At 38.0% G+C, this 144,179-nt stretch overlaps 2 protein-coding genes across 3 annotated transcripts; one reads left to right on the forward strand and one right to left on the reverse strand.

Moving 5' to 3' along the window:
* Positions 1-1,142: 1,142 nt before the first annotated feature.
* ENY2 (ENY2 transcription and export complex 2 subunit) lies at positions 1,143-11,519 on the reverse strand. 2 transcript variants are annotated; one of them, XM_043879972.1, is made up of 5 exons: positions 11,360-11,519; positions 9,916-9,992; positions 6,079-6,149; positions 4,800-4,874; positions 1,143-2,278 (listed from the first exon to the last, which is right to left on the reverse strand). In XM_043879972.1, exons 1-5 carry the CDS (start codon positions 11,363-11,365, stop codon positions 2,202-2,204), a joined length of 306 nt encoding a protein of 101 aa, XP_043735907.1. In that variant the 5' UTR covers positions 11,366-11,519; the 3' UTR covers positions 1,143-2,201. The 2 variants fall into 2 exon arrangements, with proteins under 2 accessions (XP_043735907.1, XP_043735908.1); XM_043879973.1 differs by having other exon boundaries at positions 11,432-11,513.
* A 78-nt stretch (positions 11,520-11,597) lies between these two features.
* Positions 11,598-101,394, forward strand: NUDCD1 (NudC domain containing 1). The gene is made up of 10 exons (XM_043880039.1): positions 11,598-11,941; positions 26,828-26,982; positions 44,278-44,463; positions 49,647-49,827; positions 52,453-52,635; positions 56,736-56,940; positions 60,536-60,680; positions 65,611-65,736; positions 96,909-97,068; positions 99,020-101,394. The coding sequence occupies exons 1-10, from the start codon at positions 11,824-11,826 to the stop codon at positions 99,310-99,312; spliced, it is 1,752 nt and encodes a 583-aa protein (XP_043735974.1). The 5' UTR covers positions 11,598-11,823; the 3' UTR covers positions 99,313-101,394.
* The last annotated feature ends 42,785 nt before the right edge of the window (positions 101,395-144,179 follow it).

Consider the following 144,179-nt stretch of genomic DNA (forward strand, 5'->3'; position numbering starts at 1 on the left):
CTTGGACTCAAATTTTCATAATTAAGTCCAGTTCGTTCAGTGACTACACTTAAAACATAAATTCATCAGGAATTTGTATCTCTAGAGCATGACCCAAAAATTAACATGAGTGCATTCCTCAACTGCACTGGCTGCTACCTTCCTTCTTTGCTCCCATGTTTGTTCACCAGCTCATTCATGTGTTAACTGCTCTGTCCATTCACCCACAAATAAGTATCATACAAAATAAAGTCATGTTTTCTCCCCTCCAGGAGTTCCTCAAGTGGGAAAACCACTGTGCTGAAATCAGGAACAGGTGCTTCTCATAGAAAAAGTGGTCGGGAATCAGCACAGAGCAAGAAACGTCAGAATATTCTGGCAACAAGCTGAATTCTGAAAGGCAAGTAGGAATGAGTTAAGTAAGAAGGCTACCCAGATTGGTGCATTTTCTACCGTATTAGAGATATAGCAACTTGACCCTTTTGGGGATTCTTAACCAGAGAAATAAGTAAATGGCAGTTCAAGAGGAACCTAGGTGATATGGCTGAGCTTGAACTTTACCTATTGAGAAATTACAGGTAGGGGAATAAAAAGGACCAGACTTGAATTTTAGTAAGGTCACTTAGGCAGTAATGTGGAAGATATATGGAGGAGGCATGGAGCAACTGAAGCAAGGAAATATTAAGAGCCTACTGCAGTAATCTGGGTTTGAACTTAAGAGGGCCTAAGAGGGCAGGTAGTTGACAATTTACAATCTTGTGACACTCAAAATGGTCTTGATTAGCAGCATGAGCACATTTGAGAAGCCTGTCTGAAATACACAATCTTGTGCCACATTCCTTACCTTTAGAATCAGTGTTTTAACAAGTACTCTGGTGGCTCAAATGGTAAAGAATCTGCAATGCAGGACACCTGGGTTCACTCCCTGGGTCGCAAAGATCCCCTGGAGAAGGGAGTGGCTACCCACTCCAGTATTCTTGCCTGGAGAATCCCAGAGGCGGCTGGTGGGCTGCAATCCATGAGGTTGCAAAGAGTCGGACACCGACTGAGCAACTAACACTTCCAGGTAATCTGTATGTCTGGGAGGGAGAATCATTCAGACAGAATAGAAACACAGTATGGGCAGTTACTGGAGACAAAAAATAAATCACTCTTAGGTGTGGTCAGTTTGAGGTGTTTATGGAACATTCAAGGAAGCTGCTCCATAGCAGTTGAGTATGTGGATCCTGAGGCTGGGTTGGAGATGCAGTTTACCATTTATCAATCTGTTAGTATTTGAAGCCATGGTCCGACCCAAGTTTCCTGGAATCTGCCCAGGAAATCATATCATTAGGCAGAGGGCCCAGAGGGAGCACTAAGAAACATCATTATTTAAAGTTCCATATAGCGAAAGGTATCCACAAGAAACAGAAGGAGGTTCCAGTGGGAGGTCTAAACAACGTGAGAAGTGGGAAGAGTTCCAAGTGGCAGGATGGTCAACATTCTCATTTTCCAGCAGAGCTCACATAAGAACAGACAAAAGTCCATGCATTTGGCAATCTTGATGTCAAAGTAAAGCTATGGGTGGAGATTATTTCCCATTAGTTCGTTCTTGACCTTAGTATGTGGGGATGCAATTTAGTTTCTGCTTTCAAAGTTCAGATGAGTAGAGTATGTGAGAGGAGCTTGGTATGGAGCCACTTTGCAAATGTTCTCTCTTCCAGTAAGATGGTAAATTCTTTGAGGAATAAGGAAGGCACATAAAGATGAGTAAGACCCAGTCCTAACCCTCAGCGTTTATAACAAATAAGAAATAAGGTATCCATAATACAAGATGGGACATATATTATAAAATATAGGGATTCAAAAGAGGCATATACTACATCCAAACAATCAGAAGAGGCTGCTTACTTCCCTAAATTGTTAGTACAGAAATGTGCTTACTTAACATTTACATACTTAACACTTAAACTATATTAATTGCTGACTTTTCTCTCAACAAATCTGATGAATTATTAATAAAGTCCCACTTATTCCAAAATCCAAGGAAACTTCAAACTCATTCATGAGATATTTATTAAAATAACACATTTAGGGAAAAAAATCAATACAATGTATACATCATTACTGAAAACTGTATACCATCATACAAAAAAGGATTTTATTTTGGGAAGTCGATTCCTAATTTATGGCAAGTTTTACTTTAGAAATAAAACCACAAAACAACACAATCTAATTCAATCTTAAAGGCTGGCATGCTGAGCAAGGAATGTTCTTATTCTTTGTAGGAGTTCCTTCTTTACACTGTCAGGTACCAGGGCTGAAATATAAAAATAAAAACATAAGAGTAAGACGGTTCCAATTAATATTTATCAATTTGAGATCTGGTACTTTATTCAGGATTACCAAGTGAAATTTTGTAAGTAACCCTCATGCTTCAAAAAAAAAGACATCTGAGAAAATAAAGTATATTTGAAATTTATTATTTGAAAGAACTATCCAATATCTAAAAATATACTGCACATGTGAAAATTCTTTAGGAATAGAAAAGGCCTTTCTGAAAGAGAGGCTATAAAAGATTGCTAAATCTGATTCAAATGGAACTTCATAAGCCTGGTTAAAATCAAACAAAAAAACAGAGAAAGCACTCTTACAAAAACAGGGTAAACTCTCTACTCTATAATTTCTTCAACTTGATATGAAAAAGATTAGCAGGCTTACAGAAAAATGATGAAAGGAGAAGCACACAGTTCTTGAATGTCAAAAGAATTTAATCTCACAACAGAAATGAAAATTAAAACTACCATTCAGATAGTATGTTTTACCAATCAGACTGGCTCAAATCCAAAGGTCACTAATATATGTATTGGCAAGACTTAGGGAAAATTGGCCCAGTTACATTGGCTGGTGGGAGAATAAATTGATACAGCATATTTGGGGAGATAATTTGGTGATACTGTATTGAAATAAATGCATATATTCTCTTAAATCAACAAAGATGCAAAAGCTTCAACAATAGTTGTTTCTGTCATATGTTCATATTTCAAATCTTGAATCATGTGACTGACTCTATTACCTACTCTGAATATTAAACCAAAAATGGGGAAATGGGAGTTCCCTGGTGGCCTAATGGTTAGGATTGCAGGCTTCACTGCCATGTGGCCCAGGTTCATTCCCTTGTTGGGGAACTGAGATCCCAGAAGCTGCAAGGCACAGCCAAAAAAAAGAGGGGGGGGGGGGGGGGAAAGGGGGGGGAAAGCCCTGATCCTTGAAACTTAATATTAAATGTCAGTTATTAAATCTACACTATTTCCCCCCTTTCTGGCTACTAATAAATAAGGACAAGAAGGAATTAACTTTAACCTCTAAAGTTATTTGCTTGAATCCAGAGGAAATGAAATATTCAGATATAATTCAATATTTCTACAACAAATTCCACAAATGACAGAAATAAGACAGATACTTCTTTTTATAAATTTAGTATAAACCTGCCAAATAAGGACTACATAATTAAGTCCACTGGAAATGTGATCAGTATGTATATTAAATATACTTTTACTCAAAATTATGATGACTGAGAACAGATCAGCTGCCTTGGGGTTACGGATGAGGTGTGACTATAAAGGAATAGCTTGAGGGAGTCTTTTAGAATGAATCTATACATGGTATAAAGTTCATAGAACTGACACTAAAAAGGGTCAATTTTACCATATGTTAATTTAAAAAAATACTTTCTTAACAATAAAAAGAAAATATTTATTTTTACTTTTCTTTTTTGCTAATTCTCTAGCAGGGGAGCTATAAGGGATTGAAATATCCAACACACAAGCACTGAAGGAAATACAGAGATAATTTCTACCCTGTTAACAGATGTACTTCTTAAATGTTAACAGATTAAGCATAAATTACAGAAGAAAAGTAGAAACAAAATATAGAAATTCATTTAAAAATATAAATCCATGGGGAGGGCAATAAGTACTGCCCCTGCCCTGAAATATGATTGATTAACAAAGTTATGTTTTAAAAGATGGCTGGAAAGGACCATGGGATGCTATAGCTCTTTCCAGGTGGTAGCAATTCAGGGGCCTAGTATTCCCTAGTAATAATTTCAAAGTGATTTACTTTTCACACTTCAATTCTTTTTACTTTTTCTGTGCGAAGAAACAACTAATGGGTTATCTAATTTACCTGCTTCCACTTATAACTACAACCACCCCCTACCGCCTTCCTCAAAATAAATGAAAATAATCTAGTTACACCTAATTATTACATATAGACTTAACATTATTTCCTGTTTCTTTTGGTTTCTCTTAACAAGGTATTAAAGGGAGAAATTAAGAAAGCAGCTGAAGTGTGAGTCTTAAACATGAATTACCCAATCGTGAAGTTACGGAGCTACCAGATTCTTAATTAGACATACAAGAAGACAATTTTGTTTATTTTTAATAAGGAAAGCAAGCAATGACTCATGGGTTGGTGTAAAACACTAAATTATTAAACATCAGGCTAAACTTTACAAATCCTAGCTTCCGGTAATATTTGCCTCTATAAAAAAATCCCAAATTTTAGAAATTATCTGTTTTAACAACCATATCAACTTACAGGGGTATATTGTTTTAAGAGTACAAAACATTTTACACTTCATTTGTTACTCAAAACTGTGCAAGAAAGTTGGCGAGGCAACTATAACACTTTCCAAAGAGAAGATGCAAGTATACCCACATAATTTTAGAAAGAGTGCTTTTCCTTGTTAAAAAAAAAAAAGAAAACCTGAACCAGCAAAAGAGAAAACAAATCATGTCTTAGCCCACATTTCCTTTCACACAATTTGTATTCCTTACCTCTGCCTTTTGGTGTGATTTCAGCCACCAAGTCATCAACAGTAACGTGTTCTAGTCCCTTTTCTTTAATTACCTCTTATGCAAAAGCAAAAAACAAATCATATCATTTAAAATCATTATCTGTAAGAAAGATTTTCATAGAGGAAGGGTTAAGATCATGTTTTTAGAGTCCAGACTGGTCTTTAAAAAAAAAAAAAAGAGGACACTTCTTTTTTTCTTTCTAATGAAGATTTAGTTCAATCTTAAACACAGCATGTATTCACCAGGTCCAAAACATAAGACAAACAGTTGTAACAAGTAGAATGAATTTGAACTGTAAATTCAAATTGCCCAAAATTAAAATATGGAACAACTCCTTTGCTCCTTTCTCTTTTCTATGCTGGACCAAGAGGAGGAGGAGGAAAGCAGTTAGCACTTACTGGACCCTTATTATGTGCTGGGTGCTTTGCAGTATTTAATATTCATGATTATCTAATGGCCTGCGCATTTTTCCCACTTTGAAAGTGAGGCAAGTGATGCTTAAAAATTAAGTAACTCATTCAAACACGACTTGAAATCCAGCTCCAGTCTTACACCGAAGGTCTATATGACCTTAAACTCTATGCTTTTGTTAATTTGGCACACTGCCCTCTTTGTATTAACGATATCAAGTCTCTATTATCATTACCATTTGTAGAAACCATTACAATGAGAATTCATTATAAATATCCAGAATTCCATCATGCCAAAAGCTGAGCCAGAAAGGAAGGAGGCTCACCTTAGTGACTTGTCGAATCTAGCTAATGGCATCATCATCAATACCCAGTAATTTCACAAGCTTCCATTTTATAATTTAAAAAATATAAGTAATTTTCTAAGAGCTTTTATAGATGATTTTTTTCAAAAATAACACTAGTAAAGACAGGAGATAAAATTTCTATAAGTCTGCCAGCCAAAACATGCTCAATATGTTACTAAGAAAAACTGACTAGGAATCACTAATGTTTCACTTCCAGTAGGCACACTGAGAAAGGTGGGATATTTCATGCCAGAGGAAATCTTGCCTCAATTGTTTTAAGAGAAACACAAAGAAACATTTCTAAAATTTAAGGAACAGGTCTACATATGATCACTCAGTGCAAGTAGTCTATACCACATGATTCAATTTTCTATTTGTGTAAAACTATGCTTGAACACTCAATATATCTTAAAATACTGATTATAATTTTTTCTAGTGAATTTCAGACCCATACAGTTGAGAGCAATGGAATTAGCTTATCTTCTAAATGAAACTGATTACCTTTACAGTGTGCCTTCAACTGATCCTTCCAGCCACATTCAATTAATTTAGCTCTCAGCAACTCTTTGAGGCTGTTGAAAAAGAAGTGTTTCCAAATTAAACTACAGCAGCGTACAGTATCTTAGATAGGAATGTTTGAAGCAAAGCTTCACTGTTCAATGCAATATCCCCTGCCTTCTGGTTACAAAACTTTTAATTTAACCATGATCTAATCTTGGTTCTATCACTAAAAAGTTCTTTGATCTTATGTGAGTCTTTTAAATGCTGAGCCTCATTTTCATCATCAATAAAATTCAGTCAAGTGGGTGGGACACAATACTTCGTAAGAAACCCTACTTGGGTCTTCTTAAACACTTTCTACTTCCCTCCACCAACAGGAATATTGTGGGTTTTGTACAACTTCAAAAGGATATTAGTTGAGTTTGAAGCAGCTGTACTTTTGAAAGCTTCAAATCCCAGAATCCATTCTTTAACTACAAATTCTTAACCGTTAACTATCTTACTGCCCCATTATCCCTCAATCTTATAGATTTCCCCCTCCCTTTTTCTCATTACCCTTCTAAATTATACACTAGCTATGTTATGTGTTGGTAGCTCAGTCATGTCTGACTCTCTGTGACCCCATGGATTGTAGCCTGCCAGGCTCCTCTGTCCATGGAGTTCTCCAGGCAAGAATACTGGAGTGGATAGCCATTCCTTTCTCCAGCGGATCTTCCCGACCCAGGGATCGAACCCACGTCTTCTGCATTGCAGGCAGATTCTTTACCGTCTGAACCACCAAGGAAGAATTTTAGTTACTACATTAACTATGGTATTTCATTAATTCTAAGACTGTACTTTCCCACATTTTAACAATCCAGTCATTGGCCTGCCTATCATAATTTAATTGGCAGTATTTTCCTTTCTTAATGGTTAAAAAAATAATGGTATGTATTACAACTAATGACATCATGGGTGCAAAAAAAATTTTATCTTCTGCAAAACCTACTGCTATAAAGCCTCAATCTTCAACCTAAATCATCTCATTTCTAAGCTTAAACATGTCGAGTCCCAAGCCAAACTGCTTCTTTTTCAATATTCCTAACATCCACTACGTGGCCTTTCCATCTTGATGTTTAATTAAGTAATTTAATCTTAACAGGACCAAAACCCAACTCGTGCTTCTCTTCCACCTCAAGCTGTTCTTACCAGAAAGGCAACTCCATTCGTCTTGGTGCTCAGGCTAGAAACCTTGGCAGCCTCCTTCACTCAGTAATTTTGATAACACTAATATCCAATCTATAAGCACATCCTATTGGTTCCAGTTTTTAAACATATACCTGAAATTCAAATGCTTTTCACCACCTCTGCCATTACTAGATAGTTCAAGCCACCATCTTCTCTTGACTGGACTGCTGCCAAAGCCTGCTGACTTGTTCCCCTGCGACTTCCCCTGTACACTGCCTTCTCCTCTCCCAGCTCAAAACCCTCCAAGGGTCTCCCAGTTTACTCAGAATGCAATTTCAGGTCTTTACTATAGCCTAAGTGACCCTGCATGGTGGGCCCTCTCCCCAGTGATGTCTCTGACTTTACTGTTTCTCTCCCTTACCCAATGGACTCGGTCTCAGTGGCTTCCACGGGTTCCTCAAAAGGCCAGGCAAGGGGATGTCCTGGCAGTGCAGTGGTTAGGACTCGGTGCTTTCACTGCAGGGCCCTGGCTTCCATCCCTGACAAGGGACTGAGGTCCCACAAGGTGTGTGAAATGCCGCCAAAGAAAAAGAAAAAAGCCAGGCAAGCTGTCTCAGGACTATGGCTCTTGAGTCTCCCCACTCCCTCAAATCTTTCTGATCTCTTTATCAGTGAGGTCTACATTTTTTCCTTTCTATAACACACCTGATTATTCTCTGCTTTACTTTTCCTCTAGAACTCCTCACCATCTGACACATTGCACATGTATTTTCTGTCTCCTTCCATTAAAATGTAAGCAGTATAAAGAACAGACTTCATTTTGTTCACTATTCTATCTTCAGACCTTAACAGGACATGGCAAATGGTAGAAACTCAGTAACTTAAAGCTACGTGAATGAAGACAAATGAAAAATAATACATAATCCCCTACAGCCATTCCTGGCAATACTATCCTCTTGGTTTCCCAAGGCACTGTTTTAGAGGCTTTCTTCTTCCTCATTCCTCATTATCAAGGGTTGTTGATTTTACTTAAAAAAAAAAAAACAACTTAAGTTCTTTCCTATTTTGCTATTTTACTTTTAGCCTGATATTATCTCTGCAATCTATCTTTAGTCCTTCAAATCTCCTTCACACTGCCAAAATAACATTCCTAAAGTGCAACATGATCTAGTCAGTCTCTTAAAATTTTTTAGTGCCTCCCACCACCTAAGGATAAGTCAACAAATGTTTTTGCAAACCTACCACCTATTTTTCTGCCATTTTTTTGACGGTAAAAACACTCTGCAACTCTGGTGTAAGAAATCTGGGTAAGGGCTCTAGCATGGAAATGTGAGCTAGGCAAGGTGGATCATGAATGGAACAAGGATGTAACCAAGTTAAGTCCATTGCTGAAACTACTAGGAGAAAGGTAGTCTTAGCTGGAGATGTACATTTTGAGCTCCTAATTCCTGCAACCTTGTGTGTAGTGCCTTCTGGAAAATAAAGCCAACAGAGGAAAGCAGACATGAGAGAGGAAAATAAAGACATATTCTTGGTGACACTTTTTGAGAGACTGGACCCAGTGGTGCCTGAAGCACCTTCAAACCCTAGACTTTCAGTTACACGATATTATACATTTCCATTAGTTGAGCTAGTTTCTTATCTTTTTTAATGGAAAGATTTCTGATTATACAAAAACCACATTTCTCCTGTCCACTGTCTTTCACATTTTAATTGCACAGTTCCCCCAGAATATTATCATATTAGAACAAATTTCTTTGACTTTGCATATTTGTTTCCATCTGCCCAGACTGTCCTTTCTCTTTTACTGTGCTGGGGAACAACTAATTCTTCTCTGCCAGACAAAGTAATACTTCCACCATTCTGGGAGGCTTCACTGATCATCTTAAACTCCAGGTAGAAGCTGAAAGTTCCCTCTTAGGGAACTTATGAGGATTTCTCTCATACAATTTATCACCCTGCTCCTGGAAGCCTTTTTTGATTCTTTAGCCTCTCCTCTGCACTTGCAAACCTGTTCATTCTTCAGATGTTTACTTGGCAAATTATGTGCTAGGTGATGATGCTGGGTATACAGTCTCTGCTGTGGAGGAACTCAGATCCTACTTATACAAACTAGCAAAGTAGGCCACTATAATACAAAGTAATTAAATGCTATGACAGAACAAGGTATTTGGGAATTAACAGATTCCTGGAAGAGATGATATTTAAATTAAAACCTGATAATGAGCTCAAATCAGTTAAAGATGGGGGAAAGAATAATATTTCAGAGAGTAAGAACAGCAAATGCACTCTGAGGATATGAGAGCTTGGTAACTGAAACTGGTTCCATTATGTTGACTCTCTGTTAAAAACTGGGCAACATTTTATCTCCAATGGCAGTTACTTGGGTATCTATTTTTCTTCTCCTTTAGACTACACATTTTTTGAGAGAGAGTCACTTCCTGTTCATCTTTGTACATGATTCACTTCCATCCAAGTCTTGCCATATTGAACAGACCTAAGCATTTTTTTTTAATTGATGTTAGGAATTGAAGTTTTGAATAATCTCAATTTTCTGTAATTATTTCTACTAACATCAGTATTGTTACTTGATAACTAGATTCTTGTAATATAACAAAATTATAGTTTAAAGATGTTAAATGTAATTTATTAACACAATCTATTACTTACCGTTCTCTTTCTCCAGTTTCTATCAACTTTTGGTTAATCGCTGCTCTCATCTGCGCATCTTTGTTCATCTTGCTAACCTGAACATCAACATGTATTTTCAGATATAGAACACTTACGAAGCACTGTCTTCTAAATCCTCTAGGCTAGCACCTCAACACATGTTACAGTCTATCAACTGAAGGGGTGATAAATTTCAGCAATGTGTTGACAATGTCATTACTCTCAATATTATTTACTGTTTCCCAAGAAGTCATAATGATGAACTTTACAATTCCCCCCCCATATACCCTTCATTAATAAGTCTTTGGATAATAACAATTACTGTACATTTATCAAATGCATATGTGCCTGGCACTGAGCTAATGTGTTTTTATCTCATTTAATTCCCAGATCTTATTCTTTTATGTAAGTAGTATTAACACAGTTTATATTTTACAGGTGAGGAAACTGAGGAGCCAAGATAGAAAAGTGAACTCAGATACTGTGACCCCAGAAGCCCCCAAATACTCTAACAGCACATAATAACTGACTGTTAATCATTTCTGCCTCTTAATTAAATGCATTCAAAATTTGGGGGAAGCTATATAACCTGAATATCAATAAAAGATTAAGTACAGTTGGTGACAAAATTTCCAGGTAAGGCTCTTAATCGCTTTACTCTTCACTAGGATGTACAGAATTACAACCGCCAAACTAGCTGTGTGTGGGTGTGTATGTTCTTTATCAAAACTTGCAGGTTGGGATAAAGAAAAAAGAAATCTCAAATAAATTTCTAACTTAGAAAATTCTTAATTTTCAGTAAAAACAGACAACCAAAACGATGTAGAAATAGGAGGAAGGTTAAGTTGTAAAACTTGGAATAAGCTAACGTTACCCTACTTATCTGTCATTAACTTGAGAACTTTTGTCGTCTCCCAGCTCGCCGCCTATAAGAAACCTGAGAGTGGCGGTGAGTTTTCAGAGTTGTGTTTTTTTTTTTAATGCAACAGGAAAAGGAGAGGTTGAGAAAGAACTAGGATATGTTTGCTTTTGCAGTTGGAGGCTAACATTTTCAAAATAACACTAAGGTCTACAGTCAGTACCTTCCCTAGAATACTGAATTTGATCTTGCCTTCGCCCCGATACTACGGATAGTGACCTTGGACAAGTCAGTTCTTAAAGGCCTCAGTTTTCTCACTGGTAAAACAAGGGCGCTAGGGGATCCCTCCCAGTTCAGACATTCTTTGGGAAAATAGAATAGGGCGGAGACAGCGGGAGAGGCGGGAGGGGAGGAGCCAGAAAACAAAGCGAGGACTGGCTTCAGGCCAACTCCGGTAGCACGCCCTGTCGGAGAGCCCTACAAGGCCCGCGAGCGCGGGTCGGGGAAGCTAACGAAAGACAGCACATCGAAAGGAGCCTGGGCTGGGCCCGGGTCCCGGCCCTGAGGACCACGGGCATAGCTCACCACCATCACCGCGGGCGAGGGCCGTCCCTTCCCAGCGACGAAATGACCCTTGCGCTGACGACCGTTACCTACCACACTCTTCGGCTGCCCGGACCTAGACCCTCAGTAGCTCGGGCACCTAAGCACACAGAAAGCTAGCACACGCATTTCCGGGGCGGGGTCTCGCCACCCTGCCTATAAAGTGAGAATTTAACTAGCGCGGGCCGCCTCCTGGTCGCTCAGCCTTCTGGGTAAGAGAGTCCAGATCCTGCTGTCGGACGGCCACTGAGTTCCCGAAAGACTACATATCCCAGCATGCAACAGAAACAACTTTCTCGTGGACACTACATTTCCCAGAAGGCACGCTACGCCGCAGTGTTTTCTGGGATGAGAACCACGCCGCCTCCAAGCCAAGGTGCTACCAGGGAAGCGCGGACCTTTCAACGAGAGCTTTACTAATTCTCACGCTGGGCCCCTGGAAGGCGATGGAGGTAGCCGCTAATTGCTCCCTGCGGGTGAAGAGACCTCTGCTGGATCCCCGCTTCGAGGGTTACAAGCTCTCCCTAGAGCCGCTGCCCTCTTACCAGCTGGAACTTGACGCAGGTGGGAAGCGGCGGCACCCTCTCGCACTCTGTTCCGTTCCCCTTTCTTGTTTCCTTCGGCGCGACCCGTCGTGCATTTTCTTCTTTGCTGACTTCGGCTAGCCAGGCGTCTGTGGCTTTTCTCACGGTCAAGCCGAGCTGGGGTTGACCATGGCTTTCTTTGGAGAATGACGCCCATCCCCGACCCCCAAGGGAGTCGCCTTCGAGTAGCTCTGGCGTAGCAGGACCGTGGGTTCCGTGGGGTCTGCTGCCCGGGCTCCGAGAGCCTGCCCAGGGTACTGCCTAGGCGCCGCCCGCCTGTCGGTCCTGGTCTGATCCCTGCTGCAGAGAGTGCTCAGGACAGGCTTTGCTCTTGGAGCATCCTCTGTGTACGTTGAGAAGCCACATCTCTTTGGAGGACCTGCTCCTGTCCTCTGGCTGAGACCCAATTCTTAGAAACTCCATTGCAGTTATAGGCTCTGTCAGATTGAGGACTCTGTCGTAGATTTCATCTCGAGAAAAAAATGGAGACGAGTTGGTTTAGTACCCACACTTCTACTACTTATTTTGTTTATCTGTCGGTGGCGGGAATAATCGTCCCCGTTTTTACAATGTAACGAGTGGCATTTTTGTTGACGATCAAGAGCCCAGAGATTGCATTTTTAATACGCAACCCTGCTGATTCTGATTCATGTTGTCAGTGGATCACACTTTGAGCGATAATCTAGAGTTAATAGGTTTTATAGTATCAAGCAAGGGTTTATTCGTTTAATGGATAAATTATACAAACTCAGCAACCTCTCTTGAGAGCCTGTTTTATGTTACATGCTGATACAATCAAGATGAATATGATACAGTAATGTAAAGTTGCTATTGTCTAGCTAGGAAGAAAAGTGTAAGCCTATAATTACAAGAGGATGTGGTAAGGCAGTGATTGGAATATGTACAAAACATAGTGATGGTGTTTCCATGTTTGTCAAACTAGCCAGAGACATCTAGGAAAGCTTCCTGAGGAGTTGATATCTCAGTTGGGCTTTAAACAATAGGTAGGAGTTGATCAGGGTAAGAGACAATGAGCTTGCTGTTTCTTTTCATTCCTTCTCCCACCTTACATAAATAAATGATAACTCCATGTTAATTAGCCTTACATTAAAAAACCACCTCAAAACTCAGTGGCTCAAAACAGTAAGCAGTTATTAGTGCTTGTAAGTCTCCAGGTTAGCTAGGTGGTTCTAGTCATGACTCGGCTTTCTCATGCATTTGGGGTTCTCTGGCTTATAGGCTGCTGTAAGATGATTTCAGATGGTCTCCTCTTGGTTTGCCTCCATGTGGTCTCTCATCCAGCAGGCTGCCACAGGCTTATTCCAAGAGACAAGCAGTGCACAAGAGTTTTTTCAGGCTCTGCTTGCAGTATGTTTGTTGTTGTTCCCCTGGCCAAAGCAAGTAGTATAATCAAGCGCAGAACGGGTATGTATGGGAAGACTTCTAATGCAGGTCGTCATAGTCATTTATGCTTTAGTCATCTTTGATGTATTTCTTTTTTTTTTTTTTTAATCTCTGTAGGGAAAGAGCAAATAAGCCAAGATCAGCAAATTAGTAGTGGTCAGGCTCTCGCCCCACAGCCTCGCTCTTGCCCCACGTTTTGTAAATACGTGGTTGTGTAACAGCTGAGATCATTTCCTGCACTGTGCCGGTGCAGTGCCCCATATGAGCAGCACCTGAGAAGCCCTCGGCTGCGTTACAGCTGTGTCCGCTAGGTCAGCCGTGAGAGGAGAGGATACGGTGTTCCTGTTTCTACGGCTGCCGTACCAGTCAGGAGACAATAAACATGTCTGCCATTCCTACAGGTCCTTGAGTTTTCTTCCATCATCCCTGCTCATGCCTTGCCTACCGTGGGTTCAACAGTGCGCAGTGAGGAACAGCGAGACAATCACCTATTCAGTTTCTCAGCAAGGCCTGTCAACTCAAAATCTTGTCTTCTCCATGCCTCTACCCTGGTCCAAATCATTGATATCTCACCTGAACGATAGTACCTTCCTGACGAGTCTTCCCACTTTCGATTTTGGGCACCTTCATTCTATTCTCTTTAAGGTAGCACTTGTGATAGTTTTTCATTCTTTCTTTATTTAATATTTGTTTCCTCCACTAGACTGAGCTCCGTGGATACAGTGGTGTTTCTCTTTTGCTCAGTGCTCCCTCTGTAGAGACAGTGGTTGGCATAGTGGATACTCAGTACATTAGCTGAGTGAAGAAGAGAAGAAGTTGTTGAGGTCATTCCATTCCTGGGAAAGCATGAGCAAAGGGGAAACAATTAGACTTTGTGCAGGGCACTACTGCAGTGCTGTTTTGCAGGAGCAAAAAAATCTACTGGGAGAGTGAGAAGATTTAGGTAGGTGAAGGCACTTTTTATCTTTGGCTTTTTTTTTTTATCCTGTGAGTCAGTGTTTCCCAGACTTTTCCATGGGCAATTACCAAGTAAAGCTCAGCTGTCATAGATTTACCAGCTTTTTAATTTCCTTCGTGGAGCTGTTTCTTAAAAACTATCATGTCCTCACCCACCTTTTCATAATCAAAAGGATATTTTGACACCAAGAAAGCAGGAAGCAAAATATCACAATAAATATTCCTATTAATTGAGTACATTGACTTTGTGAAAAACTAAGATATTCTTTTTCTCCCTCATTTCACCAGTATTGGTCTTAGATTATTGTTTGGGATGCACAGGTGGAGGTGATGAGGTGTTATTTACCTTAAGGTCTTAAGTAGAGAAGGGAAATCGCTAAATTGGGGATTGAATAGTTCAGTCTTCGGGTCTTTCCCTGTGGCTCAGAGGCAAAGAATCTGCCTGCCAGTGCAGGAGACATGGGTTCAATCCCTGTGTCGGGAAGATCCCCTGAAGGAGGACATGATAACCGACTCTAGTATTCTTGCCTGGGAAATCACATGGACAGAGACACCTGGCAGGCTACAGTCTATGGGGTTGCAAAAGAATTGGACACATCTTAGCAACTAAACCAGGAGTTCACTCCTAGGCTCTGGGAGATTGAGTTTGGAGGATGAGGGGAGTGGAGACAGGGATACCAGTTTGGAGGCTTTGTGGTAGTTCACATGAGCAGCTTTCATTAAGAATTACTTGAGGATGATGAAGAAAAGGTTAATTCTTTTAAAAACTGCCATTTCTAGAGAGATTGTGAGATGATTGAGCTGCTCCTCCCGATGGTTTGATTTCTTTTATAACCAGCCCAGGGGGTTTCAAATGAATTCAACAAACTGTTGGCAGGCTCCTCTGGTGTGTGACGCTCTGCATTTGAGATGTGAGAATGAAGGTGGGGTGTCTGGACTCAAAGAGCTCAGAGCATTGAGTTTTATTCTCTTGTCTTATGTGTTGTTAAATTGCTCTAAAACCCGCTATGCTACCCCCTGTGACATTGCATAAATAGTAAATGTCACTCTGTCTTTTTCTATCCCAAAGGACTAAGCAATAAAAATCTTTTGTATAAAATGTAACTACCCTTTGACCCAGCACTTCCATTTCTGAGCATTTCTCTTACATTTTTTTTTTTCCCCTAGACTCTCCACTTAGTAACTGTGTATATTTTCACTTAGCTAACTCATACTCCATCCTTTCATCTTGGTTTACAAGAAAGTCAGATTCCTTTCGTGACTATTAGAACCTATACTATAAAATCTGTACAAATTAGAATATGTACTTTTCCATAGACCGATTCTTCATAGACTTTATCAAACTTCTCAGCATTTGGTATCTGTTTTCTCTGCTAAGACTATTCTCTGTTGAGAGTCCTGTATCCATCTTTTTCAGTGTTTCATCTCTGGGGCTGAAGCATGATTGATTAGTAGCAGATGATTTTATATCACACACAACATTAAACAGCTTTTGTTGTTGTTCATTCACTCTGTTGTGTCTGACTCTTTGGGACCCCACGGACTACAACACGCCAGGCTTCCCTGTCTTTCATTATCTCCCATAGTTTTCTCTAATTCATGTCCGTTGAGTCCATGATGTTATCTAACCATCTCATCCTCTGTCGCCCTCTTCTCCTCCTGTCCTCAGTCTTTCCCAGCATCAGAAACTATTCCAGTGAGTTGGCTCTTCACATCTGGTGGCCAAAGTATTGGGAGTTTCAGCATCAGTCCTTCCAATGAATATTCAGGGTTAATTTCCTTTAGGATTGACTGCTTTGATCTCCTTGCTGTCCACGGGAGTCATAAGATTCTTCTCCAGCACCATAATTTGAAAGCATTAGTTCTTTGGCACTCAACCTTCTTTAAGGTCCAACTCTCACTTCGGTACATGACTGCTGGAAAAACCATAGCTTTGATTAGATGAACCTATGTTGGCAAAGTGATGCCTTTGTGTTTTAAATATGCTGTCTAGGTTTGTCATAGCTTTTCTTCCAACAAGCAAGCGTCTTAATTTCATGACTGCAGTAACCATCCGCAATGATTTTGGAGCCCAAGAAAATATAGCCTGTCACTGTTTCCATTGTTTCTCCATCTATTTGCCATGAAATGATGGGACCAGATGCCATAATCTTAGTTTTGAATGTTGAGTTTTAAGCCAGCTTTTTCACGCTGCTCATTCACCTTCATCAAGAGGCTCTTTAGTTCCTCTTCATTTTCTTCCATGAGGGTGGTATCAACTGCATATGTGAGGTTATTGGTATTTCTCCCAGCAGTCTTGATTCCAGTTTGTACTTCGTCCAGCCTGGCATTTCGCATGATTTACTCTGCATATAAGTTAAATAAGCAGGGTCACAGTTCACAGCCTTGACGTACTCCTTTCCCAATTCTAAACCAGTCTGTTGTTCCATGTCTGGTTCTAACTGTTGCTTCTTGATGTGCATACAGGTTTCTCAGGAGGTGGGTAAGGTGCTCTGGTATTCCTATCTCTTTAAGAATTTTCCACAGTTTGTAGTGATCCACATAGTCAGAGGCTTTATTGTAGTCAATGAAGCAAAAGTAGATGTTCTTCTGGAATTCTCTTGCTTTTTTATGTGCTCCATCGGATGTTGGCAATTTGATCTCTGGATCGAGTTTCTGAATCCAGCTTGTACATGTGGAAGTTCTTGGTACATGTACTGTTGAAGCCTAACTTGAAGGATTTTGAACATTACCTTGCTACATGTGGGGCTTCCCTTGTGACTAAGAATCCACCTGCAGTGTGGGAGACTTGGGTTTGATCCCTGGGTTGGGAAGATCCTCTGGAGAAGGGAAAGGGTATCCACTCCAGTATTCTGGCCTGGAGAATTCCATGGACTGTGTAGTCCATGGGGTCACAGAGAGTTGGACACGACTAAGCAACTTTCACTTTCGCTTGCTACATGTGAAATGAGTGCCACTGTGTGGTAGCTTGAACATTCTTTGACATTGCCTTTCTTTGGGATTGGAATGTGGCCAGTCCTGTGGCCACTACTGAGTTTTCCAAATTTGCTGGCATATTAATTGCAGCACTTTAACAGCTTTACTGAGATATAAATGACAATAATCTACAGATATTTAAGTGTATAGTTAGTTTAGACATGTGTCCCTATACACTTAGGAAGTCATTACCACAATCAAGAAATTAAACTTAGCCATCATCCCCAGAATTTCCCTTGTTCCTTTCTGTATCTGGCCCAGAGTTAGTCAGGAGGGAACAGTTCAGTTCAGTTCAGTCGCTCAGTCGTGTCCGACTCTTTGCAACCCCATGAATCACAGCACGCCAGGCCTCCCTGTCCATCACCAACTCCCGGAGTTGACTCAGACTCACGCCCATCGAGTCGGTGATGCCATCCAGCCATCTCATCCTCTGTCGTCCCCTTCTCCTCCTGTCCCAATCCCTCCCAGCATCAGGGTCTTTTCCAATGAGTCAACTCTTCGCATGAGGTGGCCAAAGTACTGGAGTTTCAGCTTCAGCATCAGTCCTTCCAATGAACACTCAGGACTGATCTCCTTCAGGATGGACTGGTTGGATCTCCTTGCAGTCCAAGGGACTCTCAAGAGTCTTCTCCAACACCACAGTTCAAAAGCATCAATTTTTCGGCGCTCAGCTTTCTTCACAGTCCAACTCTCACATCCATACATGACTACTGGAAAAACCATAGCCTTGACCAGACGGACCTTTGTTGGCAAAGTAATGTCTCTGCTTTTTAATATGCTGTCTAGGTTGGTCATAACTTTCCTTCCAAGGAGTAAGCATCTTTTAATTTCATGGCTGCAGTCACCATCTGCAGTGATTTTGGAGCCCAAAGAAATAAAGTCTCTCACTATTTCCACTGTCTCCCCATCTATTTCCCATGAGGTGATGGGAGCAGATACCATGATCTTAGTTTTCTGAATGTTAAGCTTTAAGTCAACTTTTTCACTCTCCTCTTTCACTTTCATCAAGAGGCTTTTCAGTTCCTCTTCACTTTCTGCCATAAGGGTGGTGTCATCTGCATATCTGAGGTTATTGATATTTCTCCTTGCAGTCTTAATTCCAGCTGTGCGTCTTCCAGCCCAGCGTTTCTCATGATGTACTCTGCATATAAGTTAAAAAAGCAGGGTGACAATATACAGCCTTGACGTACTCCTTTTCCTATTTGGAACCAGTCTGTTGTCCCATGTCCAGTTCTAACTGTTGCTTCCTGACCTGCATACAGGTTTCTCAAGAGGCAGGTCAGGTGGTCTGGTATTCCCGTCTCCTTCAGAATTTTCCACAGTTTATTGTGATCCACACAGTTGAAGGCTTTGGCGTAGACAACAAAGCAGAAGTAGATGTTTTTCTGGAACTCTCTTGCTTTTTCAGTGATCCAGCGGATGTTGGCAATTTGATCTCTGGTTCCTCTGCCTTTTCTAAAATCAGCTTGAACATCTGGAAGTTCTCGGTTCACGTATTGCTGAAGCCTGGCCTGGAGAATTTTGAGCATTACTTTACTAGCGTGTGAGATGAGTGCAGTTGTGCAGTAGTTTGAGCATTCTCTGGCATTGCCTTTCTTAGGGATTGGAATGAAAATGGACCTTTTCCAGTCCTGTGGCCACTGCTGAGTTTTCCAAATTTGCTGACATATTGAGTGCAGCACTTTCACAGCATCATCTTTCAGGGTTTGAAATAGCTCAACTGGAATTCCATCACATCCACTAGCTTCAGGAGGGAACAGGGAGGAAGAAAAAGGCTCCCCTTGTAGCCCACCAGGCTCCTCTGTCCACATGATTTCCCAGGCAAGAATACTGGAGTGGGTTGCCATTTCCTTCTCCAGGGAACTTTCCAACCCAGGGATCAACCCAGCTCTTCTGCACTGGCAGGCAGATTTTATTTTTTTTTTAAACCACTGAGCTACCGGGGATGCCCCTAAGGTTTATAATGTACATCTTTAAATTATTACATGGTGCATTCAAATGATATTTTATTATTTCATGTATAGTTTAAGAAGCTTACAAAAGTATACTTCCATTTCTCTCCTTTATGCTTTGTCATGCATTTTACTTTTACATATTACTATCAACTTACGTTGTTGTTCAGTCTCTTTTGTGTCCGACTCTTTGGGACCTCATGGACGCCAGGCTTCCCTGTCCTTCACTATCTCCTGGAGTTTGCTCAAACTCATGTCCATTGAGTTGTTGATGCCATCCAACCATCTTAGCCTCTGTCGCCCCCTTCTCCTCCTACTCTCAATCTTTGCCAGCATCAGAGTCTTTTCCCCTGAGTTGGCTCTTCACATCAGGTGGCCAAAGGATTGGAGCTTCAGCATCAGTCCTTCCAGTAAGTATGCAGGGTTGATATCCTTGAGGATTGACTGTTTTGATCTCCTTGCTGTCCAAGGGACTCTCAAGTCTTCTCTAGCACCACAATTTGAAAGGATCAAATCTTAGGCACTCAACATTTTGTTTAAATAGTTAATTATCTCACATAACTCCATGGCTGATTCAGGTCAATGTATGACAAAACCCACTGCAATGTTGTGAAGTAATTAGCCTCCAACTAATAAAAATAAATGGAAAAAAAAAAAAAGATGTAAAAGTGGGGGAAAAATCTTAACATATTTACTCCTATGGTTGCCATTTTTGGTGCCCTTCGTTCCTTTATGTCGATCCATAGTGTTATCTGTATAATTTTCCTCTGCCTAAAGGACTTTTAATATTTCTTATAGTGTGGGTCTTGTGGTAATGGAATATTTCAGCTTTTGTGTGTCTAAAAACATTTTGCCTTAGTTTTCAAAAGATATTTTTTGCCAAGTACAGAATTCTAGGATGACGGGTTTTTTTTTCTTCTTCAGTACTTTAAAGATTTTACCCCTCTGTGTTATTACTTTTATTGTTTCTCATGAGAAATCACATGTTATCCTTTGTTCTTTTATGCATGATATCTCTTTTTCCTCTGGCTGTTTTTAAGATTTTTCTCTTTCATACTGATTTAGAGTGGTTTGATTGTATTGTGTGTTGATATGGTTTTCCTCATGATTCTTGTGCTTGGGGTTTGCTGAACTTCCTAGATCCCTGAATTTATAGTTTTCATCAGTTTTGGCAAGTTTTCAGCCATTATTTCTTCTACTCTTTTTTTTTTTTCCCCTTCTCTGTTTTCTCCTTTAAGGAATCTAGTTACCCATTATTTATTGATTTATTCATTTTCGGCCGGCTGGCTCTCCGTTGTTGCCTGCAGTCCTTCTCTAGTCGCGGAGCACAGGCTGTAGGTACGTGGGCTTCAGCGGCTGCAGCCCATGGGCTCAGGAGTTGCAGCCCACGGCTCTAGAGTCCAGGCTCAGCAGTTCTGGACACGGGCTTAGCAGCCTTGCGGCACGTGGGATCCTCCCGAATAAGGGATTAAACCACTGTCCCCTGCATTGGCAGGTGGATTCCTAACCACTGGACCTGCAGGGAAGTCCTCGTTACCCATTTTTAGATTATGAGACGTTAAACCCCAGCTCGTCAATGCTGTGTTTATTTTTTCTGTTTTTGTTGTTTTGTTTTTTGTTTTTGTTTGTTTTTGGCCATGCTGTGTGGCATGCAGGATCTTCGTTTTCCAACCAGGCAGCCTGTGCCCTCTAAAGCAGAAGCAGAGTCTTAAACACTGGACTGTCAGAGAAGTCTATTAAGTCTGTTTTATTTTGGATAGTTTCTATTTTCGTGCCTTTAATTTCACTCTTCTTTTCCAATGTCTATTCTGTCATTAATTCCATCCAGTGTATTTTTCATCTTAGTTTTCATCTCTCGAAGTTTGATTTAAATGATTTTAATATCCTTCATGTCTCTAGTTGTCATTATGAACATTTGGAATGTACTTTAATGTTTTATCCTGCTAATTATAACTTCTGTGACCGTTATCTGTTGGCATCTGTTGATTGATTATTCTCTTCATTGTGGGTTTTGTTTTCTTTCCTCTTTGTGAATCTGGTAATCTTTGGATGCAAAAAGTTGTGAATTCTACCCTATCAGGTGTAAGACACTTTTGTATCCTTATAAATCATCTTGAACTTTGTTCTGTGATGCAGCTGAGTTACTTGGATTAATTACATTAACTTCCCTGGGTCTTGTTTTTTTTTTATTTTGTTTAGCCAGGTCTGGAGCAGTGCTGAGTCTGTGGCTGAGACAGGACTGTTCTGAGTACCCGGCCTATGAGTTAGGAGTTCGCTCTGCTCTACCTAATGGGAACGGTCACCGCTCCCAGCCTTGTGTGAGTTCCCATCGCTACTCCCTCTAGTCCCTTCAGTTGGTCCTTTCCCTGGCCTGAGTGGTTTCCTCAAACATGTGCCGTTAGTCGTCTGCTGAATATTTGAGAGAGGCCCTCTGCAGATCTCGGGAGTCCCTCTCTGCAGCTCTCTTCTCTGGTACTCTGCCTGATGATCTGTAGCTGCCTTGGTCTCCCAGACTCTCAGTTCAGGTTCCTTGACCCAGGCAGTGGGTCACGCTCTCCTTCACTCGCCCCTCTTCGTGCTATGGGCTGGACACTCAGTCAGGGCACTAAGCTGGGGCATAGTAGAGCTGACCTCATTTGTTTCTCATCTCTTAAGGACCACTGTCCTTTGTTGCCTGTAGTCTCATGTCTTGAAAATTACTGTTTTATATAATTTTGTCTGATTTATTTTGTCTTACTGGTTGTTTCTGAGGGAAGGATAAATCTGGTCACTACTATTCCATTTTGGCTGCTCAATACATGTTTTTAAGTGAGAGAGTAATTTCTGTAGAATATTAGAGCTGGAAATAAAATTGAAATGGATTCATGAGCATAATGAGAAAATGGGAGTGTAGACTGTTTTTTTAGAGAAGTTTGAGAAATACAGGGCGGAAGAGAGTTCTGCTTTGAGTGCAGAGCAGAGGAAACCATTCTCATGTGTTTTGTGAGTGCGGAGTTTTTTACATATTTAGGTGAAGGAGAAGGGGCCAGTGAAAAGGAGATAACCATCTTGGCAAATAGATGGGGAAACAGTGGAAACAGTGGCTGACTGTATTTTTCTGGGCTCCAAAATCACTGCAGATGGTGATTGCAGCCATGAAATTAAAAGATGTTTACTCCTTGGAAGGAAAGGTATGACCAACCTAGACAGAATATTAAGAAGCAGAGACATTACTTTTTACAAAGGTCTGTGTAGTCAAGGCTATGGTTTTTCCAGTGGTCATGTGTGGATGTGAGAGTTGGACTATGAGGAAAACTGAGCGCTGAAGAATTGATGCTTTTGAACTGTGGTGTTGGAGAAGACTCTTGAGAGGATCCCTTGGACTGCAAGGAGATCCAACCAGTCCATCCTAAAGGAGATCAGTCCTGGGTGTTCATTAGTAGGACTGATTTTGAAGCTGAAGCTCCAATAGTTTGGCCACCTCATGCGAAGAGCTGACTCATTTGAAAAGACCCTGATGCTGGGAAAGATTGAGGGCAGGAGGAGAAGGGGACGACAGAGGATGAGATGGTTGAATGGCATCACCGACTCAGTGGAGATGGGTTTGGGTGGACTCCGGGAGTGGATGATGGACAGGGAGGCCTGGCATGCTGCGGTTCATGGGGTCTCAAAGAGTCGGATACGACTGAGCGACTGAACTGAACCAAACTAAACGGGCCAGTGAAAAGGAGATAACCTGAGGAAGGGCACAGAAGAGGCAGAAGAGAAGGAAATCATCAACAGCTATGTGAGAATTAGCCTTGGAAGGGAGAAGAGGAACAGGGAAATTAAAAATTAACACTCTTCTTAGGCATCATATAGCAAATGCTTCACATGTTTTCAGTATAAACCTGTCAATAACTTATAGGATAAGTATTGTCCACTTCTATGACAGGTGAGAAATCAGAGTAGACAATTAGTTAACATACCCTTAAGCTGCTCATCAGAGGCTAACCTGACCCAAAAGCACATACTCTTCTTGGTCCCTGGGCTGTTTCTTCAAGGCAAGGAGAATAAAAGCTGGCTAAAAAAATTTTAGACAATAATTAAAGGGAGAGAAAAGCCATGTAACCGTTGTTTTGTGTAAGTTTACTATAAAATTCATGCCTACTCTTCTGGAGGAAAATTTGGGGAAAAGCAGATCTAAGTATGATGGTACAGAAGCATTATATAAAAGTTTAGCGGGAGCAGTACTGCTAAATCTAGCCTTGCCTTGTTCTATACATTTGCTTCAGAACTAGCTATACAAACTTGTACTCTTGCTTCCTTACATCTTTATGTGAAAAGAGCAAACTCGGCAGCTAGGTGAAAAGAAGATAAATGGTCTAAGAAGTGACCTTTGTAAAGTAATTCAGCCTAATTGTAAATTCTAAGAGGACAAGAAGCTGTAATTGTGGCCATCCTTAGCATCCTTTGGACAGGGATCATCTCTGTTTTATTTACCACTATTTGCTCAATGCCAAACACCATGTCTGGCACATGATAGACATTCAGTAAATGAATTTGTGAATGAAAATCTATAGATTTTTGAGGTCCCATGCATGCTAAATAAGAAAGGTAAAGATTAAGGGAGACTCCCCTCTTGTTAGGCTCCAAGTGCTTTTTAAAAGAATAAGAAAAAAGGCCTTTCCAGCAGGGCTCTTGTAGTATATTTCCAATAATAAAATAGTTTACTACACTGACTTCTTAGCTCTTTGTTAAAGAGGTCGCTCATCTTCAGTCAACTCACAGAGCCAAGCTAGCTTGGAGACTCCTAGCCGTCCTCTCCTCCTGTAGGCTCCACAGGAGAGCCCTGCTGGTGGTTAAGTTCTGTCACATTCTGGATGTTGCTTTTCTCCTTTCATTTCCTCTACCTGTCTTTTTATGCTTGAGATGATCGACATGGTAAATGCAGTAAATTTAAGTATTTAATGTGCCCTTTTCTTGTGTCCTAATAGATTACACAAATTAATGTTATCAGAATGCAGCAAGACTGAGACTATTTCATGGTTTCCTAACACGGTTTTCCAGATCTGTACATTCACAGTCGAGTACACATTTGTACTAAGGCAAAGGGCTAAGTCTCTGGCTTGTTCAGGATTGCCCAGGTCTCTGGCACAAGTTTGAAGAAAATGTTTGTGTTGTATCCTTGCCTCATGTTACTGCTTTGCGCCATTATGTTAGCGTGTACACTTCCTGCAGTATCAAGTTTAATCCACACAGTGGTGCTAGAAAACCAGGAATTGATGATTGTTTCTAATCAGCGTGTATGTATTTTTAGCTTCCATATAAAATAAACACTTCCTGGAGTTACGTAATAAGTTGCCTCAGGCCCTATCAAATCCAGCATAAAGTTACAATGATTTTTCCTCTGATAGGTCTCTAAACCTCAGCCGTTCTTGCCTGGATGACTGCAGTAGCATCCTGGTGGCTCTTTCTGGGTTTCCTTTGCTCTGCTCTGTTTTCCGTCTTTAGTTATAAGTAAACCTTTTGTAAATTTGAATCTGGACCTTACTCTCCTACTTAAAAGCTCATACATGAATTATTACATTGAGTTTATCAGCAAAGATGAATATTGCAAGGCCTTTGGGATCCACCTTCTGCCCAGTTCTCTAGTAGCTTCATGCATCTGTAGCCTTTCCTTGTGCAGTTCTCCTTGTGATAAGTGGGGTGTGGGGGTGTGTGTGTGTGTGTGTGTGTGTAGGCGTATTTAAGTTAACTCTACCTTACCCTTGTGTGGGCACATGCGTGCCCAGTCAAGTCAGACTCTTTGCAACCCCATGGAATGTAGCCCGTCAGGCTCCTCTATCCATGGGATTTCCCAGGCAAGAATATTGGATCCGGTTGCCATTTCCTGCTCCAGGGGATCTTCTCGACCCAGGGATCCAACCCATGTCCCTTTGGCTCAAACTTTTGAAAGCCTTCATTAATCTCCCCAAGTAGATCATCCAGTAATTTTTCTCTGTAAAATTTATTGTAGTTTAATTATATATTTGTTTGATTAATTATATACATATTTACATTTATATGGGTCTTCCCTCGTAGCTCAGCTGGTAAGGAATCCACCTGCAAAGCAGGAGACCTGGGTTCAATCCCTGGTTTGGGAGGATCTCTTGGAGAAGGGAAAGGCTACCCACTCCAGTATTCTGGCCTGGAGAAGTCCATGGACTGTATAGTCCATGGGGTCGCAAAGAGTCAAACATGACTGATCAACTTTCACTTCACTTCACTTACACAAATATATAATGTATTTATTTGATTATTTGCCTAATGTCCATTTCCGCACTGGATCACAAGTGTTAAGAAGATAGATTCTGTGATCTTCTGACTTTTAAAATATTTGCTGCATAAATGTAAGTCAGCCAGTACTCAGGATAGGTATTAGAAGCAGGGACAGGTGAGCATTTGGGAAAAAAAGATGAAAATACTTGCAATCAGAATATAGTAAGGTGAGTTTCATAATGAAGGTAAAGTACCGGCCTAGTTTAGTCCATTTATGTATTTCCTTTTGGAACAGAAATTAATTCTAGGTCATGGGCAGCCCTGAACTACAAGGGTTTCTATCTACATAGAAGAGAAGGAGAAGTGGGAGACAGATTTAAAATTGTAGAAACAGCTAAGAAAGTAGATCTTATAAGTTCTTATAATAAGAAGAGTTGTAACTATGTGAGTTGATGGATGTATGTGTTAAATAAACTTACTTGGTCATCATTTCACAATACATTTATCATTATGTTGTATACGTTAAACTTATACAATGTTGTATATCAATTATATCTCAATAAAGCTGGAAAAAAGTAAAATTATGGAAGTCTCTAATGTCCTAGTGGAAAAAAAAAGCACTGTTCTTTCAGTAGGAAACCTTGTTTCTGTTCCAGATATGATATTGTTTTGTTCTGTACTCTTGGGAAAGATGTGGTATAATGTTAGAGTAGTCACCATTTACACTTCATTTGTTTCCATCATTATATAATGAGATAATAAAAACATTCTCTTTATTTCTTAACATGTAGTAAAAATGAATGAGTTAATAAGAAAGGATTTTTAAAAGTACAAAAACACTTTATAATGTAGTGCACTTAATATTTGCCCAGAAGACAGAGACTCTTTCAATTTTAGAATTTCTCTGTTCTTTTTATTTATAACTACAAGGCTGCTGCTGCTAAGTTGCTTCGGTTGTGTCTGACTCTGTGCGGCCCCATAGGCGGCAGTCCACCAGGCCCTGCCGTCCTGGGATTCTCCAGGCAAGAACACTGGAGTGGGTTGCCATTTCCTTCTCCAACAAGGAAGAGGTACCTAAAAGAAAAGAGTGTGGTGTGAAAAGCTCTATCTCCCACAGCACTGTACTATAACTTCTGTAAGGGAATGGCCTTGTCAGTTTGATTCATTGTTTACCCTTTGCACACAGTGCCTAGTTGGTGCCCAGAAATTGTTTTTGAATGAATAATATAAGTAAATTGTCCTGAAGGACTTGGTAATTAGTGTTCTGTTTTTTTTTTTTTAAACTTTGTTGGCATTCTGCAGAAAAGAACAATCTGAGCAAAGCTCTTGGTTTTATGTTTATTTTTCTTATATTTCAGCTGTGGCAGAAGTAAAACTTCGAGATGATCAATATACACTGGAACACATGCATGCTTTTGGGATGTATAATTACCTACACTGTGACCCATGGTATCAAGACAGTGTCTACTACATTGATAACCTTGGAAGAATTATGAATTTAACAGTGATGCTGGTAAGAAAAAGATCTATAATATTAGGATTTTTCCAATAAATTTGATCTTTAATTTTCATTTTTCATCTGATGGCCACAGAATTGAGGTACACATACCCTTAATATATGGAATTGTATCATCAGTTTGTATAAAGCTTCATTTTGTTTAATTCAACTTTAATTTTTCCCTTCATTCCTGTTACTTTAACTTATTCCCCTCTACTCCTACCAAGGCAACTACTTAATTTATTTTATATCTCAATATTGATATAACTGTTCATGTCTGCTTGTTCTATGTGAATTAGCCCTGACGATGACAGTGGATTTATCTGTGTTTTCCTTTTGGTTAACTTTTGCATTATGTATTTTTAAGTATGTTAATTGAGAATAGATCTTTTAGGATTGATTTGTCTGCTGTGGATCAGTCCTTTTAGTGTTATAAAATATCCCTGTTTACCTCTGGGCTTTGGGAATAATTTCTGTCTTGAAATCTTCTGATATTTAATATAGCTGTCCTGGCTTTTTGTTTGTTTAATTAGTATTTGTCCTTTCCTATTCTTTTTCTTTGAGTTTGTATGTGTTAGTATTTTTAAAATGGGCCTTGTAAAGAGCATGTAGTTAGGTCTTGTTTTTTAATCCAGAATGACAATCTATGTCCTTTAATTGGCTTAGTACATTTATATTTAATTACTGTTATGGTTGAGTTTATGTTACCATTTTGCTAATTCTCCCTGTTTTGTCCCATCAGTTTTTTTGTTCCTTTGTGTCCCTCTTGTCCCTCTTTTTCTTTAAAAAAATTTTTTTATTAAAATTCTACTTTATTTTCTCTTTTGGTTTTTTATTTAAACCTGCTTGTGTTATTGACTGTGAGGACTACTCCATTTCTTCTAAAGGATTCTTGCCCACAGTAGTAGATATAATGGTCATTGAATTAAATTCACCCATTCTGGTCCATTTGAATTCACTGATTCCTAAAATGTCGATGTTCACTCTTGCTATCTCCTGTTTAACCACTTCCGATTTACCTTGATTCATGGACGTAACATTCCAGGTTCCCACGCAGTATTGTTCTTTAAAGCATCAGACTTTACTTTCACCACCAGTCACATCCACAACTGGGTGTCGTTTCCGCTTTGACTCAGCCTCTTCATTCCTTCTGGAGCTGTTTCTCCACTCTTCTTCAGTAGCATATTGGGCACCTACCGACCTGGAGAGTTCATCTTTCAGTGTCATGTCCTTTTGCCTTTTCATACTGTTCATGGGATTCTCAAGACAAGAATACTGAAGTGGTTTGCCATTGCCTTCTCCTGTTGGACCATGTTTTGTCAGAACTCTCCACCATGACCCATCCATCTTGGGTGGCCTTACATGGCATGGCTCACTCATAGTTTCATTGAGTTAGACAAGGTTGTGATCCATGTGATCAGTTTGGTTAGTTTTCTGTGATTGTGGTTTTCATTCTATCTGCTGTCTGATGGATAAGAGGCTTGTGCAAGCTTCCTGATGGGAGGGACTGGCTGTGGGGGAAAGTGGATCTTGCCTTTGGTGGGCAAGGCCATGCTTAATTCAGTTCAGTTGCTCAGTCGTGTCCGACTCTTTGCGACCCTATGGATAGCAGCATGCCAGGCTTCCCTGTCTATCACCAACTTCTGGAGCTTACTCAGACTCATGTCTGTTGAGTTGGTGATGCCATCCATCTCATCCTCTATCGTCCCCTTCTCCTCCTGCCGTCTATCTTTCCCAGCATCAGGGTCTTTTCCAATGAGTCAGTTCTTCCCATCAGGTGGCCAAAGTATTGGAGTTTCAGCTTCAACATCAGTCCTTCCAGTGAATATTCTGGATTGATTTTCTTTAGGATGGACTGGTTGGATCCCCTTGCAGTCCAGGGACTCTCAAGATTCTTCTCCAACACCACAGTTCAAAAGCATCAATTCTTCGGGGCTCAGCTTTCTTTATGGTCCAACTCTCACATCCGTACACGACTACTGGAAAAACCATAGCTTGACTAGACGGACCTTTATTGGCTTAGTAATGTTTCTGCTTTTTTATGCTGTTTGGATTGGTCATAGCTTTTCTTCCAAGAAGCAAGTGTCTTTTAATTTCATGCTGCAGTCACCATCTGCAGTGATTTTGGAGCCCAAAGAAATAAAGTCTCTCACTATTTCCACTGTTTCCCCATCTGTTTGCCATGAAGTGGTGGGACCAGATGCCTCGATCTTTGTTTTCTGAATGTTGAGTTTTAAGCCAACTTTTTCACTCTCCTCCTTCACTTTCATCAAGAGGCTCTTTATTTCCTCTTCGCTTTCTGCCATAAGGTTGGTGTCATCTGCATATCTGAGGTTATTGATATTTCTCCTGGCAATCTTGATTCCAGCTTGTTGCTTCATCGAGCCAGCATTTCACATGATGTACTCTGCATATAAGTTAAATAAACAGGGTGACAATATGCAGCCTTGGAGAAGGAGATGGCAACCCACTCCAGTATTCTTGCCTGGAGAATCCCATGGACAGAGGAGCCTGGCAGACTACAGTCCACGGGGTCGCAGAGAGTCGGACACAACTGAATAACTGAGCACTACAATATACAGCCTTGACGTATTCCTTTCCTGATTTGGAAACAGTCTGTTGTTCCATGTACAGTTCTAACTGTTGCTTCTTGCCTGCATACAGGTTTCTCAGGAGGAAGGTCAGGTGGTTTGTTGTGATCCACACAGTCAAAGGCTTTGGCGTAGACAACAAAGCAGAAGTAGATGTTTTTCTGGAACTGTCTTGCTTTTTCAGTGATCCAACGGATGTTGGCAATTTGATCTCTGGTTCCTCTGCCTTTTCTAAATCCAGCTTCAAAATCTGGAAGTTCATGGTTCATGTACTGTTGAAGCCCGGCTTGGAGAATTTTAAGCATTACTTTGCTAGCGTGTGAGATGAGTGCAATTGTGCGGTAGTTTGAGCATTCTTTGGCATTGCCTTTCTTTGGGACTGGAATGAAAACTAACCTTTTCCAGTCCTGTGGCCACTGCTGAGTTTTCCAAATTTGCTGGCATGTTGAGTGCAGCACTTTCACAGCATCATCTTTCAGGATTTGAAATAGCTCAACTGGAATTCCATCACTTCCACTAGCTTTATTCCTAATGATGCTTCATAAGGCCCACTTGACTTTGTATTCCAGGATGTCTGGCTCTAGGTGAGTGATCACACCATTCTGGTTATCTGGGTCATGAAAGGCCATGCTTAGGAAATGTTTAATCTAATTTTCTGCTGACAGGTGGGACTGTGTTCCCTCCCTATAGTTTGGCCTGAGGCCAAACTATGGTAGGGGTAATGGCAGTAATGGGGACCTCCTTCAAAAAGACTTATGGCAGCACACTCAGGACTGTTGGAGTCAGCTCCTAGGATGGTCAGTGCCCCTGACCCTGCGGCAGGCCACTGTGACCCACGCCTCTGCCAAAGACTCCTGGACACTCGCGGGCAAGTCTGCCTCAGTCCCTTGTGGGGTCACTGCTCCTTTCTCCTGGTGCACAAAAGGTTTTGTTGTGGTATTTTTAATTGTTAGTGTAGAGATTGTCGTACTCATCCTTAACTTATCCTACTTTTCTTTTAATTAATGTTATTCTGCTTAAAAACAATGTAAAAACCCTACAGTAATATAATTCCTTTACTTCCCTTTCTGTCTTTTGAGCTATTGTCATACATTTTGCTTCTTCATATGTTGTAAACTTCATAATACATTGTTAATGTACTTGCTTTAAGTAATCAGTGGTCTGTTAATAGTTTCCTGACTGCTCCTTGCTCTTTCCAGCTTTCTTGTATATTTCATCTACAGAATTTATTTGCTCTTAACACTAAATTAAGTCCTTAAATATTTCCTTTATGGCAAGGAATACACTTTTTAACATGTAATTTTAGAAGAGGTAATGCATTCATGTGATTTAAAAAACAAGAAATTTAAAGAGATATTTAGTAAAGTCTTTCTGACCCTCTTTTTATCTGTCCTTTCCCTCTATTACTTCTTTTTTTTTTTTTTTTTTTAATTTTTTTATTAGTCCTCTATTACTTCTTTTGACTAGTTTTTTGGTATATTCTTCCAGAGGTAGATTTGTGTGTGTATGTATGTGTTTGATTTTTATTTTTCTGGCAAGTATAAGCATAATGTGATATACTTGTTTAAAAAATACAAACTCTTCACCTTGGCGACTATAGCCTATAATGCCCTTTTCTCCAGCTTCGTCTTTCACCACTTTTTACCCCGCATTCTAACGACACCATGTTACTAAAATCTGCCTTGTGCCCCTCTGTCTCCAGCCCTTTACCTTCTCTGATTTCTGTATTGGACTGCTTCACAGTCTTCACTTAAGTTTCAGCTAACCATTTCATCTAGGAAGCTTGCCCTGAGGTCCTCCCTTTCCTCCTCCAGGATATTCAAACCATTAGTCTCAGATCTGCATGGACTGTGAGTTTATCTGCATAGGGCTAGATAATAAATGTTACAGGGTTTATGGACCAGACAGTCTTAAGTCACAGTTGCTCAGTTTTGCTATAGTAGTGTGAAAATAGCAATTCATAATATGTAAACAGTGAGTGTGGCTGCATTCCAGTAAAACTTTATTTACAAAGACAACAGGCGAATTTTTAGTCTTATGGAGTATAACTTGCCAATCCTTGATCTAGGCTGTGTGTCTTATATTTTTATAATCCTAGTAGCCAACAGAAGTCTTAATCAGTATGTTTATAAAATGGGTAACAGTTCCTTAAAGCTTGCTGGCTTTACACTTTTGATATGATCTTATTATTTCTTCTTCAGATAAAAGTGTGAGTCTGGTTTGTTGAGATAGTATTACTGAATAAGAAATATTTATTTCTCTTCAACAAACATTTATTGAATACTGCTACCTGTCACCATTTAAGTGAGGATAGATGTAGAAATAGTGTGGAGGAGGAAATAGTTTACTCCTATGCATGGTCAGGAGAGGGATGCCAACAGGGTCACAGGGCCAAAAGCTTGGTTTTATCAGTTCACTCATTGATAATCATGATTTTGGATACTAATTCCAATTCAAATCACAGGATTGGAAATTTAGAGAATTAAAGTTCATGACTGCATTTGAAATACCATAGATAAGTAGTGTGGCCTACTTATCAGTATCTTTTTCTTCTATTGAAAAGTTTCCTTAGGAAATAAAATTATTTTATTTGGTGGCTTTTTTTCTGTAATTTTTTTTTGATAGCTTACTTACATGGAATCAGAGCAAAGACTGATACATCTTTGATTCCTTATCCTGTCCCATTGTCTAGCTTCTAATAATTCATTATAGTTCCTTATTAGGCTTACTGTCTCTTTGCCTATCTGTTGACTCATTAAAGACACTGTGTACACATACACTGTATATACACTGTGTACTGGGAAAGTGTGTACAGGCCAGGTAGCCTGTACACATACACGTTTACTCTTTTGCCCACATATGATCATACACAGCCATACTCTGCATATGCGTAGTTAGCATTTTATAGTGTTTTTTAAATTTAAGGACTCATATTTTTTAGAGTCCGTTATGCTTTGTTTCAGAAGACAAATCTAAAATCTGGATAGTTTTTAAGAATATTGACTAACGGAGCCTCAGTCTAATTTATACTGTTCACTTGACATTCAAAATGTTTGTTGAATATGCAGTATATGTTATGCATTATTGTAGGCACTGAGAGTGCTGCAGTGTACAAAATAAAGTCTCTTCTAGTTTATTAATTTCCAGTAGAATGTGAACTGATCTGCTTCCTTTCCTTGCTTTCCCAATTTGAACTTGACATTGAAACAATAACCTTTTTTGTATGTTTGTACGTGTTCAAAGCAATGTACATCTTTCTAAATGTGTATTTAATATGTATTTAATCTGTATTTAAATATGTTTAACTTCCTAGTAAAATTAGACAGATTCCCCCCCCCCCCCCCCCCTTGGAGAGCAATAAGGAAGCCATAGTTTTGAATGCGTGACTTCTGGGAGAACTTCTGCAAGTGGCATTCTTCCCCGGTCCTCAGTTGTCACTCTCATCCCTGAACTCCTTTAGCACTTCATGTGTATTCTCTTTTAGGCAATTGGATTACAAAGTCCTTTTAACTATTTAGTTGAAAAGACATAAAATACACTCTAAATATAGTTTATTAGCTCTTCTATCAAGAAGACCTACATTTATCTATATACCTTTTTCCCCCGCCAACTAGTAAGTGACAGCTGTATGCTTGAGTGAGAATCCCCTGACCTGAATGCTAGTTTCTGTAGGTCATATCTCCTGGGCTGCCAGATGTCCCCAGAGAGGAGTCCTCTGGTTTCTTGTCTGAGAGGTTTAAGGCCTGATTGTGGCTTTCTGCTATCCAAAGAAAAGAAAAGAAAAGAATTTGTAGTCTCATCTTTTGCATTCCTCTGTTTTCTTTCTGTGGTGTCCTTCACTCCTGTAGTTACTGGGCCTGAAGGCCAGAGTCAGTCTAATTAAAACTTTCAGTGGAGAAATCTCGTCTTTTGATAGAGTGAGTTTATGTTAATTCGGGGAGAATTGGCATTTTTGCGAACCTTCTTTTTTATTATATTTTGTTTTATGTCCTTAAAGTAAGATTTTTATCATTCTCCTTTGGTCTTATGCTCAAGTTTAATTTTGACTATTTTATGGTTTTTGCCTCTTGTTAATATAGTTTTTTCTGTTTTCGTTCCTAGAGGTTTATTGATAAAGACTATTTGTTGTATAAGCAGTCACCTTAATTGATAATTCAGTGATTTTTACCTGTTCCCATTTAGGCTTTCAAAATTGATAGTTCCGTCATTAGCAAAAGGAAATGGTTTTGTCTCTCCTTTTCTAGTATTTGTGAAAGTAGAAAAAACATTCCTGTGTCATTTCCTTTTTGTCTTCTTGAAGAACCTCTGAGACAGTGTTGAATAATAATGGGGATTGCAAGTATCTCTGTTTACCTTTTGATTTTAATTGTAATGGCTTTTAAATGACTTGAATACTCACTATTGGTTTTAGATAGCCCAGCTGGTAAAGAATCCACCTGCAGTGCAGGAGACATGAGTTTGATCTCTGGGTTGGGAAGATCCCTGGAGAAGGAAAAGGCTACCTACTCCAGTATTCTTGGGCTTCCCTTGTGGCTCAGCTGGTAAAGAATCTGCCCGCAATGCAGGAGACCTGAGTTCTGATCCCTGGGTTGGGAAGATCCCCTGGAGAAGGAAAAGGCTACCTACCCCAGTATTCTGGCCTGGAGAATTCCAGGGAATTCCATAGCCTCGCAAAGAGTCGGACATGACTGAGTGACTTCCACTTTATTGTTGTAAACTTGCTTCTTTCAGTTTCTATTCAATATTTTTATTATGCCTGATGAATTTTATTGTATGCCTTTTCAGAACCCACCTATTGTTAATGATTGTGTGTTTTTATTATCAGTGTAGTAAATTAAATTTCTATAGTTAAAAAAATTCCTTAAGTTCTGCAAATTAATTATTTTAGGTTAGAATGCATTATTCTTTTGATATATTGTTGAATTCTATTTGCTGACATTTTATTTATAATATTTGTATTTGTTTTCACAAATTATAATTTTTTTTTATTTTGATTATGTTGATAACAGGCTTTGATTAAAGTTTTGTTGGCTTCCTTGAATTGTAGAGTTTTCTGGAACTGAAATAGTTTAGAATTGGAGTAATCTACTCTTTATATATTAAATAAAAATTCTCTTCAGACCTGATATATATCCTGTTCTTTTTAATGGTAATTCTCTAACCACCTATCCAGTTTATTCTATTGTAATTGGTTTACTCAAACTCTGTTTCATGGGTAGTACTATATATTTTTGCTAGGAAAAAAAATTATCTTTTCTCTCTTTCATTTTCCTTAATCAAACTTTACAAGGATATCATTATTATTTTATTTTTAAAGGACCATATTTGGGATTGTTTTAGTTTTCTGCTTAAGTCAGCTTTTTGTCTTTGGTTTTCAAACTGTATTGCACATGAGAATCATTTGGAGCAATTGATCAAAACAAAAAGCTAATTTCAGGTTGTGGTTCCCAAAGATTCTGATTCAGTTTGTTAGGGTGGGTTGTGCTCTGGGAATCTTCATTTTATCAAACATCCTAGATGACTTAGCTTCTGGTTTGGTGACCAAGTTTTGTGAAACTCTGCACCAGTGGTATAGAAGAATACTACACTATTATTTTTTTGATCAGCAACAAAGGAAATCAGCTAGCTCTTTGAATTATATTGGGGGCAGGTGGAGAGTATTGGCTGCTGTGGTTATACATTGGCTTTTTTTTTTTTTTTTTTTAAGCAGAAAACAGTTCTTCCATACCTTTTATTGTCTGATTTTTTTTTTTTTTTAAGTCAAAGGCACACATGCACAAATCTCAGGGAGGTTTTTATTTGTGGCTGATTTACAAAAATGACCATCCTTGTTAATTTGGGCTAAACATTATTGTGGTCACAGTGAATGAAGGCTGTGGGGCCTAAGAAAGGAAATCCACAAGTTGTTTAACCTTTCGATTTTATCAGGAGCCAGCAGGTGGCAGCAGGGCAACACAGGTTTATAGAGGCGTTGTACTGACAAGGTCCGAACCAGCTTAATTTGTGGGGTGTGTGTTCAGTTGCTCAGGTGTTAGACTGCAGCCCGCCAGGCTCCTCTGTCCATGGATTCTCCAGGCAAGAATACTGGAGTGGATTTGCCATTTCCTTCTCAGGGGATCTTCCCAACCCAGGGATCGAACCTGCTTCTCTTGCGTTTCCTGCATTGGCAGGAGGATTCTTTACCACTGAGCTACCTGGGAATCTCAGCCACAAGCCACTGAGCCAACTTGTGGTTTACAGTCCTTAATTTCAGAAAAATGTCAGTTGAGAGGAAGTTCACTTAGGAAGTAGAAAAATTCCAGTTCCTTAGAAAAGCAAAAACAAAGGGGAAAAAGTGTTTAAAATTTGATTCTTTATTATATTGTCATTTTATCATATTAGGGCTTGTTTTAAAGTACTGTGTTCTGTTTCTTAATATTTAGGGGATTAATTCTGTCCTAATTTCTTTTATCTGAAAAACTCATGTTTTTACCAGTAAAGAAGAGCATCATCTTGTGATGCCTCTTTAAATTGCATGTAAAGGTCCAGAGGAGAGTTACTAGATTCCATCTGAAGCATGCACTTTTGAGGCTGTGTCTCAGAGTTACTGGTTACAGCTACTTGCTAGTCCAGCTTAGTTATTTACCAGTATATTCTTATCTAGACCTGAGTCCAGCTTATGTTCTACAGTTGAATTTACTAGCAGGGAACCAGTGATTTATCTGGTTAAAGAAAAATGAGAGGTGTAAAGTTCTTGGAACTGTGTGTGCCTAATACATTATTGAAAGCTTTGTGGTACATAAAGACATTACTTAATCAAATTACAATTAATTTAAAACACCTTTTCTTACAGTTCTAGCAAAAAAAGTGGGGGAAAGAAGGAGGATATAGTAAGATTTTGTTCCCTTCCAAATAGTTATTAGTGATGAAAGTCTTCCTCTGGAAAAAGATCACTCCCTTTTAAAAGGGCAAGTTTTTAAATATCAGTGTCTTATAGTAAATGGCATCCTTGTTTAGTTTGACCATTTTTTTTAAACTTGAGTAGTGTTTTCTATAAATGTACATGTATTAGAAAAAAGCTCTGTTAGTTCAGAGCTTCTCTTCTTATAGCTGTAACTAAGAGATCTCCAACTGTTTTAAGATGTTTTCATAAATACGTGGTTTATGTATTAGTACTAATTTGCTGTTTGTTTAGAGTGTCCTTTGTACACAATATGTGGACAGTGAGATTTTTGTAATATGTTTCATTGACTCAGGAATCTAATTAAAATACCATATAATGTATTAGCCTGAAAGAAAAACTGAGTATAGTAGTTTTGCTCATACCAGAGGGTTTTTTTTTTGGGTGGGGGGAGGTGTTACTCTATAAGTTGTGTTCACTTCTGATGTATCATTTGTTTAGAAAAACTTGAGAACTGATTTCTTCTCAAGAAAGTGTGGAATATAGGAAAGACCAACTTTTGGAGTTCAGTCAACCAAGATTTGAATATTGGCCCTGCCATTTCTAGCAGTGGAGTTATAGGCAAATTATTTAATTTTTTTGAACAGAGCTTTTTATCTTCTTCAAGTGGGATAATAATTTCAACTTCATAAGGTTTGGAAATAATTAAATGATGGCAGAAGTCAAAGCACTTATTTAATACAATACTGTACATTATTATCATTCAAGAAGTACTCCATCTATCATTGAAATTTTAATTCTTCCACAATTCAGCTGTGTAATGTTATCTCAGAATGATTGTCAGCAGCTTTGAACATAGTAATGTTAACTTTTTTTTGACTGAAAGAAGAAAATGATTGGTTGGGACCAGGACATTATAGATGCTAATTACATAAAGCTTTATTATTAAGATGCTGTAGAACTGTTAATGGAGGGTATTCAGAAGTAATTTAGTACTCTAATTTGATTTATTAATGCAGAAGAAAATATTTTGTTGCCTACAGTCCATTTAAAATTAAAATGTACTCTGAAAATTAGGTTTCAAAAATCAGGAGCATTTTAGGTTCTTTCACATAAACTATCATTTAACTTTGACATAACTGTGTGTTTTCTTTTGCATTTTTAATTATTTTTGGCTTCACATTTGTATATTTGAATATCTTAATCATTATATTGGATTTTGCACTCATTTATCTGATAATCATAGTCCATGGGGTCGCAGAGTCAGACACGACTGAGCGACTTTCACATTCATATCCGATAATCAGATGCCTAGCAGTCTCAGTTATGTGAGGCCTTGTATTTAAAAGAAAATGGCTTAAAGCCTTCTTTAGGATGGAGCATGAAATGAAGAATGATCCTTTCCTAACAACGGTTCCCTAGCTTAGATGTTGTGAAGGGCATGTAGTGGGGGAGACCACTAGAAACTTTGCTTTGAAACAACTATTTTGAGGAAGAAGTTGCATTTTATTTTAACTTATTCATATCTTTTAATTATGTATGTCACATGTAAATTATTTAGTGTTTTAAAAAAAAAAAGTCAAGCAATGTATTGAAGCAGTAATGGAAATTTTCCCTTCACCACCAGTCTCCTTTACCAGCAGATCTCGTTTTCCTTTCTAACAGTAAACACTAGAAAAGCCTGATCTGTCTGTAGCTTACTCTGTGCTATGATATCATAGTGTTTGTTCCAACATAGATGGATTTATGTGTTTTCTGCATCTGCATTTATTTTTTTTTCAGTCATTATCTTAATGTCTTATAAATCTACTCAGGGGACTTAGTGGTCTGGTAGTTAAGACTTTGCCTTCCAATGAAGGGAATGCAGGTTTTCAATCCCTGGTCAGGGAGCCAAGATCCCACATGCCTCACAGACAAAAAACATAAAACAGAAGCAATATTACAACAAATTCAACAAAGACTTTAAAAATGGTCCACATAAAAAAATCTTTAAAAAATTAACTCTACTTTAGTGTAACTAAGTTATTTGGTATTCCAAATAATGGTTGTTCCAGTTAACCATTCATCTGCCAGTGCACTCCAGGCAAAGATGCCAGGTACACCTTTATATTTGAACACACTGGATTTATTACTTTGTGAAGCAGAGGAGGGATGTGTACGATGGGGAACCACAGGGTGTCTCAGTAAGAGGATGTTAGAAACGCCATTGTAGGATTAGGCTTGTATTAGATGGTTTGGGGAGAGGATTTTAGGAACTGGGGCTTTGCTCTGGGTTGGCTACTGTTAGGAAACGGGATAATTCCATGATGGGTATCTTAATAAGTCTTGTCCAGAAGGAGGGGAGACTGGACCAGGGCTTAAGCTGTGATTAGTAATATTGGCATGGATTAGGATCCTATTTGAGGCTTTGACAACATTCATATTTTATATGTATTCAGTTACCATTATGGAGTGATGCTGTTTTAGTCTTGTTTGGTCATAATGACAAAGTGTCCTCGTCAGACTGTGTCCTCGTCTGATGATGATGTTCTGTGAAATTGTTTATCAGGAAAATATAGCTGTTAGTGTCACGTCAGTTTAGTTCAGTCACTCAGTCATGTCCGACTCTGCGACGCCATGAATCGCAGCATGCCAGGCCTCCCTGTCCATCACCAACTCCCAGAGTTTACTCAAACTCATGTCCATCGAGTAGGTGATGCATCCGGCCATCTCATCCTCTGTCATCCCCTTCTCCTCCTGCCCCCAATCCCTCCCAGCATCAGGGTCTTTTCCAATGAGTCAACTCTTCACATGAGGTGGCCAAAGTACTGGAGTTTCAGCTTCAGCATCAGTCCTTCCAATGAACACCCAGGACTGATCTCCTTCAGGAGGGACTGGTTGAATCTCTTTGCAGTCCAAGGGACTCTCAAGAGTCTTCTCCAACACCACGGTTCAAAAGCATCAATTTTTCAGCGCTCAGCTTTCTTCACAGTCCACCTCTCACATCCATACATGACCACTGGAAAAACCATAGCCTTGACCAGACGGACCTTTGTTGGCAAAGTAATGTCTCTGCTTTTTAATATGCTATCTAGGTTGGTCATAACTTTACTTCCAAGCAGTAAGCGTCTTTTAATTTCATGGCTGCAGTCATCATTTGCAGTGATTTTGGATCTCAAAAAAATAGTCTTTCACTGTTTCCACTTTTTCCCCATCTGTTTCCCATGAAGTGATGGGACCAGATGCCATGATCTTAGTTTTCTGAATGTTGAGTTTTAAGCCAACTTTTTCACTCTGCTCTTTCACTTTCATCAAGAGGCTTTTCAGTTCCTCTTCACTCTCTGCCATAAGGGTGGTGTCATCTGCATATCTGAGGTTATTGATATTTCTCCCGGCAATCTTGATTCCAGCTTGTGCTTCTTCCAGCCCAGCGTTTCTCATGATGTACTCTGCATATAAGTTAAATAGGCAGGGTGACAATATACAGCCTTGATGTACTCCTTTTCCTATTTGGAACCAGTCTGTTGTCCCATGTCCAGTTCTAACTGTTGCTTCCTGACCTGCATATAGATTTCTCAAGAGGTGGGTCAGGTGGTCTGGTATTCCCATCTCTTTCAGAATTTTCCACAGTTTATTGTGATCCACACAGTCAAAGGCTTTGGTGTAGTCGAGAAAGCAGAAATAGATGTTTTTCTGGAACTCTCTTGCTTTTTTGATGATCCAGCGGATGTTGGCAATTTGATCTCTGGTTCCTCTGCCTTTTCTAAAACCAGCTTGAACATCTGGAAGTTCACGGTTCACGTATTGCTGAAGCCTGGCTTAGAGAATTTTGAGCATTACTTTACTAGCATGTGAGATGAGTGCAATTGTGCGGTAGTTTGAGCACTCTTTGGGATTGCCTTTCTTTGGGATTGGAGTGAAAACTGACCTTTTCCAGTCCTGTGGTCACTGCTGAGTTTTCCAAATTTGCCGACATATTGAGTGTAGCACTTTCACAGCATCATCTTTCAGGATTTGAAATAGCTCAACTGGAATTCCATCACCTCCACTAGCTTTGTTCGTAATGATGCTTTCTAAGGCCCACCTGACTTCACATTCCAGGATGTCTGGCTCTAGGTGAATGATCACACCATCATGATTATCTGAGTCATGAAGATCGTTTTTGTATTGTTCTTCTGTGTATTCTTGCCACCTCTTCTTAATATCTTCTGCTTCTGTTAGATCCATAACATTTCTGTCCTTTATTGAACCCATCTTTGCATAAAATGTTCCCTTGGTATCTCTAATTTTCTTGAAGAGATCTCTAGTCTTTCCCATTCTGTTGTTTGTTTTCCTGTATTTCTTTGCATTGATCTCTGAGGAAGGCTTTCTTATCTCTCCTCCTTGCTATTCTTTGGAACTCTGCATTCAGATGGGAATATCTTTCCTTTTCTCCTTTGATTTTCGCTTCTCTTCTTTTCACAGCTATTTGTAAGGCCTCCTCAGACAACTATTTTGCCTTTTTGCATTTCTTCCATGGGGATGGTCTTGATCCCTGTCTCCTGTACAATGTCACGAACCTCCGTCCATAGTTCATCAGGCACTCTTGTCTATCAGATCTAGTCCCTTAAATCTATTTCTCACTTCCACTATATAGTCATAAGGGATTTGATTTAGGTCATACCTGAATGATCTAGTGGTTTTCCCTACTTTCTTCAATTTAAGTCTGAATTTGGCAATAAGGAGTTCATGATCTGAGCCACAGTCAGCTCCCAGTCTTGTTTTTGCTGACTGTATAGAGCTTCATCTTTGGCTGCAAAGAATATAATCAATCTGATTTTGGTATTGACCATCTGGTGATGTCCATGTGTAGAGTCTTCTCTTGTGTTGTTGGAAGAGGGTGTTTGCTGTGATCAGTGCGTTCTCTTGGCAAAACTCTATTAGCCTTTGCCCTGCTTCATTCCGTACTCCAAGGCCAAATTTGCCTGTTACTCCAGGTGTTTCTTGACTTCTGCTTTTGCATTCCAGTCCCCTATGATGAAAAGGACGTCTTATGAGTTAGTGTCACTAGCTCATAGCAAAACCAAGTCCTCGCTGATACTACCAGGCTAGCATTGGATGTCAGGTGCTGCTCTTCTCTTCCTCACTATTGATAAACGACTAGATTGTATCTTAGTTTTTATTAACACATTTTGTCATTTTCATTATTAAAATAAACATTCTTGTTATGTGGATCTTAGTGTACATGTGCAAGTTTTCTAGAAGTGGAATTGTATTTGTTGTTGTTTAGTCACTAAGTCGTGTCCAACTCTGTTGAAACACCATGGACTGTATCCTGCCAGGCTCCTCTGTCCATGGGATTCTCCAGGCAAGAATACTGGAGTGGGTAGCCAGACTCTTCTCTGGAGGATCTTCCCAGCCCAGGGATAGAACCCGTGTCTCCTGCATGGGCAGGCAGATTCTTTACCACTGAGCCACCTGGGAAACCCACTAAAGGGTGTATAGCACATCATAAAATTTGATTTATAATCATTGTGAAATGCCTATACTTCTGTTCCTACCAACAGGGCACCTTAGCCAAGAATAGAGATTAACAGTCTAAGATTTTTTTTTTCCTGGCTAATGGAGGTATATTATTTTAATCATTTTTTTTTTTTTCTAGTGAGTTTGAATATTTTGGCCTTTTTTTTTAAACCATAGTTTTCCTGTTCATATTCTTTTACTATGATAAAAAAAATGATAACCTTGTCATTCTTGTTGAGTTTTAAAGGCACTTTGTATGTTATATATACTGTGTTATATTTGTGGCAAGTATTTGCCTTCCTGCCTCCTGTATGTCTTTTATTTACTCATAAGAAGGCTTTCTCCACACTGAGATTATTAAAACAATCTTCTAACAAAGCGACTTTACTTTTCTCTTAAAACATTTAGATAATTGATCTATCTGGAATAAGGAATGTTTTTGTATAATTTTTTTCCTAAAATTCCCTAATGTTCCACTATTATTTGTTGACTAGTCCATTTCTTTCACAATAATTGGAAATTCAACATCATGTTTTAAATGCCTACACAGGCATTAGCTTGCAGTAAAATTTCTCTTACTTGCCTTTCACTTAACTGACTGGATTAACTGATATTCTCTCTTCTCTTTTAATAACATACTGACTGAAGACGACAGTAAGCTTGATGTGTATTGCTAGTCGGCTACTCAGTTCTCTGCTGTTATAATTCTGTTTCTGCTAGCTGAGTTTTACATCAGTAATAATCAGATTTTCTCATTCTAAAAACTTGTCAACTGTGTTTGTTGGTGCATTTTCATTTAATGCAGTATTATATAAATCAGTAAAACATGAGTACAAAAAGAAGGAAAGGTGCCCTTTTAAAGAAAACAAAATTGCATGCTTTAGAAAGAAACAATGGGTCACTAAAAAACTTGAGGCTAATAAGGACATGGTTTAATTAATTAAATCTTTCTTAGTGTATGTGTATATATATTAATCTAAACAGTTCTAGGAGCAGGGAATGAAATACATGAAAAGTGAAAGTCACTCAGTCGTGTCCAACTCTTTGTGACCCTGTGAACTATACAGTCCATGGAATTCTCCAGGCCAGAATACTGGAGTGGGTAGCCCCTCCTTTGTCCAGGGGATCTTCCCAACCCAGGGATTGAATCCAGGTCTCCCATGTTTCAGGCAGATCCTTTACCAGCTGAGCCACCAGAGAAACCCTGAAATATGTGAGTCAAGGCTTGTTTCTGTACTGCAGGAAGACCTGTTAACTGAAAACTAAAACAACAATAAAAATCGAATACAGTTTGATGTATGAGGGGAAGTTTATTTTCTGAGTTGTAACCCTTCTTTATATATTTTTTTGTAAACATTTTAATGATGTAATCCATCTTACTACTTTATATTATGGGCTACCCAGATGGTTCAGTAGTAAAGACTCCACCTGCCGATTCAGGAGATATGCAAGAGACACGGATTCGATCTCTGGGTCGGGAAGATCACTTGAAAGAGGAAGTAGCAAGCTACTCCAGTATTTTGGCCTGAAAAAAATCCCATTAAGAGAGGAGCCTGGTGGACCACAGTCCCTGGGGTCACAGAGAGTCGGACACGACTGAGCATGAAGCACGAGACACTATATTTATAAAGCATGAGACACTATATTTATAAGGAGACACTAAATTTATAGCATATTTAAAAATGTGTTAACAAAAACACAAGTTGTTAATGCATAACATAGCATTTTCATACCACAGAGATGTCTGTGTAGGAATTTAGAGCATGATGTGATATTTCCAACTAGGTAAAAATACTGATCGTTAATTTTAAACTTAAGAATGAAGACTAGATTACTGCATTGCATTTGTTATCTATTGCTGTATAATAACTTACTTCAGGACTTAGTAACTTGAAACAATAAACATTTGTCATCTCACAGTTTCAGTGAGAAATCAGAATGGCTTAGCTAGGTGGTTACCTCTCAAGATTTCTCAAGAGAATGTAGCCAAGATGTCAGCCACAACTGCAGTGATCCGAAAGCCTGACTAGAGCTGAAGGGTACACTTCCAAACTTCACTCACGGGCTGCTGGTGGTTGTCAGGAGCCCTGAGTGCCTCCTCACGTGGGTCTGCCGCATGCAATCGAAGAGAAAGAGCAAGGTACAAGATGCAGTCTTGTATGACCTAACCTAAGAAGTCACACACCGTCACTTCTGTTTCTTACAAGTGAGCCAGTGGGAAAGCTCGTACTCAAGCAGGGGACTTGGACACCTACTTGTGAAGAGGAGAGTCACCAGTCCACTGCTGGTATTTTTATTTTGTGCGTTTTGTGTCAAGGAGAGGGAGGGATTCATTCATAATATTCTGCTTCTGTTTAGGACACTGCCTTAGGAAAACCACGAGAGGTGTTTCGACTTCCTACAGATTTGACAGCATGTGACAATCGCCTTTGCGCATCCATCCATTTCACATCTTCTACCTGGGTTACCTTGTCAGATGGAACTGGAAGACTGTATCTCATTGGAACAGGTGAACGTGGAAATAGTGCTTCTGAAAAATGGGAGGTGAGTTGTTTATCTTCAGACTTAATGCTGAGTCTGGAAAGTATATGCAAGTTAGATCTTAGTGATTTTGAAATAACACCTTTTTAAGGATGGTTTACATGTGACCTCTTGATTTTTATAATATATAGTGTTTTGGATATCTTTTAAATTATAAAATGTTTACCTTTTATGAAACTGATATAGTAGCTATTCCTGTTTTGATCTGGGGTGAGTGCAGTTGTCAAGAATTGCATTTGTTTTTCAGCAAATACCAACTGAATGCTTTGTAAGTATAAAGCAGTATCTTAAGCATTGACCTTGCTACCTTCTTTTTTGTAAAGAGTTGGCCAGAGAATTACATTGTCACGTCTTTTCTCCTTTTCTCATGTTTTATTCTCAAATATATTTACAAGCCTAGGACACTTCTACTGCACCACTTGGCTATCTGATATGTTTAAACTAGTCAAATAGTAACTTTACCAGAATATTCCCTATTTAGAAAAATATACCATAGCATCAGTTCAGTCACTCAGTCATGTCCGACTCTGAGACCCCATAGACTGCAGCATGCCAGGCTTCCCGGTCCATCACCAACTCCGGGGCTTACTCAAACTCATGTCCATAGAGTCAGTGATGCCATCCAACCATCTCATCCTCTGTCATGCCCTTCTCCTCCTGCCTTCAGTCTTTCCCAGCATCAGGGTCTTTTCCAATGAGTCAATGCTTTGTGCCAGGTGGCCAAAGTATTGGAGTTTTAGCTTCAGCATCAGTCCTTTCAGTGAATATTCAGGACTGATTTCCTTTAGGATGGACTGGTTGGATCTCCTTGCAGTCCAAGGGACTCTCAGGAGTCTTCTCCAACACCACAGTTCAAAAGCATCAATTCTTTGGCCCTCAGCTTTCTTTATAGTCCAACTCTCACATCCATACATGACCACTGGAAAAACCATAGCTCCTTTCCTGATTTGGAACCAGTCTGTTGTTCCATGTCCAGTTCTAACTGTTGCTTTTTGACCTGCATACAGATTTCTCAAGAGGTGGGTCAGGTGGTCTGGTATTCCCATCACTTGAATTTTCCACAGTTTGTTGTGATCCACACAGTCAAAGGCTTTGGTGTAGTCAATAAGGCAGAAGTAGATGTTTTTCTGGTATTCTCTTGCTTTTTTGATGATCCAACAGATGTTGGCAATTTGATCTCTGGTTCCTCTGCCTTTTCTATATCCAGCTTGAGCATTTGGAAGTTCATGATTCACGTTCTGTTGAAGCCTGGCTTGGAGAATTTTGAGCATTACTTTGCTAGCATGTGAGATGAGTGCAATTGTGCGGTAGTTTGAACATTCTTTGGCATTGTCTTTCTTTGGGATTGGAATGAAAACTGACCTTTTCCAGTCCTGTGGCCACTGCTGAGTTTTCCAAATTTGCTGGCATATTGAGTGCAGGACTTTCACAGCATCATCTTTCAGGATTTGAAATAGCTCAACTGGAATTCCATCACCTCCACTAGCTTTGTTCGTAGTGATGCTTCCTAAGGCCCACTTGACTTCACATTCCAGGAATCTGGCTCTAGGTGAGTGATCACACCATCGTGGTTATCTGAGTCATGAAGATCGTTTTTGTATTGTTCTTCTCTGTATTCTTGCCACCTCTTCTTAATATCTTCTGCTTCTGTTAGGTCCATACCATTTCTGTCCTTTATTGTGCCCATCTTTGCATGAAATTTTCCCTTGGTATCTCTCATTTTCTTGAAGGGATCTCTCATCATTCCCATTCTGTTGTTTTCCTCTATTTCTTTGCACTGATCACTGAATGAAGCTGTCTTATCTCTCCTTGCTGTTCTCTGGAACTGCATTCAAATGGGTATATCTTTCCTTTTCTCCTTTGCCTTTAGCGTCTCTTCTTTTCTCAGCTGTTTGTAAGGCCTCCTCAGACATTTTGCCTTTTTGCATTTCTTTTTCTTGGGGATGGTCTTGATCCCTGTCTCTTGTACAAGGTCATGAACCTCTGTCCAGTGTTCTTCAGGCACTCGGTCTATCAGATCTAATCCCTTGAATCTATTTGTCACTTCCACTGTATAATCACATAAGGGATTTGATTTATAACTGTAATTATGTACCAATCTCCAAGATGCCATTTTTACTTCAGTTTTTTTAAAACAATGTAACAGGCTTAAATCTGAGGGGCAGGTTTGGATTTTAGTAATAATGTGAAATTAGTTTCTTCAGAGCCACAGGTTTTGAAAGTAGACAGAGTGACACTCAGTTGTGCTAATAAGTACAACGTGATATTGCTGCCTTCTAAATTTCAGCAAATGGCCTTTAGTTCTAGGTAGCTAAAGTGATACGAATTTAATATTTTACATCTTATAAAACATATTTGTCAGACCCACAGTTGCCTGTAGACACTGGGCTTTAATTATTTGAGAAAAACCAACAAGCCTTAGTGGTTTACCTTTCTTATTGTTATACCAAATGCTGCACTACCAAATTGCGGTATGTTCAAAAAGCTAAACAAAAACACAGTGAAATACTAGAACAAGAGCCTATTTATAGGAAACCTTTGCAGTCAGTTGCAGTTTTAAACATTCTGTTCCTGCCTCCAATAAATTTTTCTTTTCTTTTCTTTTTTACTGAGGATGTGTGGTATAAAGCAGCCAGCTACCTGAAACAGTTGAAAAGAATTTGGAGAATGATGGACAGGAATGATATGAATGAAAATGTGTCTGTTATCAAGCTATGTGGATTCTGTTGGTTTTCAGTAGGAAGAAACACATTGACCCTCTTCACCTTCAGATTAGAAATAACACCATGTAGTCCATCAGAAGAAAATTCATATGGGTTTATGATTCATTCAGTTTCTGCTATGTATATCTCCTTGGCCCATATTAGGTCTTCAATAATATTTTAAAAATAAATTAAAATTTTAAATTTATTCCATATCCTCTTCAGTATATATACTGCCATAATGAATTCAGTCCTCTCTGGGGAGGTGGGAACAGTGGGGAAGTTATGAGACCAGGGCATTAACTGAAGTGGAAGGGATACTGTGGGGTATTGGTCACTTTGAGAGAAATAACTCAGAGTTTTGGGACTTTGCGGGAATTGGTGTAAGAGAGGAGGCTAAAGGTGGAAGTGATGGGGGCATGGTATGGCATAAGGGGGCCCAGCAAGCGTGGTGTTGATGACTGAAATGTAGAAAGAGAAATGAAAGAAGGCAGGGAATGTGTGGCCTCTAACGTGATGGGAGTGCTGTATATCAACAGTTTCACAATTGATTTGCCAGGCTTGTCAGAGGACTGGAAACATCAGCCTAGGGATTGTTAAAAGTCCTGACATGGTCTCTTCTGGCCTCACTCACATGAGAGAGAAAGAGCGGGAGGAAACAGTAAACTGGCTGCTTGGACTTGGCAAAACTTAACTGCTGTTTCTCCCTACTCTTATTTCCTCTTGTCTCCCAAGCAAAAACAAAACCCACTTAACCAAAAATATGTCTGTCTTCTCTTCTCAATTTTGGGTATTTAAGAGAGGGCCTGCCCTCCCCTCACCTATGGAAGAATTTAGAATTGATTCCAAAGGTCTGCTATTTGAATAATTTTGGCAGAGTTGCTCAAACACAAAGGGAAATTAATGACATTAAAGCACACTTTTCTTTTTCCTGAACTCTAGTTATAACTTGCAATGTTTTGTTAGATTTGGTGTACAGCAGTGATTGAGTTTTATATATATATTTATATTCTTTTCCATTGTAGTTTATTTCAAAGCGTTGAATATCGTTCCCTATGTTATACAGTGGGACCTTTTTGTTTATCTGTTTTATATATGGTAGTTTGTATCTGCTAATCCCAAATTCCTAATTTTTTCCTCTTCCCTCTTCCCCTTTGGTAACAATAAGTTTGTTTTCTGAGTTTTTTCCTGTTTTGTAAATAAGTTAATTTGTATCATATTTTAGATTTCACATATAAGTGATATCATATTTGTCTTTCTCTGTCTGGCTTATTTCACTTAAGTTTGATAATCTCTAGGTCTATTCATGTTGCTGCAGATGGTGTTATTTATTCTTTTTATGGCTGAATAGTGTTCCTTTGTATGTATACCACATCTTTATCCATTCATCTGTCTGTCGATAGACATTTAGATTACTCCCATGTCTTGGCTGTTAGCTGCTGTGAGCATTGGGGTAAAGCACCCTTTTCTTTATAAGGCTTTCAGGTAGCAGCCCACATGAGGGGATTCCAGATACAGGTTTAAAAAGAAAAAAAGAGCTAATTCTTGTGTTTCAGTTAGATTTGTATTCAGCTATTTATTTTTTCATTTATTTGAAAGACTTGTTTAGAAATCAGTCTTAAAACCTTTCCTATTCAGTATTTAACAAAAATATAACAGTCTTTTAGATTATGTGTTGTAAGAAGAATTTGATAAGATTTTGTACATCTTTCCATGATGCTTTGATTTGCTTTTTTTTTTTTTAGAAGAAATTTAAGGATTTAGCAGTTAGTGGAATTATCTTTTTAGATGAAATGAGATCTTCTATTTCTGAACAGTAAGAAAGTTTTCATGATTTGTTCTCCAGTTCCTTTGACTCTTTGTAAATTTATAGAAAACAAACAACAAAGCAAACCAAAAACAATAGGAAAGCAAGCACACACACACGTATATACAACAGTATTCAGAGACTAAGAAGAAGGCAGAAATAAATTAGATATGAGATATGATTAATGTATTAATATATATCATATAATGTATAAGATAATATATAACATAAATGGATGGGTATAATATTATATATTAATATATCAATAAATTAGATATGATATCTAATAAATTAGATATGAGACAGGGGAAGAGATGCAGTAAGGGAATATTGACCTCATTTCCTCTGTATGGAGCACTCTTTTTCACTTGGCAATTCTTTTCTAGATTGCTTTTAATTCCCTTTCCCTTGTAAATGCCATTTGGAGGCCCTGTTGTTTTCTGTGAGTACTGATCAGTTTTCTCTGTTAAACAAGTAGATCTTTTCTAAAAGTTATTTCTTTAAGCAGTATTTTAAACTTGTAAGCTTTTATTTCAGGGCTTTTTTGTTCTTGTGTCCTTGCAGTAAACAGTATCCAAATTACTTACCGGATTGTCAGAATTCTGTGTTTTTCTTCTGTGCTCAATGCATTCATGTAATATGTTTTTGTGAATGCCATCTTTTTTTCTTTTTTGTAGATTGTATTTAATGAAGAGCTTGGGAATCCTTTTATCATAATTCACAGTATCTCATTGCTGAAAGCTGAAGAACATTCAATAGCTACTCTCCTCCTTCGAATAGAGAAAGAGGAATTGGCTATGAAAGGAAGTGGTTTCTATGTTTCCTTGGAGTGGGTCACTATTAGTAAGAAATATGAAGGTAAAACAACAAAATTCTGATCTCTCTGCAGTGGTTGCCATAATTCAATAGGTTTTGAAATGCAAAGCTGTTCCTGTAAATGCTGTTTGCTTTTTCTTAGGCATTGTGTTGTGATTCTAGTACCTGCCACCCATTGGAATGAATATTTATAGGTAGTTTCTCCTTAGGTATGGATTATAAAAAAAATTATGTGCTTCCACAGTTGAATACACCTTTTGTGTAAAAGGAGACACTATTACATATTTTGGAAGAATTTAACATATGTTTTTAATGTATACAAAAATATATGTTAATATGTAACATTAAGCACAAGATTTGTTCTTTGAAATATTTACCGTAATTTGTTCTTCCCAGTGTTGTAGTTTTATCTCTAGAGGAACACAATAACTTAAATCTTTAGATTAGATGTTGGAAACTTTCTGTGAAGGGCTAGGTGGTAACCATATGATCTATCACAGTTATTCAGCTAGGATCTTGTGCTGCAAAAGCAGCTGTAGATGAAGGCATAAATGAATGAGTATAGCTGTTTGTTTATTAACACTGATGTTTGAATTTTATATAATTTTGCATGTATTTAAATATTCTTTTGATTTTTTTGAACCATTTAAAAATGTAAAATTTATTCTTTAGCTCAAAGGTCATGGTTTGCAGATCCCTGCTTTAGACAAATAAAAGCTTTGGTTTTTAAATCAAGGTCCACAACATGGGAGAAATCACCACGGGTGTTCTTCCTTCTCTGAGACTCTTGGTTCCGTGACAGCCTTAGCTCAGCCCACAGTGGCACTTGGCTGCAGCTCCTCGGCTTCCATTCTCTTCATCTTTGTTTGCTTCATTCAGCTGGACAGTTATATTTAGACTCACCTTTCTTTTTTTCTCTCCAGCCAATTTTAATTATTGTAATTGTAGAAACGTTCTTTCTGTGGTTCACTTTAACTTTTCTGGATGTTTCAGTTCCTTTTTTCCCAGAATTACTAATCTAATTGTGTTACTTTTTATTTTCTAATGAATATAACAGAGCAGTGTTGTATTTCTAGACTGTGTTGAGTGAAACATTTGATAAATTACATTTTGTGGTCAAGTAAGTTTGAAAATGTAGGCATACAATAGCCACATTTCACATTAAACATAGTTAAGTTTCTAAAAATCTTGAGTAAAAAAAGAAAATGTAATTTTGATCCAGCCTTTCCCAACCCATTTAGCCATGGAATTCACTTGAGACCCACTGTTTTCTATCCCATGTGTTGGGAAAAACCATCCTATAAAATACAGAGTGTCTAAGTTTGGGTCTTTAGAGCCAGGTAGGACTCTGCCTTGCATGTACCTATGAAAGAAAAATAGTAATTTTTACTTCATGAAATGAAAAGTCTATTCTTAAATATATATGAAGTGAATGTGTGAAGGTAGGTGAGGATTTAGAGAGAAAAATGACATATTTTAGAATGGGTTGTATTATGTATGTGTACGTATTATCATGGGAAGGATTGAGGGCAGAAGGAGAAGAGGTCGTCAGAGGATGGGATGGCTGGATGACATCACTGATGCAGTAGAGATAAAGTTGGGCAAACTTCGGGAGATGGTGAGGGACAGGGAGGCCTGGCATGCTGCAGTTCGTGGGGTCACAAAGAGTTGGACACGACTGGGTGACTGAACAACAACAACATAGTATTATGCATAACTCATGATGTTTAGTTATGATTTTTTGACTACTCAGTGTGAAGCTTATAAGTACTACCCACTGTAATAAACATTTTGTTATCAAAAGTAACAATGTTAAGTAAAGGTATGGACTCAAATGTTTGAGTACTTTTAAAGCAAAAAAAAAGAGAAAAAAAAACACTTACTTTCATAGAATAAATTCAGTTAGTTTACCAGAAAATTTCAGAATGCAGTTAGTTTTTCCTATCTTTAAAATTCTAAGTACAATTAATTATATTTTATGGCAAATAGATCTATATCTGAATGTATATAAAAATTATTTTTACCGTAAAAGTTATTTCATTTTAAGAAAACCTGCTAATGGGCAGAAAATAGTCCACACCACACTTTTTCCATTACCATCAGTTTGTGGCTCTTGTCAGAAGACACCTCTCATATATGGGCTGAGAAAGTAGACAGGCTGTAGTCAAGGAACGGGTAGATTTTTCAGAGGTTGATGTTCAGGTAAGTAAGTCACTTTTACAATTTAGAGCCCTGCTGTCCAATAGAAATTTTTCCAAAATGGACATGTTTGCGTGTGAGCCACTCAGTGTGATAGCAGCTAGGTATGCGTGGCTTTTGAACACTTAAAGTGTGGCTTATGTGGCTGGAGAAGTGAATGTCCATTTTTACTTAATTAAACAGCTACCATGGCCAGTGGCTACCACATTAGACATCACAACCTAGAACAAATTTCATCAGACCCATTTTTGAGATTTTATTTACAGAATATTAGGTTGTAAATTTTTTTTTTTTTTTAGGTTGTAAATTTTTTTATCCTTTTCTAAAAAGATACCTATAGTCTGATTTTTAATAGTACATTTAAAATATTTAATTTAAATTAGAATTATATTTGAATATTTTCAGATATTTTTATTATAGATTTTTGTTAATAATTTTCTTGTTCTAAAATGCTCTATTTTCTCACAGATAATAAAAAATATGAAATGGCTAAGTGTAATATTCTCCGTGGGAAGTCCGTGCCACATTATGCCGCTATTGAGCCTGATGGGAACGGTCTGATGATCGTCTCCTACAAGTCCTTTACATTTGTTCAAGCTGGTCGGGATCTTGAAGAAAGTAAGGATGAAAACATGTCCGAGGAAATCAAAGGTAATTTTACTTTGAATCTCCATAGAACTCCTGTGTAAAATAGATCTGACTTGTCCTCTTAGCTGGGTTATGAGTTTTACCAGGTCAGGATTGCCACTGAATTTTTCTTTGTTTTCCTTTATATTTCCCAGAATAGCCTTTCATAAAATATGCCACTTAGGTAGTGTGAACTGGTTAAATTTAATACTTTCCATAATTAACAAAAATGTTTTTTAAAATCTATGTATTATCTTACCTGATTAGATATTTAACAAATACTTAATGAATAAACAAATACTGATGTCTATTTGTTGTTGATATTTGAAAATCCAGCATATTAGTATCATAGATAGTAATTTTTAAAAATAAGGTAACCTCTTTTCATATGAAAGTGAAAGTCGCTCAGTTGTGTCCAACTCTTTGTGACCCCATGACTATATAGTCCATGGAATTCTCCAGGCCAGAATATTGGCGTGGGTAGCCTTTCCCTTCTCCAGGGGACCTTCCCGACCCAGGAATCAAACCAGGGTCTCCTGCATTGCAGGCGGATTCTTTATCAACTGAGCTATCAGGGAAGCCTCTTGAGATAGGTATGAAGAGGCTTATAGGCTTATCTCTTCATATAGGTATGCTAATTACATGTTCTTCCCTTTCATACTGAACTGAAAGAAAGTTCCTAGGGGGTAGAATCACTTAAGTTTTTTCAGTCTTGGATGAATGAATGAAGGTAATGTTTTAGAATAAAAGGGACTTTCAGATAAGTAAGGTGAAAAGACAGCCCTCAGATTGGGAGAAAATAATAGCAAATGAAGAAACAGACAAAGGATTAATCTCAAAAATATACAAGCAACTCCTGCAGCTCAATTCCAGAAAAATAAATGACCCAATCAAAAAATGGGCCAAAGAACTAAACAGACATTTCTCCAAAGAAGACATACAGATGGCTAACAAACACATGAAAAGATGCTCAACATCACTCATTATCAGAGAAATGCAAATCAAAACCACAATGAGGTACCATTACACGCCAGTCAGGATGGCTGCTATCCAAAAGTCTACAAGCAATAAATGCTGGAGAGGGTGTGGAGAAAAGGGAACCCTCTTACACTGTTGGTGGGAATGCAAACTAGTACAGCCGCTATGGAAAACAGTGTGGAGATTTCTTAAAAAACTGGAAATAGAACTGCCATATGACCCAGCAATCCCACTTCTGGGCATACACACTGAGGAAACCAGATCTGAAAGAGACACGTGCACCCCAATGTTCATCGCAGCACTGTTTATAATAGCCAGGACATGGAAGCAACCTAGATGCCCATCAGCAGATGAATGGATAAGGAAGCTGTGGTACATATACACCATGGAATATTACTCAGCCATTAAAAAGAATTCATTTGAACCAGTCCTAATGAGATGGATGAAGCTGGAGCCCATTATACAGAGTGAAGTAAGCCAGAAAGATAAAGAACATTACAGCATACTAACACATATATATGGAATTTAGAAAGGTGATAACGATAACCCTATATGCAAAACAGAAAAAGAGACACAGAAATACAGAACAGACTTTTGAACTCTGTGGGAGAAGGTGAGGGTGGGATATTTCAAAAGAACAGCATGTATACTATCTATGGTGAAACAGATCACCAGCCCAGGTGGGATGCATGAGACAAGTGCTCGGGCCTGGTGCACTGGGAAGACCCAGAGGAATCGGGTGGAGAGGGAGGTGGGAGGGGGGATCGGGATTGGGAATACATGTAAATCCATGGCTGATTCATATCAATGTATGACAAAACCCACTGGAAAAAAAAAAAATAAATAAAAAAAAAAAAAGGGACTTTCAGAAGAAGTTTGTATTTGTATGCAAAGAATTCATGTTCTAAATATTCAGGATAACATTTCTCTATAATCATTGCTGTTCATATTTCTGATATTTATAGTCAGAGAATAGTATATTTTACTTAACAGATTTGCACAGTATTTAACAATCATATGTATTACTCTTTGAAGCTACCCTTTTTATTACTTTAACAACTTAATTATTTAAAATAAAAATCAGTTTCACATTTTTATGTACTTACATAGCTCTTTAGGGTCTCCCTGAGAACTCACTTGGTAAAGAATCCACCTGCAATGGGAGACCTGGGTTGGGAAGATCCCCTGGAGAAGGGAAAGGCTACCCACTCCAGTATTCTGGCCTGGAGAAGTCCATGGACTCTGTAGTCCATGGGGTCACAAAAAGTTGGACACAACTGAGCGACTTTCATTTTCGCACAGCTCTTTAAAAAATAAATTTGTTGAAAAATATTTGAAAATATTTTAATAATAAATACTTGAAAAATATTTTCTCCAGGTGTTATAAATATGAACACCTGAATATAAGAGTTGTGTATGGTGGCCTTTTACTTCCCCTCTTAACAGCTTACTTTCCTCACAAGTGATTTTTTTTTCACAAGATCCCTTTCTGAATAAATTCTACTGCTTTGTCTTAGTTATAATGTTAAACTCTCCTGGAGCTTAGCCAGAGTAGCTATTTGTATTACTAGACCACATGCCCTTTAGGACTCCTTTGGTGAGTGGTTGAGGAAGAATGAAGGACTGCCTTCATCCTTGGAACCAGTTTGCCTGGTAGCTAGGCCCATGTGCTTCCAAGACAGATTTGCAGCCTAGTTGGAACACATCATGTTTTTGTTTTTTTGGAACACATCATGTTTTTAAATCACTAGCCACTAGTGTTTCTTTCATTGACATCTCACGTTACGTTTGAATTCCTCCTGAATTTGTTCTTCTCTTTTAGTGTAAACCACTTCCATTTTAGTGTAAACCCTTCAGTTTTTCTGTTTTCCTTCTAATAAACGGCCCTTACTTAACTTCTTGTACCTACTTCCTCTTGGGAAATTTCTTCTATATTTATTTTAATATCATCAGACTTTCACAATAAGAAAGGAAAACGGTTGTAACTTTAAAATTATGGATAGTTTGTTAATTAGCATGCTTTCTTTTAAGCTCTCTTCTGAGTATATATGCTGGTTTCATTTTCTGTAAACTTCAGTTAGACTGATATTACTTATTACCTGGGCTTCCCAGGTGTCTCAGTGGTAAAGAACCTATCTGTCAGTGCAGGAAACACAGGTTCGATCTCTGGTTCAGGAAGATCCCCTGGAGAAGGAAATGGCAACCCACTCCAGTATTCTTGCTGGAGAAATCCCACGGACAGAGGAGCCTGGTGGGTCTCAAAGGGGTCAGACTTGACTTAGTGACTAAACAACACCAATGTTATGTTTCTTTCTGATGAGTGAGTAGACAGATTAATGTTTATGGATGCTACTGAGCAAATATTTGTCCATTTTACATTTACGCCCTGCCTTCTTACTTCATGGTTATAGTATTATGGGCCTAAAAGTGTTTCTTAGGTAGATAGCTTTTTAGGAGCCAAGCATAGGGGATAGTGAAGAGGTGAAAGGAGGATTCTTTTACTGGGAACTTAGGCTAAATATACTGACAGCCCTTCAATTTGCTATGAAATTGCTTTCACATTGTGGGGATAAAATAGGCAATACTTTTATAAGGAAAATATATCTTTTATTTTTGTGTGGATGTCTGTCCCACCAAATAGTTGTAGTCTCCTATATCAGAGAGTTACTACATTGCCCCAACAGTGGCAAATCAAGGTTGTGATGAAAGTGTCAGGCAGGGTTTATGACATATTTGGTATTCTTTTAACTTGGAATCCTGTGTGTGTGTGTGTGTGTGTGTGCATGCATGCATGCACGCATGCTTGGAATCCTGTGTGTGTGTGTAAGAGGAAGAGGGAGAAGCAGGGATACTGGGAGGTAGGGAATAAAGAGTTGCTATGATTTGTATTTTATGAGTGTATATCTTCTAGGGCATTAGGTAAGCCTGGAACAGGGAAATGTCAAGTGTGATTGCTACAACACTTTGAGTGAAAATTCCCCAAGGAGATCTCTATGTATTTGTTCATAATTACTTTTTTGTGAGAAGATCACTAGAAAAGATGCTAGATAGGTGTTCTCTTGTATGTTCTAGTTTCTGATTTTGTATGTTATGTTGTAGTCTCTGTGTTTTTTTTTTATTACATAATACATTTTTCTTTCCCAAAGAACCTCTGTATTACTGGCAACAGACTGAAGATGATTTGACAGTAACAATACAGCTTCCAGAAGACTGCACTAAGGAAGACATTCAAGTACAGTTTTTGCCTGATTCTGTCAACATTGTACTGAAGGGTCAGAGGTTTTTGGAAGGCAATCTCTTTTCATCTATTGATCATGAAAGCAGTACATGGATAATTAAAGAAAATAATAGGTATTTTTTTTTTAGTTTTATTTATATTTGAAATTTTACCCTTTATTATTTTACTTTTTTCTTCTTTTTATCCTTTCTGCAGTGGTTACATCAAGGGGGAATAGGCTCATCGATACTGCCGATTATTTTTCTTAGGATAGATTAACAATGGAGTTACTGTGTCGAAGAGCGCGGCTGTAGTTAAGGTTAAAGACACTCGCTTAGGTGCTATTTGCACTACATTGTCATGCTTTCCATTTCAGCTTTGGATACAACAGAGTGACAATAATAATAAATGGTTGAAAATGACTATTTGAATTTTCACATTTTAAACTTTCTAATGGAAATAATTTTTTTCTACTGACTTTTAATTTGCTAACTAGATAATATATTCCTGTGCTTACTGTTCATTGTTCAGTCGCTCAGTCTTATCCAACTCTTTGCAACCCCACGGACTCCAGCATACCAGGCTTCCCTGTCCTTGGCCATCTCCCAGAGTTTGCTCATACTCACGTCCATTGAATTGGTGATGCCATCCAACCGTCTTATCCTCTGTCATCCTCTTCTCCTGCCTTCTGTCGTTCCCAGCGTCAGGGTCTTTTCTAAGGAGTCAACTCTTCGCTTCAGGTGGCCAAAGTATTGGAGCTTAAGCTTCAGCATGAGTCCTTTCAATGAATATTCAGGACTGATTTCCTTTAGAATTGCCTGGTTGGATCTCCCTGCGGTCCAAGGGACTCTCAAGAGTCTTCTCCAACACCACAGTTCAAAAGCATCAATTCTTCCACGCTCAGCCTTCTTTATGGTCCAACTCTCACATCCATACATTACTACTGGAAAAACCATAGCTTTGACTAGACGGACCTTTGTCTGCAAAGTCATGTCTCTGCTTTTTAATACACTGTCTGGGTTTGTCGTAGCTTTTCTTCCAAGGAGCAAGCATCTTTTAATTTCATGGCTGCAGTCACCATCTGCAGTGATTTTGGAGACCAAGAAAATAAAGTCTGTCACTGTTTCTGTTGTTTCTCCATCTATTTGCTATGAAGTTGGTGGGATCAGATGCCATGATTTTAGTTTTTTGAATGTTGAGTTTTAACACAGCTTTTTCACTCTCCTCTTTCACTTTCATCAAGAGGCTCTTCAGTTCCTCTTCACTTTCTGCCAATAAGGGTAGTGTTATCTGCATATCTGAGGTTATTGATGTTTGTCTTGGCAATCTTGATTCCAGCTTGTGCTTCATCCAGCCTGGCATTTTGCATCATGTACACTGCATTTAAAGTTAAATAAACAGGGGACAATATACATCCTTGTCTTACTCCTTTTCCAGTTTTGAACCAGTCAGTTGTTTTATGCCTGGTTCTGATTGTTGCTTCTTGACCCACAGACAGGTTTCTCAGAAGACAGGTAAGGTGGTCTGGTATTCACATCTCTTTAAGAATTTTCCACAGTTTGTTGTGATCCACACAGTCAAAGGCTTTAGTGTAGTTAGTGAAATGAAGTGAGTCTTGATATGAATCTAAATGCTGAGAGTCTAAGAACTGTATATCTAATTCACAAAGTTTTTTAGGCTTTAAATTGAACAGATATCCTGAAATCATTTTATTAATGGAGATAATAAATTGGTGGAGATAATAAATTAATGGAGATAATAATTTGGTGACTTGGTTATATTTTTTATATATATTGTTTAAAAAACTCTATATCCAAAAGGTTCTTTTAAAAATATTTTATATTTCCATATATTCTATTTAAACATATCTCACTAGTGTGTGCGATTTGAGGATAGCATTTTTAAATTGGCAAACCAGCTGGAACATACTGTTAAATATAAGTCATCAAGCAGTAACTGAGCCAAGATTTAGGAGAAGAACTGGACTATATGCAAAAATAGATTCAACATTTAACACATGAACATAGACCAGTATTGTTTTTCCATGAAATTTGAGGTGCTTAATTACTATTTAATGTTACAAAAGATAATTACAGTGATGTGTGTGTGGTATCATTGGTTTAAAACACATGATATTTTTATATTATTCATCTCATTTTTAATAGTTAATGTTCTAACTTTGAAAGGATTTGCTAACTAATCTGTATTATGTATGGAGCTATGTATTCCTTTTTGCTTGGATGGTAGGATGTGATTCTAGTTTTAAAATGTAGAAATGCATATATGCTAAAAGAGTGACTGAATATGCAAATTTAATGATGGTTCATAAATTCTTTATAAACCAAGACTGTATGAACTTGTTGACTTCTTTAGGTAGCAACTGACTAAGAACAGTATTTATACATTCTGGTCAGTAGGTACAAGTTCTTTAATAGTTATTTACATATATTTTTTCAGAGAGGCAGAATAGTGCAATAGTAAAGAACATGGACTTGGAGCCAGACTGCTTTTCTAGCTTGTGACCTGGGCAAGTTACTTAACTTCTCAGTGCTTGTTTTGTTATTTGTAAAGTGGAGATGCTAATAGTACTTACTTTCTTTGTGGTGAGCCATAAATGAGTTAAAATATGTAAAGTGCTTAAGACAGCACCTAGCATGTGGTAAGCATTAGGTAAGCATAGCTGCTGACATTGTTTTTATCATCATTAATCATCCTCATCTTTTGAGATTAGCTTTCTCCTTAGAAGATAGAACTATATCTGGGCATTATTAATTGCAGTGGTAACTTTTAATGCCAATGATAGAAACTCATTATGTAAGAAAAATATTTTGTATAGTCTCTTTAAATAAAAGTAGTTTTAGAAAATTTTAAAGTGCTGTAGTTAATTCATGAGGTGGTGATAATACCCTTGAAAATAGCTGATAGGTTAACATGTTCTATTTGATAATTATGATAATAGTTGTTATTGTGTTCTTGCAATTGTTTCCTTGCAATTGAGTTCCAGGGCATGGGTTAGTATGACCCATGTGTACCAGAGATGGCACGTGGAAAAGGTTGCTTTGCCGTGGAACAGGTGCTACCACCCTCCTTTTCTCTGTATTACCACAAGATACTGGATTCTCTTTCCTAGTTAGGAGGCACATGGGCAATTCCCTATCCCATGTCCACAGTCTGCCCTGACTCGCCTCTCTCCCCCTTTCCCGCTGTATTAGTCCTTAATCTTAGAGTTCCCTTATGGGTTCTTTTTTTATTGATTTAAGCTGCCTGATCTTTAGTAATCATATTATGACTACTAGTTTGGTGATAGTGAAGGTAATTGTTGGCTCCACACACAGAGAGAGACCTTTAGTTATAGGCCCTTTCCAGTTAACTTTATGTGCCCATCACCCCACCTCCATTCCCCAGTGAAATAACTCATAGGTACATGCTGCTTATGTTTCCATTACTTAAGATTGGTAACAGTCAGCACACCTAAACTGCAGAAGTGCTTTCTGAGGGTGATTTGACTCTTGCCCGTCAGTCCCGTGGTATTTTCTTATTTTTTAAGTCTACCTTGTTTACGCCTGGATTATAGGTTTTCCATCATACTAAAATGAACATGATTTTTGGTAAAACATTCTTGGGACAGCAGACGGATAATTTCTACGGAAGATTCTTCTGTTTGATATTGGTTGTATAGTTTGTGTAGCTGCTTAATGTAACATAACTTTCCTCATTTTACACATCTAGCTTGGAGATTTCCTTGATGAAGAAGAATGAAGGCATGACATGGCCAGAGCTAGTGGTCGGTGATAAACAAGGGGAGTTTATAAGAGACTCAGCTCAGTGTGCTGCAATAGCCGAACGTTTGATGCATCTGACCTCTGATGAACTGGTAAGCGATTGCAATCGTAGTGGGACTTCCCAAGGATTCAGAAGAATGTGGGGATTATACCATGTTTTTCAAACATTATTTTGCTTTTCCTAATGTAAAAGACATTAGGTCTTACTGACTAGTGTTTGAATATCGCTTGAACTTCTAATATTTATTCCCTATTCACTAACTGAATACATATATGTGTGTGGACATGTTGTACATTCAGGGTAGGTGTGCATGCATGTGTATATGTATATGTGTATCTCTTGGTCTCTCAATATATGTAGAGAGAAAGGGAGATATGTAATTGATCCTTGAACAATGCAGGGGTTAGGGGGCCCACCCTGTACACTCAAAAATCTGAGTATAACTTATAGTTGGTCTTCTATATCTGCTGTTCCACATCCTCAGATTCAACCAGTTGCGTATTATGTATTTCTGTAGTGTGTATTTTAAGTTCAGTCGCTCCATCATATCCAGCTCTTTGCAACCCCACGGACTGCAGAACGCCAGGCTTCCCTGTCCTTCACCAGCTCCCAGTGCTTGCTCAAACTCATGTCCATTGAGTCAGTGATGCCATCCAATCATCTCATCCTCTGTCATCCCCTTCTCCTCCTGCGTTGTCTTATAAGTAGACCCTTCCAGTTCAAAGCCATGTTGTTCAGGTGTCAACTGTATCAGCCCACATATCTGTATTCTCCTTAAGAAGAATTGACTGACCAATGCTGACAGGGACAAAATTTTGATTTTATACCCTACTTTGCTAATAATCTATTTGTAATCATTGACATTTTTTTTGGTGATCTTAGAATATCACAAGGGGTGTGTATATATACATACTACATATAACTATGTTTTTGTGTTGAATATGTTCCTCCTCTGATAACATTTAAGATAATGTTAAGAATTTGAACAAATACAGCAGTACACTAGAACTTCAGTTATCTTCATTTACCAGATCTTACATCAGCACATTTAAAATGTCTGACTTATTGCCATCTGGAATTATAGCAATGAGGAGGGTTGTATAAAGAAGTATTTATACTGTAGAGTTAGTTGCATCCTAAGATAGAAAAGAAAGATTAGAATATTGAAAGTAAATGTCTCTGACAAAAGAAAACATGACCAAAATGGAGAAACCATGTTTCACATTTTCCAGCATAATGGAGAATTTCAAGAATCACTGAAATTTTATGTACGACTACAGAACTTTGATTTCATAGCCTTGTTACAAGTCATACAGACTGCATTTCTCTATGCTCATTCATTCAGCAAGTATTTATTGTGATAGTGCTCTGGGGATATAATTATAGAGACAGTAATGGAGGTTTGTTGTGAAATTGTAGATAATTGCTGCTAACTGCCTTTTAAACTTGATTTCAAATGAATGTTGTTAAATGACCAAGTTATTTATGCCTGAATACTAGTGTATTTGTTAGTTTAAAAATAACAGAATTTTGTCATCTCTAACTGAAGGCAGTTTTTGTTTTTCAAATCTTTATACCTTTTCTTGCCTTACTGCATTGATTAGAACCTCTAATCCACAGTAAGATAAAATTACTTTTTTACATACTGCTGGTTTGATTTCCTGGTATTATTGAAGAGCTTTACATCTCTGTGAGGAATATTGGGGTCTATAGTTTTTGTTTTGTTTCTTTACTTTTTGTATGTGGATAATGCTGAGTTCATAAAATGAATAGGGAAGTGTTTCTGTCTTCTGTTTCTGGAAGAGATTGTAGACTTGACATTATATCTTTTTAATGTTCGATGGAAGTTTCCAGTGAAACTGTCTGGAGTTATCTTTTTTTGAAGGTTTTAAACCATAAATTTAAGTTGTTTAGTAGATATTTTGGGCATTTATTTCAATCGACTTTATTTTTCTTCTTTTTTTTCAGTTTCCAGTTTCGTTCATTTCTGTTATGACATTTATTACTTTCTCTTTGCTTGCTTTGGATTTATTTTGCTATTTTTTTGAAGGTGAAAGCTTAGATGATTTTTTTTTTACCTTCCTTTTTTAATGAAAACATTTAATTCTGTACACTTCCTTCTAAATACTACATTAGCTGCATCGTCCAGATTTTCTGCCTGTTTGTTTAATCCCATTAGTGATTGATTTGATTTGTTGCTGGCTTTCAGTTTTTTGCCTGGCTGGTTTATTCTTTGTCTGTTCTTAAACCTAGGGCAGAACTTTTCACATATCTTAGCTTAAAATGTGGAATGTTTACCAGGGTTTCTCCTCCTGTGTAGGCCCTGATTTCTAATATTTGTCTCCAAGTACCTTGACTATTATCAAAATTCAGCCTCTTAGCCTTTTATCCGCTGCTTTCCCTTGTCTTTTTCAGCTCAGCTTGAAATAGCAGATGGCTTGAGGAAACAGCACGGAGTCTTGGGTTTTCTTACTTTCTCTTTTCTCTGTAATCTTGTCTTTTTCAGTACTGGCTTCCTCAATAGTCCTTAGCTTTTAATTTTTGCCCTCTTATTTCTAGTGTTAGTTGCTCCAATTCTTTGGTACCCCATGGACTGTAGCCCACTGAGCTACTCTCTCCATGGAATTTACCAGAGAATACTGGAGTGAGTTGCCATTTCCTGCTCCAGGGGACCTTCCCTTCCCAAGGATCAAACCTGCATTTCCCATATTGCATGCAGATTCTTAGCTAAGCACCTAGGGAAGCCCCATTTGAGTAACTGAAAGGGAAAGGGAGGGAGGGAGAGTACCTTCTGTTCTACTGGATGTACGTATCTTCTTGAGTCACTGTAACAGAATGCGTGCATGCATGCTAAGTCAACTTCAGTCGTGTCCAACTCTTTGCAACTCTATGAACTGTAGCTCGCCAGGCTCTGTCCATGGGATTCTCCGGGCAAGAATACTAAAGTGGTTAGCCATTTCCTTCTCCAGGGATCGAACCCGAGTCTCTTATGTGTCTTGCATTGGCAGGAGGGTACTTGAGCACTATAACCACCTGGAAAGCCCATGGCCCAGCTACTTGCTGGAATTACCTTCTAACCAGCCACTGTAATCATTGTTTTTTTTGATATTTAGAATGGAGCAGACAACCATAGCTAACTGGCTCTATATCTCAGCTGGAAATGGACAGATCTGATAATGTCTGTAACTGAGACATTTAGTTTCAGACCCTTGCGGGTTCTCAAATTCTGAATAACATGACTGTATTTTGGCAAACTAGGTATGTGGATATTTTATCAGTTGCTATAGAATTGTATTTCTGTTACATGCATGTGAATATACAATTTATAACTTGAGTAATCCTTTTTCACTCTTTGAGAGAAAAACATCAAACAGTGATTTTTGCAGACAGTGAAACATACTAAAATCAGTGATTCCATTTATCTCTGCATTTAACTTCTTTTAACTATACCTCTGTGTTTTTGTTTGGGTGGATATTTGTGTGTGTGTTTTAATGTTGATTCTAGAGATTATGGTGTACGTCTTCAACTTATGACCATGTGTCTTCAACTCATATCTTGAGTTCATTTAACTCATATCTTGGGAACTTTATAGTATAATTCTGTTCCTCCATCCTTTTTATTACTTTTGTCATTTTATTTCTACCTTAAATAAACTTTTAATATGTTGTAACTTTAGTCACGTGTCTTTTAAAGAGATTAAAAACTCAGTGTGGAAAAGTCTTGAGTTGATCCAAATATTTGTCATTTCCTCTTTCACACTGTTTATTCAGATTTCCATCTGATGTCATTTTTTTCCAGCTGAAGAATTTTCTTTATCATTTCTTGCATTATATTCTGCTGGATAAATTCTTTCTGCTGGATGATTCTTTTGTTTTTCTGCAGACATACATGTGCAAAATGCATGCTTTCTTCTTTCAAAGCTATTTTTCTTAAATGTGTAAGACACTGTTGACAGGTTTTTTACCTTTCAGAGCTTCAAGCATACTCCATTGTTTTTTGGCTTGTATAGTTTCTAATAAATCAACTGTCATTTGTAACTTTGTTCCTCTATTTGTAGTATGATTTCCTCTTCTGACCACTTTAAAATTTTCTCTTTATTACTTAGAGAATGATTTTATTTTTCTTATTTTCAGCAATTTCATTGTAATGTGACTTACTGTGATTTTTTTTCTTAATGTTTGTTATGCTTGAGATTCTTTGACCTGTAAAATTATGATTTTCATCAAGTTTGAAAAAAAATTGCCATTATTTCTTCAAATTTTTTTCTATTCTTCTTGCATCCTTAAATACTTACATGTTAGACCATTTGATATGGTTCCATAGGCCACTGGGGTTCTTATTTTCTGTGTCTGTTTTTAGTTTTTGTCTCCTCTGTGCTTCATTTTTAGATGGACTCTTTTATCTTTTACTTGGGTTTCCCTGGTGGCTCAGGCAGTAAAGAATCACACCTGTAGTGTGGGAGACCTAGGTTTCATCCCTGGGTTGGGAAGATCTCCTGAAGAAGTGAGTGGCCACCCACTTACTCTTGCCTGGAGAATCCCCATGGACAGAGGATCCTGGCGGGCTACAGTCCATGGGCATAGAATCAGACCCAGCTGATTGACTCAGCACAGCACATATTACTGTTTTAGAGAGACTGTTGCATTTTAAATAGACTCAGACTGACTTGTTGTCTTTTCTTCTGCCATGTCTAATCAGCTGTCAGTACCATCTATTCTGTTTTCCGTTTGAGATGTTGTATTTTTATATCTAGAATTTCAGTTTAGTTCTTTTTTATATCTTCTGTATTTCTCAGTGTTTGTTTTCTTTATATTTCTGAGTATATAGAGCATGTTTATAATAGATGTTTTCATATCTTTTTCTGCTGGTTCTGGCAGTCTACTATTTTTGTGACTATTTTTGTTTAAGTTTTTATTGGTCCTGAGCCTGAAATTTAATATTTCATTATTTCTGTAATCTCAACATCTTTAAATATGAAAACATTAATTCTCTTATTGTTTATTTTCTTTTCTGGTCCAAGAATCCAAATCCAGATAAAGATAAACCTCCTTGTAATGCTCAAGAGTTAGAAGAATGTGATATTTTCTTTGAAGAGAACTTCAGTTTATGCAGATTTGATGGCAATACATTAAAAACTACTCATGTGGTAAGTTCTTGATAATGATATTTATAAAAATTTGTGAATAGAGAGAAGTTATTCAGATGAGATGATAAGTGATTGACTAAATACTATTTTGCAAAGATAGATTGATTGGCATTTACTGTCTGTGAAAAATTTCTTCATTTCCTAAAGTAGCCATCTTTTCACACCATCACCCATAATTAAACAGTGTTGTATGTTTGGTACTATTGCATAGTGATGTCTTTCAGTGGTTTTTTTTCTGTGCAGGTTTTTTATATGTAGTTGTGCCTGCAATATATGACAACTTAATGTCTAACTGTTCCTCTCCTTCACTGTCCTTTTGTAATATTTTTTAGATACTTAACTTTTTTAAAACTAATAGCTGGATATTATGATACTCAAAGGAATTACAGAAAGGAGCATTTCTGGATTATACCTGTGTAGAGAAGTGATGTGGAATGGCATAAGATCAGTGGGTAGAAAAGGTATCATTGAAGTTTGTTTCAAAATTACTTACTCTTAAGATTAATTTCTACATCTGCTGTGGTCTCACCCCATCAACATATAACACAAATAACTTCTGAAAAGCACAGAGATAACATTTTGCTTACCACAGTGTACCTAACACCTGTCAAGGGTTCTGATTCTGATAGGTGCTTAAAAACATTTTTAGACTGATCTGTTGGTGACAATCATAAAAATGGTTTCATTTCCATCTTGGATCTCACGAAATTTGCATGTACTTTTATGTCTCCTGTTCTTTTTCAGTCACTCTTCTAATTGAACAGAGTTCTTGATCATATTATTTTATGTAATCTGGTCACTGATCCAAAGCCCAGATGATCAAAGTTCTTAGGTTTTCTTGGCATTTTGCTTCTTAGATGTTTTTTAGTTCTGACATAATCCCATAGATAACTCCCTTAATTATGAGTAAAGAAGAGCCATTACACACTCTTACTGCCTTGGGTTAGATTTTAGAAAATTATTCTAAGTACTACTGATGAAAAACTCTTGAACCTTGACCAACTGTACACTATTTATTCTTAAAGAATCTGGCCTTTCTTCCTAAACTTATAGTCCTAGGAGCTATAACTTTTAGATACTGTTTCCTGCCTAACTTTTATAGAGAAGGCACCTGATCTTAGATGTCATAAAACGTTACTGTTTTAGCTTAGCTTCTCTGAGAATTTTACTTCATCGTAGTATAGTAGTACTAAGTAGTATTGATCAGTAGTTTAATCTTGGTCACTGAGAGGCATCTAGTTAATGATACTGCTCGCTATTTTGTTTGTTTAACATACTATAAGTTAAAACCAAGGACTAATAGAAGGGGACTGAAATAAAACCTTTATTACTGACAGATTAGGGTACAAATGCCCTGTCTGCTGACTAAATCCTAGAATTTAGCAAATAGCACCTAACCTTAGTCACAGGCAGTGCCAAACCAGATCTGGCTGACTCTGGTGGGGCTCTGGAAGCATCTTATTCTCTGAGGCCTCTAGCTACCTAGAGGAAAAAGTTGATAGAGCAGAGAAGAATATACTTGGAATTTTCTTCTTACATTTACCACCCAAATGTCACTTCACTCCTTAAGGATTTATAGAAGGTGAAGTGTTATAGCTGTGGACCTTCTCAGTGTCATAGAAATATACATCAGGAGTGGGAAAGAAGTAAAATACATAATAAACAGGGATAATCCTTCTAACTTTGAAAAAAAAATTTGGATCTGTAGAACTGTATTTCATCTTTTTATTTTGCTGATCTGTTAGGCTATAGTAGGTGAGGTTTACATGAGATCAAAGATAGAGCCAGTATTAGGAACTAGATCTGTGGACTTTCCAAATGTTTCACCATAATTTTCCCTAAATATCAGGATCATAAATTATAATTTCAAGATTCTAAACCACTACAGTCTGAATAAAATGTGTTCCCATAGAGCATGAATGATACTTATTATAAGCAGGTCCTATCTTTGGAAAGTTAAGAAATATATAAACAATCCCTCATTACATGAGTTTATAGGGACAATATTTAATTAAGTATTGCAGCATTTTTTACATACTTTAAATATTTAATCAGAGTTCAGTGTTAATATCTCATTTAAGTATAATAATGTATTCTTCTGCTCCTTTGTTATAAATTAATTGACCAGATATAGATGGGTTTATTTCTGGGCTGTCTGTTTTATTCCATTGATCTATGCATCTGTTTTTTTTTTTTTTTTTTTTATGCATCTGTTTTTATGCCAGTATTTTACTGTTTTGATTATTATAGTTTTGCATTATAGTTTGAAGTCAAGGAGCATGATGCTTCCAGCTTTGTTCTCTTTCTCAGGATTGCTTTAGCTGTTTGGGGTTTTTGTGGTTTCATACAAATTTTAGGATTGTTTTCTTTTTGTGAAAAATTCCATTGGAATTTTAGAGAGATTGCATTGAATCTGTAGATTGCTTTGGGTAGTATGGACATATTAACATTATTAATTCTTACAGTCCATGAGCACATTTATTTATGTTTTCAGTTTGTTTCATCATGTCTTACAGTTTTCAGTGTACTAGACTTTCACCTCCCTGATTAAATGTATTCCTGGGTATTTTTTTCTGTTGGATACAATTGTAAATAGGGTTATATTCTTAATTTCTCTTTCTGATAGTTCATTATTAGTGTATAGAAATGTAACAGATACCTGTATATTTTTGTATCATGCAACGTTACTGAATTTGTGTATTAGTTCTGACAGTTTTTTGGTGAAATCTGTAGTGTTTTGTAGATACAATATCATATCCTATCTGTAAAGTGACAGTTTTACTTCTTTTCAGTTTGGATGTCTTTTCTTTTTCTTGCCTAATTGCTCTTCTAAGACTTTCAATGTTTAATAGAAGTGGCAAGAATGGCTATCTTTGTTCTTGATCTTAGAACAAATCTTTCAACTTTTTACCATTGAGTATGATGTTAAATGGGGGCTTGTCATGGATGGCTTTTATTATGTTAGGGTAAGTTTCTTCTTGAGGGTTTTTAAATAAACACACAAGGGGTGTATTTCAGTGAACCCTTCACTAAAGGGACGCTGACTTTTGTCAAGTGCTTTCTGCGTCTGTCGAGATGATGGTATGATTTTTATCCTTCATTTTGTTAACATAGTATGTGATTGCATTTATTGATCTGCAGCTACTCAACCATCATTGTGGCCCTGGAATAATTAATCACTTCATGTTGTATCATCCTTGTAATGTATATTGAATTTGACTTGCTAGGCTTTTCTTGGTTTTTTCATCTGTGTTCATCAGGGATATTGGTCTGTAGATTTCCTGTTTTGTGGTGTTATTGTCTGGTTTTGGTATCAAGGTAATGCTGAGCTAGCAAAATTAGTTAGGATGTGTCCCCTACCCTTCCCCCTCCCCAAAAAGAGTTTGAAAAGAACTAATATTAATTCTTCTTTAGATGTTCAGTAGAATTCACCAGTGAAGCTACCTGGTCCTGGACTTTTGTTTGTTGAGAGATTTTGGTTACTCCTTGCTAGTAATTGGCCTGTTCAGATTTTCTGTTTCTTCATGATTCAGTTTTGGTGAGTTAGTTCATTTCCTCTAGGTTGTCCAATTTGTTAGCATATAATTGTTCATAGCAGTTTCTTATACTTTGTTGAATGTCTGTGGTATGAGTTGTAATGTCTCCTTCATTTCTGATTTCATTTCTCTTTTTCTTGGCATATCTACCTGAAGCATTTTTAATTTTGTGTATTTTTTTCAAGAAATCCATTCTTAGTTTTATTGATCTTTTCATTGTCTTTTAAGTCTCTTATTTCATTTATTTTTACTTGGATTTTTTTGTTTTTTTCCTTCCTTCTACTAACTTTGAACTTGGTTAATTTTTAGTTCCTTGAGATGTATGTACAAGTTAGGTTATTTGAGATCATTCTTATTATAGGCAGTTATTACAATGAATTTCCCTCTCAGAACTGCTTTTGCTGTGTTCCATAAATTTTGGTGTATTGAATTCACATTGAATTTAATCTCCACATATTTGTAAATGTTTGAGTTTTCTTCTTATAGTTGATATCAAGTTTTTTGTGGTCACAAAAGATCCTGATACTATTTAGTTTTGTTAAATTTATTAATTCTTGTTTTTTAGCCTAACATGATCTATCCTGTAGGATGTGCTATGCATGCTTGAAAAGGGTGTTTATTCTGTTGCCTTTGGGTGGAATGTTCTGTTTATATCTTTTAAGGCCATATGATTTAATATATCTTTTAAGGCCAATAGTTCCTTATTAATTTTCTATCTGGATAATATGTGCATTGGTGAAGGTGGCTTATCGAAGTCCCCTATTATTATTGTATTGCTGTCTCTTTCTCATTTTAGGTCTGTTAATGTTTGCCTTATATAGACAGGTGTGCTCCTAAGTTTGGTTCATAAATATGTACAAATTTTTGTTGGATTGACCCTTTTACTATTATATAGTGACCTTCATTGTGCCTTATTGTAGTCTTTGTGTTAAAGTGTATTTTGTCTGACATAATTGAGCTACCTCCACTTTGTTTTGGTTTGCCTGGAATATCTTTTTCCATCTCTTTACTTTTAGTCTTCGTGTTTCCTTATATGCAGTGAGTCTCTTATAGGCAGCATATAAATGGTTCAGGTTTTTTAGTTCATTCATCCAGTCTTTTGATTGATGGTTTTATTTTAATCAATTTACATTTAAAGTAATTATTAAGAATGTATTTTCTGTTTTGAAGTTGCTCTTTTCCTTTCTTCTTCCGTTGATTACTTCTTTTGTGATTTAATTTTTTTCTCCAGTAGTATATTTAGATTCCTTTATCTTCTTTATATTTACTTGAGGTTTTTGCTTTGTTGTTACCATGAAGCTTACATAAAACAACTTACGTTTATAACACTCTATTTTAAGTTTATAACAACTTAAGTTTGAACAGTTCTAAAGCTCTACAACCCCTACCCCATGTTTTGTTTCTGATTTCACAATTTACATCTTTTTATCTTGTTTGTGTGTTAGTTGCTTAGTCATGTCTGACTTTTTGCGACCCCATGGACTGTAGCCTGCCAGGCTCCTCCATCCTTGGGATTTTCCAGGCAAGAATACTGGAGTGGATTGCCATTTCCTTCTCCTGGGGATCTTCCCAACCCAAGGACTGAACCTGGGCCGCCTGCATTGCAGGCAGACTCCTTACAGTCTGAGCCACCAGGGAAGCCCATTTATCTTGTTTATCCCTCAGTAAATTGTTATATCTTTGTTTTTACTACTTTTGTCATCCTGTCTTTATAAATTAACCCACAACCTTTACAACCTAGATGATTCAGAATTTTACTATATTCTGTACATTTGCCAGTGAGATATATACTTTTATGGTTTTCTTTTTACTAATTAGCTCCATTTTGTTTCAGCTTAAAGAAGTTTCATTGACATATCTTAGGCCTGTCAATTGGTGATGTACTATTTCAGTTTTTGCCTGTCTGGAAAATTCTTTCTCCTCGCATTCTGAATGACAACTTTGCCAGGTAGAGTACTCTTGGCTGGAAGATTTTTCCTTTCAGCACTTTGAAAGTATTGTGCTACTTCCTTCTGGCCTCCATAGTTTCTGCTGAAAAAATCTGCTCATAGTCTTATGGGGTTCCCTTGTATGTAAAAAGTTTTTTTCTTGCTCCACCTCTTTAGCTTTTGATGCATTAATTACAAGGTGTCTTGTGGGTCTGACTTTGGGGTCTTCATATTTGGAACTCTGTGGGCTTCCTGGGTCTGATTATCTGTTTCCTTACCCAAATAATGGAAAATTTCCACCATTCTATCTTCAAATAAGTTTTCTGTCACTTTTTCTCTCTCTTCTCCTTCTGGGGTTCCATAATGTAAAAGTTAGTCTGCTTGATGTTGTCCGTTAAGCTGTCTTCACTTTTTTCATTCTTTTTCCTTTTTGCTGCTCTGATTGATTGAGTTGAACTATCCTAAGTTTGACCTCAGTGATCCTTTTGTGTCTTTTTATCTTCAGTTTATTCAGTTACTGCATTCTTCAGCTCTGTGACTTTTATTTGACACTTTCTTTGATCTTCTAAAGCTTTATTGAAGTTCTCACTTCATTCGCTCCTACTTCTCTCAGTCTCGGTGGGCATCTTTATGACCATTATTTTGAATTCTTTATCAGTTAAATCACTTATTGCTGTATCATTAAGGTCTCTTTCTGAGGTTTTATCTTGTTTTTCCCTTTGAAGCATATTCCTCTGTTTCTTCATTTTCCTTGACTTGCTGTGTTGGTTTTTGTCCATTAAATAAAATAGCCACCTCTTCCAGTTAAAGAAGTGGTCTTGTAAAGGAGATGAAGCTTAATTGTTCCACTGTGCCCCTAGTTCTTTGTTGCCTCTCAAACTTTGTGATTGTCCAGGCATCTTATTTTGGCTTTCAGTAGTTGAGGGTGTGCCAAGACCTATTAGCGTCCCAAAATGGAGGATCTCAGTCAGCACCTGAATTCAGTCTGATTGGAAGCCAGACCCTCAGACATCACCTTTTAAAGTATGCAAATATGTACAGTCCTGTGGACTGTAAACATAAGTCCCGCTGTCCACCAGAACCAGATGATCTAGAGGTGTACCCTGAGCAACAGGCACAAAAAATTGGGGCACCAGATGAGTATACAAGCTCCTTTCCTAGAAATACCCGTGACTTAGAGTAAGGCAGAGGGAATGTGCAAAGATGGCAACCACTGGCCTCAGCCTCCAAAAAGCAACTCAGTAATCTTTTATATACATCACACCAGAAGCCTATCATTACTCTGAAGCTCTAGGACAGGCAAAGAGTCCTTTTTCACAGAAAGACTGGGAGTGTATCTTGCCATCTGCATTAAGCCCTGATAGTGGTAGCCAACTAGGAACTGTCTCTAATTGCTATAGTCCCACAGTACCAGGAACACAAGTCTCACTGACTACCAGACCCAGGCCAACAGTGAGCATCCCCTGGGCAGCAGCCACAAAAACCAGGGTACTAGATGGGAAAGCAGGGACACCAGATGTGTGTACAAGGTTCTCTCTGGGAGATACTGGTGCTTTGAGGAGATGCAGAGGGAGAGTGCAGGAGATAGTGCTTACTGGCCTCTGTCCCTAAAGTGTATTTCAGTAGGCTCCTAGATGGGTATTGAATTAAAAGCTTGCCCCTCCTTCATGGGAGGAGGTGTGAGTTCAGTATCCTTTTTCATTGCTATCTTGAACCAGTATCTCAGTTGAGTTAAACTCGAGGCCAAAGTTTTTTTGTATAATGACAAGCATTTTGATTTTTCTATTATGTCACTTTTTATGAATATAGGCCAAGATTCAGTGAAATAAAAATGCATAAATGTTGATGTTGGGAATAAGTGGACTGATAATAACTGGAACATCTCCAACAAATAATACTCAGTCCATCTTTTCAAAAACAGATTTGGTAGGTCAGTGTATTGTGTGCAAGTCAAGGTCTAGCTGGTTAAATGTAGCTTGTACAAAAATAGTGTCTTGTTATACCCAGGAGGTACCACTTGGCTTGTCACTGGGCAAAGGAATGAAGGAGGCTCTATTATTGTGGCTATTCAGTAGTACATCCATTTTAGGCTTCAAATACTTGGGTAATTTGTACTCTTTTCTGCAGTGTTTATTTCAAGTTTCTCTTCATTTGTTGTGACTTTGGACAATTTGAAATTCCCTACACATGGAAAGGTCAGTGTATGTCCTAATTTTAGAGAAGAAAAAGCACTAAAACAGAAAGGTCATGACTCTGTATTGTAAATGACAGGTTTCCCAAAATACAAATTCCCTCAATGAAATGTAAATCAGGGTTAGAGTATGGCATTTGGAAAATAAAATGTTAAATGAATATATGTAGCAACATAATAAAAGAGAAATATTAAATTTCAGAACTGAAGAAGAAAAGTAATGAGATGTGATCACTGGGGTGTAAAGCTCAAGTCAGAATTTTAGATATAGTTGAAAATGAATTATTTTTGCTTTTTTCCAAAATATTAACCACTAGCCACATAGCTTTCAAGCAGTTGAAATGTGGCTGGTTTGAGATGTACTGTAAGTGTGAAGTATACAACCAGATTTTGAAACTTAGCGTGAAAAAAGAATATGAGATATGTTCTTAATAATGATTTTTTATATGAATGTTCATGTTGAAATGATAATTGATTAGTTAAGTAAAATGCATTTATTAAAATTAATATATCCCATTTCTCTTTTTAATATGACTACTAGAAAACATAAAATTTTGTAAGTACCTTGCATTTTATTACTGACAGACAACACTGATCTATAGAGATCAAATTAAATACAGCCTTTTGTTCAATCAAAAGGTGACAGGATGTTTTTAAAAAAAGTAAACTACAGTGAATTTTGCAGATCATGTGGTGTTTGTCATTCACTGCTTAAAACCTGAGAATGAAACAGCTGAAAAGAATATTTGTAACTCATAAGTCATTGAGACAGCAAGCAGAGGAACAGGAAATAGTTCATTTAGATTAATATCATTAAGAAAAATAGTAGAAATTGCATGTATTCTGTATACTGATTCTTTCAAAAAGATATTAAGAATAGGATCAGAGTTTATAGAGAAAGGAAATACATTTAGAAAGTATCTAAATCAGTGGTTCTCCAGCTTTCAAGCTCCTTGGGGTACTGAATTTATAATTTATTTGATTACATCAAATTTGACTATAGTAGCAATGAAGCTGTGTAATAATTCCCCTGCTTTTATGATCAGAGTAGATGTATATCTCTGTTACAGTGTCTGAAAATGGGAGGAGACATTTCCTACTGCTAGTTGTTACTAGAGGATGGACCTGAATCTGACCACTAGATTGATGAAGAGGTGTTCTCTTCTGGAAGAGTTAGCAACCACCAGAGCACCATTTAAGCAGCTGACTATGAATCAGCTTCTTCCCTGGAAGCAGTCTGCACCCCTGTCCCCAGTTCTTGCTAATTACCAGGCAGTAAAGTAGGGGACTATTCATTGCCTGATTTACTGTTCAGTTTGATCTGCATGTTTGTTACTAGTCCCCACAGACTTCACTCAGATTGTATAAATTGAACCATCAGTTCAGTTCAGTCACTCAGTCGTGTCCGACTCTTTGCGACCCCATGAATCACAGCACGCCAGGCCTCCCTGTCCATCACCAACTCCCAGAGTTTACTCAAACTCATGTCCATCGAGTCGGTGATGCCATCCAGCCATCTCATCCTCTGTCATCCCCTTCTCCTGCCCCCAACCCCTCCCAGCATCAGGGTCTTTTCCAACGAGTCAACTCTTCCCATGAGGTGGCCAAAGTACTGGAGTTTCAGCTGCAGCATCAGTCTTTCCAATGAACACCCAGGATCTCCGTTAGGATGGACGGACTGGTTGGATCTCCTTGCTGTCCAAGGGACTCTCAAGAGTCTTCTCCAACACCACAGTTCAAAAGCATCAATTTTTCGGCACTCAGCTTTCTTCACAGTCCAACTCTCACATCCATACATGACCACCAGAAAAACCATAGCCTTGACTAGATGAACCTTTGTTGGCAAAGTAATGTTTCTGCTTTTTAATATGCTGTCTAGGTTGGTCATAACTTTCCTTGCAAGCAGTAAGCATCTTTTAATTTCATGGCTGCAATCACTATCTGCAGTGGTAATGGTAAACTACTCAATCTTTCTTCCTAGGACCAAGAATAAGATAAAGGATTGTGCTCTCATCATTGAAATTAAACATTGCATCTGATGTCCTACTTAGCACATTAAGACAAGAAAAAGAATTCTATCTTTATTCAGTCATTATCCTGTACATGAATATACTTACTTATCTACCAAAAAGCACTAGAAAAAGAGAATTTATAAAAGTTACAATATAAAGTCAATGAACTTTACTTCTGTGTAAAAGACAAAACATATTGGGAATCTAAAAAAGTATACTTTAATTACAGTAGCTTCCATAATATGAAATAATGGTATTAAACTGAACACTAAAAACTTCAAAATATCGCCATGAAACAAGAAGACAAACCTAAGTAAATGGAGACATACAATGTCCATGAATGACAAAACATTATTAAGGTATCAATTCTCAAGTTGGCCTACAAATTAAATGCAATTCCAATAAAAATCCGAGCAAATATTTCTGTGCAAATTGAAAAGTGACTGTAAAGTTTTTTCAAAAACAAAACCAATTTAGGAAAATAAAAACAAAGGTCAAGACTAGAACTATCTGACAGCAAGACTACTACAAAGCTTTAGAAATCAAGCCAGTATAGCACTCTCTAAACAAGGGATCAGCAAACTTTTCCTTAAAGGGTCAGATAGTAAATACTTCAGGGCTAAGGGCCATATGGTCTCTTTTAAAACCACTCAACTGTTTATATAGTATATAAGCAGCCACAGACAATACACAAATAAATGACTATAGTTTTTATTCCAACAAAACTCTTACCAATCAGGTGGGGACAGGTAACCAGTAGGTTACTTATCCTGTTCTAGATACAAACCATTTGCCACAGACATGTATTACAAATCTCTCTTCCTCACTGCACATTTCCTTCTATACTCTCATAATGTTATCTTTTGATAAACAGATATTCTGAATTTTGATCCAGCTGAACACATATTTTTTAATACTACCGCATAATTGCACTCATCTCACATACTAGTAAAGTAATGCTCAAAATTCTCCAAGTCAGGCTTCAGCAATACGTGAACCATAAACTTCCAGATATTCAAGCTGGTTTTAAAAAAGGCAGAGGAACCAGAGATCAAATTACCAATATCCACTGGATCATCGAAAAAGCAAGAGAGTTCCAGAAAAACATCTGTTTCTGCTTTATTGACTACGCCAAAGCCTTCGACTGTGTAGATCACAATAAACTGTGGAAAATTCTGAAGGAGATGGAAATACCAGACCACCTGACCTGCCTCTTGAGAAACCTGTATGCAGGTCAGGAAGCAACAGTTAGAACTGGACATGGAACAACAGACGGGTTCCGGACAGGAAAAGGAGTACGTCAAGGCTGTATATTGTCACCCTGCCTATTTAACTTATGTGCAGAGTACATCATGAAAAACGCTGGGCTGGAAGAAGCACAAGCTGGAATCAAGATTGCCAGGAGAAATATCAATAACCTCAGATATGCAGATGACACCACCCTTATGGCAGAAAGTGAAAAGGAACTAAAAAGCCTCTTGATGAAAGTGAAAGATTAGAGTGAAGAAGTTGGTTTAACACTCAACATTCAGAAAACTAAGATCATGGCATCTGGTCCCATCACTTCATGGGAAATAGATGGGGAGACAGTGGAAACTGTGTCAGACTTTATTTTGGGGGGCTCCAAAATCACTGCAGATAGTGATTGCAGCCATGAAATTAAAAGATGCTTACTGCTTGCAAGGAAAGTTATGACCAACCTAGACAGCATATTAAAAAGCAGAAACATTACTTTGCCAACAAAGGTTCATCTAGTCAAGGCTATGGTTTTTCTGGTGGTCATGTATGGATGTGAGAGTTGGACTGTGAAGAAAGCTGAGTGCCGAAAAATTGATGCTTTTGAACTGTGGTGTTGGAGAAGACTCTTGAGAGTCCCTTGGACAGCAAGGAGATCCAACCAGTCCGTCCATCCTAAAAGAGATCAGTCCTGGGTGTTCATTGGAAGGACTGATGCTGAAGCTGAAACTCCAGTACTTTGGCCACCTCATGGGAAGAGTTGACTCATTGGAAAAGACCCTGATGCTGGGAGGGGTTGGGGTCAGGAGGAGAAGGGGACGACAGAGGATGAGATGCTGGATGGCATCACCAACTCGATGGACATGAGTTTGAGTAAACTCTGGGAGTTGGTGATGGACAGGGAGGCCTGGCGTGCTGTGATTCATGGGGTCGCAAAGAGTCGGACACGACTGAGCGACTGAACTGAACTAGATGAGGGGTGTTTTTTTGTAATTATTATCAGAGTTGATGTATAATGTTGTAAATTAGTTTCAAGTGTACAGCAGAGTGATTCAGTTACACATATACATATATCCTTTTTCAGATTTGTATTCCATTTAGATTATTAGGGAATATTGAGTAGAGTTCTCTGTGCAATACAGTAGGTCCTTGGAGGTTATCTATTTTAAATATAGTAGTATGTATTTGTCAAAACCAAGCTCCCAAATTCTTCTACCTCCCCCACCTGTCCCTTTTGGTAACTATAGTTTGTTTGCTGAACCTATAAGTGTTTTGTGCTTTCTAAGTAAGTTCATTTGTGTCATTTTTTAAGATTTCACATAGAAGTGATATATTGTTTTTCTCTGTCTTCACTTAGTATGATAATCTCCATCCATGTTGCTGCAAATGGCATTATTTCATCTTCTTAGTGGAATATTCCATTGTATATATGTACCACATTTTCTTTATCCATTCGTCTGTTCATGGACATTTAGGTCCTTCCATGTCTTGGCTATTGTAAACAACGCTGCAGTGAACATCAGAGTGCATGCATCCTTTCTAACCATGGGTTTCTCTGGATATTTGCCCAGGAGTAGGACTGCTGGATCATATGGTACCTGTTTTTAGTTTTTAAGGAATCCCCATACTGTTCATCATAGTGGCTGTACCAGTTTACATTCCCACCCACAATGTAGGAGAGCTCCCTTTTCTCCATACCTTCTCCAACATTTATTATTTGTAGATTTTTAATGAAGACCATTCTGACTGGTGTGAGGTGATACCTCATTGTTGTTTTGATTTGCACTTCTCTAATAATTAGTGATGTTGAGCTTCTTTTCATGTGCCTCTTAGCCATTTCTGTGTCTTCTTTTCTCTCTCTCTCTCCTTTGAATGCACAGCTTGCAGGATCTTAGTTCCCTGACCACAGATTGAACTTGGGCCCCTGGGAGTGGGAGTGCTGAGTCCTAACCACTGTACTGCCAGGAAATTCCCTGTATGTCTTCTTTGGATTAATGTCTGTTTAGATCTTCTGCCCATTTTTTGATTGGGTTGTTTGTTTTTTTGCTATTGAACTGCCTGAGCTATTTGTAAATTTTGGAGATTAAGCCCTTGTTGGTTGCATTGTTTGCAAATATATTCTCCCATCCTGTGAGCTGTCCTTTCATTTTGTTTATAGTTTCCTTTGCCATGCAAAAGTTTTTGAGTTTAATTAGGTCCCCTTTGTTTATTTTTGTTTTCCGTTTCTTATTTATTTTAAAATAATATTTATTATTTTACTTTCAATTACTCTAAGAGACGGATTGAAAAAGATTGCTGCAATTTATGTCCAAGTGTTCTGCCTATGTTTCCCTCTGAGTTTTATAGTATGTGGTCTTGTATTTTGGTCTTTAATCCATTTTGAATTTATTCTTGTATATGGTGTTAAAAAATGTTCTAGTTGCATTCTTTTACATTTAGATGTCCAGTTTTCCCAGCACCACTTATAAGAGACTGTGTTTTCTCCACTGTATATTCTTGTCTCCTTTGAAGTGAAAGTCACTCAATTGTGTCTGACTCTTTGTGACCCCATGGACCCCAATTCTCTATCCATGGGGTTCTCCAGGCAAGAATAATGGAGTGGATTGCCATTTCCTTCTCCAGAGGATCTTCCTGACCCAGGCATTGAACCGGGTCTCCTGCATTGCAGGCAAATTCTTTATTGTCTGAGCTACCAGGAAAGCCCAAAAGTCTCCTGAGACCTCTTCCTTCCCTGCTGTTTTTTGAGGCCCAAGAAGATCGTGCTGTTTTCTGTGTTAATACATTATGTGTGCTGTGTAAGGTATAGTGTGGGCGAGGCAGAAAAGGAAAGACAACCTCAACAGAAGTAGGTTACCTTTATTCAGGCAAAGAGGGGCGACAGTCGGCCTAACGACCAGGCTGAGCCCCGAGAGGAATCAGGGAGGCTTCGTACTTATAGGGAGGTTTGTGGAAGCGATAAGGGAAATGTTAATAAGGCTGGATGTTTTGAGTATTCTTTTGTTGAGATGACATGTGTAGTTGGGCAGGGGGTGATAAGTCTTCTGGGCATGTGTAGGGGATGGGCAGTTTCCGGAGAGGGGGCGATAAGTCTTCTGGGCAGGTGTAGGGGTTGGAAGGTTTCTGGACAGGGGTTGATAAATCCCAGATAGATGCAACCAGCCTGGAGCACCAGGGTGGAACTAAAGTTCTGTTTTGTTTTCTCCGAAGTTAGATGATTCAGCAAGGGGCCTTTGAGACTGTTGTTCTCTTTTCTAGGCCCAAAAGACTCCTTCATGCTGTGCTTAGTCACTCAGTCATGTCTGACTCTTTGGGGCCCCATGGGTAGCCCACCAGGCTTCTCTGTCCATGGGGGATTCTCCAGGCAAGAATACTGAAATGGTTTGCTATGCCCTCCTCCAGGGGATCTTCCTGACCCAGGGATCGAACCCAGGTCTCCTGCATTGCAGGCAGATTCTTTGCCGTCTGAGCCATCAGGGAAGCCCATGAATACTGGAGCAGGTAGCCTATCCCTTCTCCAGGGAATCTTCTCAACCCAGGGATTGAACCCTCCTCTCCTGAATTGGCTGACAGATTCTTTACCACTGAGCAACCTGGAAAAATCTTGTCTCCGTTGTAGGTTAACTGACCATAGGTGCATGGGTTATTTCTAGGCTTTCTCTCCTGCTCCATTGATCTGTATTTCTGTTCTCACACTGGTACAACACTATTTTGATGACTGTAGCTTGCAGGATGGCCCAATCCCTCCAGCTCCATTTTTCTCAAGGTAGCTGTGGCTGCTCAGGGTCTTTTGTGACTTCATACAGATTTTAAGACTTTTTTTTGCTCTAGCTCTATGAAAAATAACATTGGTAATTTGGTAGGATTGCATTGAATCTGTGCATTGCTTTGGGTCATTGCTTATGGTCATTTTGGCAATATTGATTCTTTCAATTCAAGAACATTGATATATCTTTCCATCTACTTGTGTCATCTTTGATTTCTTTCATCAGCATCTTACAGTTTTGGAGTATAGGTTTTCTGTCTCCTGAGGTAGGTATTCCTAGTGTTTTATTCTTTATGATGCAGTGGTAAATGGGGTTGGTACTTTAATTTCTCTTTCTGATCCTTCTTTGTTAGTGTATAGAAATGCAACTAATCTTTATTAATTTTGTATCATGTAACTTAACATTCATGGATGAGCTTTAGCACTTTTCTGGTAGCATCTTTAGGATCTTCTATGTATAGTATCATGTCATCTGCAAACAGTGACAGTTTTACTACTACTTCACCATTTTGGATTCCTTTTATTTCTTTTTCTTCTCTGATTGCAATGGCTAGGACTTCCAAAACTGTTGAATAAAAGGAGAGAGAGTGGACATCCTTGCCTTGGTCCTGATCTTAGAGGAAATTCTTTCAACTTTTCACCATTGAGCATGATGTTAGCTGTAGGATTGTCATTTATGGCCTTTATTATGTTGAGGCATGTTCCCTTTATGCCCACTTTTTGGAGAGTTTTTATCATAAAGTGTTGAATTTTGTTAAAAGCTTTTTCTGGATCTATGGAGATGATCATATGGTTCTTATTCTTCAGTTTGTTACTGTGGTGTATCACACTGATTGAGTTGTGGTTATTGAAGAATCCTTGCATTCCTGGAATAACGTGCATTGGATTGTGTATTATCCTGTTAATGTGTTGTTTCTAATTGTGGCCTTTTCTTTTCCATTTGGAGAAGGTCCTTCAGCAGTTGTTGCAAAACTGGTCTCCCGGTGCTTTAATTACCTTTTTGAAGATCTTGCTAAGTATAGTCACATTCTGAGGTGCTGAGGGTTGAAACTTCAACATATGAATCTAGGAGGGGATACAACTCAGCCCATAAGAGTATCCGTCACTTAGATTTCAGTAATTATTAACATTTTGGCACATTTTTTCTGTTTCTCCTTTTTTTTTTCTTTAAACATTCAGGAGTAAGTTGACAACACCATGCCCTTTTACCCCAGTGCCTCACATATATACTAAAAACATTTTCTTACAGAGCCGCAATACAATACAATTCAGGAAATTTGACGTTGATATACATTAATACTTTTATCTCATATAGAGTTCATATTCAGATTTTAACAATTGCTCAAGTAACATACTTTACAGCAATCCCCCCAGCCCCCCCCCCCCCCCCCCCATGATTCAGGATCCAGTCACATGTATCATATTGCATCGAGCTGTGGTGTTTCTGTAGTCTCTCTCAGTTTGGAACATCCAATTAGGCAGCCTTATGACATTGACTTTGTTTTCTACTTTTTACACTATTTCCGTTACTTCCTCGAGGTCAGATTCTGAGTTTGCATTTTTTCCAGGAACCTTATATAAATGATGTTTCACATTAGGAGGTACTTGGTTGATATTTACTGTTTTTCTCCTATTGTGGCATTAAATATGATTACATGGTGTCCACCAGGTTTCCCTATTTTAATAATCTTCCCATTTGAATTAGTAAGTACTTTCTATGAATGTTAAAGTAGTCTTTGGAAAGGACTTAGATTTTGTCATGTCCCTGTTTTTTTCCTCTCTATACTGGCTTCCAATCTTGTCACATTTAGAAAAATGTCTAGGATCCTCACTGTATTTGATATATTCTAAATTGAGTGATCAGTGTACACATATAACATGAATATATCTGAGGCAAAAATTTCACAAAACAGTAGTACCATTATTGTGTGTTCTCAGTCCCTCAGGCATATCCAACTCTTTGTGACCCCATGGACTGTAGCCCATCAGGCTCCTCTGTCCATGGAATTTTCCAGGCAAGAATGCTGGACAGGGTTGCCATTTCCTACTCCAGGTGGTCTTCAAACCCAGGGATGGAACCATGCAAATCCCTGACGTCTCCTGCATTGGCAGGCAAATTCTTTACTACTGTGCCACCTGGGAAGCCCAGTGTAACATTGTAGTCACTCAGTCGTGTCTGAGTCTCTGTGACCCCACGGACTGTAGCACACCAGCTGCCTCTATCCATGGAATTTTATGAATAAAAGTACTGGAGTGGGTTGCCATTTTCTAATCCAGGGGCTCTTCCTGACCCACGGATTGAACCCTCATCTCCTGCATTGGCAGGTGGATTCTTTACCACTAGCACCACCTGGGATACCCTATTCGTATTGTACAAGACATTTTTCAGTACTCTATTCCATACTATTTTTAATGAAGTAAAATAGAAAATTGTCTTCTTGGTCTAACTAAATTGATTTTGGTACCAGTATTGAGACCATAGTTAAAAGTCATTGCTCTCCAATACTGACTGTCTCTCATTTTTTACCATTTTTTCCCCTAGCTTTCTTTTATTAAGCCATACTGGCCTTAAAGTCAAGATTTTATAAAACTTTTTGGTAGTTTTCAGACATTGATTTTACACATACCACACATGTACAACTTTCCAACACAACTGACCAAGCAGAATACACGTTATCAGCTTTTTAACCTCAATCTCTTAACCACTTGAGTTTGAGGATTCTTCCCCCATAAGGTGGGAATTCCTATGTAGTGAAGGTTAAATAGGATTAAATAATTTGCTATGAAAAAGTATTTATTGATCTCTGCCCAGTGAGAAATCAGTAAATCTTAAAATCTTTGTACAGAGATCCTAAAACCTTTGTAATTTCCTAAGTAGTAAGAGCACTAGGTTTTTGGTCTTTGATCCTGGTTTCTAACATTGCTCTTAATTCCCTTGAAATTTCCTGGGTGATAGGAATGGCTTTTACTCCAATGAGGCAGTACTTGGTGGGTTCCTAGATAGTTTCACGATGGGAGCTGGTCAGCAGAAAGACCACACCAAGATCTGAAGACTGGAACTTTCAGCAGTAGCCTTCTCCTAACCTCCAGGAAGGAGAGAGAGATTGGAGACTGAGTTAATGATTAATCATGCTTATGTGATGAAATGTTTGTAAAAATCCCAAAAGGACAGAGCTTGTAACACTTCTGAGTTGAGCACATGGAGATATACTAAGAGGGTGGTGTGCCTGACAAGGGAATGGAAGCTCTGTTCCCTTTTCTCAGTAGCTTCTGCTATGCATCTCTTCTATCTGAATGTTCTTGGTTATCCTTTATCATATCCTTTTATGGTAAACTAATAAATATAAGTGTTCCCCTGAATTCTGTGAGCCATTTTAGCAAACTATTGAACCCAAGGAGAGGGTCTTTGGAATTCTTGATTTATGCTCAGTCAGTCAGAAGTATAGGTGGCAAGTTGGGATTTGTGATTGGCATCTGCAGTGGGGGTGGTGGGGGAGCAGGGGAGTCTTGTGGGGCTGAGCACTTACCCAGTGGGATCTGATGCTGCTTCCACATAGGACACCCACCTGGTGTCAGAGAACTGCTGGATATGTGAAAAAACCTATACATCTGTGTCAGAAATGTTTTGAGTGTGGTAGTATTGTGAGAAAAAAGGAGAAATGGGGGGCGGGGGTGTTTTTCCTTATTCATTAGATACAGATCAACTCAGTACTTCATGGGTAGTAAGAACAGAGGTGTTGTTTTAGTCTCTTAAGTCTTGTCGAGCTCTTTTGCTACCCCGTGGACTGTAGCCCACCAGGCTCCTCCGTCCATGAGATTTCCCAGGCAAGAATACTGGAATGGGTTGCCATTTCCTTCTCTAGGGGATCTTCCTGACTCAGGAATCAAACCCAAGTCTCCTGTATTGGCAGACGGATTCTTTACCCCTGAGCTACCTGGGAAGCCCAAGAACAGAGTAAATTTTAGTCATTTATTCTATGTACAGAATATGAATTTGGAATTAAATTTTCATGTCATTAACTTTTTGGTCTGACCTCCCAAGAGATACATTATTTATGAATAGATAAAACCTTTTCCTTAATACTGCTTTCCAGTTTAATTTGGTAATAACAGTGATTAAAGCTTGTTTAAATGTCTTCACTTTGACATATGATTTTCAGAAGTCTTTAATTGCTAAGTGAAGAGTATTGCAAAGAGAAGAAAAAGACAGTCAGTTGACTACTTGAAATTCATGTTCCAAGTTTTTCTATAGAGAATGAGTAAGTGAAGTCACTAAGTCATTTCTGACTCTTGGAACCACATGGATTGTAGCCAGCCAGGCTCCTCTGTCCATAGAATTCTCCAGGCAAGGATACTGGAGTGGGTTGCCATCCCTTCTCTGAACCCAGATCTCCTGCATTGCAGGCAGATTTTCTGCCATCATTTTACTCTAATTGTAATCTTCACTGGTACTTCAAAGATAAATGCTACCTTTTCTATAATAAACATGAGAATAGAAGAAATGAGGATTTCTATTTTATTGGTCAAAGGGTTTTATGAATCTGAGAGTTTTTTTTAAGGCAATAAGATTGTTCGGCATTAACAAAGAATGAGTTTTTCAAATAAATAGTATAAATTAATTCTTCGCATTTAAGTGCTAAAACTATCTTTAAGGCTTATTTATAAAATGGAATCTTAGAAAATTTATTATTTACCCAAAATCTTATGTAGAGCATTCTGAAGAGAAAGTAGCATTTTATTGATTGTTGAATGTCATTAGAGTGAACATTAATTACCATGCTGTGATGTCTGTATAGTAAAACCCCTGGGAGCCTTTGATGTTAAGTCGGTTCTTTAAGCAGTCTCAGTCTACTGCATTAAAAAGTTGTGGTTCTGCATGGTTTTTGTTTTTTCCACTGCTAATAAGCTGTTGGACACTGTTCTTACCTGTGACAGTGTCCTCCCCAGACAGACATCCTTTTTCTTCTTTCTTTTTTGCTGTCGCATTTTACTTTCAACTACCAAAGTAAACAGTTGTGAATTCAGTGGGATTTGTGACATCTGTTCTTTTTTTTTTTTTTAATTGAAATGTTGACTTTTCTGCTGTACTACAACAAAGTGACTCAGTTATACACATATATTTTTTATGTTCTTTTCCATTGTTATTTATTCCAGGATATTGAATATAGTTCCCTGTGCTGTGTAGTAGGTCCTTGTTGTTTATTCATTCTATGTGTAATAGTTTGCATCTGCTAACCTCAAACTCCCTGTCTGTCCCTCCCCTATTCACCTTCCTCTTTGGCAACCACAAGCCTATTCTCTATGCCTGGGAGTCTGTTTCTTTTTTGTAGATAGGATCGTTTATGTGGTTTTTGTTGTCACATAGAAGTGATATCATATGGTATTTGTCTTTCTCTTTCTAACTTACTTCACTTAGTATGATCATCTCTAATTGCATTCCCATTACTTCAGATGGCATCATTTCATTCATTTTTATGACTGAGTAGTATTCCATTGTATGTATGTTCCACAACTTTATCCGTCCACCTGTTGATGGACACATGTTGTTTCCATGTCTTGGCTATTGTGAATGGTGCTTCTGTGAACATCAGAGTGCACATATCTTTTTGAACTATAATTTTGTCTGGATATATGCCCAGGAGTAGGACTGCTAGATCGTACGGTAGTTCTGTTTTTAGTTTTCTGAGGAACCTCTACACTGTGTCCCACAGTGGCTTCACCAGCTTCCATTCCCACCAGCAGTGTACCCGGGCTCCCCGTGCTCCACATCCTCTCTGGCATGCTTTTGGTACACTTTTAATGATGGTCATGCTGACTGGCATGGGATGGTACCTCATTACAGTTTTGATTTACATTTCTCTAACAGTGATGTTAAGCATCTTTTCATGTGTCTATTGGCTGTCTGTATTTCTTCTTTGGAGAAATGTCTGTTTAGGTCTTCCTCCCATTTTTCAATTGGATTCTTTGTTTTTTGTTGTTCTTGGGTTGCATGAGAAGCTTATATATTTTGGAAATTAAGTGCTTGTTGGTTGTATTGTTTGAAAATATTTTCTCTCATTCTGCGGGTTGTCCTTTGTTTATGGTTTCCTTTGCTGTGCAAAGCTTGTAAGGGTCCATTTGTTTATTTCATTGTTATTTCTTCTGCCTAGGGAGACTGACCTAAGAAAATATGGGTACAGTTTGTGTTAGAGAATGTTTTGCCTATGATCTCTTCTAGAAGTTTTATGGTATCTTGTCTTATATTAAAGTCTTTAAACCATTTTGAGTTTATTTTTGTACATAGTGTTAGGGTGTGTTGTAGCTTCATTGATTTACAGCTAACTTTTCCAGCAACACTTGCTGAAGAGATTGTCTTTCTCCTGTTTTATATTCTTACCACTTTTGGTGAAGATTAATTGACCTTATGAATATGGGTTTATTTCTGGGTTCTTTATTCTGTTCCATTGATCTGTAGATCTCTTTTTGTGCTAGTATCACACTGTTTTGATCACTATAGTTTTCTTGTATTGTCTGAAGTCTGGAAGGGTTATGTCTCCTGCTTTGTTCTTTTTCCTCAGTGTTGCTTTGGCAATTGCTGGGGCTTTTATGATTTCATATAAATTTTAGTTTATTTGTTGTAGTTCTGTGGAAAATATCATGGGTAATTTGATAGAGATTGCACTAAATCTGTAGATTGCTTTGAGTAATATGGCCACTTTAACAATATTAATTTTTCCAATCCAAGAGCAAGATATATCTATTTCTTTGAATCATCTTCAGTTTCCTTTATTAATGTTTTATAATTTTCAGCATGTAAGTCTTTCACCTCCTTAGGCTTTTTCCTGAGTATTTTATTTTGGGGTTGTGATTTTAAAAGGTAGTTTTTAAAAATTTTCCCTTCCTGATATTTCATTGTTGGTATAAAGAAATGCAACCAATTTTTATATGTTAATCTTATGTCCTGCTACCTTGCTGAATTCATTTATCAGTTCTAATAGTTTTTTGTGTGGAATCTTCAGGGCTTTCTATATATAGTACCATGTGATCTCCATATAGTAACAGTTTTACCTCTTCCAATTTAGAACCTTTTATTTCTCTTTCTTGTCTGACTGCTGTGGCTAAGCATTCCAAGAGTAAATAAAATAGAAATGGTGAGAGTGGGTATATCTTTGTCTTGTTACATATTTAAGCTGAAAGCTTGCAGCTTTTCACTGTTAAGTATTGCCTATGGGTTTGTCATAAATAGCTTTTATTATGTTAAGATATATTCCCTCTATACCTACTTTGACGAGAGTTTTTTATCATAAATGGATGTTGGATTTTGTCAGATGCTTTTCTTTTCCTGCTTCTAATGAGATGACCATGTGGTTTTTGTGTCCTTTTTGTTGATGTGGTTGATATCACGTTGATTGATTTGCAAATGTTGAGCCATCCCTGTGAACTTGGGATGAATCTACTTAGTTGTTCTGTGTGATCTTTTTTATGTGTTGTTGGTTTCCATTTGCTAGTATTTTGTTGAGAACTTTTGCATCTGTCTTAGAGATATTGGTCTGTAATTTTCTGTTTTAATGTTATCTTTGTCTGGTTTTGGTGTCAGCATAATGATGACTTCATAGAATGTCTTTGAGAGTGTTCCCTCCTCTTCAGTTTCTTGGAAGAGTTTCAGAGGATTAGTAGAAGTCCTTTATATGTTTGGTAGAATTTGCCTGTGAAGCCATCTGGTCTTAGACTTTTGTTTGTAGAAAGTTTCTTTAGTACAGATTGTATTTCACTTTAGTGATTGGTCTGTTCAACTTGCCTATTTCTTTTTGATTGAGTTTTGGTTCTTTTTGATTGAGTTTTGGTGGGCAGTACATTTCTAGAAAGTTGTCCATTTCTTCTAGGTTGTCGAATTTGTTGACATGTAATTGTTCATAGTATTCTTTTATGTTTGTTTTTCTTTTTTGAATTTTTGCAGTATCCGTTGATATTTCTCCTCTTTCATTTCTTATTTTATGTGGGTTTTCTCTCATTTCTTCCTGGTGAACATAGCCAGAAGTTTGCCAGTTTTGTTTACTCTTTCAAAGAACCAACTCTTGGTTTTATTGATTTTATTTCCTTTCTGATCTTTATTATTTCCTTTCTTTTGCTGAGTTTTTGTTTGTTCTTTTTCTAATTCTTTTAGGTGGTAAGTTAGGTGGTTTATTTGAGATTTTTCTTGTATTTTTAGGAAGGCCTATATCTAAGGACTGTTCTAATAACTGCTTTTGCTCTATCCCATAGATTTTGTATGGTTGTGTTTTGACTGTCATTTGTCTCAAGGTGTTTATTTCCTTTTTAATTTCCTCATTGACCCATGGCTTTTTTAGTAGTATGTTTAGTCTCCATGTAATTTTTTTTCCCTCATTTGTTTTCCTGTGGTTGATTTCTACTTTCATGCCATTGTGGTCAGCAAAGATGCTTGAGATAATTTTTATACTCATAAATTTGTTGAGTTTTGTACCCTAGTATATGGGCAGTTCTAGAGAATGTTCCATGTCTACTTGAATGTGTATTCTGTATTTTTTGGATGTAATATCTTAAAAGTATTTTGGATGTAATATGTTTAAAATTGCCAAATTCAGACTTAAATTGAGGAAAGAAGGGAAAACCACTAGACCATTCAGGTATGATCTAAATCAAATCCCTTATGATTATACAGTGGAAGTGACAAATAGATTCAAGGGAATAGGTCTGATAGAGTGCCTGAAGAACTATGGATGGAGGCTTGTGACATTGTACAGGAGGCAGTGATGAAGACCATTTCCAAGAAAAAGAAATGCATAAAGCAAAATGGTTGTCTGAGGAGGTCTTACAGATAGCTGAGAAAAGAAAAGAAGTGAAAGGCAAAGGAAAAGAGGAAAGATATACTCATCTAAATGCAGAGTTCCAAAAAATAGCAAGGAGAGATATGAAAGCCTTCCTCAGTGATCAGTGTGAAGAAATAGAGGGAAACAATAGAATGGGAAAGGCTAGAGATCTCTTCAAATTACAGATACTAAGGGAACATTTCATGCAAAGATGGGCACAATAAAGGACAGAAATGATATGGACCTAACAGAAGATATTAAGAAGAGATGGCAAGAATACACAGAAGAACTATACAAAAAAGATAGCCATGATGATGTGATCACTTATCTAGAGCCAGACATCCTGGAATGTGAAGTCAAGTGGGCCTTAGAAGCATCACTACGAACAAAGAAAGCTAGTGGAGGTGATGGAATTCCAGTTGAGCTATTTCAAATCCTAAAAGATGATGCTGTGAAAGTGCTGCACTCAATATGCCAACAAATTTGGAAGACTCAGCAGTGGCCACAATACTGGAAAAGGTCAGTTTTCATTCCAATCCCAAAGAAAGGCAATGCCAAAGAATGTTTAAACGACTGCACAATTGTACTTGTCTCACATGCTAGCAGTGTTCAAAATTCTCTAAGCCAGGCTTTGATAATATGTGAAGCGTGAACTTCCAGATGTTCAAGCTGGATTTAGACAAACTAGAGCAATCAGAGATCAAATTGCCAACATCTGTTGGATCATCGAAAAAGCAAGAGAGTTCCAGAAAAACATCTACTTCTGCTTTATTGACTATGCCAAAGCCTTTGACTGTGTGGATCACAACAAACTGGAAAATTCTTCAAGAGATGGGAATACCAGACCACCTGACCTGCCTCCTGAGAAATCTGTATACAGGTGAAGAAGCAACAGTTAGAACTGGACATGGAACAACAGACTGGTTCCAAGTCAGCAAGGGAGTAGGTCAAGGCTATATATTGTCACTCTGCTTATTTTACTTCTGTGCAGAGTACATCATGAGAAATGCCAGGCTGGATGAAGCACAAGCTAGAATCAAGATTGCCAGGAGAAATATCAATAACCTCAGATATACAGATGACACCACCCTTGTGGCAGAAAGCAAAGAAGAAATAAAGAGCCTCTTGATGACAGTGAAAATGTTGGCTTAAAACTCAAAATTCAGAAAACTAAAATTTTGGCATCTGATCCCATCACTTCATGGCAGATTAGATGGGGAAACAGTGGAAACAGTGAGAGACTTTACTTTTTTGGGCTCCGAAATCACTGCAGATGGTGACTGCAGCCATGAAATTAAAAGACAGTTGGTCCTTAGAAGAAAAGTTATGACTAACCTGGACAGCATATTAAAAAGCAGAGACATTACTTTGCTGACAGAGGTCCATCTAGTCAAAGCTATGGTTTTTCCAGTAGTCATGTATGGATGTGAAAGTTGGACTATAAGGAAAACTTAGCGCCGAAGAATTGATGCTTTTGAACTGTGGTGTTGGAGATCTTGAGAGTACCTTGGACTGCAAGGAGATCAAGCCTGTCCATCCTAAAGGAAATCAGTCCTGAATAAAGATTGGAAGGACTGATACTGAAGCTGAAACTCCAGTACTTTGGCCACCTGATGAGAAGAATTGACTTCATTGGAAAAGATACTGATGCTGGGAAAGTTTGAAGGCGGGAAGAGAAGGGAATGGCAGAGGATGAGATGGTTGAATGGCATCACTGTCTCATTGGACATGAGTTTGAGCAAGCTCCAGGAGTTGGTGATGGACAGGGAAGCCTGGCGTGCTTCAGTCCATGGGGTTGCAAAGAGTCAGACATGACTGAGTGACTGAACTGATCTTGATAGGTACCAGTTAACTCTTAATTGTTCTATTGCGTCATTTAGGATATCCGTTGCTTTATTGATTTTCTGTCTAGAAGATCTGTAGATTGATGTGAGAGGGGTGGTAAAGTCTCCTACTGTTGATATTATTGTATTCCCATCAATTTTCTCTTATGTCTGTTAGTATCTGTTTTCTGTATTTGGGTGTGCCTATATTAGGTGCTGACAGGTGTAAAATTCTCTTCTTGAATTGATTCTGATCCTTTTATCATTATATAGTGTCCTTCTTTATGGCCTTTGTTATGAAATTTGTTTTGCTTGATATAAGTATTGCAACCCCTGCTTTCCTGTCATTTCCATTTGTATGAAATACCTTTTTCTATCCCCTCACTTTCAGTCTGTGTCCTTTGCCCTACGGTGGGTCTTTTGTATGCAGCGTAATGTAGGCTCTTGTTTTTTAACCCAGTCCAGCATTCTGTGTCTTTTGATTGGAGCATTCAGTCCACTGACATTTAACTATGTATTTATTGCCATTTTAAACTTTGTTTTCCAGTTGATTCTGTGTTTCTTTGTTCTTTTTTCTTTCCTTTTTCCTTTTAGTGATTTGATTATTTCATTTTATGGTTGTGGTTCTCTTTTTGGTTTTTACGAATCTATGATTTGTGGTTACCCTGTTTTTCAAGTATGTAAACTGCTTCCTATAGTTTCCCATTGCTTTAGACAATGGGTTCAGACACATTCTTAAAAAAAGTCTGTCCATACATTTCCTTACTCTCTTCACCCAGTTTCCTTACTTTGCCTACCCACATTTTATCATTTTGATACCTTTTACATCTTTGTTTATGCTTTTGCTCTTCCTTGTGTTTATAATCACTTTCACAAATACATGCTTTTTCCTTTTCGACCTATATACTGGCTTAAGTGGTTTACTTTGCAGTTGTGATTTCCTTTTTCTTATATCTTCTTGCTTCTTTTCTATTTAGAGAAGACCTTTCAGTATTTCTTTTAGGATAGCTTCAGTATTGCTGTACTCTTTCAGTTTCTGCTTCTCTGAGAAAGTCACTCTCTCTCCTATTTTAAATGATAGTCTTGCTGAGTATTCTAGGTTGCAGATTTTTCCCTTTGAATTGGACATCTTGTTCTTGATTCTTACAGGTTATTGCCCATGCCAAATAATATCTTATTTCCCTGCTGCTTCAAATTAATCATATGTCTTTGCTGTTCTTCAGACATTTTCTACTTACATTTTTTTGTTTCTGTAGCATCATATAAAAGTGCATGTAATTTTCATTGTACCTTTACACTTTTGCACTTCATTTTCATTCACTTAATTAACTAATTAGCAAAATTAGTTTGCTCCAGTTTGTAATCTGATTTTGATTTCCTTTTATTTTGGACAGAATCCTTTAGTCTGGGCTTTTACAGGTTACAAGGAGCAGAGAAGACCTCTCATTATCTCAAGTCATAGATATTTATTGGGAACATACGTGGAGACTACACGGACTAGTGGAAACAATCTCTTTAGATCTCAGAGAAATAGAAGATCATTCTACAAACAAATGCCTTTGCAAGTTAGACCTAAAAGAGAAGTGAAATTTTGTTTAGAAAAATAGAACACAATTATGACGACAGAGTATTCCACTTGTCCTGAGAATCAAGTGTCCCTTGCGGTGTTGTGCTGTACTGTTATTATCATCTTATTTGCTTTCCGTGCTCCTATCTGTTACTTACTTTATACTTCATATTATGATTTCTGCTTACTGTAGTCTCTCTGGGTATGTTTTTTGCTTCTCTTCTTTGCTGGCTGTATGAATGTGTTTCTTGTTTATTTTTGGCATTTAGACTTAGAATTTTTTGTTTTTGGCCAGCCGTTATTCCGTGTGGGATGCACCTATCCAAAAAAAAAAAAAAAGAAACCCCACATCTAACCATTTCATAAATCACTGGATAAAAGATGGTTTCCTTTTAGTTAATTATCTACCCTTGATTATGTTAGGAGAAGCCAAGGTGTGAGATCCTGCGGTTTGCCTACTTGGGTATAGGGAACCTTTTGTGGATTTTGAACTATCACTAGTCTGCTCATTGAAAGTGGTTTGCTTTCTATGCAAGTTTAAAACAGTAAGCAGGAGACTTCCAATTCAGTCTGGGGTGTAGGGACCTGGAAAGAATGTCATTCCGAATGTAACAACAAGAAAAGCCTGGATAATCTGTAAAATCATTACTTAAAAAAAATTTATCAGAGATCTGAGGTTACATGGCAACCAACAAGTTTGAAATAAAGGAAAAACAGGTACCACCAAGAAGAGATTGTATAGGAGAGCTGGTTCATCTGAGCATGTGAAGAAGAAAGGTTTACCGTATAAGTGGGTAAGAAGAATTCAACAAACCTCTAAAGGGCTTGGGGGAGCTAGCAAGAAGTATAGAACCCATGGGATTCACAGATCCTGTTTATGGACCTTGACCAGAGCCTGATGAGCAAGACTGGGGACAGGGGAAGATAGCGGGAAAGCAAGTAGCAAAAGCCTTAAGCTGATAAGGGAAGAACATCAAATCTTAGCATCTTAAGGGCTCAGAAGAATACCCACTGCAGCTGGGGGAAAATAAAAATAATTTTTAAAACACCATCCCTATGTCTGGGGAGGGGCAGGAAATCAACAGTAGACTATTAGGATTAGGATGCTTCTACCACTGAAGATGAGGCAGCACCACTGAAAAGGCTGAATATATATGAGCAAGAAAAAACTAGTAAACTTTAGTAAAAATTAGCAGAACTGAAACCAAAGAGGGTGGAGGTGGGGTGGGATTAAAAAACAAACAAAATAGCAGCATCCAAGAACTGTGGGGCAATAATCTAATAGTGTAACATACATCTAACACTGTAACAACATTGGTAGGTGAAATCCCACTTACCAAAATAGACCATATTCTAGGCAATAAGATGTCAAGAAATTTAAGAGTAAGAATCAAACAGAATTTTCTCTGACCATAACAGAATTAAATGAGAATAATAATTCTTTTCCTAGTTGAAGCTTCCATCTTGAACTAGGAGACGAGCAAACCAAATCCTAAAGCAAGTAGGAGAAAGGAAACTTACAAAGAGTAGAAATCTATGAAACTGAAAACCAAAAATAATAAAACCAGTGAAATCATAAGCTGGTCCTTTGATAAGATCAAGATAGATAAAATAGTAGGCATAGTAACCAAGGAAAAAGACAACATAGATTACTATATGAGGAATAAAAATGGACACATCAGTACAAGTCCAAAAGATACTAATGTGTAATAATGGGGTGTTAAAATAACTATTTTCATATATTTGACAGTTTAAGTGAAGCTAATTTCTTGAAAGACAAGCATTACCTCAGTTCACTCAAAAAGAAATAGAAAGCCTTATTAGTTACATCTGTTAAAGAGATTGAATTTACTGCTAGGAACCTTCTGACAAATCTCCAGACCTAGATTACTTCACTGGTATGCTATACCAAATGAAGAAAAAATACCAATTCTGTACAAACTTCCAGAAAATAAAAGAGGAAGAAACCCTTCTCAACTTGTTTTATGAGGCCAGTATTTACCCCTTTTATAGCAAGGATATGGCAAGAAAAGAAAACTGGAAAAAAAACAACCAGTATCCCTCATGAATATAGGTGCAGAAGTCCGCAATAAAACATTAGTAAATGAAGGCCAACCATAAGTAAAAAGGTTAATACATCATGACCAAGTAGTATTTAGGGAATTAATTCAAGGCTGATTCATCAGCATTCAGATATCAGCATAAATAAGCATATCATCAGACTAAAGAAGAAAACTATTTGACCATTCTAGTGGATGCAGAAAAAGAATTGACAAAACTTAGCATCCGTTAAATTTTTAATAAACTAGGAGTTGAAGGTAATTGCCTCCTAGAAAAACCTAGATTTAACATCGTACTTCATGGTAAAAAAAAAAAAACAGTGCTTTCCCCTAAGATTGGTAACAGGCCAGGGTGTTTGCCCTCATTACTCCTTATCAGCGTCACGCTCAAACTCCGAGCTATTGCAGTGAGGCAAGAAAAAGTAGTAAAAGGTATAAATAATTATCAGGAGATTCCAATAACGACCATGAGAAAAATGAAAACACTTTTTAGGTGTTAACTTAAAAGCAGTGTTTATATGCAGTTCCTTTCTCTACTCTTTTTTTTTTTTTCTCTTTTTTTTCTTTCTTTTTTTTTTTTTTCCTCTTTTTTTTTTTTTTCTCTACTCTTATATTGCAACTTTTGAATGGAATGATGTTTCTTTTCCTAATGTGGCCGCTGGCAATCTAATAAGTATCATACATCTTAAATGGTGTTAACTTTTTAATTTAGTTGTATGGATCTAGGATTTTAAAAACAAATTATAATAAACCATCTGATAATTTACTGTGAGACAAAACATTCCCTTTAAATGAGATGATTTAGACTTCTATCTTATGTAGTAAGAGTAGTTTATTATAATTTGTTTTTAAAACTCCTAGATACTTGGCTTTGAGTATATTTAAAGCATCCAGATCTTATTTAAGGAATAATTTGGTCACTTTCGAGGGGACAGATCCTCCAACTATTTGCTGAAACATATGTATCATAGAAAGCTATAAAACTGAAAGCAATAGAAATACAGTTGAAATTACAGAAAAAATGGAATTTGACAGTAAAACTTATGATAAAATGTAACATAAAAGTCCAGTTAGTTGGCGGTGATTTTGAAAGTAGACCTCACTTAGCTATTGATTCTCAGGAGCAAAGGGACGCAAAGAGAAGAAATAGTCCGTGAACGCTGTGTGCCTGTCCCCCCTTCTGTAGAGAACAAGCACTGGCCCCTCCCAAAAGCCCTATCCCCTGGCATTGCTGGGGCAACACAGATTGGGCGGGTGTCTCTGGATTCTCCTGTGGCCGATAGACTGGTGGAGAGCCACCTCACGGCTTTCCCGGCTGAACACAGGTCAGGTCTCCACCTTTCATTTTAACCCAACATTTTATTCTCTAGTCTGCTCTAAAACCCATGGAAGCAATTCGGTGTGTATTTTATGTTCTCTGTATTTGGTGTGATTTCTGTTACTTAGGCATTTTTAACTCTAGTAAACAGTATTTGTAATGAAAAATATTACTGCAACTTCTTTCCATTAAGAAAAGTATTCCTGTGGATGGAATTCAATTATGAGTCTCAATCTGATGAGTTTGTATTAAAATGAATTTCTTTAGCCATCAATATTGCAATAAAAATTTTAACATAATAAACATTCTTTACATTTTACTATAAATAGACAGTATGAAGTTAATAACATATAAACAGATCTGAATTTTGAACCCCAGCATTGTGGTTTTTCTGTGTAGCCTAGAACAGGTAACTCAAGCTCTCTCAAGTATCTATAAAGAGAGTGACAGCCTTGTGGGTTATTGAGGTTAATATTTATAATATGCCTGGACATATAGAATGTGCTCATAAATCATAGTAGCTATTATTCTTGGTAGTTATTATTGCAAGTTAGCATTTGTAAACTTCATATTTGTATTGTGGCTTAAAATACATTCTCCTTATAAAATTGGTGCTTTATATTATGTTTTAAATAAGTTAGTATATATAGTGCAGTGGTTAAGAACATGGACTCTGGATTCAATGTCAGCTGCATAGCTTATTACCAGACTGACCTTGGGCAGGTTAACTGTCCTCAGCTTTAAGATAGACCTAACATTAGCACATTTCTCCCAGGGGCATTATGAAGAGGTAATGAGATTAGGTATGAAAAACGTTTAGAACAGTTGCTGACATGTAGTTCTGTGTGTCAGTTGTCATCATTATTATTAATTACAATAATTTGTTGTTGAGTAAATGATTTATTTTTGTTTTTGTTACTTTTGATTTTAGGTGAATCTTGGAAGCAACCAGTACCTGTTCTCTGTCATAGTGGATCCTAAAGAAATGCCCTGCTTCTGTTTGCGCCATGATGTTGATGCCCTGCTCTGGCAGCCACACTCCAGCAAACAAGATGATATGTGGGAGCATATTGCAACCTTCAATGCTTTAGGTATAAGCAAGCTCTTTGACAACCTTTGACGTTATATCAAAAATCAGTCTTTTTTTTTTTCTCTAAGTTTCTTTTTTTTGGTTTGTTTAAATTTGAGCTGTCCTAATTACAGTTGGATTGACTTGTGCTATAATTTGGTTGCTTGTACATAGTTGATGAATGTTAGTACTTTTGGAACAGTAGGACTAATTTGTTTTTATGTTTGTGCAGAAGATCAGCACAGAATAGAAATCAGAGTGTTTATCTAACCTCTTGAATCATTCTGATCAATTACTTGCTTATTCCAGCTAAGCTGTACAGTATTAGAGTATGAACAAGAGGCTTGGCAATACCCTACATGGAACTTGTATTCAGCTTTCTTCAGAGTAGTCTTCAGTAATCATAGAATTGCTCTAAGGTTAAAAAGCACATTAGGAGACATCTTTCATGGAACTTAAGTGTGAAACAGAGCCATTATAATGCAAACACTTAGGGAAAATGGTGATGCAGAAATGAAATTTATTCTGTAGGATAAAAGGGAAAATACTGGTAGGGCTTGAAACATTTTGAACTACATAATTGTAGACTTATGCAATAATTGATTTAATGTCAAAATACATTAGTATTATGTGGGAGAAATTTTTTATATGAATTAACCACAGCTATTGCTCTATTGAAAGGTTATTTTAAACTGCCAGCAGGAAGTAAAACTATGCATTTTGATTGTTATATATGCACAACCCTAATTATAGAAGATATTTTTTCAATTGTCCCTTATAGTTAGTAATATAGTCTGTTAAAGTGGTTAATTCAGACTCCAAATGGATTTTTATGACCTGAAATAGTTTGATTGAATAATATAGCCACATAATTTCTAGCCTTTCTACTAAAATTCCCGATTTTTTAAGTAAGAGGAAAGCTTTATCTTAATTTTCAGATCCTTCTTTTGTATCCCTAAATCCTAGTTGAGTGGAATTCTATTATGCTTGAGTTAAATCAACATTATATTAGATATGTAGTCTTGAGATGTTATATACATTATTTTGTCAAGATTAGCCTGGAGAGTTAATTCTAAGCTGTCAAATAGGTGTCTATGTCCTTCTACTTTTCCATCCTCAAGCCCTGCTTAATTTTTTTAAAAAACCAGCATTGATCTGCCTGTGCTCCTGGTTCCTCTGGTCATTCATTGTTTGGTGAGGTCTCAATTTATATTAATGTTATACTTCCTCTCTCATGTTTTAACATTCAGTAATCATATACCAACCTGAAAATTGCTGATTTATACTTTAGAATATAAAAGCCCTTTTAAGCTCTAAAGTTTTAAAAGATTGTTTTTTCAAAGTTTAATGAGTTTTCAAAGGCTATCCTAATGGAATTTTTAAATTAGATATTTGAATTTTCTTTTTGATTTTGTTTTGATCTAAAGGCTCTACTTCTGAGAGGTGAAGTACAACAAATCCTGTTATAGTGTTGATGTTGTTTATAAAAATACCACTGATAATACACAAAGTGAGAATGCATTATGCACACACTCCTGAAATAACTTTGTAATAACATCTCTAAACATTTTACCATTTATTTGGTAAGAAAAAAAAGATGCCATCTCTGTGATTTATGTACTCAGTTGTTAAATTGTCATTTAAAGATATTTTGGCATGTGTTTAATGTGTTAGATTTTGCTTTAATTATTTCTGGAAGTTATATGGAAACCATGTTGTGCTTTTCTTGAAGAGATGAATGAAACACTTGTTCCTTAAGAATTAGTGCTTTATTTTTGCACCATTTGGGAAAGATTGATTGTGGCTAGTCATTAATGGTTCAGAATTTTAACTATTGTTGAATATCTGTGGTGTATATTTTTAGTCATTTCAATTTGTAATAAAATTAAGGAAATAGTAAATGTTAAATCACCATTTTTTCCCCTTCTGTTTAATATATAGTTTTTCTTTTTTTGTCTCATATTTCTTGGCAGGCTATGTCCAAGCATCGAAGAGAGACAAAAAATTTTTTGCCTGTGCTCCAAATTACTCCTATGCAGCCCTTTGTGAATGCCTTCGACGAGTGTTCATCTACCGCCAGCCCGCTCCCATGTCCACTGTACTTTACAATAGGAAGGAAGGCAGGCAAGTAGGGCAGGTTGCTAAGCAGCAAGTAGCAAGCCTAGAAACCAATGATCCTATTTTAGGCTTTCAAGCAACGAATGAGAGATTATTTGTCCTCACTACCAAAAACCTCTTTTTAATAAAGGTAAACACAGAAAATTAATTACTCCAACACGTTGGCGTCTCGGTACTGCTAAAGTATTCAGTGGTAGCTGGAAGGCTGAGCAGTTTTGCTATAACCTGTTAAGTTTTACTGTGTTAAATAAAATTACCTGGTATGAATTTTTTAAAGGATGTTGGAAATATATTTGCAATTATGGGTCTATAAACGCTATGGAATGAAGCTGCAAATTTAGAGAAAACAGCTTCTGTAAAAAATGTAAAGATAATATTAGCAAGTATAATTTTTTAAAAAACAGGCTAGAATCTCAACTTTTATATGAAAGATGTACAGTTCATTGTTTAAACAAAAATATTTATCATGTATTCTGTTCGCTGATACAGTTTCTACTTCTATACCTATAGGATAATAGTTAATTCTTGTATATAATGTTAAATGGACCGAATAGCTAGTGTAGAGGGGGATATATAACGGGTACAGCAGGTCTAATATTGTTTAAGTTTGTTGAAGAGACCTGAGGTGTTTTTTCAAAATAAGTATAGCTTTATTTTAACTTTTATAAATCCACTTGGTCTTCCACAGAATAGATAGAGATGATAGGTTCTACAAAGTGTAGCTCTTCCCATTGCCATATAACAAACCACTCAAAAACTTAGTGGTTTAAAACAGGATGTTTTATAATTTGTCATGGTTCACTGATTTAACTGTCTCTGTTCTGCATGGCCTCTCCTCCCCCAGTAAGCTAGACTGTGTTTTTTTCCCATAACAGAGAAAACATTACGAGAGCAATTCCCTAATGCACAAGAGTTTATCAAGCCTGTACTTGCATCTTATTTGCTCATCTTCATTTGAACAAAGCAAGTAGCCAAGTCTAGAGTCAGTGTGAGGTGAGCATACAAGGGTACAGATAGCAGGTGGAATGACACTGGAAGCCGTTAATGTAACAGTGTACCATACAAATTATAATTTATCCTTGTAGTTCTCCCTGTAGTGCTGCAGTTAAAAAAGTAATCCTATTTATACATTAAATATGTCTTGCCATGAATTTTAGTTTCTTACATTATTTTCTTGGATTTTTTTGGTGTGCATTTACCTGGGAAATTGTTTACTTTTAAACCGTTTTTGTATGCTTCTTACATAAATGTCAAATTAACTTTTACAATAGGAGAATTGAGATTTTAGTATGAGACAGACAGTAAAGAAAAGAGATACAAGATTGGAAACATTTGTTCCTAACATATCTCTTGCTTATCTAGACAAGTGTTTGGCTTGGATTAAATTTTAGTGAAAGAAGGAAAAATAAGTTTGAGAGACAGAAAGGGAGGGAAAAGATGGGGATTACTTTCATGTTTCAGCACTTTGTCAGAATGCATTTTCCTGGAGAGAAGTATTGGGATACTTGCTACAAAGTTGGGGAAAGGCCTAAGAACTTGTAGACAGTGGAGTCCTAATAGTACTTTTTTTTTTTCTAATAGTACTTTTAATACTAGGAAAGAGACAGACTAAATCACTATCAAGCACCATGAGATCATGAACAGAGAGGGAAAAAAAATGTATGGCTGGACCAAAAAACTGGTGATATTTCCAGAATTTTTTAGTTTAATTGTCAAATTCAATGAAATTATTATTTAGATGGTGAACTATTAAAAGCTTTTGTTATGTGACAGATTTAAGTTTTCTTTAAAATTTACCTCAAAGATCATAAATACTCTTAGGGAATTTAAGAAAAATACAGATTAATGTGGTGCTTAATTAACCATGTGACTATATATATAAATATATGCAAATTTCCATATGGTCGTCAATTTTCTTCCCTTTGTATATGTTATTTTTAACATGATTAATGTTGAATTGACACCTATCAGGATTATTCGTCCTAAATATTTTTGCATATTGGTCTGTGTTGAGTCATAGGGCTAGAGCACTGATTCCAAGCCATGTTTTCTCAAAATGTTTCAAGAATTCCACAAACATTTAACTTAATTTAGACAATGTTTTAGCATTTAAATGAAGTATATACAAGTGCTATGAATGTAGTACCTTGTGTTTTACTGATTTTACCATAAATTATAAATGGGAATTTATAAACTATTTGATAGTAATAAAATAATATTGTGTTTTTCATATGGAGTCATTTAACAGTATTCATTATATCAACATGTTTAATAGGCATCAGCATGTACAAAAACATATTTTCAGTGCTAAGAATAATACAGTGTTAAGTTAAAAACAAAAAGTCTAGTAATTTCTAGGTGAAGTTTCTCTTTGAATGAAAAAGTAGATGGGAGATTTGTGGAGCTGTTGTATTTGAAAGACATTTAACCAGGGATGGAACCTATACAAGAACAGACAAAAGAGTTGCCAGTGGAAAGGGTCAGAAAGAGGACAGTAAAGTTAAGAAATTAACCAAAGGAAAGGGTCATAAGAGACTACTGTGAACAATTTATAACACCAAGACTGAATCATGAGGAAATAGAAAATCTGAACAGACCATTTACTAGTAGAGAGTTATCCAAAACCTCCCAACAAAAGACCAGGACCAGATGACTTCACTGATGAATTCTGGTGAACATTTAAAGAATTAATACCAATTCTACCCAAACTCTTCCAAAAAGTAGAAGAGGAGGGAACCCATCCAAACTCATTTGAGATGGCCAGCATTACCCTGATACGAGAACTACACCAGGATACCACTGTTATAGCCACGCTTTCCGGGAAACAGACTCAGAAGGACAATGCAGATAGTGCAGTGTAGTTTATTACACTGGCGGGCCCAAGGCAGAGTCTCCTCTTAGCCAAGGACCCCGTCTGGCATTTGTGAAAATCTTTTATACCCCATGTGTACGTGTCCAAGCCCACCACCTACCCCATGTGTACATGTCCAAACAGTCAATAGTCAATAAGCCCGCAGTTACATTCCAACCAGTTAATAATCGATAAGCCTGTGATTACATCCTGATAAATACAAAAAAAAGTTTATGACCTGTCCGGAGACAGGGGTGATTACGGTATGCTTCCTCTTAGGCAATGAGTAGCCTGGATGTGATCTTCAAGGTTCCCCTGTCTGGAGGGGGTCTTATCCTTCCATTGTCGTCCCCACAGGCACTAAGCAGAGAGTTCAGAGTCCGCTGGAGAGGCAGCCGAGCACGGCCAGTATGGACAGGCCTGAGATGGAGTCCAGGCCCTATGAATTCTTTCTTCATTCCCTCTTCTTGATGCTCTTAGTTTCCATAACGAGCATCACTCATTGAGATATATTGTACCTTAGCCCTCCTGTCACCCACATGAGAGAATGCTATCAACCTCTGGGTTACAAAATTCACAAGACATTGTAGGAAGCAGGGCCCACAGAGCAGTATGATTAAGATTACTATAACAACAGTTACAATGGTTTTTTATTAGTCTCCCTTTACCCAGGAGAGAACTGAAGTCCAAAAGGGAATATTTTTATTAGACATGGCTTTCACTTGATTTTGCATATCCTTCAAGGCAGTAGATACATTTTCAGACAGGTCAGGGATGTACACACAACATTCGACTTTAATTATGGGGCAAGTCCCCCCCTGGGCTGCTGTGAGTATGTCTAATGCCATCTTATTTTGAATTACTGCCTTCTTCATCTGAATTTGTTCTTCGTTCAAAGCTTGAATGGCTTTTGTACTGTCTAAGAGGGCCTGTTTAGTGAAATTAGTTAAGGCCTCTACCTTAACCATGATATCTGTTGTCCCTACAGAGGGTACAAACAAGGCAGCAAGATAGTCATACCATTGGAACACAGATCGTGTCTATCTTGCATGTAGATAAGGCAGGTTTACTGGAGGCTGGTGTAGGCTAGGCCTAATTTTGCCATGGGCGAAAGCAAATCTTAATGTGCAACGCCCCACCCAGCCAACTGGTAACCATGGCCATAAGTTAAGCCCACAGAGCCACTGGGTCCCATTGGGGGCTACCCAGTGGATTCCAGGATTATATTTCTAGTCGGAACCGGGCCACTGAACAGACTGATTGGGGTGATAGGTAACTCCCCCTCTTGTCAGTACTCACCGGGAGAGGCGGGTATAGCTTGGGCGGTTCGGTTGGAGCGGGATCCTGGAAGTGTTGGCCAGAGGCTTCTGTCACTGGGATCGGAGCCTGCCCAAACGGCGGCTCTACGAACTCCGGGAAAGCTGGCGGAGGAGTAGCAGCTGTTGCAGAAACTTTACCTGGCCCTGGATCGGGCATTAAGGCGGCCTCCGGTCCTGGTGAAGCACTGGGAGGCAGGCGTGTCATTATCCAGCATGGGGGAGGGGTCAGGTCATCCCCGTCCAAATCTTGTAGAATTTTTTTTTTTATCATCAGTCAATTTTTGTGCCATTAATATTTTTTCCTTTCCCTTCTGGATACAGACCTTGTCCAAGTAGGAGGGTCTCAAGCTAACCCTAGCCATGAGTCAATAGATGGATATTGATCCAGGTGTCCTGGCTCTCCTGTGACTACTGTATAGATTGCTTCTACTATTTTTAAGTTCACGGTGTTCTCTGGTGGCCATCCTGCTCCCACAGGGGTCCATTCGACCTCACAGAGTATGTGGAGGCAGTTAGGCTTCATCTTCACCCCATAGTCTCCGCCTAATCGCTTCTTTAAATTTTTAATCATGCACTCTGATACAGTTGCCTTAGATTCACTTTCCCCCATCTTGCTTACCTTCTCAGACCTTTTTCTACTTTTTTCGTTCTGTCTACGAAGTTCTCGGTACCCTATGTACTTCTGATATTTTCACTCAGTGACACTTAAATTGCCATTCTGCCTCATTCCTAATTGGGGTGAGAAGAGCCTTACCTGCCATATCCCAGAGAGAGAAGGGGGATCAGCGTGTCTTTACCTGCTGGTCAGCACAGCTGAACCAGAACATCACATGGTCTGAGACTGTTTCTCCCTTAAAGTCTATTCTGCCTTGGTGGGCTTGATCAGGTGCGGATGAAAACACAGATGGGTTAAATATCTCATGTCCCAGGCCATCTCCAGAAAAGCCAATTCATACTCACTTCTGTTTCCCCCTCCTTCTAGCCTAACAATTCGGGGGGGTCAAGAATTTCACAGCAGATGGGACACCTCCTGGGGGAGGGCAGAATAGGAGCATACAAGGACCAGTTTCCTATCCTAAAAATCCCCTGGCGATCGCTTGGTAATAATTTTCCCTGAGACGGCGTGGACACACCTCCTAAAGGTCCTTCACAAATTTCCTTCTTAAACCCTAGCACGCTCGTCGACCTGTGTACCAAGCAATCGCCACCTGCCTATTCCAGGCTCCTGTGGGTCCCCGCTCTTTCTAGTCCCTCCCAGGGGGGTAATCAGGCCCCCTCTTCTACCCTACTGGGTGGGCTCCTCTTCACCTGAGCGCTCAGTTCCCCTGTTGCCGTTCACTACCTGCCAAAGCGAAGAAACCGGGCTTTGAAAGGCTGAATTCTTCCAGAGGGGCGAGGCGCCTTTCCCCCTCTAGGAGATTCAAGCCACAAAGCCTCGGGGTGGCCTCAAATGAGACCTGTCTCCTCAAAGTGAAGAGTTTCCTGGCCAACGCACCAAATGTTATAGCCACGCTTTCCGGGAAACAGACTCACTCAGAAGGACAATGCAGATAGTGGAGTGCAGTTTATTACACCGGCGGGCCCAAGGCAGAGTCTCCTCTTAGCCAAGGACCCCGTCTGGCATTTGTGAAAATCTTTTATACCCCATGCATACGTGTCCTAACCCACCACCTACCCCATGTGTACGTGTCCTAACCCACCACCTACCCCATGTGTACGTGTCCAAACCCACCACCTACCCCATGTGTATGTGTCCAAACAGTCAATAGTCAATAAGCCCGCAGTTACATTCCAACCGCAGTTAATAATCGATAAGCCTGTGATTACATCCTGATAAATACAAAAAAAGTTTATGACCTGTCCGGAGACAGGGGTGATTACAGTATGCTTCCTCTTAGGCAATGAGTAGCCTGGATGTGATCTTCAAGGTTCCCCTGTCTGGAGGGGGTCTTATCCTTCCATTGTCGTCCCCACAGGCACTAAGCAGAGAGTTCAGAGTCCGCTGGAGAGGCAGCCGAGCACGGCCAGTACGGACAGGCCTGAGATGGAGTCCAGGCCCTATGAATTCCTTCTTCACCACAAATAAAGAAACTTAGAGGCCAGTATCTGTGGTGAACATAGATAGAAAAATCCTTAATAAAATACTAGCAAACCAAATTCAGCAATACATCTATAGGATTACACACCATGATCAAGTGGGATTTAATCCAGAGATGTAAGGATGATTCAGTATCTGCTCATCAAAGTGATCTACCACTTTAATGTAATGAAGGATAAAAATTATACAGTTAATAGATGGAGAAAAAGCATTTGACAGATTTCAACAGCCATTTATGATAAAAATTCTCAACAAAGTGGGTTTAGAGGGGACATACCTCAACATAATAAAGGCCATATTTAACAAGCCTACAGCTAACATCATACTTGATGATAAAAAAATTTTTTTCTGCTAAGGTCAGGAATAAGACAAGGATGCCTTGCCTACTCTTGCCACTTTTATTCAACATAATACTGAAAATCCTACCCATAGCAATTAGGTGAAAGAAAAGGCATCCAAGTTGGAAAGGAAGAAGTAAAACTGTTACTGTCCACAGATGCCATGATAAATTAAAGACTCCGCCAAAAACACACTTAAAGCCAATGAATTAGGTAAAGTTGCAGATAGAAATGTCAATATACAAAAATCTGTTGAGTTTCTGTACACTAATAACAAACTATCAGAGAGATAAAATAATCCCACTTACAATTGCTTTAAACAAGAAGAATATATTACAAATAAATTTAGCCAAGGAGATGAAAGACCTGTACACTGGAAACTGTAAGACACTAATGAACAAAATGATGAAGATACAAATAAATACAAAGGTATCACATGCTTGTGGGTTGGAAGCAGTTGCTACTCAAAGCAGTCTATAGCTTTAATTCAATCCCTATTAAAGTTCTAATGGGATTTTTCACAAAAATAGAACCAACTTGAAATTTATATGGAACCACAAAAGACAGCAAAAAGCCAAAGCACTCAACACATCATTGACTGGAGATGTATTAATGTGGTTTTAGAGAGTGATGGAATTACCATTATTGTGCAGAGTTGTTAGAGCTTAAAATTGATCAAGAGTTCATTAAACATTCACATTTTGCTCCATTAGGCTTTTGTTCCAGTCTTGTATACAGTATAAAATTTTCAGAATTGACACAATACAAAATTTTGAGTAAAGAATTTTAAGTGAATTTTATGCAGATACTTTGAGCAACAAACATACTAGTGTTTCAGAAGATGATAGCTCTTCATAATATAGTTCTGATTCAGACAATGTGAACATTAGACCAACAAAAAGACAAAAAACTTTAGAGATTGATTCTGATACGGAAAGTGAAAACACTTTCACGGTGTTGGAGAGTGCTCCTTTGCTTCTGTAGAAGAGTAAAGACAACAGTTTACAAAAATTAGAAAACTTTACTGGTGTCAGGTGTAACTATTGAATGTAATAACCCCAAAAGTGTTAATGAAATAACAAAATTAATTTTTGGTCAGCTGAAATAAAAATCACTGTCCACAGGTGTTAGTTTGTGCAAAAATTCCCTGGTCAATAATGAATTATGACAAACAGAGGTGGAGGCATCATGCTCCCTGATTGCAAACTGTGTTAAAAAGCTGCAGTAATCATACATAAAAAAATAAAATCATGGCATAAAAACAGAAACAAAGATCAATGAAACAGACTAGAGAGCCCAGAAATAAGCCCATTCATATATGGTCAACTAATTTACAACAAAAGAGCCAAAAATATATAAAGGGGAAAGGACATTTTCTTCAATAAATGGTTTTGGCAAAACTGTACATTCACATTCCCTGTCTTGCACTATACACAGTAGCTCAAAACAGACTAAAGTCTATAATATAAGATCTGAAACCATAAAAGTCCTGGGAGAAAATATAGGTACTCAGCTCCTTGACATCAGTCTCAGCAATGTTTTTTTTTTTTGGACCTGACACTAAAACCAAAGGCCACAAAAGCAAAAATAAATAAGTGGAATTGTGTAAAACTAAAAAGATTCTGCAGAGTATAAGATCCCATCAACACAACGAAAAGGCAGCCTACTGAATGGGAGAAAATCATCTATGTGATAAGGAGTTAATATCCAAGATAACTTACACAACTCAAAAATAAAAATCCAATTAAAAAATGAGCAGAAGATCTGAATATATTTCAAAAGACATACAAATGGTCAACAGATACATGAAAAGGAGTTTAGTGTCACTAATCATCAGGGAAATGCAAATCAAGACCACCATGAGCTATCACCTCACATCTATCAATGGCTATTATTAAAAAAAAAAAACAGGAAATAAGTGTCGGTAAGGAAATAGAGAAAAAGGAACTCTAGTGCACTGTTGGTGAAAATGTAAGTTAGTGCAGCCACTATGAAAAGCAACATGGAGGCTCCTCAATCAAAAGTAGAACTTCCATATAATCCAACAAATCCACTTGTGGGTATTTATCTGAGGGAAACAAAAAGTAACTCAAAAAGATACATACCCACATGTTCAATCAAAAATGACAGAATAGGGGGGAGGAGCCAAGATGGTGGAGGAATAGGACGGGGAGACCACTTTCTCTCCTACAAATTCATCAAAAGAATAACTGAACGCAGAGCAAACTTCACAAAACAACTTCTGATCGCTAGCTGAGGTCATCAGGCGCCCAGAAAAGCAGCCCATTGTCTTCGAAAGGAGGTAGGACAAAATATAAAACATAAAAAGTGAGACAAAAGAGCTAAGGACGGAGATCCGTCCGGGGAAGGGAGTCTTTAGAGGACGTTTCCAGACACCGGGAAGCCCTCGCACTGGCGGCCCTGGGGGAAGTGTTTGAATCTAAGAGGGCAACCTGACTGGGAGGGAAACAATAAATAAAACCCACAGATTACGTGCCTAAAAGCAACTCTCAGCAGAAAAGTACCCCAGACACCCGCATCCGCCACCAGCAAGTGGGGGCGGCACGGAGAGGAGCCGGCGGCATTGCTTGGGGTAGCGTCCGGGCCTGAGTGCCCTGAGGACAATTGGAGGGAGCTTTTGTGAATTGCCAACTTGAACTGTGGGAGAGCAAAAGAGAGAGAGAAAATTAACCGGCCCGAACACGCTGCCGGCCGTTCGCAGAACAAAGGGACCGAGAAAGTCCAGAGAAGAGCTCGCAGACTGTGGACTGGCCCAGACCCGCCGGAGGTGGGAGCAGGTCGCGGCGAGACACAGGGCGCAGGCACCCGACCTGCGCAGGCAGGGACTGGGGCTGGGGACGCAGAGGGCAGAAGGCGCACGCACCCGACTGGCGCCTGCGGAAACCGAGATTGGGACCGTGGAAGGGAGTGGGCGCGCCGCACCCGGGGAGAGTGCGCCAGTCAAGCCCCTGGCTGCCTGGACCACTCTGAAGGGGAAGGCACAAGAGCGGACGCAGCCTTTTGTTCCGCGCTTTTGTGGAACACCCGAGGGTTGGAGCTGCGCGCAGCGCAGGGCGCGCTCCATATGGAGCAGCCGGGAGCCTGAGCAGCGCAGATGGAGAAAGCAGCGCCAGCCCCTCCCCGCAGCGCCAGCCCTTCCCCGCAGGGCCAGCCCCTCCCCGCAGCGCGACAGAACTAGCTACCTGAATAAGAGTCCACCTCCGCCCGCCTGTGTCAGGGCGGAAATGAGGCTCTGAAGAAACCGGCAAACAGAAGCCAAATAAACAAAGGGAACCGCTTCAGAAGGGACCAGTGCAACAGGTTAAAATCCCTGTAGAAAACACCGATTACACCGGAAGGGGCCTGTAGATATCGAGAAGTGTAAGCTGGAATGAGGAGATATCTGAAACTGAGCCGAACCCACACTGACCGCAACAGCTCCAGAGAAATTCCTAGATATATTTTTACTTTTTTTTTTTTTAAGTAAGGAAAAAAAATTTTTTTTTAATTTTTCCTTTTTTATTTTTTCTCTTTTATTTTCCTTTAAAATTCCCTATTACTCCCCCATTACTCCTTAACTTTCATTTTCATAGATTTTTACGATTTTTTTAATTAGGAAAAATTCTTTTTTTTTTCTCCTTTTTCTCTTCTATTTTCTATTTTTCTTTTTCTCTTATTTCTTTTAAAGTCCTCTAGTACTCCTCTACTACTCCTTAATTTTCATTTTCAATACACTATAACCTTACCAAAAAAAAAAAAAGAAGAGAAACCCTATTTTTAAACCGAACTTCATACATAGTTTTTAAATTTTTTGTGTGTGTTTTGGTTTTTGTTTTTAATATAGTATTTTTAAGAGTCTAACCTCTACTCTAGATTTTTAATTTTTGTTTTTCAGTATATGATATAAATTGTGAACATTTAAGAATCCAATATTCAGTTCCCATTTTTATTCAGGAGTGTGTTGATTACTCTCTCCCAATCTTGACTCTCTGTTTTCTACCTCAGAACACCTCTATTTCCTCCTTTCCCCTTCTCTTCCCAATCCAATTCTGTGAATCTTGGTGGGTGTCTGGGCTACGGAGAACACTCTGGGAACAGACAACTGCATAGATCTGTCTCTCTCCTCTTGAGTCCCCCTTTTTCTCCTCCTGCTCATCTCTATCTCCCTCCTCCCTCTCCTCTTCTTTATGTAACTCTGTGAACCTCTCTGGGTGTTCCTAACGGGGGAGAATCTTTTCGCCATTAACCTAGAAGTTTTATTATCAGTGCTGTGTAGTTGGAGAAGTCCTGAGACTACAGGAAGAATAAAACTAAAATCCAGAGACAGGAGACTTAAGCCCCAAACCAGAGAACACCAGAAAACTCCTGACTACATGGAACTGTAAGTAATAAGTGACCGTCAAAAAGCCTCCATACCTACACTGAAACCAACCACCACCCAAGAGCCAATAAGTTTTAGAGCAAGACATACCACTCAAATTCTCCAGCAACGCAGGAACATAGCCCTGAACGTCAACATACAGGCTGCCCAAGGGGACACCTAACACATAGACCCATCTCAAAACTCATTACTGAGCACTCCATTGCTCTCCAGAGAGAAGAAATCAAGTTCCATGCACCAGAACACCGACGCAAACTTCCCTAACCAGGAAACCTTGACAAGCCAATCGTCTAACCCCACCCACTGGGTAAAACCTCCACAATAAAAAGGAACCACAGACCTCCAGAATACAGAAAGCCCAGTCCAGACACAGCAATCTAAACAAGATGAAAAGGCAGAGAAATACCCAACAGGTAAAGGAACATGAAAAATGCCCACCAAGTCAAACAAAAGAGGAGGAGATAGGGAATCTACCTGAAAAAGAATTTAGAATAATGATAATAAAAATGATCCAAAATCTTGAAAACAAAATGGAGTTACAGATAAATACCCTGGAGACAAAGATTGAAAAGATGCAAGAAATGTTTAATAAAGACCTAGAAGAAATAAAAAAGAGTCAATTAAAAATGAATAATGCAATGAATGAGATCAAAAACACTCTGGAGGGAACCAAGAGTAGAATAACGGAGACAGAAGATAGGATAAGTGAGGTAGAAGATAAAATTGTGGAAATAGATGAAGCAGAGAGGAAAAAGAAAAAAGGATCAAAAGAAATGAGGACAACTTCAGGGACCTCTGGGACAATGTGAAACGCCCCAACATTCGAATCATAGGAGTCCCAGAAGAAGAAGACAAAAAGAAAGGCCATGAGAAAATACTCGAGGAGATAATAGCTGAAAACTTCCCTAAAATGGGGAAGGAAATAGCCACCCAAGTCCAAGAAACCCAGAGAGTCCCAAACAGGATAAACCCAAGACGAAACACCCCAAGACACATATTAATCAAATTAACAAAGATCAAACACAAAGAACAAATATTAAAAGCAGCAAGGGAGAAACAACAAATAACACACAAAGGGATTCCCATAAGGATAACAGCTGATCTATCAATAGAAACCCTCCAGGCCAGAAGGGAATGGCAGGACATACTGAAAGTAATGAAAGAGAATAACCTACAACCTAGATTACTGTACCCAGCAAGGATCTCATTCAGATATGAAGGAGAATTCAAAAGCTTTACAGACAAGCAAAAGCTGAGAGAATTCAGCATCACCAAACCAGCTCTTCAACAAATGCTAAAGGATCTTCTCTAGACAGGAAATGCAGAAAGGTTGTATAAACGTGAACCCAAAACAACAAAGTAAATGGCAATGGGACCACACCTATCAATAATTACCTTAAATGTAAATGGGTTGAATGCCCCAACCAAAAGACAAAGATTAGCTGAATGGATACAAAAACAAGAACCCTATATATGCTGTCTACAAGAGACCCACCTTAAAGCAAGAGACACATACAGACTAAAAGTGAAGGGCTGGAAAAAAATATTTCACGCAAACGGAGACCAAAAGAAAGCAGGAGTCGCAATACTCATATCAGATAAAATAGACTTTCAAATAAAGGATGTGAAAAGAGACAAAGAAGGACACTATATAATGATCAAAGGATCAACCCAAGAAGAAGATATAACAATTATAAATATATATGCACCCAACATAGGAGCACCACAATATGTATGGCAAACGCTAACGAGTATGAAAGAGGAAATTAATAGTAACACAATAATAGTGGGAGACTTTAATACCCCACTCACAACTATGGATAGATCAACCAAACAAAAAATTAACAAGGAAACACAAACCTTAAATGACACAATGGACCAGCTAGACCTAATTGATATCTATAGGACATTTCACCCCAAAACAATCAACTTCACCTTTTTCTCAAGTGCACACGGAACCTTCTCCAGAATAGATCACATCCTGGGCCATAAATCTGGTCTTGGTAAATTCAAAAAAATTGAAATCATTCCAGTCATCTTTTCTGACCACATGCAGTAAGATTAGATCTCAATTACAGGAAAAAAATTGTTAAAAATTCCAACATATGGAGGCTAAATAACACGCTTCTGAATAACCAACAAATCATAGAAGAAATTAAAAAAGAAATCAAAATATGTATAGAAATGAATGAAAATGAAAACACAACAACCCAAAACCTATGGGACACTGTAAAAGCAGTGCTAAGGGGAAGATTCATAGCATTACAGGCTTACATCAAGAAACAAGAAAAAAGCCAAATAAATAACCTAACTCTACACCTAAAGCAACTAGAGAAGGAAGAAATTAAGAACCCCAGGGTTAGCAGAAGGAAAGAAATCTTAAAAATTAGGGCAGAAATAAATGCAAAAGAAACTAAAGAGACCATAGCAAAAATCAACAAAACTAAAAGCTGGTTTTTTGAAAAAATAAACAAAATTGACAAACCATTAGCAAGACTCATTAAGAAACCAAGAGAGAAGAAGCAAATTAACAAAATTAGAAATGAAAATGGAGAGATCACAACAGACAACACTGAAATACAAAGGATCATAAGAGATTACTACCAGCAGCTCTATGCCAATAAAATGGAAAACTTGGATGAAATGGACAAATTCTTAGAAAAGTATAACCTTCCAAAACTGAACCAGGAAGAAATAGAAGATCTTAACAGACCCATCACAAGCAAGGAAATCGAAACTGTAATCAAAAATCTTCCAGCAAACAAAAGCCCAGGACCAGATGGCTTCACAGCTGAATTCTACCAAAAATTTAGAGAAGAGCTAACACCTATCTTACTCAAACTCTTCCAGAAAATTGCAGAGGAAGGTAAACTTCCAAACTCATTCTATGAGGCCACCATCACCCTAATTCCAAAACCAGACAAAGATGCCACAAAAAAAGAAAACTACAGGCCAGTATCACTGATGAACATAGATGCAAAAATCCTTAACAAAATTCTAGCAAACAGAATCCAACAACATATTAAAAAAAATCATACACCACGACCAAGTGGGCTTTATCCCAGGAATGCAAGGATTCTTTAACATCCGCAAATCAATCAATGTAATACACCACATTAACAAATTGAAAGATAAAAACCATATGATTATCTCAATAGATGCAGAGAAAGCCTTTGACAAAATTCAACACCCATTTATGATTAAAACTCTCCAGAAAGCAGGAATAGAAGGAACATACCTCAACCTAATAAAAGCTATATATGACAAACCCACAGCAAGCATCACCCTCAATGGTGAAAAATTGAAAGCATTTCCCCTGAAATCAGGAACAAGACAAGGGTGCCCACTCTCACCACTACTATTTAACATAGTGTTGGAAGTTTTGGCCACGGCAATCAGAGCAGAAAAAGAAGTAAAAGGAATCCAGATAGGAAAAGAAGAAGTGAAACTCTCGCTGTTTGCAGATGACATGATCCTCTACATAGAAATCCCTAAAGACTCTTCCAGAAAACTACTAGAGCTAATCAATGAATATAGTAAAGTTGCAGGATATAAAATTAACACACAAAAATCCCTTGCATTCCTATATACTAACAATGAAAAAACAGAAACAGAAATTAAGGAAACAATACCATTCACCATTGCAACAAAAAGAATAAGATACTTAGGAGTATATCTACCTAAAGAAACAAAAGACCTATACATAGAAAACTATAAAACACTGATGAAAGAAATCAAAGAGGATACAAACAGATGGAGAAACATACCATGCTCATGGATTGGAAGAATCAATATTGTCAAAATGGCTATTCTACCCAAAGCAATCTATAGATTCAATGCAATCCCTATCAAGCTACCAACGGTATTTTTCACAGAACTAGAACAAACAAATTGACAATTTGTATGGAAATACAAAAAACCTTGAATAGCCAAAGTAATCTTGAGAAAGAAGAATGGAACTGGAGGAATCAACCTGCCTGACTTCAGACTCTACTACAAAGCCACAGTCATCAAGACAGTATGGTACTGGCACAAAGACAGAAATATAGATCAATGGAACAGAATAGAAAGCCCAGAGATAAATCCACGAACCTATGGACACCTTATCTTTGACAAAGGAGGCAAGGATATACAATGGAAAAAAGAAAACCTCTTTAACAAGTGGTGCTGGGAAAGCTGGTCAACCACTTGTAAAAGAATGAAACTAGAACACTTTCTAACACCATACACAAAAATAAACTCAAAATGGATTAAAGATCTAAATGTAAGGCCAGAAACTATAAAACTCCTAGAGGAGAACATAGGCAAAACACTCTCCGACATAAATCACAGCAAGATCCTCTATGACCCACCTCCCAGAATATTGGAAATAAAAGCAAAACTAAACAAATGGGACCTAGTGAAACTTAAAAGCTTTTGCACTACAAAGGAAACTATAAGTAAGGTGAAAAGACAGCCCTCAGATTGGGAGAAAATAATAGCAAATGAAGAAACAAAGGATTAATATCAAAAATATACAAGCAACTCTTGAACCTCAATTCCAGAAAAATAAATGACCCAATCAAAAAATGGGCCAAAGAACTAAACAGACATTTCTCCAAAGAAGACATACAGATGGCTAACAAACACATGAAAAGATGCTCCACATCACTCATTATCAGAGAAATGCAAATCAAAACCACAATGAGGTACCATCTCACACTGGTCAGAATGGCTGCTATCCAAAAATCTACAAGCAACCTCTACAAGAGGGTGTGGAGAAAAGGGAACCCTCTTACACTGTTGGTGGGAATGCAAACTAGTACAGCCGCTATGGAGAACAGTGTGGAGATTTCTTAAAAAACTGGAAATAGAACTGCCATATGACCCAGCAATCCCACTTCTGGACATACACACTGAGGAAACCAGATCTGAAAGAGTCACGTGCACCCCAATGTTCATCGCAGCACTGTTTATAATAGCCAGGACATGGAAGCAACCTAGATGCCCATCAGCAGATGAATGGATAAGGAAGCTGTGGTACATATACACCATGGAATATTACTCAGCCGTTAAAAAGAATTCATTTGAACCAGTTCTAATGAGATGGATGAAACTGGAGCCCATTATACAGAGTAAAGTAAGCCAGAAAGGTAAAGAACATTACAGCATACTAACACATATATATGGAATTTAGAAAGATGGTAACAACAACCCTATTTGCAAAACAGAAAAAGAGACACAGAAGTACAGACCAGACTGTTGAACTCTGTGGGAGAAGGTGAGGGTGGGATGTTTCAAAAGAACAGCATGTATATTATCTATGGTGAAACAGATCACCAGCCCAGGTGGGATGCATGAGACAAGTGCTCGGGCCTGGTGCACTGGGAAGACCCAGAGGAATCGGGTGGAGAGGGAGGTGGGAGGGGGGATCGGGATGGGGAATACGTGTAAATCTATGGCTGATTCATATCAATGTATGACAAAACCCACTGAAAAAATAAAAAAAAAAAATAAAAATAAAAAATAAATAAAAAGAAAAAAAAATGACAGAAAAATCTATGTTTGTTTCCAAGGCAAATCATTTAACATCAGAGTAATCCAAATCTATGCTCCAACCACTGATGCCAAAGAACCTGAAGTTGATCAGTTCAATGAAGACCTACAAGACCTCCTAGAACTAATACCCAAAAAAGATGTCCTGTTCATCAAAGGGGATTGGAATGGAAAAGTAGAAAGTCAAGAGATACCTGGAGTAACAGACAAGTTTGGCCTTGGAATACAAAATGAAGCAGGACAAAGGCTAACAATTCTGCCAAGAGAATGCACTGGTCATAGCAAACACGGTTTTTCTACAACACAAGAGACGACTTTACACATGGACATCACCAAAGGGTCAATACCAAAATCAGATTGATTACATTCTTTGTAGCCAAAGGTGGAGAAGCTGTGTACAGTCAGCAAAAACAAGACCAGGAGCTGCCTGTGGCTCAGATCATGAGCCCCTTATTGAAAAATTCAGGCTTCAACTAAAGAAAGCAGGGGAAAACACTAGGCCAGTCAGGTACGACTTAGATCCCCTATGAATATACGGTGGAGGTGATGAATAGATTCAAGGGATTAGATCTAGTAAACAATGCCTGAGGAACTGTAGGCAGAGATTCATAATTTGGTCAGTAGGCAGTGAATATAATCGTCCCAAAGAAAAATAAATGCAAGAAGGCGAAGTGGGCTGAGGAGGCTTTACAAGTAGCTGAGGAAAGAAAAGAAGCAAAAGGCAAGGAAGGAAGGGAAAGGTACACCCAGCTAAATGCAGAGTTCCAGAGAATAGCAAGGAGAGACAAGAAGGCATTCTTCAATGAACAATGCAAAGGAACAGGAAAAGAACAGAAGGGAAAAGACTAGAGATGTCTTCAAGTAAACTAGAAATATCAGAGGAATATTTCATCCAAAGATGGGCACAATAAAGGACAGAAATTAGGTGAAGACCTAATAGAAGCAGAGGAAATCAAGAAGAGATGGAAAGAATACAAAAAGAACTGTACAAAAAAGATCTTAATGACCCTGGTAACCATGATGGTGTGGTTACTCACCCAGAGTCACACATTCTGGAGTGTGAAGCCAAGTGGGCCTTAGGGAGCACTGCTACCAATAAAGCTAGTGGAGGTGATGTAATTCCAGTAGAGCTATTTAAAATCCTTAAAGATGATGCTATTAAAGTGCTGCACTTGCTGATGTCAACAAATTTGGAAAACCTAGCAGTGGCCATAGGACTGAAAAAGGTCAATATTCATCCCAGTTCCCAAGAAGGGCAGTAGTAAAGAATGTTGAAACCGCCGGACAATTGCACTCATCTCCCATGCTAGTGAGGTTTTGCTCAAAATCCTGCATGCTAGGCTTTAGCCTTATGTGAACCAACAACTTCAGATGTTTCACCTGGGTTTAGAAAAGGCAAAGGAACCAGAGATCAAATTACCAACATTCACTGGATCATAGAGAAAGCAAGGGAATTCCAGAAAAACACCTACCTCTGTTTCATTGACTATGCTAAAGCCTTTATGTGGCTCATAACTGTGGAAAATTCTTAAAGAGATACGGCCACTTTACCTGTCTCCTAAACAGGTCAAGAAGCAACAGTTAGAACCTTATATGGAATATCATGGCATCCCATCACTTCATGGCAAATAGATGGGGAGACAGTGGAAACAGTGTCAGACTTTATTTTTTTGGGCTCCAAAATCACTGCAGATGGTGATTGCAGCCATGAAATTAAAAGACACTTACTCCTTGGAAGGAAAGTTATGACCAACCTAGATAGCATATTAAAAAGCAGAGACATTACTTTGTCAACAAAGGTCCGTCTAGTCAAGGCTATGGTTTTTCCAATAGTCATGTATGGATGTGAGAGTTGGACTGTAAAGAAAGCTGAGCGCTGAAAAATTGATTCTTTTGAACTATGGTGTTGGAGAAGACTCTTGAGAGTCCCTTGGACTGCAAGATCCAACCAGTGCATCCTAAAGGAGATCAGTCCTGGGTGTTCATTGGAAGGACTGATGCTGAAGCTGAAACTCCAATACTTTGGCCACCTCATGTGAAGAGTTGATTCATTGGAAAATACCCTGATGCTTGGAGGGATTGGGGGCAGGAGGAGAAGGGGACGACAGAGGATGAGATGGCTGGATGGCATCACCGACTCGATGGGCATGAGTTTGAGTAAACTCCGGGAGTTTGTGATGGACACGGAGGCCTGGCGTACTGCAATTCATGGGGTCGCAAAGAGTCAGACATGACTGAGTGACTGAACTGAACTGAAATGATCCTCATTAGGGGAATGACTAAGTTGTAATGTTTTTACAGTTGAATCCTATATACTGGTGTTTATAAGAAGATTTTGGTTAAATCCCTCTTTATGGGTCTGAAAACTTCCTGACACTCATATATAAGGAATATTTTTTTTTCCTTTTCTCACGAAAGATGGAAGTCAATTCTAATATATTGACCATTGATTGACTGTAATATATCACTTTACAAGATTTGTGTGCTGTTTTCCAAGAAAATAAGTACTCCTGTGAGAAGTCTTGGTTCATAAAAACATGTTTTTCTGCTCTTTAATGCATCTATTAGAAAATAAGAGGAAAACACCCCTTAGTGTCTTAAAGGGAACAAGAAAACTGAGATGAATATCACCTGGGTTCCAGAGTTTCTGTCATGGGAAGGAAAAGGAGCCACCCTTTCACTTTGCTTTCAGCAAATATTTGGGGTTTAAAAGCAGGCAAGTCACATTTCAAGAGAAGTAACTTGTGTTGGATCCACTGCCAGCCACATCCATCCTGTGTCCCACCTGTCTTTCCCTTCAGCAGACTAGCCCAAGCATGTGTTATGGCTGTGTGTCAGAATGCAAGAGGGCAAGGTCAGTTGCACAAGCGTTTTTCAAGCTTCTGCTCATGTCACATTTTCTAACATCATATTGGCCAAAGCAAATCATAGTTCATTCCAAAGTCAGAGTGGAGTACTCTGAAAAGTTATGTGGCAAAGACATGAATACAGAAGAGGTGAAAAACTGGAAATATCTTTGACATCTTCCACATGTATCCATACTATTTCCCAGCAATATCATAGACTTCTAACCATTTTTCCACCCTGCTTCTTGGCACACACAAATCATATGGCACAGTGGGGGCAGAAAAATCAGGTTGCTCTTGGCCAGAAGTGACCTTGGCTATCCAAGGGCCTAAATATCTAAGTAACTGGTAACCTATTGGCAGCACAGTGATGTAAAGTCTATAAATAGGTGAATGCTTACATCGAAAGTACCGATTATGGTTAAGTGCTGTACTCAATCTCAAGAAAGAAAACCAAAATTATTGATAAAAAATTTAATTTAGAAAAATATACTGGGCCATTTAACTGGAAACCTATAATTATTACTATTTCAAATGGACATATATATTTAGCACTATATCAGCTTTTAAAATAAATTTTGTTGAAGTATAATTTACACACAATAAACTATGCCCATTTAACTTGTACAGTTGGATCATTTTAATGGACTATAAAGAAAGCTGACTGCAGAAGAATTGATGCTTTTGAACTGTGGTGTTGGAGAAGACTCTTGAGAGTCCCTTGGACTGCAAGGAGATCCAACCAGTCAATCCTAAAGGAGATCAGTCCTGGGTGTTCATTGGAAGGACTGATGTTGAAGCTGAAACTCCAATACTTTGGCCACCTGATGCAGAGAGCTGACTCATTTGAAAAGACCCTGATGCTGGGAAAGATTGAGGGCAGGAGGAGAAGGGGACGACAGAGGATGAGATGGTTGGATGGCATCATCAACTTGATGGACATGGGTTTGGGTGGACTCCGGGAGTTGGTGATGGACAGGGAGGCCTGGCGTGCTGTGGCTCATGGGGTCGCAAAGAGTTGGACATGACTGAGCGACTGAACTGAAGTATGTATTTTGATTTAAAAGTATTCATCTGTAATGATAATATATATTATATGTATATTCATTTTAAAGCCACTGCTATAAAATTAGTTGGAGTGGCCATATTAATATCACATGAAATCAGTTTCAGATCAAATAATACCAGGGATAAAGAAAGTCATTTCATGATAATGCAGGGATTAATCATTTAAGAGGACATAATTCTAAATGTTTATACCCCTAAAATAACAAAGCTTCAAATGCAAAAAGTAAAGACTGGTAAAACTACAGAAATAAACAGGCAAATCAACATTTATAGTTGGAGATCTAAATACCCTTCTTTCAATTATTGGTAAGTAGAAAGGCAGCAAGGATATAGAAAATTCAAACAACGCTATCAACCAAGTTGACCTGATTGACATTTACAGAAAGCATTACCAAATAACAACAGAATAACATTCTTAGTATTCTTAAGAATAAACATTCTTAAGTGCAAACTTATATTTAACAAGGTAATATTCTGGGTCATAAAACAGTTCTCAATAAATAAAAAATGTCATACAAAGTATGTCCTCTGAGCAAAACAGAATTAAATTGGAAGTTAGTTACAGAAAGAACTTTGGGAAATCTCCTGATATTTAGAAACTGCATAACACACTTCTAAATAGCTCAATGAAGAAATCAAACTAATTAGAAAGTATCCAAAATGAATGAAAATGATGTATCAAAATGTGTGATGCTGCTAAAGCAGTATTTAAGGGGAAACTTATAGCACTAAGTGCTTTTATTAGAAGAGAGATTTCAAATCAATAACCTTAGCTTTCGCTTTAAGAAACTAAAAAAGGAAGAGTAAACTCAACCTAGAGTCAGTGATGAAAAACATAATAATATAGAGTAGAAGTCAGTGAAACAGGAAACAAAACATTTGAGGAAATCAATGAAACCAAGAGCTGGTTCATTGAAAAGACTGAAGAAACGAATAAATATTTAGCCAGATCAGGAATAAAAGAGAAGATAAAAATGACCAATAATAGCAATGAGAGAGGTGAGTGAAATCACTACAAATTCTATAGATATTTAAATATGAGAAACTTTATACCAATAATTCAGACAACTTAGAAAATATGGACAAATTCTTCTAAAAGACACAGATGACCAAAGCTCAGTCAAGAAGAAATAGGTATCTTTAATTGCTTTATATCTATTTTTAAAATGGAATTTGTAGTTAAGAAACTTCCCACAAAGACTCACAGACCTGATGGCATGAAAGGTAAATTCTGCCAAACATTTGATGAAGAAATATCAATTTTACACAAATTTCTTCCAGAAAATTGCAGAAGGAATACGCACAATTTATTCTATGAGGCCAACATTACTCTGATACCAAAACCAGGCAAAGATATACAATAAAAGCAATAGACTGATATATCCTGCATGAACATGAATGTAACAATTCAGAACACAATTTTAGCAAAATTAAAAAAAAATAATATAAAGGCAATTAAGAGGGACAATACACCATGACCAGGTGGAGATTGTCTGAGCAGTGCAAGTTTGGTTTAATATTTGAAATATATCCCAATGAAATTTACCATTTCAATAGACAAGAAGAAAAAATAAATGTTAAGATCTTTCAGTAAATATAAAGAACACATTAAAGTCCAACACCCTTACTTTGAATCACAGCAAACTAGAAATGAAAGCGAACTTGCTTGACCTGATTAAAGGCTTCTACAGAAAGCTAGCAGCATCATACTTAAAGAGGAAAAATTAAATGTCATCCTTTCCTGCCTCTACCGTAAGGTTGAGAACAGGCCCAGAATGTCTGCTCTCACTGCTTCTATTCAACATGGTACCAGAGGTTCCAACCAGAGCTGTCAGACAAGAAAAATAAAAGGAATCCAGATTGGAAAGGAAATAAAGCACTCTTTATCCACAGGTGCCATGATCATTTATGAAGGAAATCATCTGGAATTTATAAGTAAAAACTATTGGAATGATAAGTGAGTTTATCAAAGTTGCAGGAAATAAGATCAATATATAAAATTCAGTTGCATTTCTATATACAGCAACAACCAGAAACTGACAATATAAAAAATAGCATTTACAATAGCACAGTGTTCATAAATCAGTAGAGTTGGTATTGATAAAATGTATCCCCAAGTTCCTAAGTTTGTCTATAGATTCAGTGTGATCAATCCTAGTAGGCTTTTTGTTTCCCTTCTTGGTAGAGTATGGTATTGCGAAGGACCTAGAATACCAAAAGTAACAACAAAGAGTTCTTAGACTACCAGACTTTAGGCTTATTATAAAGCTAGTAATCAAGTCAATGAGCAATGTGATATTAACATCAAGATAAACCAATTGATCCACAGAACAGAGTCTAGATATAGATGCATAAATGAATATCTATGACCAATTAATTTTACACAAAAATTAAGAATAATCTTTTCAACAAATGGTGCTGGAACAACTGGATATCTATTTTCGCCTTTGCAGTAGGCTGAAAAATAGTTACACAAAGGTATTAGGTTCTAACCCCTATAACCTGTGAATATTATTACCTTATATAGAAAAAGGGTCTTTGTGAAAGTGATTATGTTAAGGATCTTCAGCTACACTGAGAGATTATCTTGGACTATCTAGACAGACCCTAAATTCAAATTGCAGTGTCCTTATAAGAAATTATAAACTCACAGAAGAGGCTGTGTGAAGATGGAGGCAGAGAATGATGTGTCCACAACCCAACATGCTGACACCCACCAGAAATTAGAAGCAAGGAATGGATCCTCTCCCAGAATTTGCAGAGAGCATGGCCCCACTGACATCTTGACTTTAGACTTCTGTCCTCAGAACTGTGAGAGAATATATTTCTGTTGTTTTAAGTCACAGATTTTGAAGTAATTTGTTAGAGTAGCCCTATGAAACCTAAAGCCTTACACTGAAGTTAATTCAAAATGGGTCATAGATCTTAATGTAAAGCTTGAAACACTGACACTTCTAAATGATAACATAAAAGGACATCTTTGCAACTCTGGAGGAGGCAAAGGTTTCTTGTGTGTAACACCAGAAGTGAGATCCATTAAAGAAGAAATTGATCATTGAACTTTGTCAAAATTAAGAAATTATGTTCTTGTAAGGATAGTCTTAAGAAAATGAAAAACAAGCCACAGACTGGGAGAAACTTTTGCACACACATATCTAATAAAGGACTAGTATCCAGAATATATAAAGAATAACCAAATTTCATAATAAGAAAAGAATTAAATGAATAAAGTTTTTTAAATGGGCCAAATTATTGAACCTGACATCACATCAAAGAAGATATATGAATTGAAAGCAACCTCATGAAAATATACTCATCATTATTAGTCATTAGGAAACTGCAAAATGAAAGCACAATGAGATAACACTATTGAAATGCCTCAGATTTGAGGCTGATCATACCAAGTTTTGACAGGATGTGAAGCATCTGAAATCTCCTACACTGCTGGTGGGAGTGTAAAATGGTAGAATCATGTTAGAAAATAGCATTTTCTAAAATGTTAAATATACATCTATCATATGACTCAGTCTTTCCACTTACTCATTCTCTTATCCAAGAAAGGTGAAAGTATATGTCCATGTACAGACTTGTACATAGCAGCATTACTTGTAATAGCCAAAGTTGAGAGCAAGCCAAATGGCTGGTGAACAGATAAATACATTGTGATATAGCCATACAGTAAAAATTGCTTGCTAAGTCACTTCTGTCGTATCCGACTCTTTATGATCCCATGGACTGTAGCCTGCCAGGTTCCTCTGTCCATGGAATTCTCCAGGCAAAGATAACCAGGGTGGGTTGCCATTTCCTCCTCCAGGGGATCCTCACGACCTGGGATCGAACCCACGTCTCATGTCTCCTGCATTGGCAGGCAGGTTCTTTACCACTAGCACCACCTGGGAAGCCCATGCAATAAACTGTTACTTGCCAATAAAAAGCAAACTATTAGTACTATCAACAAGGATGAATCACAAAATAATTGTGCAGAGTGAAAAAAAAAGGCCTAAAATGCACTGTATCATTGGATTCATATAAAATTATATAAAGTAACAAATTTATATTAGAACCCAATAAATTTATATAAGTAGGAGGGGTCAAAGAAAAATTATAAAGAGATATAAGGAAACATGGGTAACAGATAATGTTCCTTAGTTTAATTATGGGATAGTTTCATGAGTGAATTCATAAGTCAGACTTTATTAAACAGTATATTTTAAACGTGCAGTTTATGTCAATGATTCCTTAATCTACTAAAATTTTAATTTAAGGATTAGGTATTGAGTTTTATAAAAATTTTCTATTGTTTAATTGTATGTTTTCATCATATTTCTGCTTTTACTAATAACATATTGAAATAGCATTGTAATATATACTTCCTCTGTTTGTGGTATCAGCATTCATTCCCCTCTAATTTGGTAGCAATACCATAATTTCTTTCTAAGACCATATATCTGCATTACTGACTCCTCCCTTGGCACCATCACTTAAGGTTAAGTCAGTCAGTACTTTGTATCCCCCTGGTCATAACGATTGGCTCATAGACAGGCACTTGACCTACTTAGAACCAATGATTCACAGTGAGCGTTTGCTGTGATTTCCAGGACAAGGGACTCCCCGGTATCTAAGATTGTAAAGAGTCTGCCTACAAAGCAGGAGACCCGGGTTCCATCCCTGGGTTGGGAAGATTCCCCTGGAGAAGGAAATGGCAACCCACTCCAGTACTCTTGCCTGGAAAATCCCATGGATGGAGGAGCCTGGCAGGCCACAGTTCATGGGGTTGCGAAGAGTCAGACATGACTGAGTGACTTTACTTTCTGGGACAAGGATTTGTCATTGAACGTGAGAATGAAGGGACAGAAACAAAACCAACCTATAGGAACTTACTGTTACTGAAGTAAGGTGAGAACCTCTCAAAATATGGACGCGTCAGCAGGATGGAGCTTAGAGGCTATTAGAGAGAAAATGGGCCTTAATTGTATCATCTAGTCCTACCCTAGCAGTGCTTAAAGCTAGATCTGTTCTTGGACTTTTGCGTAATATGAATCATTAAGTTCTCTTTTTGCTTCAGCCAGCTGGTCAAAAGAGGCCTGATTCCATGGTGAAAAATTATTTTCATCTATAGCTATACTTTTTACATTGAGATTTGGACTTTATTTTAGGTTGTTACCTCTAAGTTTATGGATGATATTTGTTACATTTTTCTCAGTAGCAACAGTAAACAGGGATTTAATAAATTACAAATGCTTTTTAAAACGGGAAATTTTTCCACTCCAAAGTTTTGCTATTCTCCTCAAAAATGTGTATTTATAGAAATAGACTTAGAAAGTAATTTCTTTGGTGCCAGGGAAGGGGGATTAAAGATTTATGGGATCTTTCAATCTTGAAACTGTATTTTCTGACTTTGACATTTTCCCTACGCCCATGCTACAAAAGAGAAAAAATCTGTAACATATTATATTTTTAAGCCATTTAGATTTTTTTCTACTCCTACAACAGATTTTTTAAAAGTATTTGAGATTTACTTTCAGTGTTTGCCAAAATAGATTTCTTACTCCTGGAATAATGGTACCAGGTGAATATTAAGAAGACTGAATATATTCTTAAAACATTAAAACAAACATTATTCCCTCATATGCCTTTTTTTAAAGAAAAATGTAGTTCAGCATGCAGTGTTAATTCAGTCACTGAAATCACAAAACAAAGAACTTTCAAGGAACCTATATTCTCAGATCTTTTACTAAAGAGCAAATAGGTGTATTCAATGTTTTTTCTGTCTACAAATATACCAGTTTACCAGAGGAACAATAGAGAAGGGTGAGGGTATCTTACTATAGGTATAAGGTAATAAAAGCATGAAGCATATTCTTTTATAATGTTGATATAATACATTCTGCTGGGAGGCCCATTACTGGTGCTTCAGGAACCCGGTAGAATCAAATGTGAGAAAGAAAAAAAAAGAAATCAAGAACTATGAACAACATGTAAGCTGCTTTGGAAAATAGTCTAACAGCTCCTCAGAACTTTAAACATAGAGTTATCATATGACCCAGCAATCCCATGCCTAGATATATACCCAAGAGAAATAAAAACATGTATACTGATGTTCACAGTAGCATCATTCATAATAGTCAAAAAGTATAAACAACCCAAATGGATGGATGGATAAATAATATGTGATACATCTACACAATAAAATACTATTCAACCGCAAAAAGAATGAAGTACTGATACATACCATAACATGTATAAACCTTACAATAAGTGAAGAAAACCAGTTTCAATAGGCTCTACATTGTGTAATTTCATTTCTATGAATAGGCAGATCTACAGAGATAAAAAAGATAAGTGGTAGTCAAGGGCTAGGGAGAAACAGGGAATAATTGCTAATGGGTATACATGTTGGGCAGAGGCAGGGGATGATGTAAATGCTTTAAAATTGATTGGTGGGAGGGGCTTCTCCGGCAGTCCAGTGGTTAAGACTCCACACTTTCCATGCAGGGGCGTGGTTCAATCCCTGGTCCGGGAACTAAGATCCCACATGCTGTGTGGCAGGGCAAATAAATAAAAAGAAACTGAGATTGATTGGGGTGACTGCACAACTCGGTGCCTACCGTAAAATCACTGACTTACATATTTTAAATAAATAGTGATATATCTCAATGCAAACTATCATAGAAACAACAACACGAGAAAAAGCCTGGAGTCATCTTCTGTGCTAAATATGTATGAGTTTTTAAAACCATATTGATATTTTTGCCTTCAGCTTGTTGAAGTATTTTACTTTTGAAGAAATTTGAAATTTTTGGTTAGGGAAATTGATAAAATCAAGTTGTTCCTGTAATTTTATTGAGGGGGAAATGGTTAGATAAAGTGGTGATCCCCTCTCTTGCCAAAACTCTCATCTGGAATGCTTTTCCTGAATATTTTGAGGATTATTTGGGTGAAAGCACCCTCTTTATGTCAGTGTCTTTGTTATAGTCTACTGATATTTATGTTTTATCTACAGCTAGTGAAGCTATAAGAAATGACAAACCTATGAACATTTTGTTCTTGATAACATGCAGAGTCTGTGAAAACCCCAAAAACCACTATATTTCTGGTTTAGGATTGGAGTCTGCAAAATTCCAAGTACTAAACCCTTCATCCTAAAAAGAAAGCCTATCTCTTGACTTCAAGACTGCAAAGAATCATGGCCCATCTAAGTGATTTTGTTTTTAGAGGAAACTTTGATATGTAAAAATTTTTTCTGAACATGTTGTAAAATAACATCTTTATTTAAGTTTATTGTTTATACATTTTTGTAATAGTGAAAACTACCATTGCTTACATGTCCAGAGTCTAATTGAAAATCATTGCAGAGGGCCTAGAAAAAATATCACGAATATAAGTAAGGTATGAACCTACTAAGTTCCTTTGGACAAAGTGGAAGCATTAGTGAGAACATCCACGCAGTAGAGTTTCTCATGATCTAGAACTTCAAACTTTCTCTTCTTCCTTGCTCTCTCTACCTACTTTCCTCTTTCCTTCTCCTCTTCCTCCTCCTCATTTCCATGTCTGTCTGTCTGTCTCTCCCCAACCCTTACCTCCCAATGTCAGCCACAGTCTCAGCAAAGTTTCCTCCGTTCACTCAGGTACTCATCTGCTGAACACCTGCCAGGAGGGACCCAATATCTAATAGAAAAATCTATCTGCACCAATAGAAAAACTAAGAGAGTGCATTTGACTGTTGGTGTATTAAGCTGATCTCCTTAATACATAGAGACTTACTGGTTTATACCTGTGTTAACAAAGGCAATTTTTTATCAAAACATCCCATGTCAAAACCACTGTAAAAAACTAACACTCCTATAACAAAAGGTGAAGGTCTCAGATAATGAGAGGTGCTTGACATCTGAGCAGAGTACAGGGAAAACTGTTTGAAAGAGAAGGTTGGTGACAAAAGGGCCTGATGTCGTAATTACCGAGTCGGCTTTATTTTACACTACATGTGGGAGGAAACTCAGATAATTTTGTTGTGCATAATTATGAAGACATCTATATCTATATCCATCAGTTAGTGATAATGGCTCAAAGTTGGCTGAGTTCAGCACCATAGCTATTATATGTGGGAAGAAAAAAATTCTCCAAAGAGAGCTATTTCCCAAGATTCAGCAAGCTTCAGGTACATTAGTTCATTTATCAAATAGTTCTTGTGTTGTAACAATAGGTTTTCAGGTAATTTTGCTAGGTGCTAAGAATGATTAAAATGTAAACATAGATCTTCATGAAGTTCTGAACTTGATTCAGTGAGTCAGGTTTTTATTTTATTTTTTAGGTATTCCCCAATACCTACTCTGCACAGTGGGGAGAATGATGTGGTGAGGGCTGTATGTTGAGTGTCTAGTTTTCAATGCAGGCTAGTTTCTTCAAAAGGTTTTATAATACCTTAAAGAATATACAGTAAGTCACTTTCATACAAATAAGTGCCATTCCAAGAGCACATTCCTTTGTTTGTAAGTTCAATTTGTTAATAAGTCCAACAAGGTTAGCCTAAGTACTAAAGTAACACAGTCAGCTATATAGTACTGTAATAGGTTTATAATACTTTTTGCATAAGTAATACATTAAAAAACAAACACAGAGGCATTTTTAATCTTCACTACCTTGAAAAACACAGTACAACAGTTGGCATACAGGGCTGGGATCGAGTGAACAGGCAAGAAGAGATGCTGACTGGAGGAGGTAAAGGATGGGGGAGATGGTAGAGCTGAAGGATCGTCAGCAATTGAAGATGGAGGGCAAGCTGCAATTCCACTCACGCCTGACACTGATGGAACACATGTTTGCATCTTTGAAAATTCACAACTTGAAGGTTTGTATATAGGGGACTTAACTGCACAATAGATAAGAATTATTTTGACAATTTGATATTGGGTGTTTAATGAGATTTTTTTTTTTTCCCCTGTAACTGACTACTGGAGCTCAAAGAGAGGAAACAAATGTTGCTAAGCAGAACCTCTGTTCCCACCATGCACTCCTGCTGCCTGCAGGGAATTGTAAAGGGAACTATAGGAAGTCTGGGGCTGGGAAGTAGTAAGTAGCATCACCGACTCAATGGATGTGAATTTGAGCAAACTCTGGCAGATAGTGAAAGACAGAGGAGCCTGGCGTGCTGTAGTCCAAGGGGTCACAGATGACTCAATTGAACTTCAACAGTAGTGAGATTAAAGTAGTGCTGAAAAGTATATCTATATACTTCATCTGTAAAAGTATGTAGACAACAGAGAAACTAGAGGCTTGAGAATGGCAAGAAGGCCATTATAACTGCAAAAGTTCGTGAGAAATTGAGTTAGAGTAATGAGAAATAGATGGGGAAACAATGGAAACAGTGACAGACTTTATTTTCTTGAGCTCCAAAATTCCTGCAAACGGTGACTGCAGCCATGAAATTAAGACACTTGCTCCTTGGAAGAAAAACTGTGACAAACTTAGCATATTAAAAAGCAGAGACATTACTTTGCTGACAAAGGTCCATATAGTCAAAGCTATGGTTTTTCCAGTAGTCATATACGGATGTGAGAGTTGAACCATAAAGAAGGTTGAACACCGAAGAATTAATGCTTTTGAACTGTGGTGTTGGTGAAGAGTCTTGAGAGTCCCTTGGACAGTAAGGAGATCAATCAATTCTAAAGGAAATTAACCCTGAATATTCATTGGAAGAAATGATGCTGAAGCTCCAATACTTTGGCCTCCTGATGTGAAGAGATGACTCATTGGAAAATATATTGATGCTAGGAAAGACTGAGGGCAGGAGGAGAAGGGGACAACAAGGGGATGAGATGGCTGAATGGCATCATTGACTCAACAAACATGAGTTCAAGCAATCTCTGGAAGATAGCAAAGGACAGGGAAGCCTAGCATGCTGCAGCTCACAGGATTGCAAAGAATCAGACATGATTGGGTGACTGAACAACAATGACAGTGGCAGTCAAGAAGAGAGGACAGACAGACCTGTTAGGGGACAGGAGAAAAGAAGGAAGAACAGAAATTTCCCTTTTACCATACATTCAGGATTAGGAACAAGTTGTAGAGGGAATACACTGTCTTTAAATTTGGGACATGTTAAAAGTGCAACATTTTGGAACTCTCCTACACTGTTGGTGGGAATGTATTAATAAATTGGTATAGTCTAAAAATTGGTATAGCCACTATGGAAAACAGCATGGAGTTTCTGCAAAAAAAAATAAAAACACCAAAAAACTAGAGCTGCCATATGGCCTGCAATTCCACTCATGGGCATGTATCTGCAAAAAACTATAATTCAAAAAGATATATGTATCCCAGTGTTCAATGCAGCATTATTTACAACAACCAAGACATGGAAGCAACCTAAATGTCCATCAACAGATGAATGGATAAAGATGTGGTGCATATACACAATGGAATACTACTCAGACATTAAAAAGAACCAAATAATGCATTTGCAGCAACATAGATGGACCTAGAGATTATCATACTAAGTGAAATAAGTCATAAAAGCAAAAAATACCATATGATATCACTTATATGTGAACTCTAAAGTATGACACAAAATAATAAATCTACAAAATAGAAACCACTCACAGAGAACAGTCTTGTGGTTGCCAAGGAGGTGGGGAGTGGGGGGGATGGATTGGGATTATGGGATTAGTAAATGCAAACTATATATTACATAGGGAATGGATAAGCAACAAAGTCCTACTGTATAGTACAGGCAATTGTATTCAATATCCTGTGATAAACCATAATGGAAAATAGTATGATTGTCTATCTAACACTTTGCTGTATAGTAGAAATGAATGCAACATTGTTGATCAACATTGTTGATTCAATACATTTTTAAAAGTTAAAAATTCAACCTTTTAAATTTCTTTGAATCTTTTTGTGATTTAAGGCAGAATTTGACCTTCAGAAACAACCAAACCTGTGGGATCTTAAAATAGAAGATAGGCTATTAATACTATCTTAAACTTATGCATTCATCCAAAGGACAGGTTGATACCTTGGCCTTAACGGGCACAGGAGCCACAGGCATTTCAAAATCCTATCTTAAAGGTAATGACAATTTTAACTAATACTACCACCTACAATGCACCAGCCACTGTTCTATCACTTTACATATTTACTCTTTTCTCATAACAACCCTATTATTATTTCACAGAAGAGGAAATTGGAACACAGAAGTTAAGCAGCCTGCCTTAAACATTAGTTCTACAGTCAGTAAATGGCAGGGAAGCATAAACTCTAGCGAGTTTAGCAGCTACTTGTTAAATCTGCTTTGCATACACAGGTGGAAACTTGTCCATATGCTTCTTGCTGACCGTGATAATGATGATGTCTTATGTCATCTATGTCTTATGTTTCTCAGATTTTAAGCAGATAGAATTTGGGTGCAACTGTATTTCTCAATCATTGCTGTTTTTTTTGCTTTTTTTCTTCACTATTGTCAGTCTTCTGTATCTTCAGGGACAGCAGCGTTGGGAAAGTGAGTAATCAAAACTACTCAAATCAATGGGAACATTTGGTTTATGATTTCTGAAGCTCGTGATTTCACCCCATGCTTGGTAGGATGTGTCTAGATAATTTCCACTGTGGTTTCCATAACACTGCTTTTGAATTCCTTCCAAATGCATGCTTTTTAATGGTTTCCCCAGTGATCTGATGAGTGACTGACCCCAGCTGTATGATAATTCCTAATTAGGCCTAAAAGGGTTATTATAGTTTGGTACAATGAGAAGGAAAACTGCTATCAGACTGTTTCTGAACAACCTTCCTTCTGGCAATGCTTTCTTTATATATATATATATATATATATATATATATTTTTTTTTTACTTTCTTTTCTCCAAGTTTTGCCTTTCTAAATTAATTAATTTATTTTTAAATGCTTCTTGATGTGTTTTAGTTCTCAAGGTATCACTTCAACTTGCGTTAAATCCTGGGCTAAAAGTACTTGTTTACTTACCCAAAGACTTTGTTTTACAAATATAGCAGCCAGCTAAGCTCCCTGATTTACCTGGTGTCCATGAGTAATTCTAACAAAGCAGGAACACCTGTTGACCTATTTGCCAAGTGCCCACCATGGAGACAGTTGCAGTGTCAGATTTTTGAGATGTGAGAACTTCCCTGGTGGGGATTTAACTAGTGGTTTTTACTGCATTCCTGGTAGAACTCTGGAATGATGATTCATAAGAATTGAATCATTGTAGAGAATTAAGGAAAGGAATGGTGTATGCCATCTGTTCCTTAGCAAATGTTCTCACTTTGATGTTAACAAATATTGACCCCAGATCTGACAGCAGTATGTAAGGAAGTATGCCAACTTTTCAAACTGATGTGAAATTAGAAATTAAAGTCAGTTCATGATCATCAAACAACCAAATATAACGGACTGAGTAGGAAATGTGGTTTTTAATAAATAGGAGAATTCAGCATTGCCATAAACACTTTACATTGTTCAAAGAGAAGCTTTTGGCAACTGTACTCCCTACGTTTCTCCAAGAATTGTATTGAAAAATCACATAAAAATAAAACTATTATGTATTGATATTATTCTTCTTCAACATTCAGAAAACTAAGATCATGGCATCCGGTCCCATCACTTCTTGGCAAATAGATGGGGAAACAGTGGAAATCGTGGCTGACTTTATTTTGGGGGGCTCCAAAATCACTGCAGATGGTGACTGCAGCCATGAAATTAAAAGACGCTTACTCCTTGGAAGAAAAGTTATGACCAACCTAGACAGCATATTAAAAAGCAAAGACATTACTTTGCCAACAAGGGTCCGTATAGTCAAGGCTATGGTATTTCCAGTTGTCATGTATGGATGTGAGAGTTGGACTATAAAGAAAGCAATCAAGAACTGATGCTTTTGAACTGTGGTGTTGGAGAAGACTCTTGAGAGTCCCTTGGACTGCAAGCAGATCCAACCAGTCCATCCTAAAGGAAATCAGTCCTGAATATTTATTGGAAGGACTGATGTTAAAGCTGAAACGACTGAGTGACTGAACTGAACTTCACCCAGAAGAAAGGAATACGCTAAATGATCTCAACTCTGAATAGTAATGCTAAGCTGGTTTTACCCATTCTGAGCTATAGAATCTTAATTGCAATAGGCATCCTAAAAAGAGTCTTTAACTTGTTATATTCATTGCTGTATTAGGATATTAATTACTAATTAATGATAAAACTGTGGTTTTAAACAAAAAATTTATCTTAACAGATCTGGAGGTCAGAAGTCCCAAATGGGTCTCACTGGTCTAAAATCAGGTTGTAGGGGAAAATATGTTTCTTGACTTTTCCAGCCTCTGGAGTCTGCCTGCTTTCCTTGAGTCAGAGTCTTTTCCATCTTCAGAGCCAGCAATTATTACAGGGAAGAACTGACTCCATATTGGATCTGTTCCTTTTACTTGAACCTGTAGCTTCCTGGTGCTTTTGTTCACTAAAAGGATACTGTCCATACATAATGACCTGCCTTGGGACACCTTGCCCCTCTGCCAGAATGTTAAAGCAAAATGCCTTTGTTCAGGACCCTGTCCACCTGTGGATGGCTATAGGAAGGATGATATTAACATATCCTCTCCCGGAGCTGGCCATTCTGGGAGACATTTGCAAGATTAATGGCCTTTTTACTTTATGTCCTCACCTCTCCCATCTCTGTTCTATACAAGAATCTGGCATCCAAACCCCACAAGATGGTTATTTTGAGACATTAGTCTGCCATTTCTCCATCAGTCAGCTTTCTGAATACAGTCATATTCCTTGCCTTAATACCTCATCTCTTGGATTTATTATCCCGCGTGTGGTGAGCAGAGTGAGCTTTGACTAGGAAATACAATGGTGTTGCAGTTTTTCTCCTTATGCATTACTCTGACTCTTTTTTCTGCCTCTCTCTTCTACTTTTTGGGACCCTTTTGATTACATTGGGGCCACCTAGATAATCCATGATAATCTTGAGCTTCCCTGGTAGCTCAGATGGTAAAGAATATACCTGCAATTCAGGAGACCCAAGTTCAATCCTTCGGTTGGGAAGATCCCCTGGAGAAGGGGATGACTATCCACCCCAGTATTCTTGCCTGAAGAATTCTATGAACAGAGGAGCCTGGCAGGCTACAGTCCATGGGATCCCAGAGAGCTGGACACAACTGAGCAACTAACACTTTCACTTTGATTAAATAATCTTATTTTTATCTGCAATCATAATGTCTTTGCCTTGAGATGTAACATATTCACAGGTTCTAGAGATGAACATGTGGACATCTTTGTAGGTTCGGGGTCAGGGGGCACTAATCTACCAACTACAGCTGTTCACAGTCTGCTGCCTAGAGTATATAGATTTTTACATCCATATTTTAGGTTTAAGTTTTTTAAATTATTTTTATTTTCTTATTTTTGTTATCCATACACATACGCACATACATGTAAAGCAATCTCTATCTTAAATCCTGTTTGAATGAAGCACTGTATAAACAAAAATGTAAATATTTACCAAACATATTTCCTATGATTATGATACAAATTCATACATAAAATGCTTATACACATGAATAATAAAAACCTAAAGATCACCCTCATATAAATAGGAAGACAGCAGATTAAAAATATTTCAAAACAATTTCTGGAAAACAAAAATTGGAAGAGGGTTGATAATGAAACAGGTAGAGAAAATGATAACTCCAATACACTATGAGCTTGCTGCTGAAGACATAGGAACCAGTTTACCAAAAGAGAACCCCACTGAGGCTGTGGGATCAGACTGGGTGGGTGGGACAGTGAATGGAACTGAAATCAGAGGGATTAATTACATGTCCCTACACAAATTCAACCATGTTTGTAGGTGTCCCTGTTCACTATCTTGCTCACAGAGCAGAAGCAGACAGCTTTTTGCAAGGCACAAACGATTATCACCTTTTTTTAAGAAGGAGAAAGGAAAACTAGAAATAATTGTCTAGAGACAACTAAGGTTTTTGGTGAAGATTTTGAAGCTTCCAAGAAAATATTTCTCATTCTAGAGTTTGAGCCAATTTGTAGCTGTGTAAATGGTTTTCTGATGGCTCACAATGAAGTGTATTATACTAACTGACATACTTTGAATTTCCTCACTAGAGTTCCAGTCAAAACTTTTATGTAACACACAGAAATCCCTTGCATTCCTATATACTAACAATGAAAAAACAGAAAGAGAAATTAAGGAAACAATACCATTCACCATTGCAACAAAAAGAATAAAATACTTAGGAGTATATCTACCTAAAGAAACAAAAGACCTATACATAGAAAACTATAAAACACTGATGAAAGAAATCAAAGAGGACACAAACAGATGGAGAAACATACCGTGTTCATGGATTGGAAGAATCAATATTGTCAAAATGGCTATTCTACCCAAAGCAATCTATAGATTCAATGCAATCCCTATCAAGCTACCAATGGTATTTTTCACAGAACTAGAACAAACAAATTCACAATTTGTATGGAAATACAAAAAACCTCGAATAGCCAAAGTAATCCTGAGAAAGAAGAATGGAACTGGAGGAATCAACCTGCCTGACTTCAGACTCTACTACAAAGCCACAGTCATCAAGACAGTATGGTACTGGCACAAAGACAGAAATATAGATCAATGGAACAGAATAGAAAGCCCAGAGATAAATCCACGAACCTATGGACACCTTATCTTTGACAAAGGAGGCAAGGATATACAATGGAAAAAAGACAACCTCTTTAACAAGTGGTGCTGGGAAAACTGGTCAACCACTTGTAAAAGAATGAAACTAGAACACTTTCTAACACCATACACAAAAATAAACTCAAAATGGATTAAAGATCTAAATGTAAGGCCAGAAACTATAAAACTCCTAGAGGAGAACATAGGCAAAACACTCTCCGACATAAATCACAGCAAGATCCTCTATGACCCACCTCCCAGAATATTGGAAATAAAAGCAAAACTAAACAAATGGGACCTAATGAAACTTAAAAGCTTTTGCACTACAAAGGAAACTATAAGTAAGGTGAAAAGACAGCCCTCAGATTAGGAGAAAATAATAGCAAATGAAGAAACAGACAAAGGATTAATCTCAAAAATATACAAGCAACTCCTGAAGCTCAATTCCAGAAAAATAAATGACCCAATTCAAAAATGGGCCAAAGAACTAAACAGACATTTCTCCAAAGAAGACATACAGATGGCTAACAAACACATGAAAAGATGCTCAACATCACTCATTATCAGAGAAATGCAAATCAAAACCACAATGAGGTACCATTACACGCCAGTCAGGATGGCTGCTATCCAAAAGTCTACAAGCAATAAATGCTGGAGAGGGTGTGGAGAAAAGGGAACCCTCTTACACTGTTGGTGGGAATGCAAGCTAGTACAGCCGCTATGGAAAACAGTGTGGAGATTTCTTAAAAAACTGGAAATAGAACTGCCATATGACCCAGCAATCCCACTTCTGGGCATACACACTGAGGAAACCAGATCTGAAAGAGACACATGCACCCCAATGTTCATTGCAGCACTGTTTATAATAGCCAGGACATGGAAGCAACCTAGATGCCCATCAGCAGACGAATGGATAAGGAAGCTGTGGTACATATACACCATGGAATATTACTCAGCCGTTAAAAAGAATTCATTTGAACCAGTCCTAATGAGATGGATGAAACTGGAGCCCCTTATACAGAGTGAAGTAAGCCAGAAAGATAAAGAACATTACAGCATACTAACGCATATATATGGAATTTAGAAAGATGGTAACGACAACCCTATTTGCAAAACAGAAAAAGAGACACAGAAATACAGAACAGACTATTGAACTATGTGGGAGAATGTGAGGGTGGGATATTTCAAAAGAACAGCATGTATACTATCTATGGTGAAACAGATCCCCAGCCCAGGTGGGATGCATGAGACAAGTGCTCGGGCCTGGTGCACTGGGAAGACCCAGAGGAATCGGGTGGAGAGGGAGGTGGGGGGGGATCGGGATGGGGAATACGTGTAAATCTATGGCTGATTCATATCAATGTATGACAAAACCCACTGAAATGTTGTGAAGTAATTAGCCTCCAACTAATAAAAAATTAAAAAAAAAAAAAAAAAAAAACAAAAACTTTTATGTAGGAGAGAAGGCCTGGTTAGAAAAGGGACCAAGATACCCAATATTATAGAACATCCACAGTGGCAATCTGCCTATCTGTTTTCAAAAAAAAAAAAAAAGGAAAACTTGTGGTGAGAAATGTTGCTGTGGGAATCCATGTGACAATCAGAGGAAAGAATTTTCCAAAACTGAAGAAGCATCTTCAGACGAAAAGGATTCCTCTAGTGTCCGGGAAAAAGAGTGTGGAAAAGACCCACACTAGGCGAGTATCATGAACTTTCAGAATACCAAGATTAAATGATGATCCTAAAAACTTCAAAGACAAAAATCCAAATCACTTACAAGGAACTAAGAGTTACACTGATATCAGATTCCCTTCCCCCCAATTATACTAGAGAGTAGGAAATAATGGCAAAACAAATTTAAGATTCTGTCATAAGGTTATTTTCTATCTAGAAACTTGTATTCAACAAATTATCAGCTCAGGGCAGAAAACACATATGCTTTCTTGCATTTAAGTTCTGAGAAATTTGAATATTTGCTTAATAAGAATGCAGTCCCACAAGAAGAGAGAATACACCAGGAGGGGGAAGAGTGAAATAGTGAAAACAGTGGGCTCAACAAGTAAAGTAGGAAGAAGGGTCTTGTGAGGTCAGTGCCCAGCAGAGTAAGAGCAACCAATCCATTAAGGAAAGAAAAGGACAGAGGGCTCTGAGAGGGAGAGCTTCTAAAATAAAATTGGCTCAAACTTAGAAAAAGTCCAGAGTCAGAGTATGCTAAATACAAATAAATAGAAATAAATATGCAAAGAAATAGAGGAAAACAATGGAATGGGAAAGACTAGAGATATCTTCAAGAAAATTAGAGATACCAGGGAACATTTCATGCAAACATGGGCACAATAAAGGACAGAAATGGCGTGGACCTAACAGAAGCAGAAGCTATTAGGAAGAAGTGGCAAGAATACACAGAACTGTACAAAAAGATTTTTCATGACCCAGATAATCATGATAGTGTGATCACTCACCTAGAACCAGACATACTGGAATGTGAAGTCAAGTGGGCCTTAGGAAGCATTACTATGAACAAAGCTAGTGGATGTGATGGAATTCCAGTTGAACTATTTCAAATCCTGAAAGATGATGCTATGAAAGTGCTGCACTCAATATGCTAGGAAATCTGGAAAACTCAGCAGTGGCCACAGGACTGGAAAAGGTCAGTTTTCATTCCAATCCCAAAGAAAGGCAATCCCAAAGAATGCTCAAACTACCACACAATTGCATTCATCTCACACGCCAGCAAAGTAATGCTCAAAATTCTCCAAGCCAGGCTTCAACAATATGTGAACCATGAAATTCCAGATGTTCAAGCTGGATTTAGAAAAGCTAGACGAACCAGAGATCAAATTGCCAACATCCCTGGGTCATCGAAAAAGCAAGAGAGTTCCAGAAAAACATCTATTTCTGCTTTATTGACTATGCCAAAGCTGTTAACTGTGTGGATCACAACAAACTGTGGAAAATTCTTCAAGAGATGGGAATACCAGACTACCTGACCTGCCTCCTGAGAAATGTGTATGCAGGTCAGGAAGCAACAGTTAGAACTGGACATGGAACAACAGACGGGTTTCAACTAGGAAAAGGAGTACATCAAGGCTGTATACTGTCACCATGCTTATTTAACTTATATGCAGAGTACATCATGAGAAATCCCGGACTGGATGAAGCACAAGCTGGAATCAAGATTGCCAGGAGAAATATCAATAACCTCAGATATGCAGATGACACCAACCTTATGGCAGAAAGCAAAGAAGAACTAAAGAACCTCTTGATGAAAGTGAAAGAGCAGAGTGAAAAAGTTGGCTTAAAACTCAACATTCAGAAAACTAATATCACAGCATCCGGTCCCATCACTTCATGGCAAATAAATGGGGAAACAGTGGCTGACTTTATTTTTCTGGGCTCCAAAATCACTGCAGATGGTGATTGCAGCCATGAAATTAAAAGACGCTTACTCCTTGGAAGGAAGGTTATGACCAACCTAGACAGCATATTAAAAAGTAGAGGCATTATTTTGCTGACAAATGTCCATATAGTCAAAGCTATGGTTTTTCCAGTAGTCTTGTATGGATGTGAGAGTTGGGCTGTAAAGAAAGCTGAGCACTGAAGAATTGATGCTTTTGAACTGTGGCATTGGAGAAGACTCCTGAGAGTCCCTTGGACAGCAAGGAGATCCAACCAGTCCATCCGAAAGGAGATAAGTCTGGAGTATTCATTGGAAGGAGTCATGCTGAAGCTGAAATTTCAAATCTTTGGCCATCTGATGGTAAGAACTGACTCATTTGAAAAGACCCTGATGCTGGGAAAGATTGAAGGCAGGAGGATAAGGGGGTGACAGAGGATGAGATGATTGGATGGCATCACTGACTCAATGGACATGAGTTTGGGTAAACCCCGGGAGTTGGTAATGGACAGGGAGGCCTGGCTTGCTGCAGTCCATGGAGTCACAAAGAGTTGGATACAACTGAGCAACTGAATTGAACTGAACTGAACTGAAATACAAATAATGCAAGAGAGACAATTGCAAGTAGAATTCCTGAGGAAAAACCTGGAGAAGAAAGTCGTGGCTCATATGTGATAAGTGATACATGGCATGAATCACTCAGTAGTGTCTGACTCTTTGTTACCCCATGGACTGCAGCCTGTGAGGCTCCTCTGTCAATGAAATTCTTCAGCCGAGAATACTGGCATGGGTTACCATTTCCTTCTCCAGGAGATCTTTCCAACCCAGGGATGAAACCTGGGTTTCCCTCATTGCCGGCAGATTCTTCACCATCTGAGCCACCAGGGAGGCCAGTGAAGTTAAGTATGTTAATCTTAATTTTCTCATCAAGTGGCTTAAGTCAAGCTATTGTCCTCACCACGGAGGAAACACAATCCAAACACATTGCTTGAATTTTTAATGACAATGTCTATGTAATCATAAGTATAGAAATGATTTTTTATTGGGTCTTAATTTTTAGAGACAAAACAAAAAACCCTGACTATGGTTGCCAGATACAAAGTAAATATTAACAACCTTGCTAAAGTGTCACCAAAAGAGGATGGGATAAGAAGAGGGAGAAGTGGAGAAATGGCTGAGTGGAGTGTGGCACTAATGTCCTTATCTCATAAAGCAGGGAGCCAGTAAGAGATAATGTCGAAAAGTATCTGGAGCATCTATTTTAAATTATTAAGATCACCAACAGAACAATTAAAAAATAATTGAGCCATGAATGTCACACTCTATGAGGAAGACTATAACAGATGCTGTGGATGCCCTACCCAAATTCCTATAGTCTACCCTGGAGTCTATCAGAGCCTGGTCCAGCACACACTGACCCAATGGTCTCCTGTGACTCTCTCTGTTGGAAATGGGATTGGCCTGTGAACTGAACAGGCCAGAAGTGTTGGGAAGATGGCCCAGGAATAACCCCTCAACCGCAGTGAGGATGAGATTCTGCTTTTACTGAGAAACCATCAAGCTGTCTCTTTTTAGAGCATCCCCTGAGATACTGGTCCAGTTGCTCACAAGGGTAACTCACACATTAATCTACCTTTCACTGGTTTTCCCTCCCTTCTGGGCTCACTTCTCATTCCACTCCTGTGCTTCCCAGAATTTCCCTCTCAAATAAACTGCTGCTGCTGCTGCTAAGTCACTTCAGTCGTGTCCAACTCTGTGCGACCCCATATTAGCAGCCCACCATGGTCCTCTGTCCCTGGGATTCTCCAGGCAAGAATAGTGGAGTGGGTTTCCATTTCCTTCTCCATCCTCAAATAAACTTCTTGTACATAAACTCTTGTCTCAGGGTCTGTTTGTAGCGGGAGCTAAACTATAAAATGTGATTTGAATCCTTTTTTTCTCCCCATACTCAGGAGCTGATATATATCATTTACACGAAATGGCACTTTGAGTATATTACACAGTTAGGATGAAAACCACTAGAACAAATTCAAACAGTAACATTAAAAGAGTTTTTCTCTGATGGAGTGAGAGGAGGGATGGGAGATTTTGCTTTTTATTACATAAGTGCCAAAGGGTATAAACAGACCATTTATAAAAGAAAAAGCTAAAACATGTATAAAAATTTCTCAGCTTCCCTAGTTATCAAAGAAATATAACGAATTATTTTCCACTTATCAATTAGGAAATCCTTAAACACTTGGCAGGTAACAAGGGTGAAGTGAAAGGAGTGCTTTTTTTTTTTTTTTTAAAATACAAGGTGAAGTGAAACAAGCACTTTTTCATACACTGCCAGAGAGATTTTAAACTTACATGATCTTCCTGAAAAAGCAATTGAGTGATTTGGTTAAGAGCTTTCATATTTTTTATACCCTCTAACTCTGTAATTTTGTTTCTTGGGAACAATTTCAGATGATGAATCAAAACTACAAACACTCATCCATAAGGCTGAACTGTTATTTACAATTGTGAAAACTAAAATTATCTAAATACTCAAAATGTAGGGGAATTACAAGTAAATAGCATATATTCATACAATAAAATACTAGAAAGACATTAAATATCATGGTTTTGAAGAGTTTTCATTCACATAGGAAAATGTACCTGGTCTAAAGGTGAAGAAGACAGAATATAAAATTAGATATAATTTACCATCTCAAATATCTAAAACGTATCTATTTTTACAAAGACAAGAAAAAGATGCTATGTAACATTGTTACATTTTAGCTGGAATCAGACTTTGAAAGAGGACTTCACTGGAAAATTATCTTAATAAGATAATTATTAACTCCAAACTAACCATTTGGGATTTAGTTCCAATATCGAGATGTACAGGTAACAGATGATGATTTGTAAATTTCTGTGTGTGAGAAAAATGGACTAAAACAATTTTTTTTTGTATTGTTACTGAGAAGAGGCAAAGAGGATGAAGCCATGAGGTGTATGTCATGGCTGTGCCTCGGGACACACCCCCTACCAAACCTTTTGTATAATCCCCTCAACTCACATAATATGACTTTTGTGATTTTTTGGTCATCATAGTGTATGTTTTGTACACAGCATTGCACAGGTTTATGCAAGGATGCTGGGTCCCAATTACTGGAATTGTGGGGATAAGATAAACTTCCAGCAATTAGCTAATGTCTTTAGAGAGGGCTTCCCTTGTGGCTCAGCTGGTAAAGAATCTGCCTGCAATGTGGGAGACCTGGGTTCAATCCCCAGGTTGGGAAGATCCCCTGGAGAAGGGGAAGGTTACCCACTCCAGTATTCTGGCCTGGAGAATTCCATGGACTGTATAGTCCATGGGGTCACAAAGAGTCGGACATGACTGAGCGACTTTCACTTTCACTTTCACACTTGGAGGGGTGGCAGGCAGCTGCGAAGGCAGCCGTGTTCACCACTATACCACCAATTCTGTTAGCATGCAACTTTGGTTTTCACAGGTGATGGGTTCAGAAGTGGGGTTTAGGAAGTTTCAACTACCCCGGAATCACCAGAGTTATACCTACATTGGATTTCCCTTATGGCTCAGCTGGTAAAGAATCTGCCTGCAATGCGGGAGACCTGGATTCGATCCCTGGGTTAGGAAGATCCCCTGGAGAAGGGAAAGGCTACCCAATCCAGTATTCTGGCCTGGAGAATTCCATGGACTACACAGTCCATGCAGTCGCAAAGAGTCAAACACAACTGAGTGACTTTCACTTTCCCTTTCATACCTACATTACAAACCATATCAATCAAGGACTTAGGTTGTAAGTGATGGAGGCACTTGTTGGAAAGGTCTGAATTACATGAACCAGAGACCGCCTGGGACCAGGGATTTTGAACTAGAGTTTAAACACCATTGACACATACACCCTCTTGGTCCTCTTTCCTTCTTAGTGTATCTGCTTCATTCTCACTTGCTTCTCATTGGATTTCTCCATTTGCTGTGATGTGATTAGCATCAGTATTATATCCTACCAGCCTTGTGATTAACTTACTTTGGAAAAATTCCAGTGATGCCCTCAGATGCGCTCATTTTGGTTCATGTGCCCATCTCTTTGCAACCATTGTGGCTGAAAGAGCAAATTTCTCCAACGACTCAGCTGTGGAGTGGGAATTAGACCTGATAGTAGATTTCAGGAGGTCAAACGAAGCCCATGGGAGAATTCTGCACCTAACTTTGTCCCCAAAAACACAAAGAAGCAAGCAATAAAAAGTCCAAAGTTAACACAAAGAGTACAAAAAAATCGTGATTCAGAAATTTAAAGACCTTTCAGTTGGCTCCAGCAGAAATAGCTGAAACCATGGACTGAGGCCTGTTAACCCATGGGGCTGTGGAGATCAGAGTATGGGGGTGCCTGTTCTACCAGCATTGAAGCAGAGTTGTCCGCATTCTAAACCTGATAAAGGCATGCAGGGTAAGTTGCTAATATAGACTGACAGCCAGAGGGTCATACAATACACAGTAATCGGCACATGGGAAATCTGCAGAACAAAGCCAGTCCACGTCCCCAGCAATGCCTGATTCTTCAAGTGGCCTTTGTCTCCTTGTAAGACAACTTTCTCATCTTTCCTCCTCCCCCTCTTACCTTTTGTCATCCTTTAAAAAAAAAAAAAATCCACTTCTCCTGCACCTTTCCACTTGTCATCAGGTTCTGCTCTTTGCTGGCAATGGCTTATCACATAAACTCATCTGTGCTAATGTGTGACATCACCCAGGTAACAGAACCTCTTGTTGACTATTAAGGATGAATCTCCCTGTATCTAAACTCTGTTCCCCTGGGCTGAATTACTTTCCTTTAAAAGCCATCTATTTTTCATTAAAATGCTTGCAAATCCTTCGGGTTATTAGGTTTATGGCAGCCCCATTAAGCAGGACAATAATGATTTATGTAAGAATTTGGTCCAGGATCTCTGTTTTGTTCAATAAAAATGCTCAGAGTCTACCCTGCTCTTTTAGCTCCTGTAGCCTTGCATCACAGGAGTGTTTCTCTGTGACTTAAACAATTGCCCTAGTTTGTTTCTCAGGAGGATGTCAGTCCTCCTTAGAATTGTTCAAGATTTACAGCCTGGAAAGCCAAGCTATGCTGCTGCACCCCCTGCCGAGAGAGCAGCGGGGGCTTTGGATCAGGACAGACTTCGGTAAAACTTCCAGGTCTGCCCATGGTGGGCCTTTTGACCTTGGGCGAGTCACTTATGAGCTAAAGTTTCCTCGACTGTAAAAGTGGGAATCATACCTCACTAAGAGTGTTGTCCCGATTAAAAAAATACTAGTGAACTCTCTGCCAGGCTGCCGCGTCCGTTCCTTGCCTTTCCCCTGCTCTGCGTCACAAGTAGGCTGACCCCTGAAAACTGCATTTCACAGGTTCCAAGCTTCTAACTGGAGTCAGCTAAGGGGTTGGGGGTTCTTCAAAGGGTCTGGGAACCAAGAAATAATAACCAGATGAGCAGAAAGAGCATATATCCTATTAATTTA

This window comes from Cervus elaphus, chromosome 21 (genome assembly GCF_910594005.1).
Source record: "Cervus elaphus chromosome 21, mCerEla1.1, whole genome shotgun sequence".
Lineage (NCBI taxonomy): Eukaryota > Metazoa > Chordata > Mammalia > Artiodactyla > Cervidae > Cervus > Cervus elaphus.

What these genes read in the sequence shown, in the direction of transcription:
- ENY2 (XM_043879972.1), bottom strand. An exon ending in GAAACTGGAGAAAGAGAACG is followed by an intron (nt 6,150 to 9,915) that starts GTAAGTAATAGA and finishes CTTTTTCAACAG; the next exon opens with CCTCAAAGAGTTGCTGAGAG. An exon ending in GTTGAAGGCACACTGTAAAG is followed by an intron (nt 4,875 to 6,078) that starts GTAATCAGTTTC and finishes CTTTTGCATAAG; the next exon opens with AGGTAATTAAAGAAAAGGGA.
- NUDCD1 (XM_043880039.1), top strand. Translation starts at nt 11,824, where the DNA reads ATGGAGGTAGCCGCTAATTGCTCCCTGCGGGTGAAGAGACCTCTGCTG. An exon ending in CCAGCTGGAACTTGACGCAG is followed by an intron (nt 11,942 to 26,827) that starts GTGGGAAGCGGC and finishes CTTATATTTCAG; the next exon opens with CTGTGGCAGAAGTAAAACTT. An exon ending in TGAATTTAACAGTGATGCTG is followed by an intron (nt 26,983 to 44,277) that starts GTAAGAAAAAGA and finishes GCTTCTGTTTAG; the next exon opens with GACACTGCCTTAGGAAAACC.